The following is a 136,443-nucleotide window of genomic DNA, read 5'->3' as shown; positions in this document are numbered from 1 at the left end:
CTTCTTTTTCTTTTTTTCCCCCTTCTTTTTTCTTTTTCTTTCTCTCTCTCTCTCTTTTTTTTTCCCTGATTCTTTTTTTTTTACCCCCTTCAAACTTACTTTTCTGCAGGCACTCACTGGCTTGCAAGAGTTTTAACAAACCTCTACAGTGCTCAGGTTACACTAACATCTCCCATTGAATTTGGAGACATATCCAGACTGGAGGAACTGAATCAACTCACATCAAAGAGGCTCATCCCAACACACTTAGACTACAACATGCTACCTCCAAATTTTAAGAATAAAAAGTGCAAGGTAAGGCAAAAAAAAAAAGATATCAAAGCAGTTAAGACATGTTAAATGCCTGTTGGAAATCTATTTTCTCTTGCCATTCTTTAACAATTTCCAAATGATTCAGAGGTTCCAGAAATGGTTTGCTGTGAATTTTGGAGCTGGGACTTGGGCTAGGGACTAGGTTCTGCTCCTGCCCTAGTGCTCCCACAGGGTGATTTGTATACACAAATCAGGAATACCTTAGGGATAGGAGGTGCTTACATATTCCTGTTTCCTAGTGGCTGGAGCCACTTAGGAAATGGTTGCCTTGGGTACTTAGAGACTGCTCTGGATGTGAAGATACTCTGCCCCTCCTACTGAAACTTTATGAAGACCTTATAAAGGAGAAAGGGATGAGAACTGAAATGCAGGAATCAGAATCAGATCCCATGTTAATGTGTGAGGTCATTAAAATAAATCAGTTCTGGGCCTCAAATTTTAGCTTAGAAGTTCAAAATTTTAGCATTACTCAGATCCAGACTTTTGGGACAAGGCTAATTTGAACAAGAGGTGAAAACTTATGGCTTGCATCTGTCATGTAAATGTTAATTAGCCAATAGCTTCATATGTTACATTTATGAGGCAGTGAACTGACTCAGGAGTTAAAAGGAACACTGCCTCCTTCATAAAACATAAACATCACCCAGCTGCAGGAGACACACCTCTGCCCACATGGAATTGTTTACTCACCACTACTGACTCCTGCCTAATCAGGGACAAATGCATTAAAATCTTATCGGCATGGTCACTGACAGAGGGGTTCCTAAAGGAAAGGGTTTTGACACTGCAAAACTGCCTGGGAAAATGCTACAGTTATGCACTGAGCTCCTCTAAAACACAGGAAGGGGATTAGCACTAAGAACTGTACCATCTTGATTTACAGATGATCTACATCAGTAGAAATCCAAAAGATACTGCAGTTTCCATGTATCACTACTACAGGGATAACCCAAACCTTCCCACTATTGACAGCTGGACTGCTTTCTTTGACTTGTTCTTAAAAGGAGATGGTAAGGATAAAGGTTATGTTTTCTCCTTGCAGTTTACATTAGCTTTCAATGCATAGACACAGTTAGATAAAACTCCTAACTGAAATCCTTATTCTTATGGCTTTGGTAGGGGTTTTCCTTCAGGATGACTTCTAATGCCAAAGCAAACAAGAGCAAATAACAGGATGCTGGCTTCAGCCCTGCAAGGAGGCATTTTGATCAGCAGCTGCAGTACTTCAGCACAGCTGCTCTTTGCAGGGTTTTGCTGCTCTTTCTATGATTTCAAATCATAGAATGATTTGGGTTCAAAGGGACCTCCAAAGGTCATCTAGTCCAATCCCCCCAGCAGTCAGCAGGGACATCCTCCACGAGATCATCTTATCAGAGCCTTGTCCAGCCTGGCCTTGAATATCTGTTGTAGTAGTGTGGTCCAAAGACCAAGGACAAGAGTGAGACCTTTATGAGTAGCAGTGGTGGCATGGAAGCTGACAACAGGACCATGTTTCAGTAATCCACTCCCATTTTTAGTGTTTTATTACTCCTTTCAGGACATGTTCCTGCTCTACAACCACAGTGACGATAACAGCCACAACATCACCTCACCTTGAAAAGCTTGGAAGCACAGTGCCATTGCAGTCAGCATGGGCTTAGATAAACACTCCAGAAGTCAGTTTGTCTACTGGCTTGTGTGAGCTTTGTCCCAGATCTTATGTTCCTGATTCAAAGAAGCCCTAAAGCACAGGATTTTGGCTTGTTTAGTATAAACTCTGAATGAACAAGGGTGAAAAAAAGAAGAGAGGATTCTGTTAAATCTTAAAAGCATCTCCCATTTTTGTGTAAATCAGTAGCCACCTTCTATTTGGGGTTGGAGTAGATGACCTTTAGAGGTTCCTTCCAACTCAACCCATTCTATGATTCTATTTTCTGTGTGCTTATGTATAGCATAAAAATGTTGGTTACAAGAGAAATTTGTGTACAAGGTGACCCACAGAGAGTTTGTTGGGTTTGCTCCTGATAGAAACACATGAAGGTTGTGATGCTTGATCCTCATCCTGCAGTACTCTTGCAGAGTTAATCTCAGTTCAGAGCAAGGGTGAGGACACACACAGATAAGTTTGATGCTGTCCATGTTCTTTCCAAGGCTGTATGCTGTACACCTGAAGCCAGTAGGGTTATTGTGTGCTATTGCTGGTCACATCCCCCAGTGTGGCTGACCAGGAAAGCAGGGCTTAATTGAAAACTGTGGAGCACACATGCCTTGGACAGTGTTTTGTGCACAGGAGATGGCTACAGGCTGGAGCATTCAGCAAAGCACTTAATTAGATTTCAGGGTTTGCAACCAAAATGATGCTCATTACAATATTACACTTTCCTGGTAGCAGTGATAAAGCAAAGCCATATTTCTGGAGAATGCTGGCCGTGATTGCTCTCTCCAGGCCTGTTCTCATCTCCTACAGGAGGCTTTCATCTCAAGCCTTCCAAGCAGTTCAAATTGTCCTTCAACCAGAAGAGTCAGAATTTTGTTTTTCAAAGGGAAGCTGAAATTTCTCTCTCCTCCCATGGTTCACCAAAAAGAGCAGCCAGAGAAAACAAGTGCTATGAGTCAGCTATAAACCCTTAAGTTATCTGTGTTGGCGGCTGAAAGATGTATTTGCATAATAACTTCTTTACATAACTCTTCTTTGGCTTTAAAGAATAATACAGATTCCCCTTTGGTGGGACAAAAATAGAGCCAGTGACAGTGGGCTCAATTTAACAGACTCCTTATTTGATTTCCTAGTGGAGTGATCATAACTCTGTCAGCACAGACATGCAGACATCTGCTGAGACATTCAGATCTTGTTAGGGGGGGACATTTTCCTTCATTAGTGGCCTTTCATTGGGTTTGGAGCCTGTTTCCTCTAGAGAACCATATCTCAGAACAGTATCTCTATCATTCCAATAAGAGCAGTAACCTCTTCAGACTGTAAGGTTGAGTCAGCCCAAAAAAGATTCTAATCCATTTTAGAGGAATACAGGGTACACACTAATAAGGGATCACTCTCTTGCATGTGTGAGGTACAGTCAGAGTTATTTATGAACAGAGTTTATATGAAACTCTTCCACGTGGATTTTCTTTTTCAGTTGTCTGCGGATCCTGGTTTGATCATTTCCTCAGTTGGGAAGAACATGCAAATGACAAAAACATCCTGTTTTTATTCTATGAAGACATGAAGAAGGTAAACATGTTCTCTGCTCTTGTTTCAGAAAGAGTCACTTGGAAATTACCATGATTAAAATAGCAAAGGGTAAATTATGATGAAAAAAAAAAAAAGAGAGGAAGAAGGGAAACATTCATGCATATCTTTGGGCATATTTTGTATTTGCATATCACTTTATACTAGGGAGCTAATTCTGCCTGCACACACAGAACCACATAGAATGTTAGGGGCTGGGAGGGACCTCTAGAGATCATCCAATCCAACCCCCTTGCCAAAGCAGGATCACCTAGGGCAGGTCACACAGGAACAAGATGGTTTGGAATGTCTGCACTGAAGGAGACTCTCTGGGCAGCCTGTTCCAGGGTTCTGGAACCCTCACAATGAAAAAGTTTCTCCTTATGTTCATGTGGAACCTCCTCTGCTCCAGCTTGCACCCATTGCCCCTTGTCTTGTCATGGGATATCCCTGAGCAGAGCCTGGATCCATCCTCCCCACATCTTTATAAACGTGACTGAGGTCAGCCCTCAGGCTCCTCTGCTCCAAGCTAAAGAGCCCCAGCTCCCTCAGCCTTTCCTCAGCAGGGAGATCTTCCACTGCCTTCAGTATCTTTGTGGCTCTGTGCTGGACTCTCTTAAGCAGCTTCCTGAGGTCCTTCTTGAACTGAGAGGCCCAGAACTGGACACAATATTCCAGATGGGGCTTCACCAGGGCAGAGTAGCACAAGCTGTATAAATATCAAACCCTGTGAGAGCTGCATTTCATAGATACAGGAGTGGGACATGTATGATGTAATTTTCCTCAGACTACAGAGAGAATTTTATGTTCTTCATTCTTGGTCCCATGGAAAGACTGACCAAGGACATCTGTTAAGGGCCGTACATTAACCTGCTATGCCTGACATCTCAGGTGAACTTCTCAAAATGTGATGTAAGACATCAAAACCACTCATGGTCAGTGGGACTTGTGCTCCCAATAGAGAAAAAAATTAGAGGCTACAGGGTTAGGAAAAAAGGTTTCATGAACAGAAATGGCTACACAGAAAACTCAAATACCAACATAGATTCAAAGAATGGTTAGGTTGGAAGAGACCTTGAAGGTTATTGAGTTCCAACCCCTCTGTCATGGGCAGGGACACCTTCCACCTGTCATTTTCACAATCTAATGACATAGAACCATAGAATGGTTTGGATTGGAAGGGACCTCCAAAGGTCATCCAGGCCAAACCCCCTGCAGTCAGCAGGGACATCCTCCACTAGATCAGCTTGCTCACAGCCTTGTCCAGCCTGACCTTCAGTATCTCCAGGGATGGGGCCTCAACCACCTCCCTGGGCAACCTGTTGCACTGTTCTACCACTCTCATGGTTCAGAACTTGTTCCAAACATTCAATCTACATCTCCTCTTCTTTCATTTCAAACCATTGTCCCTTGTCCTATCTCTCCAGGCCTTTGCAAACAGTCCCTCTGCAGCCTTCTTGTAGGCCCCCTTCAGGTACTGGAAGGCTGCTATCAGGTCTGCCTGGAGCCTTCTCTTCTCCAGGCTGAACAACTGCAGCTCTCTCAGCCTGGCTTCATATGAGAGGTGTTCCACCCCCTCACCATCTTCATGGCTCTCCTCTGGACCCGCTCCATCAGGTCCACATCCTTCCTGTATCGAATATGTGATAAACTTGATACGGAATAAAAAGGATCATTTTCCTATCAACTGAAAGTCTGACAATCAGCAAAGAAATATAAATGCTTTACTTTTCTTGTACCCCAGGATCTCCCTAAGATTGTAGAGAAAATCAGTCTGTTCCTGGGCTTAAATGTCAGTGAAAATGACATCCAAGACATCTGCAAGAAGTCGTCTTTCTCCATGATGAAAAGTGACACAGAAAAGGAGAAAAGTGATCCCAGCAACACTGTTTGTGTGCTGACATCCGACAGGAAGCTGATTTTCAGGAAAGGTAAGTTCCCGGCTCCATGCTTAACACAGCAGAAGAAGTTGGGAATCGAGCCAGAGGCTGCAGTCCAGCTCTTTCCTGGGCTGTAGTGATGTTTAGGGTCAGTCCCAGGAATCAGTGATAGGATCCTTCAATTTGGAACCATCTCCAAAATCGCTTCCTCCCCCCCCCCCAAGTTCTCTGGTTGAAAACGCATCCTTCTGCTAGAGAAGAACGGAAGAGTCCGAACAAGCCTGACTAATACTGCTCCATGGCAGCTTTTAAGCCAAAAGGAAAGGTTCACAAAGCATTACTCTTTATCTAAAAGTTGACCACCTCAGTCTTTTACAACCTATCCCCTTGACATCAAAGGTCACTTAGATTCCTAGAACAAGAGAAAGGGAGACACATTCCTTCCACGGGAGACTGCTCATAGCCTTTATGCTCCTTACCATCTGTGATGGTTTGAAATTGTCTTTTTAATTTTTCTTCACAAAGTTCAAGCAGAGAAAGCTAAAGAATGTAAATAAGTCACTCTTGGGTGTAAGAAAGCAAAATAATGATTGTTCTAAACACTTCCATTGGAGAGAGAGAAATATTTAAGAACCACTACTCAAAACAAAGTTGGGGCAGTTGGAGTCAGAGTCTGGGTTCACAACTTGCTGGGCTTCTGGCTTCTGCTCCTTCTTCTTTTCTGGCTGAAGATAACACACTGACCTTGGCAAGCTAAGTCTAACAGCTTCTCTGCTCCTCAACTCTCTGCCTTCTGCCAGGGGGGCCTGGAGGGGTTCTTTCTGGGGGGGAGGCCCCTTGGGAATAGGTCCCTCAGGGGAAGCAAAGGCAGCTTGGTTGTGCCTTTCTGTTGATTGTGCATATTTGTAAATGTTGTGACTTGTGTGTATTTGTACATATTCATTGCATTTCATCATAGATTGTAGATTTTGCTTGTGAATACAGCTTTCACTTGCTTCCAGACTGAGCTAGCTGGTTATTGGTGGTGGTGGGGATTTCAGCTCTCACACTGTTACACCTTACTGAAATATTCCTAAAAGGGAATATGCTGACAATGACAACAGTGTAAGAATGGATGACTGTCACCTGATGCCTTCATTGGTAGCCTTCAAACTTTGGCCAAGCTGGAATCCATGTGGAAATCTTCAACAGTGCTTAGCTCAGATGTGACTTTAAAATCTCTGCAGGAGTTGTTTTCTTGCTCCTGACATTTCAGAAGCTCCCTTGGATTTAGATAGCAAGTAAAACAAAGCCATCATGTTGAGACGGACTTTGATTATTTTTACTGTTAATTCTTTAAAAGAATTGACAGTTTTAAACCAAGAGGTGTTTCAATAAATAGGGAAATGGCACATTTCACTAACTCAGAATGTTTTTACCAATGGACTACATGCCAAAAGGTAATGTCAGTAACAAACAAACTAGCCAACAACTCAAAAGCACTTTTCTAAGTCAGTGAACTTTAACAGAGTTACTTTAAAAGAGTTGAAAAATCACAAATTTTTCCTCCAAGTAATTCCTCTGCAAATCCCAGAGGTTCAGCTAGTTTCAGACAGCTTACAGAGCATTTATAAGTATATAGAAAAGAATATTAGTTGTCAAGCTGGCTTTTCTTTTCTCTGCTGTCTGGAATGTCCTGTCAGCAGTTTTGTGATAGAGAACCTTTAGAAGATGCACGTGAAGGGAAACTGTAAGCATTGTCTCATTAAGAGTTTTAAAACCAGCCTCTTCTTTGCTCAAACTGGACAGCATCTGAAACACTTCACTGACCATAAGTGTGCAGAGTCACCCAGACCTAGTTAACTGCCCACTTAAGTAGTGAGACTTCTCATTGCCCTAGAGACTAGGAGCAGCGTGAGGGTGGGATTCATGGAATCAGAGAATGGTTTGCATTGAAAGGGTCCTCCAAAGCTCATCCAGTCCAAGCCCCCTGCAGACAGCAGGGACATCCTCCACTAGATCAGCTTGCTCACAGCCTTGTCCAGCCTGACCTTGAATATCTCCAGGGATGGGGCCTCAACTACCTCCCTGGGCAACCTGTTGCAGTGTTCCACCAGCCCCATGGTAAAGAACTTGTTCTTAAAATCTACTCTACATCTCCTCTCATTTCTCTACAATGCCCCTTGTCTTATCACTGCAGGCCTTTGGAAACAGTCCCTCTGCAGCTTTCCTGTACCCCCCTTCAGGTATTGGAAGGCTGTTGTTAGGTCTGCCTTTTCTTCTCCAGGCTGAATAACCCCAGCTCCTTCAGCCTATCCTCATAGCAGAGGTGCTTCACACACCCCACACCCCCCATCTATTAGGTGTCTCTGGGCCCATTTTTCAAGAGTCTTCTTTGTCAAAGGAGAGATAGAGCTGGATTGGGGGAACCATTCATTTAATTAGCATTAGATGTTGACTAGAATGAGATGACTTTCAGCCAGGAAGAAACCATTTCCCTCTACTGACTGTGAAAGAGCCCAGATGCTCTGGGCATAACTGCTTAACCTTTAGCTGCATACACCTAAGGTGTGGCAAGATACCTCTCTGCTGAGATGCCCAAGAGCTCTAATTCCATCTAGGAAACCTGCTCTTCATCATGTACACCACTTGGTGTTGTTGGCAGCATGTCTGAGGGATGATGATCCAGATGCTTCCATCAGTCTCATCAGACCAATAAATCTCATGATCATGACCTAATTCTGAGACAATGGTTAATAATAATTTAGAGACTATGGTTAACAATAATGAGTCATCCAAGGGGAAATCCTGTCTAACTAATCTGATAGCCTTCTATGAAGTTATGACCAATTGGGTAGATGAGGGCAGAGCAGCATATGTCCTGTATCTTGACTTCAGTAAAGCTTTTGATACAGTCTCCTATAACATCCTCATAGAAAAGCTCAGGAGATGTGGCATAGATGGCTGGTCAGTGAGGTGGATTGCAAACTGGCTCCACAGCAGAGTTCAGAGAATCATCACCAGTGGCACAGAGTCAACTTGGAGGCCTGTGGCAAGTGGTGTCCCCCAGGGATCAGTACTTGGTCCAGTTTTATTCAGTATCTTTATCAAGGACCTGGATGAGGGGATTAAAAGTACCCTCAGGAAGTTCCTGACGATACAAACCTGGTGGGGGTCAGCTGACACCCCTCAGGCTGTGCAGCCATCCAACGTGACCTGCACAGGCTGAGAGCTGGGTGCAGGCAAACCTCATGAAGTTTAATAAGGACAAGTGCAGGGTCCTACATCTGGGGAGAAATAACAACAGGCACCAGGACAGGCTAGGGGCTGCCCTGCTGGAAAGCAGCTCCACAGAAAAAGACCTTGGAGTGCTGGTGGACAGCAAGTTCTGCATGGAACAACAATGTGCTCTTGTGGCCAAGAGAGCCAATGGGATCCTGGGATGTATCAAGAAAGGTGTGTCCAGCAGAGCTAGGGAAGTTCTTCTACCTCTCTACTCTGCCCTGCTGAGACCACACCTGGAATACCGTGTCCAGTTTTGGGCTCCCCAGTTCAAGAGAGACAAAGACCTGCTGGAGAGAATCCAACAGAGAGCCATGAGGATGGTTAGGGGACTTGAGCATCTCCCCTGTGAAGAGAGACTGAGAGCCCTGGGGCTGTTTAGTCTGGAGAAGAGAAGACTGAGAGGGGACCTGATCAATGTCTATCAATATCTGAGGGATGGGTGTCAGGTGGAAGGGGCCAGGCTCTGTTGAGTGGTGCACAGTGATAAGACAAGGAACAATGGGTTCAAATTTGAACATAGAAGATTTCACCTCAACATGAGGAGAAACTTCTTTACAGTGAGGGTGACAGAGCCCTGGAACAGGCTCCCCAGGGGGGTTGTGGAGTCTCCTTCTCTGGAGACTTTCCAAACCCACCTGGATGCATTCCTGTGTGGACTACCTTAAGTGATCCTGCTCTGGCAGGGGGGTTGGACCTGATGATCTCTTGAGGTCCTTTCTAACCTCTGATATACTGTGATGATACTGTGATTTAGGCCAACTGCAAACAAAAGCAAGCTGCCTTTAAATCAGTTTCAGCACTATTACATTGCTAGCCTCACTATTTCTTTTTCTGCCCCTGCTCTTCCAGGTGCTGTTGGTGATTGGAAGAACCACTTCACTCCAAAACAGAACCGAAGGTTTGAGGAGATATTTAATGAGAAAATGAAACTGAGCAAAATGGCCAAAAGTCTCATCTATGAATTTTGACTCCCTGTGAGGGAGCAGTTGGTGGGAAACTGTGAGTGGGAGATCCTAGTCTGTTTGCTGTACCCCCAGCAAAAAGGATTGTAACCAGGAGATTTGGAGGACACAATGCCAGAGCTGAACACAGCTTTCAGCAGACAGATGTATATGGTTTTACAGAGGCAGGTGTCAGACCCATTTTCTACAACCAAATCTACCTTACCCTTTATTTATACTTTGCTCTAGAGGGATACAAATGGACTTCATAGGTCTGATTTAGGAATTTCTCTAAAGATATTTAAAAAAATCCAAAACAAACCAAACAAAAACCAACCAACTAACACCCCAGTAATAATCTGAATATAGAAAAAAGTCTAAAACTACATCATACAGAAATGACCAAAGGCTTGACCCCAGACTTTCTCCCTTCATGATCTACCATGATTTGGGAAGTGGCTAGCTTATCAGACTTCGTTATTGCTAATGAGGATGAAAATTCCTACTGCACATCTGAAGATCTGAAGAGGAGTTTGTTTATAAAGTATCTTCTTTTTTTTTTCTTTTTAAATATGTAGCTTTTTGATGTAACTTATTGTTAGGTTAGATCATGTATAGCAACTGATATAAACCCATGTAAATTGCTGCAGCATATGCTGAGGAAATATAAATGTGGAGTTTTTCCTTTTGACTTTCTTCCTGCAGAATGCTTATTTCCAGGGTTTTGATGAGAACTTTTTTACTTCACAGTCCTTTTGCAACAGAACTGAATGTTCTTCTGGGGCAAACAAACCACCACTTGGAGACATTTAACCTAAACACAACTTATTTGCTTACCCTTTCCTGATAAGACAGATTTTAGAAGAATCAGCTGTCTGTGTTCACATCCCTGGGACTGTTCTGTGAACCCAGTGAAAACTTCTCTTATTTATCCTGTGGTGTGTTCTCTGTTCTCCCCATCAGCCTTGCAGGCTGGCTTTAGGGATCTTCTCCCTAGCCATACAATTCCAAGGCATTAAAAACACAGCAAAAGCTGATCAAAAGGAAACCCAAGCAGACAAATATGATTTGGTCTGCTTTAACTGCTGTGTGAGCTGAAGTTACACATCTGTAAGGTGAGCTCATCCTCTGGGGGTGGGGTTACTAAAAAGCTGAGCTAAGGCCTAATTTACCCCAAACAAATGTTCTCTCCAGCCACACATTTCACACTTGCCACACGGCCCTTTAATTTCCTACCTTGCTTGTGCCAGCTTGATGTCAATACCTTCCAATTTTGCATCTGCACAAATGATACATAAGTTAGGTGCTGAACAGATCAGTGAGAGAAAAACCTGCTTCACCTCAGGTCCTTGCCATTGACCAGTGCAACACAACTGAAGGGAGATGCTGATGATACCAAACTGGGAGGCTTGGCTGATATGCCTGAAGGCTGTGCAGCCATTCAGTGAGATTTGGAAAGGCTGGAGAGCTGGGCAAAGAGGAACCTAATGAGGTTCAACAAGGATAACTGCACCTGGGAAGGAATAATAAACTGCACCAGTACAGGTTAGGAGGGGATCTGCTAAAGAGCAGCCCCGTGGAGAAGTACCTGGAGTCCCGGTGGATAACAAGTTATCCATGGGACAGCAATGTGCCCTGGTAGCCAAGAGGGCCAATGGTGTCCTGGGGTGTATTAAGAGGAGTGCACCCAACAGATTGAGGGAGGTTCTCCTCTCCCTCTATTCTGCCCTGGTAAGGCCACACCTGGAATATTGTGTCCAGTTTTAGGCTCCCCAGTTCAAGAGGGACAGGGATCTACTGGAGAGAGTCCAACAGAGGGCTACTAGGGTGGTTAAGGGACTGGAGCACTGCCTTACGAGGAGAGGCTGAGAGCCCTGGGGCTTTTTAGTCTGGAGAGGAGAAGACTGAGAGGGGATTCAATAAATGTTTATAAGTACCTGAGGGCTGGGTGGCAAAACTACAGCACAGGAGGTTCCACCTCAACATGTGGAAGAACTTCTTCACTGTGAGGGTCACAGAGCACTGGAACAGGCTCCCCAGGGAGGCTGTGCAGTCTCCTTCTCTGGAGACTTTCAAGATCCATCTGGATGCATTCCTGTGCAACCTGTGCTAGCTTCTATGGTCTTGCTCTGCAGGGGATTGGACTCGATCTTTGGAGGTCCCTTCCAACCCCTAACATCCTGTGATCCTGTGAGATCTGCCTCCACAGGTCATGGAAGGAATCTGAGCCAGTTTTGGTAAATGCTGAAGTCAGAAGTCATAGGGAAACAGAGAAGACTCAGGGGAGATCTGTTGGTGGGTTTCTGCACTGGGTCTAAGTAGAGCTGAGAAGCTCAGGGAATCAAGACAAGGGTTTACTTGTAACCACGTGTCAGCCAGAGGAGTAAAAAATGAAAAGGGGGAAGGGACTGAGTGGCCTTATCACTCACCAGTTCTAGTGTCACAGGTGACTACAATCCATCTTCTTTCAAGGGACCAGCAATCAGGAGATAATTCTGCAGCATCTTCTTCATTAACTTTGATAGGAGATATAGCCTTCCCCTTTCCCCAAATGTTTTTACCTGTCCTGCATACCACAGAGCATTAACTGCAGGAAAAGACAGTGAAAGACAATGGGTGCTAATGGTGAAACGTTCTCTTCCTGTGCTCCCGCACAGGAGGCTTCTCCAAGACCAAGCAGAGTGGAGCAGCAGCACCTTCCACTCCAACACGGAGCAAGCAGGGAGCACTTGACAGCTGGTCAGGTGAAAAACTCAGTGACATGAAAGTGTGAAGTCCCAAACTGCATTGCCAGGCTTCCTTGCGGCCTCTTTCCAAACTGCTAAATGGGGAGACAGCTATCTTGGGAACGACCACAACCTCATGGCACCAGAGACGTGTCCACCCCGGTGCGCGCTCTGCAGCCACCCAGGCTTTCCGCCACCACAAAGGGAAGCTGCAGCTGCGCTGCCTCCCAAATGTTTGTTCTCCACTGACATCTGCTGACCGCAGCCTTGAAACTGCAAAGCTCTGCGCAAGAGCGAGAGAATCGTTTTGACGGGGTGCTGCCGGGCTCAGAAGCAGCAGCAGACTCTGAAAGGAATTGGACACAGGCTGGAGGGGAGCAGGTCTGTCTCTGGGTACCAAGGGACAGTCCTGATGCACAGCCTGCTTATGAAGTCCTTAATTTCTGACTTGACAGTGTCTGCGAGGGTGTGAGGCCAGTGCTGGTGTCCCCAGCAGAGGGACAAGGAACTGCTGGAGTGGGTCCAGAGGAGGGACACAAAGATGATCAGAGGGCTGGAGAATCTCCCCTACAGGGACAGGCTGAGAGAGTTGGGGCTGTTCAGCCTGGAGAAGGCTCTGGGGAGACCTTAGAGCAACTTTCCAGTACCTGAAGGGAGCTACAAAAAGGCTGCAGAGGGACTGTTTGCAAAGGCCTGCAGGGATAGGACAAGGGGCAATGGTTTGAAATTAGAGAAGGTTTAGGTTGGATGTTAGGAAAAAGTTCTCCACCATGAGGGTGCTGGAACACTGCAACAGGTTGCCCAGGGAGGTGGTTGAGGCCCTATTGCTGAAGATATTCAAGGTCAGGCTGGACAAGGCTCTGAGCAAGCTGATCTAATGGAGAATGTCCCTGCAGACTGCAGGGGGTTGGGCTGGATAACCTCTGAAGGTCCATTTCAATCCAAACCATTCTATGATTCTATAATCTCCACATTTAATTTTAACCTAAGAGTGGCCATAGAAGCTGAGATAACATCACATTAGCCAAGGAACTTGTCCGCAAGAGTATGTGAACAAATGGAACAAGCCTGTCATATTTCCAGAATGTTCTCCCAGCCTCCAATTATATTTTGCTTAAGAACTTGCTGAGTAATTTCCCATTGCTACCTATGGCCAGTGGATGCTGATTCAGCTGATGTCCTCATGCCCTTCAACAGTTCTTTGTGCACTTTTGCCCTGTTTTCCATGAGTTTTAAGATTAGATGATTAATTCCTATCAGTAACAGTCCTGCTTCTCACTGTCAGAGCTACCCATTGACATTTTAGAATGAATCACTGATACATGCTGTGAAATAAGGATAAAACTGCACTTGGCTGCTTCCCATACGAGAAATAAGATGAAGAAAGCAAGGTTCAGAAACAGAGGAACCATGTCAGAGTCACAGAACTCATGGACAAAGGCTGGTTTAGGTGTGCTGTTTATGAAGGCCTGCAGTGACAGGATGAGGGACAATGGTTTGAAATGAGAGAAGAACAGATTTGGATTGGATGTTAGGAAAAAGTTCTGCACCATGTAGATGCTGGAACATTGGAACAGGTTGCCCAGGGAGGTAGTTGGGACGCTATCTGTGGAGCTATTCAAGGCCAGGTTCACCAAGGCTCGGAACAAGCTGATCCAGTGGAGGATGTCCCTGCTGACTGCAGGGGGTTTGGACCAGATGACCTTTGGAGGTCCATTCCAACCTAAGCCATTTGATGAATCGATGAGTAAGAGGTATAATTCAAATGCAATTTAATTATTTATAAGCTTCAAACTGAGCCCATGCCTAAATGGTTTTCCTAACTAATACTGTTATTAACTAGTTGTACATTAACACAGGAGTTTCATAGTTGTTTTATACCTGACCTCTCCAGCATATGCTAAAACTCTTCTTCACTAGCAATAAACCCTGTAAAAAGCAAGCACACAACTACAAGATCATGTTGACATTTGATAAAGAAAATATAAACTAAATAAAGAAAACAGACAATTTCATTTATTTTTTTTTAAAGCCTGATTTACAAATTCCCAAGTCATGCAAAGTCATTGATCCCTGAAAATATTCAGATTATGGAATAAAGACAAATCATTCCTGTAGGACAGTTGTAATGCTTAAGAGTGCATTTACAGGACACTACCTTTTGTAGCATTCCTTTCACTGCACTTCAATGGCTTTTAAAATAATCATGAGTATGATGATATTAATAAGCATCATATGATAATATCAGCATACAGTCATGAATATCAGCACTTACTCCAAGTGGGACCTTAAATTACAGGGAAACATCAAGGGAAACAGCACTGTAACTCCAGTGCTATGTAACACTTGGAAGAGAAGCCATCCTTTGAGATGCACACTGAGAGAGGAAGAGAAGAAAAGCAGGACTGACCAAAACTGTGTTACTCTTTTTACATCAGTTCCTTATTTCCTCTCCTGCTGTTCTCATTTCCCCATTTCCTTTCCCGCTGAACTAATTCCTTGCATTTGCTTCCTCGCAGAGTTCACTTTTTCTAACAAGAGGAAAATGTGTTCTGCAAACTCCCGGACAGCTCCACAGCCACCATTGCTTTTACAAATATAACCAGCAGCCTTCTGAGCAACTGCACAGGCATCAGCAGGCACACCACTCATGCCAGCTTTCTTCAGGCATTCCACATCAGACTCCTCATTTCCTATGGAGAAAGATGACAGACAAGGAAAAATATCACAGTGGGGAAGAAAATTGAACTTTTTTTTTTTTTTGGCTGTGCACATATTAATCTTTCTAAAAATTTGTCACAGTTTTCATCTCAGCAGCTCAACAGCACTTTGCAGATGTGAGGCAGTGCTCAGAACATCTTAGGGATAAATGTAAATGCTAATCACACTTCAAAGTACCATTCTCCTGCCTAAAGACTGTGTGAAGAGCAGCAAAATTATTTGAGGAACTGAATAAGCATTTTCAGGATCATACACTTAAGCTGTCACTGAAATACAGTTTTGTGCAGAATCACACAGCTTTCAGTTTTAATTGTGTCCATTTCAGGGTATAATCTACACAATACCCATCTAAAATGAAACAGAATCATAGAAATGGTCTGGGTTGGAAGGGACCTCCAGAGGTCACCTAGTCCAACCTCCTCTGCAATATGTAGGGGCATCTTCAACTAGATCAGGTTTCTCAGAGCCCTGTTGAGCCTCCCCTTGAGTATCTCCAGGAATGGGGCCTCAATCACCTCCCTGGACAACCTGTTGCAGTGTTCCACCACCCTCATGGTAAAAAGATGGAACTGTATGCTTGTGTAATATCAAAACCTTTCCTAAATCTGATTATAATAGCTAAGACTTCCCTTACCAAATTAGACATTGATTCATCAATGCCTTTAATATTTAGATTGTATCCTAGCAAGCAATGATGTGCTGAAATATGCATGTCAATCCCATTAAGTTTAGGGTATTAATAAAGAATAAAGACTCTTGAAGCTGAGCAGTGCAGTTTGCATTTGTGGACAGTATGGTACCTAAATTTTACTACCAAAAACCCAGGAACTGACCTAAGTAAGCGACTTCTTTCCAGCTCAGACCCATGTCTTTTTGCCAGTCCTCCAGGACTTGTAATTTATCTGCTGTGTTAACCTTCGCTATACATCCCAGCTGCATGGCTGACAGTGTTTTTGAACAATCTCTTTCAGAGATGAGTCGAACCTATTAAAACAGAATCAAGTTAGAATAAATTCCATGTAAGCTGTTTTACTAAAAAAAAAAAAAACCAAACAGTATAAGTTTTGCTCATTGAAGCTCTCTCAGATATCATAAAAGCATTCAGTAACTGGTTGCTTCAGTCAAAACTCAGAGCAAAAATAATAAGCATCCCAAACCCACATTCCAGACTTGTAGCTGTTCTGTGAAACCTCTCTGATGTTAAAAAAAAAAAAAAAATTCCGTTTGTCTTTGTAAATGCAACATGTATCAAATAAAACACTGGGTAGCACAGCAGAGTGGCATGACTGTCTAGTGCAGTATCAACTAATTACATCACCACAGGGAGTAAGAAAATCTCCAAGGAAAGTTTCTGTAACAGTTCTATAAGTAGAATATTATGAAGTATTTTCTGTGGTTCTTGTATCTAATAAACTTCACTTATTCACAGCAGGACTCCAGAGCACCAAGAGGACACTAAATAGAGTGAAGTAGCACAGCACATTCGTCTCTGGAAGTTCATTCCAAACTTGAAATTTCAGGAATCGTGTACAAGGTGAACCAAACCTAGAAGATTATTGCAGCAGGAGTTCTTAAAATCTCAGACATAGCCCCTCCACATTTTCTTTCCAAGCTGTGAACAAACCTATCTTCCCTAATTGTTTTTAAATACTAACTTAGCATTGATTCCAAGTACAGAATAAAGAGGAATGGTGCTCAGGGCAAGTGTGTATCAGCCACAGGTACTAGAAATACATTTTTCAAGGAAGGATTCCAAATCACAGGAAGTATGGAAATGGTCTCTCACAGGCAACAAAACAATGATCACAAGCTTCTTCACTCTTTTGCCTCACAGAAAAAGCTAAGGGAGGCTTGAAAAACCATCCACTGCATTTCACTACCCCAAGGCAGCAAGAGATGCATCAAAGCATGTCATGAATGTCTCACCCAGCTGCTTGTAAGAAAAATCCTACAACAGGGACTCCAAAAACGTGTCTGGAGAAGTTTACTTTGGGTATAGCTGCTTATGTCTTATCCATGCCTCTGTGACAGAGCTGAGTTAAGGCTTTCAGAGTCTAAATCTGCACTTAGTTCCCATCCTGGCAAAAACTCTTCCAGCTCTACCAACAGAAAACAGCCACAAGGCTGATTTTACATAAATGCAAGCAAAGATTCAGATCAGCAGAATTGAGTAGTGGTAATAATAATCAATAATAATGAAAGTAGCCACATGACAATCTGGGCTGTTTTTCATTTAAGCACAACATTAAACAACAATGCAGACAAAAGTGTCTGGGGGGTGATTTTCTCCTCTTTACAACAATCATGGGTGATCTAGGATGAACCAGCTAATTTGCCTGGGTATTTCTACTTCTTCTATAGCCAAAAGGTAACAACACATCCCTGCTTTGTAAATCTGCCTCCTAATTACTGAGTGTCTAGATTGCACAGAACAACATGACTAGTGATGGCCAAATACCATAAAAACTTATTCCCACATTTTTCCAGGACAAAAGGAAAAAGATGCTACAGCTGCTGTGAATAAGATGGGGAACTTTCTCAAAAAAAAACTTTTTATTTTCCTGCAAGGGATCCCAGAACATTTGTCCCAACCCTGAAACACTGTATTGTGTTGCTTGATCAGAAGCACTCTGAAGAAACTTCAACTTATATGCTGCACTCTTCTAGAATCTTTTAATGTTCAAGGTTACAGCAGACATAAAGCCTCACACTTCAGAACACTTACCTGGATTCCTCTTTTCTTTAATAGATCAACACCAACAATATCTCTATAATCATAGGAGACCATTTCCTTCTGATCTTCTGTCACATAAATGCGACCATTTGTCAGGCACCCATCAATACTGCAAACCAACAGCTTCACTTCTTTCAATGGCTCTTTGCCAAAATATCCAAAGCTAGACAAACAAGTTATCTTTTTAGGGTGGAACTCTGAACACTGCAAACCCAAGTATTTCAAATACAAATGTGACCTTCAGACAGGGAAATCATCTCTGAAACTCTTTTTTGATAATGTCTTTTCTCATCATTGTCATTCTCCTAACTATATTCTCCCCTTTCAATGAAAAAAAACAAAACAAAAAAACCCAAAACCAAAACACAACCCCCCCCAACAAAATGATCCAAAAAAACAGCTCAATTATGTTGTCCATTTAAATGTTAGGATGAGAGTTATTTCCTTAACATTAAGAGGTTATGTTCTGTAGCATTTATTGGGGCAAACCCAAAATGGAGTAGAGGATATAAAAGGCACATAAAACCCTTTTCATTCCCACTCATTCTTCAGAGGGTTGCAGAGTGGCTGCAAAGAAAAGGCAGCTGGCAAGGCGTAATAAGCTCATGCCTTCAACATGAGCACTGTCAGCCATGCACACCAGGATGTGTGGTACAGGCCATGCAAGCCTTGGACAACTCAGCTGGGAAACTCAGGAGATGATGCCAACACACTGCTATAGTATAGTGGGGCTTAGAGTTTTCCCCAAGCTGCACTTCAAAAAACCCCAAACAATCCAAACAAACACAAAACCCAAACATACAGCAAAGATTTCAAAAGAGACAGGGGAAAAAAAAAAAAAAGCGATGACCAGAAATAAAGTTTCCAATTATCTTTGATCTTGATTACTTACATTACATTATGAATACACATTACCATAGCTTGAAGCAATGAGAGATATGCAAAAAGTAGAGGAATTTAAAAAGTGGTTTTACCTCAATACTCTCTGCTCTGCAATAGGCCAATCAATGTCTATATCAATATCCACACTGTGCTCTGCACGCATTTCATAGTAGGCCATTTTCCCACCCTAAATAAAGCAGAGCCCAGTAAAACTTTCTGCTTGGGTTAATAAAAATGCAACCCTGCACCATTTAGTACCAGGTAATGAAAGCCAAGTATCTGGTTGCACAGTGGTCACAAGGGCTTATACATAAATGAACAATCAGTAGCAAAGTTTTTACTGCTGCCACAATGAAGCATTTGAAACAACTTCCTATAGGCAACAGACAATGAGCATTTTAATTTTACATCTAGAAAAAGCATGCAAGAAACACATCATCAAATACAGTCCTTATGTTACATTTAGGTCTTTTAATATAGTAAAATAGTAATACCTGTAGCATTTACTCAGGGGGAAAGGACCTGGGCATCCCAGGGGACAGAAGGATGCTCACGAGCAAGAAATGTGCCTTTGTGGTCAAGAAGGCCAAAGGCATCCTGGGCTGTATTAAATACAGAAGGGCTGTGGTGAGCAGGTTGAGAGAGGTTCTCCTGACCCTCTGCTCTGCCCTGGTGAGGCCACATCTGGAATACTGTGTTCAGTTCCAGGCCCCTCAGTTCAAGAAGGGCCTGAGGGAACTGCTTGAAAGAGTTCAGTGCTGAGCCCCAAAGATGCTGAAGGCAGTGGAACATCTTCCTGCTGAAGAAAGGCTGAGGGAGCTGGGGCTCCTTAGCTTGGAGCAGAGGAGTCTGAGGGCTGACCTCATTCATGTTATTTATAAAGATGTGGAGGGCAGTGCCAGGAGGACAGAGCCAGGCTCTGCTCAGGGATGTATCTACATTTGGATTTTTTTTATTTTTGCTGACAAATACTGGAAATGGTCTGTAAGATGGAGAGCTTGTCCTTCATGGGAAAACTGAAAGTCTCTACTGGTAGGCAAACAAAATGAGAAGTAAATACATTTGTTCTGCATTACTACACTGGGACATCCATATCAGCAAAGGGAAAAACAACTGTTTAAGTTACAATACAAAATTGGCATAGGACTAAATCTGTCAATAAGTTTATAGATTCTATGAGAAGCCTATGATACTGCATGACAGCCCATTTTACACCCTAAATAGCAGTGAAATCAATTATCACATCCTGGTGTAATTATGTGAAATTAATTATTGTACTGGTTTGGGTTTCTAACTGTATACTCCTTAATATTATTTGAATAACTGCATTTGCTGTGTAGGGTGCTGTTAATGGAGCTGCCCTAGCTACAGCTAACTCTGTTAAACATAATAAGCAAAGTGGACTGAGGTGAAAGTCTCATTACTGCATACTGACTGCATCAGAAATACATTCTTGAACTCAGAACCCTCTAGAACAAAGGATGTATTACTCTAAAGAGCATGAAAAACAGAATCACTAACCTGCAAGTAGCCTTTCTCAATCAAGTGTCTCTTAGCAAAATAAAATGAACCATTTTCATACAGCTCCCCAGGCCAATCTTGCCTCCGGTACCGTTTTGCTGGATTCAGGTTTTGGGGTTCTGTCATTTTGTTTTCTGTTAACAGTGAAAAAAGACAAAATAAGGATGCTATGATTCTAGGAAACAAGTTTTCCAGAACCTCTGTTCAGTCACTCAACTTTCTTTAAAGAGCTTGCTGTTGAAAAATTAAAGACACGATTCAGTCACCAACTTCTTTCGTTACTGCCTCTCATTGCTTAGCTTCATAACGAATCACTGAAGCACTTCCTTTTCTTGGAACCGTGGATAACCAAGTGCAGAATGGCCCTGTACTTCCAGCAAAGGAAATTTTTCATTCCAATTAGAAAAAACAACACAAAGCAAAACAAAACAAACAAACAAACAAAAAAAAAAAACCCAAACAAAAAACAAACAACAACAACATAGACCAAAACCCTGAGAGGTCATCAGCTCCAAAATTAGTTACCAAAAGGAGCAGGGAGGATGTTCTTCCAGACTGTCCTTGCCAGTGTCAAAGAAAGACTACACAATCTCTCTGTATTCTATCTCCTAGTACACAATAGGAAGGGGTTTAACTCACAATGAAGGTAAACAAAACCCCCATTCAGCTACCTAGGCCTAAAATCAGGAACGTCCTGAATGTCCTTTGAGAGCTGAGACGTTCAACCTGGAATCTGGAAAGTGAAAAGAGAGCACAGGAGATGAAATTTTGTCTGTGAAAACATCTTGGCACTTACCCAAAACACATCCTTTGTAAGGACACACCTTATGTTAACTTTTTCTAAACGGTTTAATCAATGTCCACAAATAAACAAACATCTTTGAGCAACTCTGACCCCATAAGAACCAATCAATGCCAGTAGTACATGCAGCAGAAACTAGGGAGAGAGACTTCTGTCCTTATGCCATCCACAAAGTAGCTAAAATTCAGCAGGTCTCATGATCTAATAACCAGGAAAAAGCTAGAGGACATTTTCAAACACTCTGAGGCTTTAAGATATATACACACCTTGTGTTTCCAAAATACACTAGAGCTTTGTGTCTCAATGGAGTAAACATTTGCAGAGAGAGACACTTTTCTCTTTCAGGCTGCATCAATATTAAACCTTAAAGCAGAAGGAACAACACAAATACACAAGAAAAGTGTACATAACCAGTAGTTTAGAGCCATCTAGGGGGAATAAAAAAAACAAAGGATGAAAAAAGAGCACACTGCTAAGCTGTATAATGCTCCCACCAATCACTGTCACCTGAAACACCACAGTCCTGAAAGGTCTTTTGCTTTTACCCTTAAGATGATCATGTTTGCACAATGTATTCCTTTGTTCTGCTTGCATACACTTCTTGCAACTGAATGATATTTTACCCCTTGCCACATGAAAAGACTTCTGACGTTGCATTAAACTAATTTGCTCTTACAGGTAGGCCTTGAAGCTTTTTAATTTTAATAATCTACCTATAGGGATAAGGAGGCACACTGTCACTTCAGAGAGCCACATGGTAGATCCAAGTGAGATTTAGTCTTTCACAGATATCCATCCTAGCCACACCTCAAGGTGTGAAGTGGACTTTTGCTCGGCTGCCTAACGCACAATCCACAGAATCCTAAACTGCCACCCACATTTTTGATACTCCTCTTATACTTGATGAACAAACTGTGTCATGTTAGTTTTCCTCTTGTGAGAACAATGAGAATGTTCAAGTCAGCTGTTTGTTCTAAACAAAAGCCTAACTCCTATTCCAACTTAACTCTAATACCAAGCTTCATTTATTTTGCAAGCTTTTTGACAGCATGCTTTGTAAGCTCACCAACAAAATTCTCATCAGAAGCAATTCAGTCTCCACAGAATAATTGTAATGTCTGAGGAACACATTAATTTTACAAAAATAATAATAATGATGTGACAGCATCTGAATTAACTGGGTTTAGGAAAAAAAAGAAGCAAATGTTTCTGCTTTAATCACACACACACAAACCCCACCACCACCACCTACATAGATGACGTATGGAATAATTCTTTGTACAAGGACAAAAGATACTTCTACAGCTACAAGAAGTAAGTAAAGAGTTCAGCCTTTAGTCATCTTGGCAGCTGTACCTGGGAGGCATATTTTTGCTGGGAAAACCAGTCATATTCTTTTGTATGAGCTAACTATGAGTTAACCATGAGTTCAGTCCTCATGACTCAAAAGCAGTTTGCCATTTGCCATAAGACAGCAGCCAAATTAGCAGGCTGACATAAAGCCTGTGTCTCCAGGCTACAAACTTCTCATCCCATATTCCCTAAAGCTTTACCTGACATTAGTTGTCATTTGTTAGGACAAGCAACTTCCTAGTTAAGACAGGACCTCAGGGTCATGTCTACAAACACATGAATGTCTGCCAAGGAGAAGTTAACATGTAAAGATCCAGGGAGCTGTATTTTGAGCTTAGACAAGCTAAGAATAATTTAATTTTCAATATCTTATCAATTCTACAATAGAATTACAGGAAGATAAAACAATGATCGGTAATATCAAACCTGCACTGCTTAAAAGGAATTTCCAAGCCATCTCACATCTCTTGAAGAGTTTGGCTTCTGCCTCTGATATCACATCCTAATGTAAGTACCACAGGTATGAAAATAAACCAGTTGAAAAATTGGATAAATTATTAAGTATAAGTGTAACCAGAAACAGCTAAATATTACCTCCTTTTTTCACCTCGCTCCATCTGAATTGATGCCGTCTCACAACAGAGAAGACAGAATCAAATCCCTCCTTCTGGATCATATCTGCTACTTTTATAAGATCACTGGGATGTAAACAAGGAGATGTTGCTTGAATATTTCCTACAATATCAACTTCTAAAGCAAAACAAAGAAATATTTATGAAACAATGAACACTTAATACACACAACTGCAAAGTGTGGTACGAGTGGACGCCCCCCCCACACACAAAAGGAGAAACTTTCTTGCTTTTATGAAGGCTTATTTTTCTAAATAATAAGTGCACCATCCCTTTGGGGCTACAAAATAAAAGCTCAGCAAATTAATTACTGATTTACCATGATGATGATTAAGAAACTCTCTGATAGCTTCTAGAGAAGTTGAGGAGTCTTGAGAAACTTCGGGGCTTCTGCGATGGACTTGAGCACCAAACTGCTTTGCAACCTTCTCAATTTCATCATGGTCTGTAGAAACCCAGATACTGTTGGCAGACAGTGACAGAAATTAATAAAGATAATAAATCCCAGCATTGTTGATTTGCCTCCCATAATCTAACAAGAACAATAGCCTGATCTTATGTAGGCACTACACCTTCCATTGAAAGGAACTAGTTCTTTTATTTGTGCTAGTAAAACCATCCCTGTCAGTCCAATAAGCAGCTTGTAACAGGGATAAAATACATAAAGAATCATAGAATCACTAAGGCTGGAAAAGACCTTTAAGATCATCAAATCCTACTGTAACCCAGCTACCACAACTACTAAACCATATCCTGAAGCACCACATCTACAGCTTCTTGAACACTTGCAGGGATGGTGACTCCATCACCTCCCTGGGCAGCCTGTTCCAACTCCTCACCCACTCTCAGTAAAGAATTTTCTCCTAATGTCCAACCTAAACCTCCCCTGGCACAACTCAAGCCCATTTCCTCTCATCCTATGGCTGGTTACTCAGGAGAAGAGACCAACACCAGCCTCACTCCAACCTCCTTTCACGGAGTTGTGAAGAGCCATAAGATCTCCTCTTAGCCTTCTCTTCTCCAGACTGACCAACCCCAGCTCCCTCCAGACCCCTGACCAGCTTTGTTGCTCTTCTCTGGGCACCCTTCAGCCCCTCACTATCTTTCCTGTCCTGTGGCACCCAGAACTAAACCCAGCACTTAAGCTGTGGCCTCATCAGGGCCAAATACAGGAGCACCATCACTGCCCTACTCCTGCTGGACACACTGGTTTTAATCCAGGCCAGGATGCCTGTGGCCTTCTTGGCAACCTGGGCACACTGCTGGCTCCTGTTCAGCTGTCCACCAGCACCCCCAGATCCTTTTCCACCAGGCTGCTCTCCAGCCACCCTGCTCCAAGCATGTTGGGGTTGTTGACTAGATTGCAAAATCTCAAGCTTGGGCTGCATTTCAATTTAATACTGTTGGGTGGTTGCTCTTGCTTCCACATAGAAAGTTAAGGCACCATAAAGGAAGCAATACCAGAAAAATCTTGTGTCAGCACACCACAGTATGTTAGGCATGCTAACAGATCAATGAATGGGTTGAATGAGGCATTTAAAGTAATTTAAGAGTTCAGAAAGAAGACTGACAAGCAAAACTGCCAAATAGTTAGAAGATTAGCAAGTGTTTTCTATTGTGTTAATTAGGCTCCATGCAGTTGAGAGAAAGGGCTGTTCAAATTACCATCCCATATGTTTTTTGGCACAGAAAAACTTCAATACTGGTAAAGCAAGACTGCCATTGTTCAGGGATAATAAACATTGACAAAAGGAAGGGCTCAGTCTGAATAATATGTGATGATGATAAACACTGGCTGAATACTGAGAGGCCATTGTTGCCCTCGCTGTGGAAAAAAAAGCATGTGAGATACAACTCCAAAACATATGAAAAATAACCCTTCCCACAGCTAAGCACCCATTCTCAAAGCACTGCACATGGCAAGTGCTGCTTCAGGTTTTTCATCCAAAGACACCATAGGATCATCAGAATAAAAAAAATGTGTGACAGTGACAGCAATGTCAGGTCACACCCATACGAACAAATGCAGAAGAGGTATTTTCCATCCACTGCTTCAGGCTAATTAGATTACATACACACTCCCCATTCACAGATTCATTGAATGTTTTGGAAAGCACCCTATAGGTCATGTAGGCCCAAACCTACCTGCCATGGGCAGGGACACCTTCCACTAGCCCAGGTTGCTCAAAACCTCATCCAACCTGGCCTTGAACACCTCCATGGGGGGGAAATCCACAACCTCCCTGGGCATCCTGTTACAGTGTCTCATCACCATCACTGTAATGAATTTCTTCCTTCCTAATCTCCAATCCATTCCCTCTCGTCCTATCACTATGAGCCCCTGTAAAAAGTCCCTTCCTGTTTTTTTTGTTTTTTTTTTTGTTTGCCCCCTTTAGATATTGTAAGGCTGCTCTCAGGTCTCCCCAGAGCATCCTCTTCTCTGTGCTGAACAGCCCCAACTCTCTCAGCCTGTCCCCACAAGGGAGGTTCTCCAGCCCTCTGATCATCTTTGTGGCCTTCCTCTTGACCTGCTCCAGCAAGTCTGAAGTCCCTCTTGTGCTGGGAGCACCAGAACTGGACACAGTGCTCCAGGTGGGGAGAGTAGAGTAAAAGGAGAGAATCACCTCACTCACTCCACTGGTCACACTTCTCTTGGTGCAGCCCAGCACACAGCTGCCTTCTGGGCTGGCAGCAGCCACTCCTGGCTCATGTTGAGTTTTTCATCAGCTGACACACCCAAGTCAACTAACAGATTTTTGCCGTGTAACATGTACCCTGTCAACAGAGCTGTTTCAGAAGTGACTACAAGATCTAGCACCCTTCATCTAATGAACTTGATATGCCTCAAAGTTAGGCTACATAACCCTAACTGGCTTCCTCTTGGGCAAATTCAAAAGGCAATTAGGAAATGAGGTAGGTCACTCAAACCACGACATCCACCACAGGTCATTAAGCAATATGGGGTCACATGCATTAAATAATTATTAGCAATCTAGCTCAGCAGCAGTTTTGGGTTTTATTTTTAATACAGAAACAACAAGTCAGTGATGCTTCCTCTACTTTTCAGACACAGTAAAAACATTTTTGAGGGTAGATAATGATATAGCAGCTATGAGATACAGGAGGCTCATGCTTATTTCCAGCTCTGAATCTAACTGAGCTACATTTCCACTGGTCTGTATCAAGTCCCTGCTCCGAACATAATGTAGGAGGTTTGCACCTAGGAATGCTACACACCAAGCGCATCTTAAGCATACACTGGTTCTAATTAATTTCTCCAGTATGCGGAGAAAAATCTGTTTTGCTTTCACAGGAAAAAAAAAAAAAAAGAAATTTGTAATGCCCCTTTTCCTAAAACTAACAACATGCTTGCTTCAAGCTAGTTCTAATGATTGCTACCAAAGTTTTGTGCACTTTGCCATAAACTAAGCTTCTGTTCTGTGTCACATGGACACACATCATTATTGCCTTCCACTCAACATTTATGAGACTGCCTCTGACATGCTGTGTCCAGCTGTAAGCTCCCTGATACAAGAAAGAAAAACTGGAGCAAGCTCCACAGAGAGCCAGCGAGACAACTCAGGGCTGGGAGCATTTGTATGCCAGGGGATGCCGACAGAGCTACCTTGATTCATCTTATGAAGAGAAGGCTAAGGATTGACTTTATTGCTGTCTTCAGGTACCTGGTGGGCAGGTTTGAGAGAAAACAGAGCAGCTTTTCCTGAATGAGCATAGCAAGAGGACACAGAGTGCCAATTACATAATTACAAAACAATTTTTCAACCACAAGAGCTATCAATTACCTGCAGTCAGTGCCCAGAAGGGCTGTGAGGTCACCATCTGTGGAGACACCCAAGCTCAGCTGCATATGGCCACAGGAAACCCTAACCAGGCCAGCCTTGCACCGTGGGTGTGACCAGATGATCACCAACCAAAGCCATCCTATGATCCATGGGAGATTGCCCATCATTTGGCAGTTTCATTTAATGAAGCCATCTTAATAAAGTAAAAATGTCAATACTCACTGGCAAACATCAACCACAAATTGCGGCAACTGTTGCAAGACACTGATTCCTTCATTCTCTCACTGCTCACAAAAAAGGGGCACTACAATTCACGGCAGGGTGCAGCCTGTTTGCCCTGTGCCATGCCCTGCCTGATCCATAACGGGGTGCTACATTAACTGCACCCCCTTGCCTTCAGTGAGGATCCCTCACCACACATCTACCTCAATCACAAACCCGAAGGGGCAGTTTCAGCCAGGTTAAAGACACCACAGGGGAGAACAGATGCCCCACTGCTGGCCCACCTCTCAGATGGGCATATCTGGCACCATGCCTTGGAGCCTGCCAGGGTGAAGCCAGTTAGGAATCATACAATCGTTTAGGTTGGAAAAGTCCCTGATGAGCATCGAGTCCAATCATTACCCTAGCACAGCCAAGTCCCCCACTAACCCACATCCCCTAGTGCCACATCTACACCTTTTAAATACCTCCGCGGATGGTGATTCAACCACTTCCTGGCAGCCTGTTCCAATGCTTAACAACCCCTTCAGTGAAGAAATTCTTCCCAACAGCCAATTTAAACCTGCCCTGACACAACTTCAGGTAGTTCCCTCTTGTCCTATGGCTTGTTACTTGGGAGAAAGAGACTGACATCCACTTTTCAGTCAGTTACAGAGAGCGAGAAGGTCTCCCCTTTGCCCCCTCCTCATAAGATTTGTGCTCTAGACCCCCTCGCCAGCTTCACTGGAAAGGGAGGGCTGCCACAGAAATCCCTCATCCTGCTCCCGCTGCCCCCGTCCCGGGCTGCGCCCTCCATCCTCCCGCACGGAGCGGGAAGGCAGACGAGTTGGAGAGGAGCCGATGCAGCGGAAAGGCGCATGCGCACCTGTGGAAGACGCCGGCGTCGGTGGCGGCGCGCAGCACCCAGCCGATGAGCGGCACCCCCGCCAGCAGCTTGATGTTCTTCAGCGGGATCCCCTTGCTGCCGCCGCGGGCCAGCACCAGCGCGGCCAGGTGGGCGCGCGAACCCCCCGCGCCCGCCTCCATACCAGGCTCTGCTCCCGCCGCTACCGGCGCCACCCCACTCCCAGCTTGCATGCCGGGAAGTGTAGTCCCGACCGCGCCTGCGCGCTGGAGAGGAGAGGCGGGGAGGGAGGCCGCGGGGAGGGAGGCCACGAGGAGGGCGTGGCGGGGGCGTGGCGTGTGAGGGGGCGTGGCGTAAAGCGAGAGTTGGGGGCAGAGGAGATTGGTGGGGATCTAGCAGCAAGCACCTGTTAGTCTGGGGGAGGTAAGGAACCAAGAATCATTCACATTGGAAAAGGCACCTAGGATCATCAAGTCCAGCTGTCAACCCAACACCACCATGGCTATTAAACAATGTCCCAAAGTGCCATCTCTCCGTGTTTTTGAACACCTTCAGGAACAGTGCTACTTTCCTGGGCAGCCTGTTCCCATGTCTGACCAGTATTTCAGTAAATAAAAATCTAACATCTAATTTAAACCTAGTGCAATCCGAGACCGTTTCCTCTCATTCTATCACTTGCAACTTGGAGAAGAGACCAACATCCACCTCTATGACCTCCTTTCAGATAGTTGTAGAAAGCAATGATGTCCTCAGCCTCTTCCAGACTACACAACCCCAGTTCCCTCAGCTGCTTCTCATAAGACCTTTTTCTCTAGACCCTTTTCTGGAGACACTCCTCCATGTATTGAGAGGCTCAAGAAAGCTGAGGGTGATGCCCGTCCGCTTGCGTGTTCACAAGGGTGTGTTGTCCCTTTTGGCACAAGGTACCCTGTCCTCGGGGAGGGTGCCCAGCAGATAGCAATTCGAGATGGGATGGAGGTTTCCTAGCTTTCTGCAGCCTGGTATCGCTGCTTGTCAATCAATGCTAGTCAAAGTTGTGGCTGTGTTTTCTGTCAGCACACAGAAGGTTGCTTTAAGGTGGTTTTCAGCTCTGGTAATGGCAAGCCCTCACAGCTGGGAGGAGCATGCACTGCAGCTTTTGTCTGGAAAGCTGCATAAGCATCAGGTGACGGCGTTCAGGAGATTTTTCATCAGCCACTGTTGTCTGAAAAACAAATTCTTTCCCGCTCTGTGCAGGAATCCAATCTCACATACTGAGACAGGATACTGATTTATTACAGTGCTGTGCAGGTTTGGGTGCTAGGGTGTATCCCACACCCTACCCACAAATCTAGCACAGCAGGTGAAATTTGTGGGTATATTTGTACAGTAAAATGTATTATCTACACCTGATGTTGACACCTACTAATTAGATATTGGTTAGTCTCTTTCTTGCTTAATCTTAAAGATGCAGCTTCTTTCAAATTCACTAGGCATGCTCAGAGGGTGAGGGGTTTACTTGGGTGGGGGGGTTTCTAGTTAGGATATGTGGCTTTTCACATTGTGAGGGTGATTCAAAGAAAGGATACCTTTAAGCCTTGTTTTCTTGCCAGAGTCCTGCTTGATGACATATTGTTGCAATTTATATCGGGATGTTCCCCATAATATACAAACCCAAGGGGTCTCCTCCAATTAAGAGCTCCTCTTGATATCCTTGATGTTTTACTTTGATGGGAACTTCCAGCAGAGGCTGTCATCCATCCTTTGGCTATTTTCAAGGATTTAGTTGCTAGCAAGGCATGCTTCGTTTATTCCAAGTGAGCAGCTTTACACCATGAAGCCCCTGATCAATTGTCCTCCTTAGAAGACCGATGCAGTACATTTAACCCTAACTTCACCGGTGTCAGTATAACACCAAGCATTTTCACTTGGCAACCACCACTCTTGTAGACTTCAGTGGTTTCTCCTCTGTCATGTTCTTCCTGTCCGAGGAACCCCGGCAGAGGGCAGAAGAGTCACAGCAGAGCCTTTTTATCTGTAAAGGAAACACTCCCTCTACCTCTTTTCCGTTCTCCACCTCCCAAAAAGTGTATTAAAACATAAAAGCACCCCACGTAAAGTTATACGAACTTACTCGTACAATCCGGATGGAAAAAATAAAGTAGCACACTTCCCGTGCAAGGCTGCATAGGTTATCTGGGGTTTAATGTAATCTGGAAAATGGAAAGCTGCAGCTGTTGAACAGACTTGAGGTCTCAGTTTCTAATGGAAATGTACTACGTACAGTTCACTGAAGTCATCCTCAGGTTGTTTAATGTGTTGTGAAGCAGCAGTACCTCATCTACCACTGCCAAAGGAAATGCTCTGAGTTATATTCATCCAGAGGCAGGCATTTAAGAAGAATCACTGGTGGGGGGGAATGTTTTTTCTGTCTGAAGTGGATATGTGTTCAAAAAAAATCCAGCAGAGATGGGCAGCTTGCTCTTCTACTATGCAGAGCAATGCAGCTCCTTTCAGGCCTCTTTTCTTTTTTTAGACAAGGTGGAAAGTAGTAGCCATAACTTGCTAAGTACCTTAGCTTGGATGTGTTCCTGTTTGACCTGCCCTAAGTGGCCCTGTTTTGCAGAGGGCTTGGACTCAATGATTTCTGGAGGCCTCTTCCAATCCCTAGCATTCTATGATTCTGTGATTTTGTGCTTTTTTTCTGAGAAGCATTTTTAAAGTAGCCAAAATTGGCCCTTTAATAGCATATTATGTTAGAAAGAAAGTATGCAAGGCTTTTACAGTAGAAGAATGAGAAATCATATGCTGTATTAAATCTCTGTCAGAGTTTTTTTATTGCTACAACATTCAAAATACCTACAAGATTAGAAGCAATGAATTCAAAATATCTGTATTCTGGTTCATTATCAGTAATAATGTTTCAACTACATAATTTGGTTCAGTTCTTTTTCATAGCCCAGGAATATCCCAAGCAAGGAGCTGGGTCTGGATTCAACTTTCATTTACAGAGGAAAAATATGACATTAGAAGATCTGGCATATATCATAGATCTAGGTGGGGGTTATTTTGTAAGAATTTTCTACAAGACTGTATGTAATTAAAACCTGCTTAATTATTTTAGTTTAGATCAAGAGTACACTTCTGAACTGAACCTCCCAGTGTGTAAACTGTTACTATTACACACTTCTTGCTAAAGCAAGCATATAGTCCTCAGACTGTTCCTTTCCCCCTAATTTTAACCTAGGGGGTGTTTTGTGCTGCCTAGTCTTGGTAACTCTACCTGGTGCTGAGATTTCATCAGCCAGCTGCTTCAGGATCCAAGGATGAAGCTTGGCTCTGAGCTAGACTGAGTACATATTACTCACCTAAATATATTCTGACTCATTTCTTCCATATTTGTACTGATGTCTTGCTTCTGAAGGGACTGTGTGGGGCACAGTGCTCGGTGAGATAAGAACATTTGCTATTCTAATAATAGAGCAGCAGAAGACAAGGCACAGAATACAATGTCTTTCCATGAATGCTTTCTGCTTCTTTGGAACATGTACGCTGCTTTATGGGCCCATGGAGTGGCCTGCAGGCACAGGTTTCCCAGCATGGAGGAAAGGGTTTTAGCTCTCTCATCCTCACTAGCTAATGCAGCACACATTCCACATCACATAACATGGTCAAGGTTTTGTGACTGTATATCCTGCCTGTCCCTAGTGCTGTCATGCCTGACTTCCCCTGAACAAATAGGGCCAAACTGGCTCATTTCAAGGAAATAGTGGTATACTGGTAAAAGTAGTGGGAATAAATCTCTATAAAAAAACATGTTCTGTGCCATATTATTCCCCTGGGGATAATAAAATCTGTGAATTTCCTTTCTAGTCACAGCTCAGTTGCTATAAAGTTTCACATTGTATTTGCTCTCTAGAAAGAAGTCCATTCATTCAAGTCTGTGTATAAGAGCAGATGAACAAAACTGGAGGCATTCAGCAGGTCTGTGCTGAGGTGTTACTGTGAACACTGTTCAAAGGTTATAATCTACTAACAGGGAGCACATTGTGGAAATTAGGCTAGTAATTAGGGAAATGTTTTGTTATGCATGGTGTAACTGTAATTCATGTGTATCAGGGAAGGTTGAGCAAGAACCTCAGTAGTAATGATGGCTGGGGTCTGTTTTCAAACTAACACCCTCTGCATTGCCAGTCTTGAGAGCTGCTCTGCCCTTCCACCTTCTGAGCTGCCAATCTTGAGAGCCTCCCTTTCTAACATTCACAATGGTCACAACACTCTTTGTAGGCTTCAAGACAGGAAAAGTAAGGAAACTCTTTGAAGCTCAAAGTGGAGCTCCATGAGCAGAGATTTATGGTGTGGTGGTGAAAGGCAAATGCCTTTAAAAAAACAGTAGTAAAATTGCTGTTGACCTCACTGGGGCCAGGATTTAATTTTTGTGTTCATGGAGTTGCCTGGTTTTCCTTCTGGGGCTGAAATTGCTAAGAAACATTGAGGGAGAAAAAGGTCTTTAATCAAAAGCAGGAGAAACTTGAGAGGGAACACAATAGCAATCATCATACAAGTAAAATATTGTTACAAGAAAAAAATCTTTACCTTGTTAGTGTGCTTAGGAAGAGAAGTTACAAGCTTCAATTACATCACAGGATACTAAAGCTAGCTCTTAGAAAGTCTAATCAGAGGAGTGATTACCCCTGCCTTGCTTAGGGAGGATGTGGCATCTCCTTCATTGGCAGCTGACAATTACAGGGCGTTAGGATTTGTTCTATGTACCACTGGGTGACTTAACTGATCTCTTAAAGTCCCTTCCATCTCTTCTTTTTATTTTATTAAAATTATGATTTGCAAGGAAAATAATCTGATGAAGAAAACAGGAAGAGAAGAACCCCAAACCTGCTATCATATGTATGTTTCAGAGAAGATTATCATAGACTGGAGTTAAAAGACATGAAGGGGTCAAGGGACATGGGAATTTGAAAAAAAAAGACAAGGAAAATTCATCAAAACAAACCCTAGTGCTAGATCTTAAAGAAAGAGAACTTTTTATCTGTTTACAAAATCTTGATGTAAGTTGATGTAATGCACTCAGATTCCTTCAAATACTTTACTCACAGTCCCATATCAGTACCAAGCACCTACACGTGTCTCCCTGGCAAGAATCACTTGTGTGCAATGTAGACAGCAAAGGACACTGTCATGTGCTTATCATTTCTCTGGAGTTCTTCATGACTAGCAACAATGAACTTGTTTTTTGACAGATCTTTGCTACCCTTTAGGAATCAAGGTTTGTTATAAGGTAGTCCTTTGTTTCGGGCTCTTATTCACTTCAGCCCCCACAAACCTTAGGCTGTGTTACTGGTTTTAATTTTCTCTAGTTTGAAGTGTATGTCTGGTTTTCCAACAGGCAAATGGGAAAAGAAATGCTCCATGTCATATGCTGCAGCCTTGTTGTCATCCTCCTGTTGTGAGGATGCATCATCTTCTGCTGGCACATCATATTGTCCTATGGTCTTAGAGTGCAGGCTGTGTTGCTTTGAGTGCAGGCTTTTGGCCTTGCCCTAAATGTTGTATTATTCAATATTACTGCTGACAACAATGTTCTGGGAAGAGTGTCAAGGGAGTGGTGTCCTCCATTATCAATACAGCCTGCCTGATTTATGTGGTCCTGGTCTGGCAGGGGGATTTGAATAGATGGTCTTTCCAGTTCCTTTCCAGCCCCTAACATTCTGTGATTCTTTTACACCTCTCATCTGGTGCTTTCATAAATATTTCCATTCATATTGTGTTCGTAACACTCTTGATTTTTAAGTTTTTTTCTGTTGTTACAAATGCCTACAACTTTAGCAGCCAGCTCACTCATTTTATCTGTGCACTGGGTCATTAAATACTTTATCTGCCTGAGTCCATAAACATCCTGAATCTGCTGCCACTGTTTGCCATCGATATATGTCAGAACTCTTTATGAAATGCATGTTTCTTTTACACATTAACAAATTCTTTCACAGGAATGTGTATATAGTACCTCCTTTTTGCCTGACACTGAAAATTGCTGACTGCTGCTAATGGTTTTGGTCTGCCAAGTGCAAGGCTTTGCATGTTGCTTCTCAGCAGCAAAGAAATCCACATTTTGAAATTGTGGCCTAATCAGAACAGAGATTGCTTTATTTGTACCTAGTCTGAAGCACTTTATAACTTTCCTCTGTCTGAAGCAATAGATTTAATTATAGATTCATGCACCTCCTAGTCTGTTATGTCTTCTGAAACTGCTTCTGTATTATAGCCTGCTATAATTCTTCATAAATCAGCAACCCAAAGTAGCATTGGCATGGTGTTTTGGCAGCTGGTGGGAACAGTGCCATGTAAAGCCATTACTATAGCAGCATTAACACCATGTGGTACAGAAGCAAGTAATAATCAACTGAGAAAATCCTCATCAGAGGTGCAATAAGAACTGAGCTTAAATTATCCTTCTTACTCTGAGAGTGATGTCAAAGTGTGTCCATGGAGAGCCCAGTAAAACAGCCAGCTGTATTTACTGTAGGCAGATTTTCAGAGAGTTACCTGTGATTGTTGCACATGAAACAGCTTCTGCAGATGCTGGTATGCCATTACTGCTTGCAGTTTCTAATCACTGTATTTTTTGCATTAGGGATTTTGCAGTACGGATTAGATTAGTTATGGATTTAGACTGGATGTTAGGAACAAGTTCTTTACCATAAGGGTGGTGAAATGCTGGAACAAGTTGCCCAGGAACATAGTTGAGGCCCTGTCCCTGCAGGTTTTCAAGGTCAGGCTCAACAAGGCACTGAGCAGCCTGAACTAGTGAAGGCTGTTCCTGCTCACTGCAAGTGGATTGGACTAGAGCTTTGAAAGTCCTTGACAACCCAAACCATTCTATGATTCTACGTTGTATTGGAATTCCTCTTTCTCACAGAGCAAGACTTGAAGGTATAGAGAAGCTGGTTGTTTCCCTTTAAGTGAGCTTAATTCCTTGTGCAGTCGTGCTGCTCCTCTTCCTTTCAGTGTAAACACCCTCCTTCTGTCTAGGCTGGGATGGGAAAGGAGTACAGTAGAGTGTTGTTGTTTGGATTGGTTCCTATTTCCAGTCTCATTGCTGGCTGATGACCCACAGAGCAAGCCCTACACCGAAAGCACGAGTGCAGCCTGAACATAAATTGGCAGGGTCATAGAAATAGTCCTCTTCATAATTTCTCTGTGAGCGTATGAATTACAGAAGACTGCATGAGATATCAGGCAGGGGTCAGGGTCTCCTGATACTACCTTTAATAAGTGACACTGTTGGGAAATCTACACCCCGCTCCTCATTGCTTACGCAACAAACAGCCAACAGAGTCAGAAAGTTCTTGTTGCTCTCGTGGCCCCTTGTTTGGCTAACCATCTTCTCAGACCCAGAAATATTTTGTGTCACGTTTCCCTAGGGTCAGTTGCCTCAGTGAAGCCACTGAGATCATTACAGAGCTCAGGTTTGCACGTACAATCTTCGTGCTTCACTGCAATGTCAATTTCTGGAAGATGGTTGTCACACTCTAAGCAATCAGTTTGCATATGGTTATTTTGGACTGCTAGAGCACGAGCCACATTTCACTCATAATTGCTGCTGGGAAGGCAATAATAGGATTTTCTAGGTTATTTTTCAAACTGCTTCAGTCGTGCCATTTTGATTGCTTTAAGCCTGAGTTGTAGTGATCAGGTTCAACCATGCTTACTGAGGGGAAATAAGTAGGGGAGGTGGCCATTATAGCCAAGAGGAAAAGAGTTGAACACAGAAACCTCTGCTCTATCGAGACAGATATTATCTAGTCATTTTATTCATACATTTACCCTTGCCTTCCAACCCCCCTGCCAGGGGTAGGGACTCCTTCCACTACACCAGGTTGCTCCAGGCCTCATCCAACCTGGCCTCCAGCACCTCCAGGGAAGGGGCATCCACAGCCTCCCTGGGTAACCTGTTCTGGTGCCTCACTGCCCTCACTATAAAGAATTCCTTTCTCCAGTCTCAATATGCCCTGCTCAAGCTGCAATCCACTCCCTCTCATGCTATCACTACAAGCCCTTGTAAAAAGTCCCTTCCCAGCTTTCTTGTTGCCCCCCTTCAGATGCTGTAAGGCCACTCCAATGTCTCCCCAGAGCCTTGTTTTCTCCAGGCTGAGTGTTTTGCTGCTAAAAAGAGGGATGACTTAAAAGAGGGAGAAAAAGGTAGAAATAAGAAAGGCTGCATTTTTCATAAGTAAAAAATAAAAACATTACAAAAATACTTTGAACTTGATTTTTTTTTTTTTGAGTAAGAAAAAAGCTTCACAAAGCAAACTTCCAACCAACCCTAATAGTTGTGGGTTTCCTATCGGCAGGTATGGAAGCAGCTGAATTAAACACTAATAACCTAAGCTGAGTGGTAAGGATTAGGCAGCATGCAAATCTGAGAAACTTCAGAACATGGCTGCACCACAGTGGACCTGCTGGTCGTCATTGATCCTGAAAGTGACCAGCTTCTTCTTTCTTTTCACCTTGAATCTCACCTTTTTAGTTACTTTAGCCAAATATCCAATTCAAATGAACACACCTTGTCTTGCAAAAGTAGGTAGGCTGTGCAGCTGTATTTTTCCTCAAAGATATAAATGATCCTGGAGACATCTTCTCAAGTGTCTCTCTCTTCCCCTCTCTTTTTCTCACGGTTCCTTTCTCTGTCCCGTGGAACAACATGAATCAGACAATCATTAGCTACTTTTTCCAACAACATAATATTGTCATAGCAACAGATAAAGTGAGTTTGGGTTTTTTATAGTCTAAATAAAAGAGTGCACATACGCATCAGCTGCTCAGGACACGATAGACTGTCTGAAGAGAGTATTGGACACACTGCATGTTGATTTCATGAACCTTTATTTCCATCTAGGATTTTCTGAATAGGGAAATGGGAGTCTGATCTCCTGAAGATACTATTTCATCTGCTCAGACATAACACATCATATGTATATAATTATTATCACTAGTGACTGTTGCCTTATGTTTCAAATCTAAACCCAGTTCTATTGGACTGCTCTCAGACATCCCTCAGCCACATCTAGCAATTAGCTGCTGAAAGTTGGCTCATAGAATCTGTCTCAATGCATAAAAATCCACCCTTTAGTTTGAAACATCTGCTGGATGATGGTGCATCTACAGATCCAATCTGGATCTGAGTTGTACAGATGGGGTTCATTTTCACTTGCACATAACACACGCTCATGCACATAAACCAGCTTATCCCTAAGATAACCTGAAGAGGGGATAAATTAGTTGATCAGAACAGCTGAATGCAGGCTCATGTGCTGCCAGTTTACACATCAATGCACAAACTGAAAGTTTGTCTAGAGGGGTTCTGATTGTAGGTGGGTTTGATCTCCAGATTGCTTCAGCGTGTCAGCATTTCATTCACAAAGTTAAAGAAGAATCTGTTGGTCAATTTGAATTGAGATATTGCTCCATAGCAAGCCCATGGCAGCTACAGGGACTAGACTTCAAACAGAGGATGAACACTGGTAATTGTTTAATTTGCTTTTGCATTTCTCAGACCATTTGCTTTATTACAGCAAATATGATGTAAATCTCCCTGAAGTCATGTTAATAAATGATATATTGTCTGCCAAAAGTCTGCCTTGCAATGTTATATACTGCAGGGTGATGTTTTATTCCTACTGCTCTACTGAAACTACTATTTTTACCCCAAAGATGGTTTAATTTTCTGAAATTTTGTATTATATGGGTTTGTTGCTGTCTTGGAACTGGACCAAGTTGTGTTGTACCAATTTATTGCATTTTTCCTTTGATGATATGAACCCACTGACCATGCTATCAGACTGCTGACACAGGTTTGTGATGAAGTATTATAGAAGTACCTTAAGATATATCCTTCAGAACATGTCTGGGGAGAGACTGCTGGGGCACCATTCCTTGTGACATAATCTTTCTGCAGTGTGCTGATTGCTGGGTAATTTAGGAAGTTTTTAATTGTTTTCATTGAAGGGCTTTTCTGTCTTCTGCTAAGACATTGCCTCATACTGCTGTGTAGGGTTGTTTTAAAATAATCTTAATCCTTTTGACTAATTTTTATTCAATATTTTATTCCTTGTTAGCATGGGGTTTATCATAGAAACATAGAATCATAGAATGGTTTGGGTTGGAAGGGACCACCAAAGGTCATCTAGTCCAGCCCCCCTACCACGGGCAGGGACACCTTCCACTAGCCCAGGTTGCTCAAGGCCTCATCCAACCTGGCCTTGAACACCTCCAGGGAGGGGACATCCACAACCTCCCTGGGCAATCTGTTGCAGTATCTCACCACTTTCACTCTAAGGAATTTCTTCCTAATATCCAGTTTAAATCTGCTTTCCTCAAGCTTCAAGCCATTCCCTCTTATCCTATTAGTACAACTCCTTGTAAAACATCCCTTCCTGGCTTTCTTCCTTCCTGGATGTTAGGAACAAGTTCTTTATCATGAGGGTGGTGGAACACTGGAGCAGGCTGCCCAGGGAGTCGGTTGAGTCTCCTTCTCTGGAAATATTCCAAACCCACTGGATGTGTTCCTGTGAGACCTCCTCCAGGTGATCCTGCTCTGGATGATCTTTGGAGGTCCTTTCTAAACCCCAACAGTCTGTGATTCTGTGACATGGAGCACTATGGTGTTCCTGACAGCCTTGAGAAGCCCTGCAATGTTAAAAGAATAGCTCTCATGTTTTGTGTGGGTTTTGAAATGAAACTCAAGAGTGTAATACAAAGCATTTGTACTTCGTTACCAATGTGACTGATTCAATAAATTAAAAAAAAAATAATCCTTTATCAAACAGAATTAATAAAACTGGATACCTCAAAAGTTATATTGTGTTTAGCATCTAAGCTGCAGTGCTGCATGCAGATCCAGCCAAGATTAAGAGCTACCAAGACAAATTGTAGCACTGAGTTTGGTGCCTCTGACTCCACCTTCACGCCGCTTAGGCACAGTTGTCCATCAAAGACCAGAAGGTTTGCAAATCCCTGTTCAAGTCCTGTGACACCTTTTATAGCAATGGGGTTTTCTTCTACTTCTCCATATAGAGTTCTTCTCTGCTTAGGTTGCTCTGCTGAACTTTTGCTGTATATATTTTCCACAACAGTTTTCCCCATAGAAACCAGGAATAATAACTTAAAAAAAAAAAGGACATGGAAAATATTTCAAATAATGTTAAGCTTATATTGCTTCCCTCCCCCTGCCCCCCAGCCCCTGCAAGCTCCATCACAATAAATATTTAAAAGGGACAGAGAAGTTATTCAAAGACCAGGCTGCATTTTCCATTACATTAAAAAATTAAAATGGAAGATGAAATCTTTGCTACTTTATTGACATCTTCTTGTTAGATCCATTTCTTTTACATAAAATGGGCAGTATGTAATTAAACCAAATACAGCAAACCTTTTTTCAAAATAGGGCTGTGAGCATAGATAAAATTGATTCATAGATTCATAGAATGGTTTAGGTTGGAAGGGACCTTAAAGATCATCTGGTTCCAACCTCCCTGCCATGGGCAGGGACACCTTCCACTAGCCCAGGTAGCTCAAGGCCTCATCCAACCTGGCCTTGAACACCTCCAGGGAGGGGGCATCTACAACCTCCCTGGGCAACCTGTGCCAGTGTCTCACCACCCTCACTCTAAGGAATTTCTTCCTAATAACAGCCCCAGCTCTCGCAGCCTGACCCCATAGGGGAGGCTCTCCAACCCTCTGATCATCTTCCTGGCCCTCCTCTAGACCAATTCCAGCAATTCCATGTCCCTCTTGATCTCGAAGCTGTGTCAGTTTGACCTTTTTATATAATGGCACAAGTTCTGACATAGAACAAGGGTTCTGTCACTGTGACAAATTTAGATCTAAAATAAAGACTTGATAGAGTGCATCTTATATAATTTACTCCCAGCGTTTGTTTATCTTTCTGTATTAAGATAGAGCCCTGGTATAAGTTCACAGATTCACAGATGGCATTGGATTGGAAGGGACCCTCACATGACATCTTCTCCAACCCCCCTGCACTCAGCAGGGGCTCTTCCAACTAGATCAGGCTGCCTAGGGCCACAATGAGTCTGAGCTTGAATGTTTCCAGGGACAAGGCATCAACCACATCTTTAGGCAGCCTGTTCCAGTATTTCACCACTCTGATTGTAAAGAACTTCTTTCCGATCTGCAACCTAAATTTACCCTGCTCTAGTTTCAAACCATTGCCCTTTGTCCTATTGCTCCATGCACGTAAGTTTGTAATGGGCCAAGTGGTTTATCTCCACTTGCTCAGCACAGTATCCTTGAGAGGTTTTCTCCAAAACAACAATCAATCAAAACAACCTGTGCTCTTGGGTGAAATGATGGTGAATTCAGGTCATCACCTGAGAAATGGGAAAGACTGCATGCACCTCCCTGAGTTTGGCTAACGATTGAGAGCTGATTATGGGCCAGTAAGTTGGTTGTTAGTGTGGGTGTGCCATAAAGTGCACTTAAAGAGAGACCTATGGACTGGTCTGCAATATGGAAAATGTGAAGCGAGCTGTCATCATCTGAAATCACTATTTCAGTTCCTTTGGGTTTAGCCAGCCAAGCTGATGGAAGCACACCATGACATGGAAATCACTGCCAGAGCTGAGCAGCCCATTTCACCTGCCTTGGAGTGAGGAGCCAAAACTCAGAGGATTTGTAAGGTTTGCTTAGATTTTTTTTTTTTTTTTTTTTTTTGCCCAACAGGAGAGCAGTAGGGGCCACGCCCTTGGTGAGTGGAAGGGCAGGAGCATATCCCTCCCTCAGTGGTTGGCAGGGGGCTGCACATCCCTCCCCATACCCCACTGTTGGGATCTGGACCATTATGCCTGCCACCCACCATCCCTGCCCAGCCGCTGCACCTGGCCCAGGAGGTGCTGGAACCCAGTTAGGTTTTCAGCCAAGATAGCTTGAGCTTTGGGAGATGGTGGTAACAGAGCTCTTGCCTTCTAGGGACTAAAACTAAAACTAAAATTGGTGACAGGTTGCATAGGGGAATGCCTGAGAATGGGATCTGACTTTTTCCATTCATTTACAGGTCCAAACACAACCAAGACCATTTTAGATTCCCACTATTGCTGCTTTATTCTTCCCTCTCCCCAGCCAGCAAATTGAAAAGCCTGGGTACAAAAAATAATTTCCTGTCAGAGCAGAATGTTTTCTGACATTTAAGGGCTTTTGATGTTTCTTCTTCCTTTTAAAAATGCATTTCAAAACATTTTAGCTTGTCATGTAGAGGAATGAATGCACTTCATTTAGAAGCAGCAAAATGAAACATGCTGGCTGCTTCCATGCTTATTTTGTCTTTTTTGGGGTTTTTTTCCTTTTAAAACAATTTGGTAGAAATGACACAGCTGAATGACAGTGAGCCAAACTGCTGTGTTTTGTGAAAGAAAATTGTGACCATAAACACTACTCACCTCTGTCTGAAACATTCAGAAATGCTGTTGTGACATGCTGTTGTACATGATGACTAAATGGGTTAAAGGTTTTATTTTTATGTTCCTTAACAAAACACAGGTCTACAGGAGGACTCAGAAGCTTTTGATCCACAATCTTTTTTTTTCTACAGTTTTGAATGTAGTTTGTAATGTGCAATTTGTAATGCACAAAAGGGATGGGAAAAAAACACCATCACGACCTGCTCCCACACCCCCCCCACCCCCCGCCAAATGTAAGTGCCTTGAAGGCATGTTGAGGAATGTCTCAGTTGCTCTGTGTAATGCTGAGTTGAGGTTTCCACTGAGGTTTCCCCTTTCTTATCCCCACAATCATAAGGTAAGAAATGTCAGAGGAAAAGGAGCAAACTGTGCTTGCTAAGATTTTAATGAGTACTGACGTGTTTGGCCTCAGCCATCAAACTACATTCTCAGCTCAGAGCTCATTGTAATCCCTTTCATAACAAGAAAACATCTTTGACCTCAATCCATTGAAAACCATTTGTTCTCTAGTGATCTAGATGCAACCCCTGGATCCCACAAGATCTAAGCAAATTCTCTCCCGGGGCTTCCATTTCTGATACCTAATGACCGAATAGCTGTGCTCAAAAACGCCCTACCAAGCATCCTGTATTACATCACCAACTCCCAGGTCTTTGCTGTCAGTGGCCTCAAGTTGTAGTTATAAGTGAAATGGTCATGATGGACAGTCTCAACTTTGGTATATCTTGGTTCAATAGCGGTGAAAGAAAAGGAGCAAGGAAACCAAATGACTGGATGTGGGGCTCTCTCAAGTCTTCTTTCTAAGTAAACATATCCAAAATTTTTTTTTTGCAGCCAAAAAACATTTATCCCTTGTACATAAGGGCTATGGTATTGAAAACTATACTCCTGGTACGAGCACCACACTGCTTTTGAGTTTTATTTCAAGCTTTAAAAAATCTGTTTCAAGAGAAACAACTCCATGTGATCAAAAAGTGGGATTTGATCTGTATTTTAAGCAGAAGAGCCTGGAGGGATCTAGGGTGAAGTAAAATACTGGAGTAGGCTTCTTTTTTCTCATCCGATCAAGATGATAAAAGATGTGCAAAACTGTGCTCTCAAATTCAAATTATCCAAGATTAATTCAAAAGAAATCAAAAGCTGAATCCCTGCAAGCCTGCCAAAAGTGAGACTACCTTGTGTAAATCGATTACTTCAGAATCTACTAATAGCCCATGTGCTGTAATGCAGCCTCTTGGAATCTTACTAGCCCAGTGAGGGGAAAACGAAAATAAAAGCAAGCAGAAGTCCCAGGGGACTGTAGCTTCAGGAGGCAAAAAATTGGTGCTTTTTGCTTGCCTGTCTCTTCCCAGTTTCCTGCCCCCTTCAGCGTATGAGAAAGGCAAGAAGAGTTTGTGCACTTTGGAAACTCGATAGGAGGCAGCAGCTGATCTTCCCATCACCAGCCTAAAAATAATCCACTCCAGGGCTTGGAGCAGCTTCACTAAGTGGAGGAAAATCCTGCCATCGGGATGATATTGATCACATAGCACAACCGAGTGACTGGGTTGGTATTTTGGGTTTGTGTTTACGAAGGTAAGCTACAGAGTTTGATCTAACATTCAGCAACCAAACGGGGCATGCGATGATCCTCCCCCATTATTTCCCACTAACCACCTCCTCCTCCTTCCCTTTATATCTGTGGGACAGGGCTGCTCCTCGCTCTTTGCTGGGATTACAACCTCAGTCTCTTTTTCCTTTTCCATTCACAGGCATTCTCAGCCTTTACCGCTCCCCTCCTGCTGTTTTCTTTGCTGCTGCTCACAAGGTTATGTTTCTTTTTTTAAACTGTCCTGTCTTGGCATGTGAAGTCGAAGGGTTTACAACAGGCAGTGCAGCACTCTGATGGTGGAAATTGCATTGTGTTAAGAAGCTTACCAAAACCAGAAAAAAAAAAAATCCCGATGTATGAGACCACTGCAGATGTCTGTGTGAAACGCTTTTCAGAGCCAGCAGCCTGTTTAGCACCACTGCTGTTGTGATTTTCTTTGTGTTTAGAGCCTGTACCAAAAACCTGAGACTCTTTGCATTGGCTTCAGTGACACTGGGATCAGGCTGCTGCTCTATGGCAGTTAATGGTGTGAGTGCTGACAAGTATCAGGTAATTCATCACCTTGAGGCCCAGGGTAACAGGGACAGTGATTATCAAGGAAATGGGGTCTTTCTAGAATAGGTGGTCACAGCTGAAATAGGAATAAAAAGGGGAAATTATATTTTGTACAGGACTGGTTTTGATAGAATAGATTTTAAAGGGGCAGCACTTTCTGCTATTACCTCTCTGCAAACAATGCACAGATGGTGGATCACATAAAATGCATCAGGTCCTGTGCTTTTAGGAAGGTAAGAAGAATGAACTGGTAGGTTTGTACCTAGAAAGGGAAAAGATTCAGAGCACTGATCTAAAATCTATGGAGAAACTCAGAGTTAGGCCTTTCCCTATGCTTATCCAAACCTAGAAATTCATAACTGGTCCTTAGCTAAAATTTTCTCTGCGAAATTAAAGAAATAAAGATAAATTCTTGCTTTTGTAATGACTCAGTTATTCAGAAGATAAGAAGTAATTACTTTTGTAAATCTCTGAGTGCTTTCTCCAGCCTATATATATGTATACACATACCTATCTATATGTATCTATCTATCTATCTATCTATCTATCTATCTATCTATCTATCTATCTATATATGGGCATTTAATGCAAATTATATGCAAGACCAAAAAAACCCAAGCTGAGCTAAGACCCAAGTATGCTCTGTAAGATGGTATATTTTAATTAGGAAGTGCAGCTATTAGTTTTTGGTTGATTTTTGTTTGGGAGCTGGTGGGAGCCCCATCCCTGGATGTTTTAAGGCAAGCTGGATGTGGCTCTGGGCAACCTGATCTAGATCTCATTGTTTTTAACTGCAAATACTGTTTGAAAACCCATCTTGGATTCCCAAATTAATCTGAAGCTTTTGAACATGCTACTTGCATTCTTTGCAATCATAAGGATGTGTCCATCTATAGCTACAATGAACTTTACAAGCATGAGATCTGAGTGTGGGCATGAGAAATTTTGCTCTTATGTTGTCAAATATTTCCCTGAAGAAAACTGAAGGTTACATTGTTTCCCTGCATGAGCAATTTGCATCTGGAAACCTGTCATGGGCCGTCTCCCATTAACTTTGTTGGAGCTGTGCAAGCATTGTTTCAAGATGCCCAATACTGTGTAGAGAAATCAAGGTCTAGTCGTTCTGCTTTAGGGACTTTTCTGTCCTGTCCTTTGGAAACAAGCACAGCTTGTTAAATCCTAGGCCAAGGAAAATGAGCTTCTGGAAGGCATGCCCTGGTGCAACAGAAAGTAAGGGCTAATTTCAGCTTTGAACCAAATGGGAACCTCATTCACACTGCCTGTAAATGCAAAGTGTCCTCCCTTACATGTCAGTATAATGTCATCCAATATATTTCCAATGTCTGTGAAACTTGAGTGAAGAAGCAGAAAGTGGATGGCCTGCTTTATGCCTAAGGTGATAAGCCTGTGCATCAGCACATCTCCAGAGCCTCCTGTCTAAGCTGTCAAAAAAAAACCCAAACAACTAACAGAGCAAGGTCCAGTGGTTTGAGTCACATGAGCAAAAGTGTGGAGGGTATGTTGGATTTAGCTTCTGCACCAGAAACGGATGGGAAGGGAATGATGGAGTGGTTTCTTGCTCCTTGTGAGGCACACTGGAGATAAAGTTATTTCTTAAAGCTCTAATGTGCTGGAGCATATTTTCATGTGCCTCTCTTGAAGAGCGTCTACTACAGAGGACTACCACTTCAGCCTGCCTGGGTAAACTCCAGAATGTGTCTATGAAAGCTGACATATGTCAACAGATGCAGAACATGAGTCCTCCACTACTAGCCATAGTTAGTTTCTAGCACAGTGGTGATAAAGAAATGGATTTATGGGTTTGAATGGAGGCTGATGGATCATGGGGCTATTAATGCTTCTTGCAGTTGTTCTCTCTTCCCTATCACTGCCATATGGTACTAGATGTGTGTCCTGAAGCAGGCGCTGCTAAAGAGGGAAGTTGTACCTGGTGGGCATTTTATGAGGTCAAATCATGAGCTGCATTGTGTCAACACAGCATTATGACACTGATCAGAATGTTTTGATAAGGTTTAAGGCCGTGGAGTTTTAATGGACATGGTCACTGGTTGTGCTGATTAATGAGGAAGTGTTTTTTAATTTAAAAGCTTGGCAGTACATTGCCAACTGCCCTATCTCATTTTATTGGCAATGCAATCTTTTTTTGTTGTTGTTCTCTGTGGGCTTTTTAACAAACTAACATAGACTGTTTGACTTTCCTATCTCATTTTACAATAAGACAAATTCTGCCTCTAGTTTGAAACGAACCTTTAACCAAAGTGTTATAAATTGATTGTTTATATCTATTCTTGCAAAGTCTCCTTGGTATGATGGAGACTGTTTCCATACATCAGTCTCAACAATAGGGCCAGATTCTTCCCTCAACCCTGACAGTGTGCAAAGGATAGTTGGTTTTAAGAGTGTGTTATGGGACTCAGCCCATCACAAAATGAGGCATAGCACAGATTCTTGTGAAGATGCAGATGGGATTCTTGAAGAATATCCCTTTCTTGAAAGCTTTTAGGGACTGTTGTTTGAGGTGTGATATGAAACCTTTACAAATTGATGGTAGGCCTTAGCTAGCAGCACTCTCCAGTTAGTAGCCCTCCAGTTAATATTCTTTCTTCCATGGGAATGTCTACTACCAATATTCCACTTACCTTCCAGGAAAAAAGGACAAACCCCAGCATCTCCCTTAGCTTCTCTTGCAGATGTTTTTAATCCTTTCTCCCAAATTAATTTTTGACCATAATCCAAAAGCTACACTGGAAGACAGTGATTCAGTGCTCATTTGAACCCAGGATCCTCTTGCCTTTCGCTACCAGTCCAACCACAAGACCACAATAGCATCTTGTGCTGTCTCAGAAAAGGAGTCCTATTTGTGGGAATGGGAGGAAAATTCCCAGCAGAACTCCCTTGGACTTCTGACCTTTGATAAAAATGAGGAAAAACCACTTCTGATTTTCAAGAGATTATCATTACCATTATGTTTTTCTTAAAGGAAACATGTCAAGCTTTTACAAATTAAACAAAAACAATCTCTGTAGGATTTTTTTTCCTTCTGAAGTTCAATATTTGTTTTGCTAATAACTCCCCAGTCTTTTCCCCACGTCTATTTAGACAGAACTCATATTAACATAATGGTTTTTTATGCTACCTCTCATATGCATTGATGAATGCATTTTTATATACAAACAAAAGATAGTGGTCATATCACTCTGCTTATTGTAGAGAATGGGCCAAGCTCTCCATCAGGTTGTGTTTTACTGAGAATTAAGTGGGTTGCCTGTGAGGTTTTGCAGCACAGTAAGTGCATGCTTGCATTTGCAGTCCACCATATGACTCTGAGTTACACTTAGCTTCTGGAAAATCTCAGACCATAAACTGCTGATCCATTTGGAAGAGGGGTTGTATTTATCATGTTCTTTTCGATGAAACTCCTTTACAAACTTCACTGATGCATTTCACTATGGATTGTGTTTTTCAGATCCAGCATAAAGTGAGTTAAAGGCCAAAAAGGGGTTTTGCAGAGGTTTAAAGTTCTTTTGGTGATCTATATATTTCTGTTCTTTCTAATAGAGTGCTTTACTAGTTTATACCTACCATGTTATGCTTACAACTAGGCTCAGAGAACTAATCTGTACTATTTGAGGAAAGAAGGAAAACCTTTTTCTCTCCATTCAACTATCTTTGCTTTTCTAGGAGTGATCATGCATTTTTTGCATTTATATTGTTCTGATTCTGCAAAACTCATTAGCACCAGTGTTGTAGCAGAAAGGTGCATTCACCAAAGTATACAAAGATGTGTTGAATTAAAGATATTCTTTCCCTTTCAAGGATGTAAAATTTGGGCTAAAGGATGTGAGCAAATGAGTTTATACAAACTATCCCCCAGCATTACGTTGCTGTATGTAAGTCTAGGAGAAAGAAACTATCAAGGAAACATTTTGGTTGCAATTTTCTTTCATCTCTCTTTAAAGAATGATTAAGTAAACCATGCACAGGTTGATAAAAGCCAGAAGCTGGTCATAACTCTAGGTCATACTATGGCTCATACCCTGCAAGCACGAATGCTTGAGTTTATCTTGGTGTACAAAGATAATCTCATAAGAAATCACAGAAGTCAGAGAACTGCTTAGATGAGGCTGAGCACGTGCATAAGGATTTGCAGGATCAAGCATAAATCCTGACTTTTTCTGCCTATGCAATCTTGAATACAACCTACTTTAGTTACAAGTTACTGGTAATCACTGCTGTGCAGGACCATTGCTGTTCTATGGGACAATGAAGAAATAAAAAATATCAGTGAATGAAAAGCTGCCAAATTACAAATATTAAAGGTTCAAAGCTTGCACTGGAAATTTAGTGCAATGAAAGATGTTGCACAGAGGACACTGGATCGTCAAAGAAGCAGTAACAAAGAGGAGTGAGCTTATATGCTTTTGACTTTCCTTATGAGAAAATAAAATAATTTTTTCAAGTTTTTCTTGTTCTTTCTCTTGCAGCAATACACTTGAGCATAAAAAGAACAGCAGAAGACATTGTGCAGTGTGTTTAATGAGTATGTATAGTATAACCAGAGCCTACATTCTAATGTGCTTCTACCTGACTGGGTTCAAAAGCCTTTGCAACACACAACTAAATATGTCTCTATGGGCTGTTCAGTGTGCTCCTTCTGTATCTCCTTGTTTTATTTATTTTGTGTTATGCTAAAGGGAATGGTGGCAGTTTGGGTAGTCAATTATCCTCTCTCTTTTTTTTATGTAGCAGTCAGAACTCCTGGAAGCGATGAGGCTCGCGTTCTGTGGTAACGACAATGCTTCAGCCTATAACATCAGTGCTGGTGTGCTAAGGAATGTCTGCTTTGTGGATGCTCTCAACTTGGTCCCTCATGTCTTCTTGCTGTTTATCACCTTCCCAATTTTGTTCATCGGTGAGTGATTCCATAGAGCTGTGCAACCCTATAAGCACTTGAACCATGGGACAGTATAGGTTGGGGACTGGCCTGGTGGACAGCAGCACAGGGGAAAGGGACCTCATGGTGCTGGTGGACAGAAGGATGTCCATGAGCCAGCAATGTGCCCTTGCGGCCAAGAAGGCCTAGGGCATCCTGAGGTGGATTAGAAGGACTGAGGTGAGTATATCAAGAGAGATTCTCCTGCCCTTCTACTCTGCCCTGGTGAGGTCACATCTGGAATACTGGGCCATCACTTCAAGAAGGATCTCAGGAAACTGCTTAAAAGAGTCCAACACAGAGCCACAAAGATGCTGAAGGCAGTGGAAGATCTCCCTGGTGAGGAAAGGCTGAGGGAGCTGGGGCTCTTTAGCTTGGAGCAGAGGAGCCTGAGGGGTGACCTCATTCACGTTTATAAGGATGTGAAGAGCTGTCAGTCCCTGTTGTCTGAGGGTAAAACTTTGAGATGTTTCTTTGTCTTCTCCAGTGGCCTCTTCTCCTAGGGAAGTCTATTGTCCTGCTGTCTGCATGGGCAGATCTAAATTATGGGGAGCTATATGGCAACCCCAATGCTCCTGCATCATCTTAATAGTGACAACAGCCCTTATAGTCTCATAGAAATTTTGTGTTGATTATACACTACTGAGTGTGGCCTATGGATTAAAATAGGGAATTGATAACTGTATCACTCACTGGCTGGCTGTATGATAACCTTCCTCTTTCATTGCTATTATTTCCCAGGCTGGGGAAGCCAAAGTTCCAAAGTCCAGATTCACCACAACACCTGGCTGCACTTCCCTGGGCACAACCTGCGGTGGATCCTGACATTCACCCTCCTGTTCGTACATGTGTGTGAAATAGCAGAGGGCATAGTTTCTGATACGTAAGTGATGGTGGTCAGTAGATAACCGAGCTAATGGCATTCATTAATGTATACTGTTAATGACTAGTGGGCTGCCTAGGAAGTTTTTCCTCAAAAATAGATGAAGCATAATCTCATGAACTATCTGGGGCATAATCTCATGAATTATCTGGATTTTAAGGGGATGAAGGTGAAATTATTATTCTTAGTGCTTTGTTACTCTTCTCTCAAGCTATAATGGAAAGTAAATACTGGCCAAAGTTAAAGCATTCACATGAAAAAACCTATTTTTCATAGATTCATTGAATGGTTTAGATTGGAAGGAACCTTAGAGATCATCTAATTCAAACACTCCTGCCATGGGCAGGGACACCTTCCACTATCGCAGGTCACTCAAGGCCTCATCCAAGCTGGCTTTGAACACCTTCAAGGAGAGGGCATCCACAACCTCCCTGGGCAATCTGTTCCAGTGTCTCACCACCCTCACTGTCAAGAATCTCTTCCTAATCTCCAGTCTCAATCTGCCCTCCTCAAACTTCAGTCCATTCCCTTTCATCCTATTACTACAAGCCCTTCTAAAAAATCTCTTCCCAGCTTTCTTATAGGCCCCCATCAGGTATTGGAAGGCTGCTCTAAGCTCCCTCTGGAGCCTTCTTTCCTCCAGGGTGAACAGCCCCAACTTTGTCAGCCTGTCCCCATAGGGGAGGTCCTCCAGGTCTCTGATCATCTTCATGTCTCCCTCTAAACCTGCCCTATCATTTCCATGTCCCTCGTCCTGCTGGTCACACTTCTTTTGATGCAGCCCAGGACACCGTTGCCTTCTGGGCTGCAAGTGGCCATTGCCAGCTCATTTTTATCCCTATGAAAATCATATTTATGAAAGTCATATTTGTCCTCTTAAATAAACAGATTAGCAAAACATCTAGAAATGTAACAATGGTGGAAAAGACACCAGTATCAATAATGTGTCCCTTATTTATTTTCAGACAAATGAAATCTCGACATCTGCATCTCTTTCTACCAGCTATAATGGGCTTTGTGGCTGCCACGGTATCCATAGTCTATTATCATAATATTGAAACATCTAACTTTCCAAAGTTACTGCTGGGTAAGTCTAAGTCTGCTAGTAATGTACTCTTACAAAACCCAGTTGTTGAGCCAAAGTTAGCTTGTGTGTTCATATATGCGTATATATATATATATATATACATATATATATATGGTGAAAAGTGTGAGAATATTAAAAGAGGGAGGAAAAATCCTCTGCTCTTTGAAGTAGTAGTATTGTAGGAGTTGTTGCACCTTTCCAGTACACACTGGAAACTATTTTAAAAGATGATCACAGGAGAAAAAGCATTGTATGCCTATTGTCTTTCTAACATGAGTTTTAGGGAATTTTTTTAACACTCATCATTATTTTGACAAATGACAAAAACTTGTCTTCATTCAAAAGGGCTGTTTTAAAAGGCCACTTTTAATAGCAAGCTAATCACAAACCACTCTGTGCTGATCACTCTTTCTCAGCATCCTTTGTAGCTGATTCTGAAATTATGCAGTCTACTGTCTCTGTCAGGAGATGATCAGGAGAATTTAGAAGACACTGTAAGATAATGTTTCATACATGTATGAATATGTTCCATAACTCAACCACCTGGACAAGTCACTGACAGGATGCAAGATATAATTAAACTATACAAATTCTTTTCCAAAATGAGCATGTTTCCATATGCTCACCTGTCATGTCCTCTGCTTTTTCAAAGAGGTAATATGATATTTGTCAGGTTTCACAGGATCACAGGATGTTAGGGGTTGGAAGGGACCTCTGGAGATCACTGAGTCCAAACCCCCTGCCAGAGCAGGACCATAAATCTAACACAGGTCTCACAGGAACACATCTAAATGGGTCTTGAAAGTCTCCAGAGAAGGAGACTCCACAACCTTCCTGGGGAGCCTGTTCCAGTGCTCTGTGATCCCTACAGTGAAGAAGTTCCTCCTCATGTTGAGGTGGAATCTCCTGTGATGCAGTTTATATCCATTACCCCTTGTCCTATCACAGGGTGCAACTGAGAAGAGTCTGTCCCCTCCCTCTTGACACTCAGCCCTCAGATATTTATAAATATTTATTAAACCTCTTCTCAGTCTTCTCTTCTCCAACCTAAAAAGCCCCAGGTCTCTCAGCCTCTCCTCATAGGTTTCATAAGTGACTTTTACCTCACTTTAACAACAAAGTACCCCTTCAGATTACCTTCAGTGGACTTTTGTAATTGTATGAAGACCCACCATTGTGGATGCCTTTGAAGAGTATTGGTCCAGGAAAGAAAAGAGTGACTTGGGAAAAGGTATTACAAAGCAAATCTCTAATCTGAGTTGCTGACTTTGGCTGACATCACACATCACCAACCTGCAGGCTGATGCTATAGAGGGTCACCATGCTGCGTTGCACTAAACCACAGAATGAGAGAGTTAAAACTCCTGCAGCACTAGTGTAGATATTTTTTTTAAAATTTTTGTAAATTATGCATGTGCACCTGTTTTACAGCTCTCTTTCTTTACTGGATAATGGCCTTTGTCACCAAAACTATCAAGCTTGTCAGATACTGCCAGGATGGTGTGCCTTTCTCTCAGCTGCGTTTCTGCATCACTGGAATTATGGTCATTCTCTACGGGCTGCTGATGGCTGTGGAGATCAATGTCATCCGAGTTAGGGTATGTGGTTTCTTTATCAGGACCTGAAAAGATATCAACAGTATCTTGGGGATGAAGAGGAATCTTTAGTCTCAGCAATTCTGGCTTGTGGCACATTTAGGCCCAAGTTTAGCCTAGCAGTAAATGTCTGGTTGATTCTATAGAAATTGATAGGAGATGGCATCCTTGATGTGTCCCCTGGGCATAGTATTTATGTGTCTCTTTGTATGCACACAGAGACTGCATATTTCATAGAGTCATAGAACTGTTAGGATTGGGATGGACCTCAAGGATCATCCAGTTCCAATCCCCCTGCCATGGACAGGGACACCTCACACTAGATCAGGTTGCTCACAGCCACATCCAGCCTGGCCTTCAAAACCTCCAGGAATGAGGCTTCCACCAACTCCCTGGGCAACCTGTTCCAGTGTCTCACCACCCTCATGGTAAAGAACGTCTTAAAAACATCCAACCTGAATCTATCCATTTCTATTTTTTCCCATTCCCCCCAGTCCTATCATTACCTGACACCCTAAAAAGTCCCTCATCAGTTTTTTTGTAGCCCCCTGAAGATACTGGAAGGTCTCCTCAGAGCCTTCTCTTCTCCAGACTGAATAGCCCCAACTCTTTCTGTCTGTTCTCATAAGAGAGGTGTGTGTGTATATATATATATAAATAAATATTATGTGTATATATATATATACAAATACTCAATATATATACACACACACATATATATGTGTGTATATATGTATCTGTAGATATATATATAGATGTGTATATATATGAGTATTTGTGCACGTAAGGGTATGTCTGTATGTAATCTACACAGTATATGCTATGTTAAACTATATGTTAAACTGTATTTATAGAGAATGTGTAAGTTAGCATATGTTCTTACCCACGGTAATTTAAAATTTAATTATAGCCCAAAAATTCTCTTTTTGTTGTTCTTCAGATAGAGAGAGGTAGTACTCATAGGCTACACATCCCACGTTCATAGAATCAGAGAATGGTTTGGGTTGGAAGTGACCTGCAAAGGTCATCCAGTCCAACCCACTCTGCAATCAGCAGGGACATCCTCCACTAGATGAGGTTGCTCAGAGCCTTCTCCAGCCTGACCTTGAGTCCAGGGATGGGTCCTCAACTCCTTGCCTGGGCAGCCTGTTGCAGTGTCCAACCACCCTCATGGTGCAGAACTTGTTTCTAACATCCAATCTGAATCTTCCCTTCACTAATTTCAAAATGTTGTCCCCTGTCCTATCACTGCAGGCCTATGCAAACAGTCCCTCTGCAGCCTTCATGTGAGGTACTGGAAGGATGCTATTAGGTCTCCCCAGAGCCTTCTTTCCTCCAGGCTGAACACCCCCAGCTGCCTCAGCCTGTCCTTGTAGCGGAGGTGCTCCAGCCTCCTGATCATCTATTCAAGTTCTTGACAGTTGTGTTGTCAAAATGGAAATGCCTCTCTTTCCATGCAAATCTATATTCAATCTCAATCTCAACCTTTAAATGCTAATTTGACACTATAGTTGTGTTATACATAATTTTAACTAGAAAAAATTACTATTGTTAAGGTAATTCCTAAGCGTGTGCTACCTATTTTCTCCTTTCCAGAGGTATGTATTTTTCATGAACCCTCAGAAAGTAAAGCCCCCAGAGGATCTGCAGGACCTGGGGGTGAGGTTTCTGCAGCCATTTGTCAATTTGCTCTCAAAGGCAACTTACTGGTGGATGAACACTCTCATCATATCAGCTCACAAGAAACCTGTGGACCTGAAGGCCATCGGAAAGCTTCCAATTGCAATGAGAGCACTGACAAATTATGTTTGTCTCAAAGAAGCATATGAGGAACAAAAGGTAACCAAAGATCTTCATGTCACTGTTTGGCCTTAGAAATCCTACCGAAGTTTTTGTGCTTTAATAAAACCCTAGTTTTAGGAATTTTTAACTTAGGACTGTTTGTTCCAAGGTGAAACTTGACCTAGGAAGTTCCGATCCAATAGTCACTGTTTGGTTTTAGGTGAATTTACAGTAGAGGAGAGTTGCCAGACTGAGAGCAACTGGAAAGTAAAACCATAACAGACTGGTCACTTGCTGGATTTCATTTTAAAAGGGAAAGCTGTGTTTAAATCTTAGCTACTTGAGAAAGCATCTTAAATTAGAAAACATAGTTTCATCTGGAAATACTCATCTTATTTTTTTTCTCCACAAAGAGAAAGAATCAAAAGTATACTTCAGGAATAGGCAAAACACTGGTGCCTTGTCAAGTGTTTTAGTCACCAATCCAAGACACAGAACCACATGGGCTGCTATGAAGAAAATTAACTCCAATGTAGCCAGACCCAGTACTAAACCATATTGGACAAACACACTGTGTAGGGCAGGAGTTTCCTGAGAAATTTCTGGATGTATTTAGAAGGGGAAAATCTATTTAATTTCTGCTGGGGAAAAAGAAAAAAAAGAAGAAGAAGAAAGATTTTGTTCTGCAGAAGGGAGGAAGGATTTGAGAGCCTACCTCCCTGATTTGTCCATACGTATAAACTCTAAAGCATAAACAGAGGGAATGCAATCACTCAGAAGCAAGCCCTTTGGAAAATGCAACATATAGGACAGAAACATATAAATCCCATCCCTGCACACACCATATAAAGATGTTTCCACTCAGTTTAAAATTTAGAACTGCAAGGCAAGGAGAAGTCAGGAGGAGCAGCTCTCTGCTCCTAGCAAAGGATGGAGCTGCAGGATCCTTTCTGTGCCCTGTGAAATGAAACCTAAGCAGTACGATGATTTTTGGTTTAATAGATTTAGATTGCTCCACTTTCCTTTTGCAGTCGATGCTTACAGTGACTAGAGACCTGCTTTAAGCAGAAAATAGAGTCATTTGATCTGTGCTTTTCACAGCAAAGTAGTGCATCCTTTAGGCCAGCTCCTTAAAAATCCTACTTAAAGAAACCAAAGACTCTTAGGAACCCACACGCCCCAAGGATCTGAGTCTCTATGCCATTCTTAATGACAGGCATGATGAGTGGGTGCAAGCATTTGTCTGTATCTCTTTTACATGTGCAGATACCTTGTGTGCCTGCACAAAGATGTGGTTCTGCTGCCAAAAGGCAACCTAAAGGGGCTATTGCCTGTGTGTGTGAACTTTCAGTGTGTAGCTTCCCTCAGCATGCCATGCATGTATGAAGACTTGCAGAACTGTCACTGATAGCTACACATGCCTACATTTATAAAACTGGTTTACAACAGATTTTGGGTTGTTTCCATGATTGTTTAAAGTCTGGAGATTACCACAGCCTCTAGCACATTTGTGCTAGTATTTGAAAACAGGCTGTAACCCTAGAGTAAACTTCATAGGTAAAGTAAACCGAAGAGCTAAAGCCAATTCAAAGAGCCAGGCAGTGGAATTCACTGCAGTTCACTCCCACAGAAAAATATCTTGGTTTGTGCATGGTCAGATCAGAAAACAGCCCCAGAATGAGGAAAATTCTTCAGGTTGAAGCATGGTCTGCAATATGAAAGCGATGATCTATCACTGTCTCTGCTGCCAGGGTGTATTTTACACTAATCTTCTGGAGCTAGCAAGAGAAGCTCCCCCAGCATCCTTTGGATTAAGTTGAGTTACCCCTGCCTGTGCTTGGAGATAGCTGATCTCAGCTCTACTCCGTGCTCCTGCAGAAAGAAGGCTTCTGGTCTTTTCCAAACCCTTCTTATCATGTGCCTTGAGGAAAGATGCTGAATATGACCATGAATATTCTCTATTCTAAAATATCTTTGAGACAGCTTGTGTGATGTTGTCTTTCTATCCCTTCTGCATACCTTGAAAACAGAAACCTGTTGGAGTTCTCTACAAATAATAGCATGAGAGAAAGGAGTCAGGTGAAGTTTTGCTGACTGTTTTCTCAAAACCCCTGTTTGCCAAACCTGTGTCCCGAGCACACAGGACTGTAAACCAGTAGGTCTGAGATGAAGTTTTGATGGCTGCAGTACCCTGCTAAAATAGCATAGTGCCACTTGTATAACCATGGAGTCTGTGAACACTGAGTTCAACCTTTTCTTGTTTTCTTTGATGTCAGTGAACAACTCCTGAAAATCATATTCAACTAGAGGGAATTCTGCTGGCTTCTACCATATGAAGTTTTGCCCACTGACACAAGTATGTGCCATTTTATTCCAAAAGACAACAGATGTGTTTCCTAATAAGTCCTATCAAGCTGGTAAAGTGCAGATCATTCATTTGAGAAGTATGACAGAAGCCTCTGTAGTGCAAGTCTGACTCAAAACCTATTAGGCAAGAATTTCAGAGCCTTTTGCCTGGGAAACTCACCTGAAGCCCTTGTACCCTTTCCCTCATCAGAAGCAGCAGCTTCATTCTTTCATTCCACTCCCTGAAATGTTAGCTCAAATTTGCCCCCATGCTGCTTATTTCTGTGTACTAAGCTTCTTGGCATTGGGTATGACCATTCTGGTCTAGTCTCTAGAAGCCAGAGGGCCATCTGGCCCTTCTGTACACTTGTACATTTTTGGCACCATGCACATATTCTGTCTTACTGCTGAAGTGACATAAAAGGAAAGGCAGACAGGAGTCAAAAAGACAAGGCAGCCAGGCAGGGTACAGGCAAACTTGCTTTTCTTTGGTTGATTTGCTGAGGCAAGGGCTTGTTATTTCTGGGTTGTACTTAAATGTCTCTGTGAACACTCAAGAGAGCTTGGCTTGGGTTGCAGGCATCCGTGCTGCTTGAAAAACGACAGAAGCTTTTTTAAAGTGTCAAAAGCCTGAAGCACAAGGAAACACTCTGCAGACCACAGGTCTGTTAAGCAAAACTCTTTCTTCTTTAGATTGAAAGGACCTCAGAAATATCAGAGCTCCTCTGGCTAGATACAGAGATATCTGCTTGGTGTTTTAGAGCAAGCATTGTGATATTTCATAGATTCCCTGAACTGAAGGCTAGAAAGGAGCCTTAGTTGATTTAATCTTACCTACCAACATAGCAGACTAATTAGTGATCAGCTGAAGTGTTTTTTCCTGGAAGGCATCCAAAAGATAGAGGAAAAAAAACCCAAACAAATGAACAAAAAACCCACCAAAAAAACCCAGATAAATGAAATAAAACAATGTTCCTGTAGGTGTCTCAGTATCTTGGTTTTTTTAATTCAATTCTTTTCTCACATCAGAAGCCTTCACTGGTTCAAGTAGTTTCATACCTACTGTGAAAGTCCAGATTGCCCATGTCAGCAAGGGCAGACCTTTTCCTCAGTGCACATGTGACAAGGAGCAATGGCTCTCTGCTGATGTGATTAATCTGCATTTGCATTCATATGTTCACAGGTTTAGAAAAGAGTTAGCATTTAGAGAGGAGTCTCAGTTACCAAGAAGCGGCAGAGTTTGAATTTGCTGTGAAGAATTTCTGAAATCTGTTGATATCTACAGCACGTTTGCTGCCTCATCTGCTCCCAGGCAGCCTTCAGGAAGCGTTTGGTACCCAGTCACGAATGAAATGAAATTGTCCATATGCAACCACGGAGGCCTCTTCTTGGTGCATTGACACCTGTCTCTCTGTTTTCCAGAAAAAGGTAGCAGAGCAGCCCAACCGGAGCCCCTCCATATGGCTGGCCATGTACACTGCTTTTGGACGCCCGATTCTTCTCAGCAGCACCTTCCGTTACTTGGCTGACTTGCTGGGATTTGCTGGGCCATTGTGCATTTCTGGCATTGTCCAAGGCTTCCAGAATACAACCAATAACACAAATACAACAGAAAAGGTAACCTGACAGCATGGATTGAGAGGTTGTTTGGTAGCATCCACATATTTAATACGACTGCACGCTCTTATCTGCCTGTGATGGTGCTGGCCTCTTCTCACAGGTAATTAGTGATAGAGCAAGAGGGAATGGCCTCAAGCTACGACTGGGTAGGTTTGGACTGGACATTAGGAAAAAAATTTTCACAGAAAGAGTGGTCAGGCATTGGAATAGGCTGCCCAGGGAGGTGGTTGAGCCACCAACCCTGGATGTGTTTAAAGGTGGTTTGGATTGGGTGCTTGGGGTTATGGTTTAGGGGTGACCCTTGTAGAGTAGGGTTATTGGTTGGACTTGGTGATCCTGAGGGTCTTTTCCAACTTGAATGTTTCTGTGATGTCTGTGATCTTTGTAGTATTTAATTGTTTCTTGCAAGCAAACTGAGTAATTTTTTTGGTGAGAGACAGTCAAGGCAGAAAGTAGTGGAAGTCTTTGGTGTGACTGTAATACAGGTAACGCAGACTTCCCCCAGCTGCCCAGCTGTCTGCCTTCTGCTAGAGTCACCCCTGCAGCTCTGGGGAGAAGGAAGAGCTTTTCTGCTCCTCTTTAACTGTGCCTCCTTGTGCCTCAGGGCTGCTTGCAGCAAAGAGGAGTAGGAATTTTGCTTCACTTCTGTCCATCTGTCAGTTTGTAGTTTGTTGACAGATTTGAGCTCTCTGAAATCTGTTTTCCCTCTTTGTGACCGATTGTGCTGCTTGTTGTTGTGATGAAATGCACTGGTGCATGTGAGGTGAAAAGCACACACTTTGTTCAATGGCATTCTTCATACAGCAGCATTCTTGGTGGATGAAAAGATGGAATGTGAGCCAACAATGTGCACTTGCAGCCCAGAAGACAAGATCCTGGCCTACATCAAAAGAAGGGTGGTCAAGGAAGGCAAATCTTTACAGTGAGGTCCTACCTGGTGTATTGTGTCTAGCTCTGGAGCCCTCAAGACAAGAAGGACATGGAACTGTTACAGCAGGTCCAGACCAGAGGAAGGCCACAAAAACTACTTGAGGGCTGGAGCACCTCTCCTACTATAAAGAAAGGCTGAGAGAGTTGGGGTTGTTCAGCCCGAAGAAGAGAATCTCCAGGGAGAACTTATTGCAGTCTTTCAATAATTGAAGGGGCCTATAAGAAAGACGAGGACAATCTTTTTAGCAGGGCTTGTGGTGAAAAGACAAGGGGTAATGGTTTTAAACTAAAGGAGGATAGATTCAGACTTGATACAAGGAAGAAATTTTTTACTATGAGGGTGGTGAAACACTGGAACATGCTGCTCAGAGAGGTGGTAGATGCACCATCCTTGGAAACATTCAAGGTGGGGTTGGATGGGGGGTTCTAAGCAAGCTGATCTAGTTGAAGAAGTCCTTCCCTGCTCACTGCCAGAGGGTTGGACTAGATGACCTTTAAATGTCTCTTCCAATCCAAACCATTTTATGATTCTCTACTGGAGATGCACAAAAGATGCCAGTTCACAGCTCATTTCAAGTTTCACCAAGACTGAACCTTCAAAACCCAGCTCTAAGCATTGATCCTAAGATGAAGAATTTACCAGTAACTAGTGAAACAATACAGGTAGAATTATCTTACTAGCTGACAGCAGGGAGGAAGAAATGTTCCTAACATCTGTCTTCTGATACGGAAATACCTCCATAGACTTTATAAAGTGAGTGTTTTGTATTTGAATGAGCACATAGGTATGGAATTGAATAACCCTCCAGAAAAAGCATTTGACTATCATCACTTCCAAATATCTTCCCTTTGGCTGCTCACTCCTCACATTCTTTTTCTTGACTGATGGTCTGAATTTGGCTTTAGACTCTCATTCAGCCATTGCACTGAAGAATGAGATTTTAATTGTATAGCTTATCAAATAAAGTTGTTTATCATCCTTGAACCTCCACATGCTGGATTTGAGCCACAGAGTTAAAAGGCAAAATGCATATTTTGCTCCCAAAATGTTGAGTTTGGGGTTTTTTGTTGTTGTTTTTTTGTGGTTGTTGTTGGTGGTGGTGGGTTGGTTGGGTATTGAACAAACAAGTTATTTTAGTTTGAAAATCACCCATCTCTGGATGTAAAACTTAAGAATCTGTACCTTGTACATTTCGTTGTTCTTTGGTACTCTTCAGTGTTGTGAGGTTTTCTAAGTTTTAATCAACACTGGCAAAAGGAAAGATTAAAATCACTGGATAAATTTAAACCACTCCAAGGGCCTGGCTCAGTGACAGTCACTATTTCTCTTGGGTAAATTTCAGAACCCATTTGATTTGAATTTATGGATTTCGATAAACTTTCCCGTGGTTGTTCTTGCTATTATGTATTTCTCCGGTTTCAATTAATGTGAATTAATTGAAGTTTATGCCTATTCCCCATTAATTCCTGAGAACTCTATGTAAATTGATACAAATATATTATTATTAATATCCCCACCATGTAAAGATGGGGAAGGTAGATGCAACAGAATGTTAAGAAAAGAATGTTAAGAAAAGAAAAGAATGTTAAGAAAATATGTTTTGAACATATTTAGCTGACCAATCATGCACTTAAGCAAATTTTTGGACTAGTTGAGCCACTTAGTCCCAGGGGTTTAGGTGTTTTACAGACATTGGACCACTGGAGAACACTTTTAGGTGCTTATGCACACCTTTTGGGTGTCAGTTGCCTGTGTGCAGCGTGGAGAGGCTGGGGTCACTGCAGCAAAGTGAGCCTGGATGGCTCAGAGCACATCTGTCCTGCATGCAGTCTCACGGCAGATGACAGTAATCCAGAGTGATGAAGGAATCTTCAGGAGGGTAGGTACATGGTTAGTTTCCAGTATTTCCCAAGCCTTTGGTCTCAGAATCAGGCTGGGTATTTCAGTAGAACAGGCTTTTTCCTTCTTGTGTTTTTTTGAGTTTTTTTTAAGAATTCAAATATATCCTGCTTCCAGCTGGGTCACAAATACCAAGGGAACAGCCTTCCTTGCAGTACTATGGTACATTTGTTTCCTTTTCTGCCTGAAATAGAGCAGATCAGTGAAGATAAAAACTAGAAAATGGAAAAAAAAAAAAAAAGTGATTTCAACAAGACTTTTTCCCACCCTGTTAAGGCATATAAACCTCATTTTGTGGAGAATACTGGCATATACATCCTTAATTTATTCAGAATTCACAGGTATCAGAGACTGTATTTCTGGAAGGAACTATTTCCATAATATGCAAATGCAACAGAAGTAACTAATCCCATATAATAAAAAATGCTTTCTTTCAGCTTCTTTGTGGTGCAGGTGGAATGAGCTTTACTTTTTATTGCTTAGCATTTCTATCCAACAAATCACCAGAATGTGATGGAGAGACTAAGAGTAAGCCAGATATGCTTTATGTTCATTGTACCTTTGGAGCATGAGCAGAGTATTTAATTTCTATCCAAATGGTTTTGATATGTTGGACAGTGAGAAATCTGATTTTTATAACTTTTGCATAATTCCATCAATATCCTTTATTCTAAGGCAATGACTGAATTTCACTCTTTTCCAGTGTCCCAAGAACCTGCAGTCTCTCCTATGCCACTTACATAATTTTTTTCGTTTCTTTTTAGGTGAAAGATCCTTCAAATTCATATCTTTCCTCAGAGGAATTCCTCAGGAATGTTTATGTTTTGGCAGTTCTTCTCTTCCTGGCTCTTATCTTGCAGAGGACATTCCTACAGGCATCCTACTATGTGACTACAGAAACTGGCATCAACTTACGAGGTGCTTTGCTGGTGAGCAAAGATATTCCCATGTTTTGCCAAGCTATTCAGTGATAATTGCTCCAGCTTGGTACTTTCATTTGTCTTATTATTTTTCTGGAGACTAAGTTAACAACTGTTTGAGGGAAGATAGGCACTGTATTTTTGTACAGAAAGCTGGAAAAAGTAGTATCACTGACACAGAGAAGGTGATGGCAGGTCTTAAGGAAAGAAGTCAGAGAGTTGTGGTCAACTAGTTGGAGGCCTGTGTCTAGTGGGGTCCCTCAGGGTTTGGTACTGGGACCAGTACTATTCAATATGTTCATCAATGACCTGGAGGAGGGCACAGAGGGCACTGTCAGCAAGTTTGCTGATGACACCAAACTGGGACGAGTGGCTGATACACCCTCAGGCTGTGCTGCCCTTCAGCAAGATCTGGACAGGTTGGAGAGCTGTGTAGGGAGAAATTGAGTGAAATCCAACAAGGACAAGGGTAGAGTCTGGGAAAGAACAACCCCATGGACCAGAGTAGGCTGGGGACTGACCTGGTGGAGAGCAGCATAGGGGAAAGGGATCTCATGGTGCTGGTGGACAGAAGGATGCCCATGAGCCAGCAGTGTGCCCTTGTGGCCAAGAAGGCCTAGGGCATCCTGGGGTGGATTAGAAGGGCTGTGGTAAATATATCAAGAGAGGTTCTCCTGCCCCTCTACTCTGTCCTGATGAAGTCATATCTGGAATATCGTGTCCAGTTTCGAGCCCTCACTTCAAGAAGGATCTCAAGGAACTGCTTAAAAGAGTCCAGCAGAGAGCCACAAAGATGCTGAAGGCAATGGAAGATCTCCCTGCTGAGGAAAGGCTGAGGGAGCTGGGGCTCTTTAGCTTGGAGCAGAGGAGCCTCAGGGGTGACCTCAGTCATGTTTATAAAGATGTGAGGGCAGCGTGGGGAGGATGGAGCCAGGCTCTGCTCAGGGATGTCCAATGATAGGACAGGGACAACAGGATCAAGGTGGAGCTGAAGAGGTTCCATGTGAACAGGAGGAGAAAGTTTTTCACTGTGAGGGTGCCAGAGCCTTGGAGCAGGCTGCCCAGAGAGGTTGTGGAGTCTCCTTCAGTGGAGACATTCCAAACCTGCTTGGATGCATTCCTGTGTGACCTGCTCTAGGTGATGTTGCTCTGGCAGGAGGGTTGGACTGGGTGATTTTTGGAGGTTCCTTCGAACCCCTAACATTCTGTGATTCTGTGAATTCCTTTTGCTAAGAACTAAATCCATCATACTAACATGTGAAAGTTTAACAACTCACTCTGGGCATGTCAGAACTTATCTTTGCATATGATGTTAGGTATATGAAGACCAGCAGTGTTGTTTTGGCTATGCATCTGCTTTGTTCCTATGCTTATCAGGTCACTTCTGACTGTGAACGGAGTCATCTTCAGAGTATCTTTGGCTGAGCTGTGTTCTATGGGAACACTGCCCACGCCTCACCATGTGTGGTGATTCTGAATATTTATGCCCTTTTGCACAGAGCCCTGTGGGATGGGACAGAAGTGCTTATTCTGCAAAACTGCCTCTCTAAAAGCAGCATCCATTAACCCTCTGTGAAAGTCATCTTCATGAACTGGAGCCAGCAGCTCCAGCTCAGCAAGTGGGTGGTTTGTAGCAAGAACCTCTGCAGACCAAACTCCACAGACAGCAGTAGAACTGTGCTCAAAGCAGAAGGCAGAACAGATGTTTTGCTAGGGGTGACTAACCATAGGACTACCATCTCAGCATGGAACCTTTTTTTGTTGTGATTGATGCAGCTGTTTTACACAGTTTGTGCCTTCTCCCAGGATAGATGGTACAGTCTTGTTGAAGAAAAAGTACCTGATAATTTCCTTGTCCTTTTGTGATACTCACTTGCCAAAATGGGAAGCCACAGGACCATATGCAGCTGCTGTAATTCACCATGGCCAGTAGGCTTTCCTGATTAATTCTGCAGGTTCTACCTTGCTCTTGGACAAAACAGAGCAAAGAGCATAAATTATTTTTAAAACTTCCTTGAAGCTGCACTATTTGATATTTGGTCATAATTGCAATTGGGCTCACAACATTTGTCTTCAAAATTCTGGTAGATATAAGACCTGATTAATTTTGAACCCTGTTAAACTCCTACAAATTTCATGGAAATAGGTGACTGGGTGAAGGAGAGAAACCCAAAGGAATATATATCCACCCTGAGCAAAAGTTTAAACTATCTTATCAGAAACAAGGATTTCTTTGGCAAAGGGTGTCATAGAAACCTACCAAATGTTTGTTAAAAAACATTGCCCAGTCTTCTAAATTTGGATGGTTTCCTCTGTTTTAGGTCTGTGTTAAGCCACAAACCTTTTGAAGAGGAATTAGGAGTTTTTAAAAGTCTGTTCTCTCTCTTGTGCTTTCTCTCATTGTGTTTCTGTCTCTCTCTCTGGCTTTCTTAGGTAAAGACTGATACCAGAGCCTGAAGCATCCTGCTGCTACTGTTGTTCTATAATTTTATCATTTAAACATCTTCCCTTTTATTCCCTTCCTACAGGCAATGATATATAATAAGATCCTGAGGCTTTCTACATCCAACTTGTCAATGGGAGAGATGACCTTGGGACAAATCAATAACTTGGTTGCCATAGAAACAAACCAATTAATGTGGTTCTTGTTCCTGTGCCCTAATCTGTGGGCAATGCCTGTTCAGGTAGAGTATGAAAGCAAGAGCCTGATGTCAGAGATCCTCCAGCCTCGTTGAAAAGTGTGTATGTCTGTGAAACTGCTACAAGATCCAGAGGGAATCTGGATTTCATGCTCATTTACCAGGAACACTAACAAGAAGAAACATGGCCCATCATCTGCTGCAAGGACTGGGATCCTGGCTCTGCACTAAAGAGAGAGAGGGGTTTTGAGCAGGATTTCCATGTTATGGATGTGGTCTGTGGCTTTAACAATGTTGACCTGCCATCCTTTCCCTGCTCCTATTTCCATTGTTAGTGGCACTCTTTTATTTCTGCCACATGGCAGCAGCACAGGCGACTTGACCAGTGCTGTGTATTGCATCTACAGCATCCACTGGTAACTGCATTTTGTGGCAGGAGCAAAAAGCAGTTGAATCCTGCTCAGAGGCTGACAGCAGCACTGACAGTGCACTGCGTGACATGCTCAGAGGAGCTCTCATCTAAACAAGCTTAGCTACTGCAAACATCTGGGTTTTAACAACCCTGGGAAAGATCTGTAGGGAGATCTGTTGGAAGGAAGAGTAAAATTTATTAGTCTGAAAGAAATCTTCAAAAGTGCTAAATGACTTAATGAGTCGTGCTGATTTTGCGTGAAGCTTGGACTCCTGTAGCACCTTCAAAATTTTAGCTTGGGGTGGGCCAGGGTTCTTACCTATGAGTGATCCCACTGAGATTAAACACGTTCAAAAAGGGGTAGAAACCACTCCTACAGAAGAGCTATTTTGCTGAAATTCCTGTAACAATATCAGTAATCTGTTCTAACAGCCAGCAATATTGCTACTACTAATGCATCAGGTAGGATTTAGAGTCGTAGCATGATTTAGGGAGAAAAAGACAACAGAAAGGCAACACAAATCAGAAATAATAGGGAGGGTTTCATTTCAAGTCTCTGTTTCACACCCAGGTGCTGTTAATGCTGTGAATGCTGTTAAAGGAATCAGTGGTCTGGTGTTTGTGGGTGGGCTAAATTCACCACCCGTTTGTCTCTTTATTGGAGAGTCTGTCCCAGCCACTGTAGAAATGTAATGCCCTCCTCACCACTATTGTAAAAAGTTGGTTTAAGGAAGTTTCTGATGATTTTGCTGGTTCCTGGAGTTCATCATCAGACAATGGGGAGACAGGGAACACAGGGGTAGCCTGACAGTAGCTTTGGCTGGGGATGGGTGCGCATCACCCATGAACTTGCACTTGGTGAGTGAACATCTGTGACCAAGGCTATGCAGAATTCCTTCTGCTCTTAAGCTCTTAATCATAGCACTTACCTTACCCCTCTGCTCCATAATTAACATTGAGAGGCAAATACTTACTATTTCCTCCTCAAAATATTATGCAGCTGATATCAGTGGCACTGGGGTTTGTGGTAATATTTCTTTCTGCCTCATAAGCTCTAATGGCTGTTTTTTGGACAAAGCAGGAAGAAACTGACAATTGGTTACTAGGAAGAAATTCTTCACAGTGAGGGTGGTGAGACACTGGAGCAGATTGCCCAGGGAAATAGATTTAAAGACAGAACTGACTAGAACTACAAAGCAGTGAGCTAGTTCTGCATGCCCTGCTATCACTGAGAACATCTCTGTGCCATGAAGTGGAGCTTTTAATAAAAATATTTCTGTAGTAGCACTTGGATTAACTCAGGAACCAGAATCTTGGTAGTTACATCACAGCCATTCCCAGGTAAACCTTTGTGGGAATTCTCCCCAAACTGTTTGTAGGGCTAAGGTTGCTACTTTCCTACAGAGCTACATGATATTGATGCACAAGCTCAGCTTCGTGTCACTCCCAGCACATCTGCTTCATGCTTCAGTGCTTGTCTTCTATGTGCCTCTATCTGCAGTGGCAAGAGGACCACTACAACAGAATGCATCTGTGATTCATGGCAGTCCTAGGACCTTCAAATAGTTCCAGGGTGATGTAAGGAGCCCTAGTGTAAATAAGATTTGAAGCCAGTAAGTCTGCAAAGCACCCTGGGGAAAGCACCATCATTTTCCTGCTCCTTTCATTCTGTGGAAGCCTCATCCGGAGTTAGAGCTGTCAGGCAGTAACACAAACTGCACAGTTCATGTCAAAAAGAAAGGCTGCTGGGTTCATTTCCCACACTTTACAAATACAACCTTCTGAAGTATGAGCTCAGCTGATTCCTAGGAACCATGTCACTGAGTCTTAGAAGAACCAAGTATTTTTTTCTTGCTATCATTCTGACACATTTAAATCTACTTTTATTTTTCTTCTTCTTTATTGCATTTTCCTTCACAGATAATAATGGGTGTGATTCTACTCTATAATTTACTGGGAGTGAGTGCCTTGGTTGGTGCTGCTGTCATTGTCCTGTTAGCTCCCATACAGTACTTCATAGCTACGAAGCTGGCTGAGGCTCAGAAGAGCACTCTCGTAAGTAAATTCTTTCAGTGACATTTGCAATCCAGAAATCAGAACAAGGAACCAGAGACTCTGGATTCTGTTCTTGTTGTCAGTGAATGTTCATTGCAAAGGTTTGGGCAAGCCATCCCTTAATTTCATCTTCACTCCCTGTTTTGCTGTTGCTTAGTATCTCCTCCTTCCTAACATTTGTCAAACAAGAATCTGAAAATAGTATGTGGGCCTTGACCTGTCTTCTGTGCAGAGTATTTTTCACCCTGCTAGTGCAGTTTCATCTGAATTCAATTCCATGAAAGGGTGTTGGACGTTGTATTTCATGGGATGTTAGCAAAGGGAACAAATGCCTGATGAATTATAGCAGGACGGTATTAAAGAATGTGTCCTATCCCTCTCTGCAATGTCTGCAGACTTGATGTTGTCATTCCAACCTTTGGTTTTCTCTCAAACCCAGCAAAGCAATGCTGGATCTGTTCTACATTTTTTTTCAGTGCTGCAAATTTATTTTGCTGTCTGATTTAGTTTACCAATTACAAATGTTTTCTGATACTTTGTCTAATTTTTAACTTTATTCTCATGATCCTGGAACTTTTTCAATCAACCTTTGATGTTTGATTTGTTAAATATTTAAAGATCCTTGTTATCTTCATATTTAAAGTAAATTATACTACAGGGCTCTAATCGTCAGCACACTTCAATGATGTTGAGTGGTGCCAATTTATACCAACAGAGGAATTGTCTTTGCATAATTTCAGAAAGAGGTTGAATGTTCCGTGGTCTTTTTGCTCTTTTCTGAGTTCCTCTGACACATATCATCTTCTGGATTATCATTTTACAAAAACTTGTCATTACTCTTTTTTTTTTTTTTTGGTGAGGGACAATTAGCTAAATATGTCAATAAATATCTCATTTTCATGGCTGGTCTGTATGAGTCACAGAATTAATTTTTTGTCAGCGCACACATAGTTTTCTGTTTATTGTTATGGGCACCACTGACCTACTAATCCACCTCCCCACACTTCCCCCTCCCTTGAAGGATTTGGATGTTTTGATTTATTTTTGTTTTCGGAACAGGATCACTTAATTTCCCCTCCTGATGGTAAATATTTTGATATCTCCAAAGAACACAGGTCTAGCAAGGCCAAGTGATGCACTTTGGTCACAACCACTCCAAGCAACACTACAGGCTTGGGGCAGAGTGGCTGGAAAGCAGCCTGGTGGAAAAGGATCTGGGGGTGCTGGTGGACAGTTGAACAGGAGCCAGCAGTGTGCCCAGGTGGCCAAGAAGGCCAAAGGCATCCTGGCCTGGGTCAAAACCAGTGTGTCCAGCAGGAGTAGGGCAGTGATGGTGCTCCTGTACTCAGCCCTGGTGAGGTCTCAGCTTGAGTGCTGGGTTCAGTTCTGGACACCACAGGATAGGAAAGATAGTGAGGGGGTGGAGGGTGTCCAGAGAAGAGCAATGAGGCTGGTGAGGGGTTTGGAAGGCATCATATGAGGAGGAGCTCAGGGAGCTGGGGTTGTTCAGTCTGGAGAAGGCTGGGGGCAGATCTTATTGCTCTCTACAGCTCCATGAGAAGAGGTTGGAGTGAGGCTGCTGTTGTCAGTCTTTTCTCCCAAGTAACCAGAGATAGGACCAGAAGAAATGGGTTTGAGTTGTGCCAGGGGAGGTTTAGGCTGGACATTAGGAAAAACTTCTTTACTGAGAGAGTGGTGAGAGGTTGGAACAGGCTGCCCAGGGAGGTGGTGGAGTGGTCACTGTCCCTGGAGGTGTTCAAGAAGCTGTAGATGTGGTAGCTTCAGGGTATGGTTTAGTGATCATGGTAGTTGAGTTACAGTTGGACTCAAAGATGCTATGGTTCTATGACAGTGCTCTACTCAGTATGGGAACTGAAAGCCTGCAAAAATTATAAATCTTTCATGAATTTTACAAGGGAAGTAAAAGGAAAAGAGCATTCTCGTTAAAGCTACAAACCATTAGCAATTTCTTATCCTTATTTTCTTTTGACATGAAGGACTATTCTACTGAGAGATTAAAGAAAACCAATGAGATACTAAAAGGCATTAAGTTATTAAAGCTGTATGCCTGGGAGCACATATTTTGTACTAGCGTGGAAGAAACGAGAATGAAGGAGCTCACCAGTCTCAAAACCTTTGCACTTCATACCTCTCTTTCCAGTAAGTAACTATGTTTTAGTGCTCGGAAATGACTCCTGTTCTTTATGTCAACATTCCTCCTGACTTCAACTGAAGCAAGACACAGCTGTGCCTATGATGCTTTTTCATAGAAACAGGATGAGGGAGGTGATTCTGCCCCTCTGCTCTGCTCTCCTCTGTGCTACTCTCATGAGATCCCACCTGAGTCCAGTTCTGGTGCCCCCAGCATAAGAGAGACGTGGAGCTGCTGGAGCAGGTCCAGAGGAGGACCACCAAGATGATCAGAGCTGGAGCAGCTCTCCAATATGGACAGGCTGAGAGAGTTGGGGTTGTTCAGCCTGGAAAAGAGAAGACACTGGGAAGACCTTAGAGCAGCCTTCCAGTGCCTGAAGGGGGCTACAGGAGAGCTGGGGAGAGACTTTTTAACAAGGGCTTGGAGTTACAGGATGAGAGGGAATGGATTGAAGCTTGAGGAGGGCAGATTGAGACTGGAGGTTAGGAAGAAATTCTTTCCAGTGAGGGTGGTGAGACACTGGAACAGGTTGGCCAGGGAGGTCATGGGTGCCCCCTCCCTCAAGGTGTTCAAGGCCAGGCTGGGTGAGGCAAGCTGTTCTAGTGGAAGATATCGCTGCCCGTGGCAGGCGGGTTGGAACTGGATGATCTTTAAAGCTCCTTCCAACCTAAACCATTCTATGAATCTATAAATAACAAAGAAGCTTGAAAATTTAAAGCATACCTTGTTGATTTTTTTTCTGTTGTACATTTTCTGTCACCTTCATTATGACATTACAGTTATGAGCTGCTTCACAGTAAGAAGGGTCCAGGTAATATTAGCAGCTCTGATTACAGCGAAGATAAATTAGTATCAGAAATAAATTCTACTTTTTTTGTATTGTAGAAGAGCTGAGAGGGCAATGTTTCAATTGTGTTGAATAATAATTGTGCACATAAAACTTTTTGTCCCAGTCCACTAAAGTGTACAAATAAGATAATTCCTTGTTTGTGTGTTTAAGATCTCTCTGTCACGGAAGGAAATTTCTTCCTGCAGAACAATTTTCCTTTGGGAGTTTTAAGTACACTTGAATTAGAAATAATTGGATTCCTCTAGTGCCATACAACTACTTGTAAAAATGTTGATTTTTTTTTTTTATTTCATGTAATCTGATGCCTATTTTATTTCTGTTTCACAGTTTTTATGAATGCAGCCATACCAATAGCAGCTGTTCTTGCAGTAAGATTCTTTTTTTTTTCACCTTTCATTGTAACAAGAGAGAGAAAAAGAGAAGGGGAGAAAGCAATAAAAGGCATTGTTATCGTAGGTCATACTCCTCATAAAATCATTAGACGGGTTAATATGTCCCTGCTAACTGTAGGACAGCACAACACTGCAAGTGCCTGTCCCCAGGGGTGGTATTTCACCAGCTGCAGTTTGAATTGGTAAAAAAAAGGCAAACCAAACCAAACCAAACCAAAACAAACAAAAATCTAAATTTTTACTAGAAGAGATAGAGAAAAATATCACTGCAACTTGAAAGAAGACCCATTTTGAGGAGTTCTTATTTTGAAGGGCTGGCTTTGCTTTTCGATTGTCTAGCAGTGAAAATCATTCCTGTTTCAAAGTGCATTAGAAGCCACTATTTCAATATTTAGGAAAAGGTACTCTGCAGTTTAAGGAGACATCAGTTTTGCCCAACTTCTGGCCAGGTTTAAATCTTGGCCTAATGGCCAAGAGGAACTGTGGCATGTCAGTAAGGAGTCTTCATAGACCAAATTCTGAGGGTGTTACTCAGACCTGTATGACTACAGCTCTGCATCTGTGGAAAAAATAAGATTTATTAGATTCTTACCGATTTTTTTCTGGCTGTGTGTTTCCTCTAAACCATGAAGTCAGTTGCAAAACTGAAAACCCCTAAATGCTTTGATTCTACAAAGAAAATCTTGTGCTTCTTAAATGTGCAAATCCCTTTAAAACACTGGCAAGCTTTACAAATGTTTCACTTTAAGAGAGGGCACCTTTTTCTTCAGTTTACTGGGATTCCAAATAAATTGAGGTATATAGTGATCGACCTCAGTTGAGCAAAATGTTTTGCTGTCCTTGTTCATCTTTTTCCAAGAGTCCATATGGTGACATGCTCTTTTCCTGATGTGACAGACCTTCGTGACTTATGCATATACCAATGAAAAGCCACTGCAGCCTGCCCAGGCCTTTGCCTCGCTCTCCTTGTTTCACATCCTCGTCACCCCACTGTTCCTGCTCTCCACTGTGGTTCGTTTTGCAGTCAAGGCTATCATAAGGTATGTGGCCCTTTCAGTTTCCCCTGCTCTTGAACACCTATGATCAGTAATGCCACAGCAAAAGTGCTGGAGAAAAAGGTTGTTTCTACCTGCGCATGTGGAAGAGGATTTAGAGGTGGGTCTCGAACGTTCAAAAACATGAGAAAAATCAGAGGAAGCATTTCTTTGTACTGCATGATACAGAGACAAGGAAATGTTCTGCTCTTTTTATCATTTCACAAAGTTTAGCTGTCCAGACTCATAGCTGGGCTGTCTTTCACAGAATCACAGAATCAACCAGGTTGGAAGACACCTCCAAGATCATCCAGTCCAACCGATCACCCAACCCTATCTAATCAACCAGACCATGGCACTATGTGCCTCCTTCAGTCTTTTCTTAAACACCTCGAACACCTCCCGGGACGTCGACCCTACCAGCTCCCTGGGCAGCCCATTCCAATGGGAAATCTCTCTTTCTGCGAAGAACTTCTTTCTAAGATCAAGCCTAAACTTCCCCCTGTGCAGCCTGAAAGTGTGTCCGCTATGCTCCTCTTATACCATCATCACTCTCACCTAGTACTTTTGTGGGCTCTTGTCAACACAGAGGGAGATGAGAACAACTGGTGTGAAGCTATTTGGCAAGACTGGCCATGCTGGTGTCGGGAAGAGAACCTGGCTGAACTGTAACCTCACAATGGGTGCTTTTGGGCTTTACGTGAGAATTTGGGATTGTCTTGCCTGTCATTGTCTGGCATTAGTATGGAATCTCGAGAGAGTGGATGAAGGAACATTGGACACTGAAGAACTAGTTGTTCAAGGGAAACTGAGTCCTACAGGACTTTTCTTATAGAGGAAATGATGTTCCCATGAATGGCAGTAAAAAGACGCAAGTGAGGAAGCATGGCAAGGCAGATATTTGGAAGTTTCATCTGTGAGGGTGAGGGATCTGCATGGCAGGACACTGAGGAGGTTGGCATGTAGTGGAGAGATTTTAAAAAAAAAAAAAGGAAAAGAAACTCATAAAATGTGTTGCTTCATCAGAAACTTCTATGTTCCGGGCACCTATTTTGGCAACTAGCCCAGCAAAACAATTTCCTTTGTGCTGGGCTATAAAGCACTTAATCCCAAGGGAGCTGGTTGGTAGTAAGTCAAATTTCAGATTTTGGCTGTTGCCTCAGTGGTCTGTATGGACAGACTGGTGGTCATGGGACAGTTATGTAGACATATACACTACCAAGATGTCCCAAAAAGCACAAACTGGCACCTGACTGGCAATAACATATCAGATGCCAAGCACTAGAAAGATGTAAAGACCATGCTAGCCTTCCCACCCAGAAGCATAGTTACTCCTTGCCAAAAAGGAGGCACATTGGCAAGGTATTGCATTGCTGCTTCCACTGCCTCTGGTGAGTAATGATAACAACAGATAGCAGTCAAGGGGACTTCAGGCTCCACAGCTGTGACCTGCCAGCACCACAGTCACTTTAAAAAAGACAATAATTGAACAGGGTTTATTTTTGTGAAAGAAGCAGGAGGGCTACATGAAAGATTTTCCCTAGGATGAAAATTATTTCTGACTGGTGGAAAATCTCAAGTCTCCTTTATAAATCATCCTAGGCTCTACATCCCTGCACTATGTTTATCATAGCTCTAATATCAAAATGGTGAGTACCTTTTCCTTAGCACTGCTGACCACCACTCAGGATATTATTTAAAGACCATATTTGCCAAAACAAACTTTAACCTTTGGCAAACTTATTTCCTGACATCTTTCTCCCATGCACATCATGTCCCCCAAGCGAAGAATGAAGAACGTGTGCTTGGCCACTCCATGATTTTAACATCAATCAAACCTGTTACGTCAAGTGGATGAGTTACAGGAAACTGTAACTGAGGTGTGCAGCATCAGAGGTGGAGGGGCAGAGATCAATAGGTGGTTTCAGAATAAAGTTCCACCAGCAGACACCACAGCCCAAAATCAGGCAGAACCAAGAAGCTGCCCAGGGCAGTAGTGGAGTCACCGTCCTTGGAGGTATTTAAAAGATGCATAGATGTGGTGCTTAGCAGTAGTGGTGGGATTGTAAGCTCAAGGTGAGCAGGACTTCATGATCTCAAAGGTCTCTTCCAGCCTCAACAGTTCTATGATTCTGTGATTGTAGCCTGGGTGATGTAACATAGCTTCACCATGACCAGTGGGTGCTTTTACTCATCCGTTCCTCAGAACAAGAGAGAGCCAGGTGCTTATGGCACTCTGAAAGGAAGTGGAGCAGAAAGAGAACCAAATCTTTCTGTGTTGAATGAATGGAACCTGTGTGCTGTACTTCCCAGTGGACAGTTTGAAGCAGGCAAAGAGAGGTCCTGCTCTATTTCTCCAAAGCTGGCTGTGGCTGTACTGATTAGTACAGTATTCAGCCCTGTTTGCATGCAGTGTTTCCAAAAGCTGTGCTCAGGACACACCTCATGCTTGGCCCTTTCAGAGGATGTAGGTGGCTGAATGACTCATTTATGCATCCCGACTTTGCTGGAGGCATGAGAAAGGCACAGGAAAGATAAGCCTGGCAAGATGCTCTCACAGAGCTCTAGTGGCACTCACATGACTAGATCTCTTCATTCCCAGCTCTCAGTATGATGTCTAATTATTTTTATCTGTCCTTCTTCCACATAAACAATTTTTCACTTGCCATCATGGTGGCAGGCAGTCCAGCAGGAATCCAGAAGTCTCCCATAAACTTCTTCTGAGACATTTCTGATACATCCTGCTGGCTGGGCTGCATGAAAATGAAAATGCACTCGTGAATCTGGGGTTTATTTAACTCACTGTCCTGTTTTCTTTCAAGTGTACAGAAGCTGAATGAGTTTCTTCTAAGTGATGAGATTGGAGATGACAGCTGGAGAGGTGGGGACAGCTCTGTAGCTTATGAATCCTGTAAGAAGCACACAGGACTTGTAAGTTCAGATTTATGAGACTGATTTCAAAGCAAAGAGGCCATATAGCCCTATGCAAGGCTAGCTGATGGGGCTCAGGAGTTTTGCTTCCAGCCTGACTCTGACATTGCCCAGTTTTACCTCTTCTGTGTCAGGATCTCTGTGTTTCTACAACGTGAAGGGTCCCCAAACACATATAAGCCTTGCTGAAGTGCCAGTAGTAATAAAATGGACGCATTTACACATGGTTCAGATTTGTCCTTCTCAGTTTTTACAAAAGGCCCAGGCTCATGTCTTATGGTTCTGAGGTTTGTAACATGTACTGCCACTGTCACCTGCCATATGTGAGCATCTTCAGGTAGGACTGATTCCTGTTCCATGCAATTCAGCGTTAGAGGTGGGAAAACCAACACCAAACGTTGTGAAACAGGAATAGCAAACCACTGTTTCAGGAGTGCTAGGCATATAGTGAATTTGAGTAAAATTTGAGGGGGGGAAAAACAAGAAAACCGAAAGAAGATATTTTGGGAAAAGATTTTTTTTCTTTATTTCGATATTTTTTTCTAAAGCTGGGTATTTCAACTATTTCAAATGGATTATGTCATCTGACTACAACTTGAAGATGGCAGCAGAGAGAAAGTACTAAGCTGAATCAAATCAGATTGCCAACCCAAAACGTTTCTTGCTTTTCTGGCTTAACTGTTACAATAAAGGAAACAAACGTTGAATTGTTTCATCGTTTGTTTTGTTTCTGTTGTCCACCTGTTGCCCAGTCCTTCAGAGACAAAGTCTAGATGATGAGAGGGAAAAATAAATGTAATATCTGTAAAGGGAAATCATTCACTGTAGGCAGCTCAGGTGGATGAAATCACTAAGGTTATGCTGAGTCAACTCAATACAGTGGCACTCACAAACATCACAGGCAGCTCTGAATGAGCTAACTCCACAATCACTATTATGCCTCAGAGAGGATCTCTGCAGAAGCTAATTTGATATGCTTCTTGCTCCTGCAGCTGTTCTGCTTCCAAGAACCAAACTGGTCACTGCATGTCATCACACTTTTACTGACACAGCTTTGTTTGAGCTACCTCAGGTAGAACAAACTGGTCTAGTGGTTGGAAGAGGATGACAGAGCTGAACTTTGGGAGGATTATATGTGGAAAACCAAAATTAGAAAGATACTCCATGTGCTTCAGTTAAGGGTGTTTGAAACATTACAATATGTGCATCACAGTCGTGTCTCTACTATCAGAGACACTGCAAAGCACTGGTTTCTTCCTGTGACCTAGAATGGTGGTAAGAAAGGGAAGTTGATTGTCTGTTTTATAGGGAAACAAATACTGTCCTCTCTTGAGAACTCCAACTGTTCTCCTTTCTTTATTTCACTGTGCAGCACACCAAAGCCATCAACAGGAGGCAGCCCTTGAGGTATCAGCTTGAAAGCTATGAACAACCATCAAGGAAGCAAACACGTCCTGTGGACATGGATGATGTTGCAATCAAGGTGGGTTGGAAACTGTCTCTTTCTTTACAAGGACCATGTCCTCCTGCAACAGTACCAGACAGTGACCAACTTCTGCTGGGCTTTCAAAGGCAAATTGTCCACTGCTAGAGCAAGCCTATAAATTAATCAGTACTTTAGTCAGATATAAAGTGAAAAGGATTATTTACTAACCAACTCTTTATAGATTCTCTGTATTCACAGGACACAGAGGCATTGAGGGAGGTAGAATGGTGGAGCCACACTCTGAGGCAAAGGCAACAGACGGAGGCTCCACAAGAAGCAGGGGATCCTCTCTCCTCTTGCCACCAGGCAGAAGAAGGGGACCTAAGAGATGGGGGAGGATGGAAACAGGCCCCTGCTCACGGAGGCAGGCAGACCCCCTCTCGGCCTCCCTCCCTCTTCCAGTTGCCCTTATGTAACACAGTTACAAGGCTCTAGATCTTGAGGGCCATGCAAATGAGGATATAGATGAAGGTCCATCCAGGGAGTTGCCTGGGGTTACTCAGCCAGCCCCATGCATTAGGATTGATTGTATTAGATAAAAAAGGAGGGTCACTGTCATAGGTGATTCCCTCCTGAGGGGAACAGAGGGTCTCATATGCTGATCAGATACATCCCACTGCTGCTTCCCTGGGGCTGAGGTTAGAGAAACTCCCTGGATATGGCGCTCAAGGCTATGGACTAGTAGTGGCCCTGGTAGAGTTACATAATAGTTGCACTTGATGACCTTAAAGGTCTTTTCCAACCATAGTGATTCTGTGACTCTATGATCATGAGTCTAAAGAAACAAAAACTAGATAATCTGATACGCAGAAATTAATATAGATTTCTTAAAATTTCCTTTCATGCACTCTTAGAACTGAGGAAAAAGACTTTTAAATAATTCTTTTACATTTATTATGACGTTATTTTAAGTTATGTTGGCCAACTTTTCCTCACATATGGTCTTCTGCTCTGGGCAAAGAATGTTTCAGGGACCTGTCAATGTTAAAGGAAGTACAAAGAGGGTACCATACACTGGGAAACCTTTTGTCTCATGACCAGCATCAACCTTGTGAATATTCAATTTGTACTTTGGGAACCCATTCACAAGAGACAATATATCACAGTATACAACATGATTCACTCCTTGAGAATCTTTGCTATTTAAATTGTCTCCTGTGGCATCTTGCAATCATTCTTCTTAGTCTTTGCTCTTATACTTGACAGAATTAAAATGTTTGGTAGAGTTCAACTCCAGATCATCCCTTGAAGTAGATGTATTTGTGTATAGAACTTTTCTTATTCACAATCTTTTCTTAATTTGGCAATCCTTACTGGCCTAACTTGCTTTTATTTTTTTGTGTATGAGCATACCTCACCATGTCTATTAATCACAGATTTATTTCAGTATCATATTTTGAATCCAGACTAGATGTTCTATTTGTTTTCTTCATGTGTTTAATTATCTGACACATGGTAATTGTTTTGTAGGTGACCAATGGATACTTTTCATGGGGAAGTGGTTTAGCAACATTGTCCAACATAAACATCAGAATCCCAACAGGTAGGATAAGTGCACATGTTAAACACTAAAGAGGTAATACCAAATTGCTCCTAATTCCATTTCTTGATTTTGAGAAAAGTAGAAATCCACATGTGTTGATTTTTATAAGGAAAAGTGAAGGCTAAAACTGTGTACAATGCTGTGAGCTGTATTGGTCATATAGAATCATGGAATCATAGAATCAAGAAGGCTGGAAGAGACCTCAAAGATCATCGAGTCCAACCTGTCACCCTACACCTCATGCCTATCTAAACCATGGCACCAAGTGCCACGTCCAATCCCCTCTTGAACACCTCCAGGGATGGTGACTCCACCACCTCCCTGGGCAGCACATTCCAATGGCCAACCACTCTCTCTGTGAAGAACTTTCTCCTCACCTCCAGCCTAAACCTCTCCTGGCGCAGCTTGAGACTGTGTCCTCTTGTTCTGGTGCTGGTATAGCTACATCACTAACCTAAAGTACTATAAATAAACCAAAAATGACATGGTTTTGTACACACAGAATCACAGAATGTTAGGGGCTGGAAGAGTACACAACACGCAATGAATGATGATGATGATTCTATGAGTCTATAATATTTGTCAAAGCAATACTCTCCTTCCTTTGGAGCTTACTGTGTGCTTGTACTGTCCATTCATGTCTATTTCCAACAGATAGATCCGTGCAATATTGCTCATTTACATCATGGATGCTAAAAAATTTAACCAAGTGGTTCCAGTGCTCTGGAACTGGATCTAGTTGGGCCTTGTGGACTCAAGTAGAATTGCTGGATTTTTTTTTTTAATGTGTTTGTTGTTACTGTTATCATAGGTCAGATGACAATGATTGTGGGCCAGGTTGGCTGTGGCAAGTCTTCACTTCTCCTTGCTATACTGGGAGAGATGCAGACCCTGGAAGGAAAAGTTCACTGGAGCAAGTATGTTTTATATGGCTACTAATTGTTGAATTTATGCAAGCAGGAGGTAGTTAGGATTTGCTGTGAGAAATGTAAATTTCACATCCTAGAAATTGGATGTTGAATGATTAGCATCATCCAGATCCTCTCTATAAGGCATCACTTGCAAACCTATGAAGGATTTTTATTGCTCTTTTGGCATAGTTCAAGCAGGCAGAGGAAGTGGCTCAGGAGGGGGAAGAGACTAGCCTGGCAATTGGTATCTAAAATATTAGCCCCAGCAAAGGACCTGAATAGAATGCAGACACTATTCCTGTTATCAGATAGGCTTCAAACTTCACTGTGATTGAAGTCAGCACTGTTATGCTGCTGCTATACACAGGCTGGAGCTTCTTCAGTCAAGTGGTGTGTGTGCCAGCACACAGGCAAGGCTGGCTTTCCCACTCAGTGCTGCTGCTGGCAGAAAAAAAGCTGATACAATAATAGCACAGGAGAGATGCTTCTCCCCTTCCCTGGTATCTGGCCTCAGGATCCACATGTATTCAGACTCAGTGAATGAGAACTCACTAAAAACTGAGTGGGGCAGAAACCACTCTTCAAGCCTAGGCAGAGCAGAGGCTGTGAAAGGGATGTGCTGTAAACCTGAGGCTTGTCCTTTGATTTAAAAGACCAGTTCTGGTTCCTTAAAACTACTATGCCAAACTCTTCTTAGTCACCTATTTGAGGAGAAAGGGTGGGTTTTGTGACACAGCAGTATGTTGTTGCCCTGTCCCTTGACTAGTAACCTCCTTTGTCATTTTTTTCTTACAGCAATGTTGCAGGCTGGATATTTTTGCTTTTCCTGTGCTAGTATGTGTGGCATTTTTTGTTCTCTAGCCATATTTCACTGTCTGCTATTCTAAACATATGATCTCACTGTAGTAGCAGGTATAGTTGAAGCCAAGGCTAAGACTCATTTCATGTGAGCTTAAGCGTTGAAGGAAGAAGAATATGTGACTTAGCACAGTTAATTTCTTGAAGATATATAATGAAGATTTTGACTTCACAATCAGGCTTTTCTTTTTCTATGTAGTTTAAGAGAATACAAGAAGTAGTGTACCCTAAAATCATTGGCATACCTGTTTTCAAAGCTGTATTTGAGGAGGAATCAGATTTGTCCTACAGAAAGACAGGGAATCTTAGGAAGATTAGACAGAAAGAGAAATCTCACAAAGGTATTAGAGAAAGATCATGAAGCGTTAAGAGAGGAAGATCATATTGCCAGTTGATTAGCAGCCCATGCATAAGCAAACAGTACCTCAGGTTTTAGCAAGCATCTCAGGCCTTACTGAGTGATTTTTTTTCCTTGAAAACTAATTTAGCTGATGCAAACATGGTTGTGTTTTGCTGATGATTTCAGACTGCCTGACAGACAGATGAATACAGAAGGATGCTTCAGGTATTTAACTAAGTGGATCCCATACAAAACCATCATCAAGGTCCTGTTTGCTTTCTTAAATCCCTTTCCATGCATGACTAATGCAGTTACTGACTCCACAACAAATTCAGGCATAACACCACAGTAATAATCATGATGGTGGTTCTAATTTCAGCCTTGGTCATATTGGGGTAATCCTGCAACGCATCACTGTGAAATCCCAGGATAGGCAAATACCCTGTTGCTGTTGTGATTGATTGCAGTGAGAGCTTTGTGTCCTGCTGCCAAGGTGGCCACTGGTTTGGGATCTCAGGAAAGAAAGCCTGTTAGTGCATCTTTCTGTAAGAGATCTTGGCCAGGGAAAATCTTATGGGTAAGATTCAGCCTACTTATACAAGACATGCCTTACATGCATGACAAACCTTAGACAAGGAGCTGGCCTTTTGTTTCCCCAGTGAGCAATCAGCCAGAGAGATTTCTTAGGCACTGAAGCATGAGGTTGTCTGGATGCAGTAATTTAGCTGGGCTTGTTTCAGATCTGAGTTATTAAGTCTATACATACACAAATGTGGGGGAGTATGCAGAGACATGGATTCCCTTCATCCATGCTGTAACAGTTAGAACCCTCTTATCAGACCACCCAAGTAAAGAGTGGCTAAGTGGAAGCCCTTCATTTGGTATACATTTTCTCTACATTGAATTGGTTTCTTTGCAACAAACAAGTTGTTATGCAGTAAGTGAAAAGCATGGGAAGCAAAAGAATTATGGAGCAGATCCTGACAAATGGCCTGTTCTGCCCTTGAGTTATGGAAGGCTTCAGGGAAAGTGAGAAAAAGTCATTAGAACTGCCAAGCATAGCTGCTAACCAAAAGGTTGCAACCACAGTAGCCCACAGAAAACACTGAAGAGTATTTTGGGCACTGAATAGAGAAATAATTGACCAGAAAAACCAGATCAGCATACCTACTAGTGCTGCTGTGCTGCTACAGCTGCTTGCAGAGATGGTAACAAATCCCTGCAAACTGCTGGGTAGGATTTGTGTAGATGTTCAGTCCTTCTCTTGCCTTGAAACTCTTACCTACATTAATAGAGGCATCTTAGGAAAGAAAGTCTGTTAGTGTATCTTTCTGTAAGAGATCCTCTTCACTCTGCCATGGCATCCTAGAGATTTTTGTACCCCTTTTTTCTCCTCCATGTTCATTTTGTAGGCTGGGGGAACCTGGATCTGGTTAGAGATGTCTAATTTTTAAATTCCAGTGTTAGCTGTAGAAACTTCAACAATTTTTAATTTTTTTTTTTTACTTTTCCTTACAACTTTTATTTAAATACATTTCTGACAAATCAGCTTGTACACTCAAAAACCTGATGAAAAATATTATCTAATTAATTTGGCCTTTCCTACCATTTCAGCCTTGAACTCACCATGTCCCTTTTTTTTTTTTCCTTTGGAATGTGTATGTTTTTTAGTACAGAATAAAAATCAGTATAAATAGCCACATACATAAAGAATTTAGAGCAAAGATTACTAAATCCCAGCAGGCAAGTAAAATATTATTTTAAAAAAATCTCAGGAGCTTCATTTCCAGCCCACTCTCATGCCCTTCAGTTGCATCCCTCTTTCAGATCCAGCAGGGTAATCCCCTTATTTGTGAAGGCTCAGTAAAGGTCTTACACTTGTTTATTCAGAAGATGATTAATGAATGCTGACTCTCACAGAAATCTCCCTCAGAATACAGAAGAGTTAAAGTATGTTTGTCAAGCTAAGCATGGAATGGAATTTCTAACTGAAGAAGAAGAGTTTAGGAAATGAGATCCTAAACTTAGTCCTGGATTGTTCAGATAATGTATTTGATTCTAATGGCAAGTACATTAAATCTGGTATGGCTTTGCAAGGGATCTTGTAAGGCTTGTGCCCAGTTTCTGGTAAATTGTACTTCAGAGGGCAGTCCCAAATCTATATATGAAAGCTTTATCCCTTTCTCTACCATTGGAATGCTCTGCTGATAAAAGTTTGGGGGGTTGTAATAAAGGAAATTTAGATTTTCTTTATTTTTCTTTGACTTGACCCAATTTCTGACTTCTTAATCTCTCACTAGATTCTGTCTTTTGCTTTCTTGTAACTTTCTTCCATTGTAGAGAAGGCTGAAAGCTTCTTCTGCATAAAGGACCAGATCTGGTGAAGCATTGCTTGGTCTGAGTCTCAATTTATGGCTCTCTGGCCTTTCTGGGGTAACTAAGAGGGCTTAATCACTTCTGATGTAAAAATTTCTCTGGTGATAGGTGCATGAAGGAACCAAAATAATTGTGCACTTCAGGAGAGGTGAACTGTCACAGTTCTAAGAGAGCTGATATGCAGCACAGAAAGCAACAAGTCTCAGCTCTGGCATTTTGAGAAGATGCTCACTATGTGTGTCTGGCACAATGAGGGCTCTCCTACTAAAATTTTAATGTCCTTTGCCAGACTTGGATCCTCTGCTTACAAGTGCAGCTGTAATTACTGGTGTCCTGGAAGCAAGCAGACATTTCTGTCTCAAAAGTGAAATATCTCATCTAGAGGATGCATAGGCTTGGGAGGGGAGCATTTGTTTCTTAAGACAGGCAAACAACAAATTAATATCATTTTCTAGTCTCTTCTAATGCCTGTTCCCATTTACCTGGCACAAACTTACTCTCTCAGGTTTTGCACCACACCTGGACACAGTCATCACTGATGATCCAGAACTGCTTTGACTGCCACTCCATGGCAGTCAAAGAGAGAAGTCAATAGAGAAGCAAAGTCTTTCACATCATTACTGCCATTGCAAAATTCGATCTGCCAAGCTTATCTTTGCTCCAGAAGAAATCTGACATTAGAGTAATTACTAGACTTTGCATGTCACTGGTGGAAGTGTGTGGAGAAGCTAGCTTGCTGCTTGACAACCTTTTATATATCCAGGCCATATTAATAATTTCATTAGTGATTAGATTTTACAATGCATTTTTCATTTTTAACACATTTTCTAACAATGTAGCTTGCCTCTTTAGCCACTGTGCACTACAGATATGAAACTATTTAGAAAAGTTTAGTTTTAATTAGACCTTTTTTTTTTACCCCCTTTAATGATGTTGACTTCTTAAAACATGTACTGAACTCCAGTTTCCCTGTATATGAAACTTGCACAGAATGTTATTCTCTGTATTTCCTGCTTACTAAATGTCATTTACTATAACTTACAGTGTAAATGAAACTGAACCTTCTATTGAAGCACCCAGAAGGTATTAATTCTGGTTTTGGTGTATCATAATACACTCATTCATTTCTTCAGAATTTGCTCAAACCTTCCATCTTTGTACCCTTCAGCCATCTCTGTGTTTCCTTACCACGTTGATAACAATTTACTGACAGATTGTGTTAAATCCAGTGGATCCCAATCTTCTCCAGCTGTGGTACCACTACCTCAGTCTTGTCTGATTGATGTTCAGCACTCCCAGCTCCCATTTGTCATCACTGGGAGTTTAGTGTGCTCAATACCTTGCAAGACAGGGCCTCTAGGTATAAGGCACCATTTGTACCCTCCCATGTGCTTGCATGTTTTCTGATCACTGCTGGGTTTCACATTGCTTGTAACCCAACTTGACAACAGTGTGATGGAGCAGGGCACAAAGCCTGCAAAGGAACCCAGCTGTGCTCCAGCTGCAGTAAAACAGTGACTCCAGCCCCTGGCTTCAGGGAAAGGGTCTGCAGGTTAGAAAGAGGACAAGCTAAGCTAAAAACATGTCATAAGTGATGGAGAAGTAGTGGCACACATAGCTGTGAGTGGGAGCTACCCCATGACAATCCCAAGGACATAGTTCATATTAGTGCATACTGAACTGCTAAATCTCCTAAAATTCTGGGGATACTACTGACTGCTTCTAACTGGCTATTTTTTGTACCCCATTACCCTCTCTCTCTAGATGCTCACATACAAAGCAATATCAAATGTTTGGTTTGAAGCAGTACCATCAAAGAGACTGAGAAGGAAGATAAATGTTCATACTGGTTCATGTCTCTGTCCTCACACATCTCTTTCATTTCAGATGAATGTCTGAAATTATGTGATCTTTTTTGATGCTGTACATAGTCAAACCAGATAGACTAAAAAGCATTCACACCTCTGATGTGCACATGTCATTAGGGTTTTAGATACATTTAAAGTTTGTCTAAATAAGTACTTGGGAGATCGTAGGGAGACCTTCTCAATCTCTCTTAAACTGCCCTCTTTTCCTGTATCATGTCAGTCCACTACAGATCTAAGAGACTTAGAAAAGAAAAAAAAATGGACTGAGAAAGAAGTATTTCATGTGCATGGCCACATAAAATAAACTAAAACTTCAGAATGCAAGTCAAATGATGCCACTTGAGCAGTACTTTATCACTACCTGTTCTGATGCTAGAGGAAAAAAATAACTAACTAACTATTCCTATGAGAATTTAATACTTTTGATTAATTATAATTTGCCCTTGGATTGAAATGGCAATTACTAGACTAAGGTAGGTATCAGCCATTTGTAATAGAATAGAATACAACCTAGAGTGTAGATTTTGCCTTACAGAGGAGAGAGTGGGTGCCCTTCTAACAACAGCATCTAATTTTGGAATTCTTCACTTTTGTCCCAGTTGCTGTGCTCTTGTGTTTCTCTTATTTTTATGAGTGCACATTCATAAAATTAATTTTTAAAAAGCCTGATTCAGAACCAATTCATAATGTGAGTGTTTTTCTTTATCCTAATGCTCTTTATCTGTCAACAGTAGAAACAGATACTCTGTGGCTTATGCAGCTCAGAAGCCATGGCTGCTGAATGCTACTGTGGAGGAGAACATTATCTTTGGGAGCCCGTTCAATAAACAGAGGTAAAAAAGAGCCCCCTTGCAAAAAAACACCTCACAGCTTCTTTTAAAGAGGTTTCTGGCTTCTCCTTCTGGAGGAAGTTTGTAGATTCTGAAAAATATCAACATTTACTACTCACCTTCTGATACACCCCAGGATGCCATTGGCCGTCTTGGCTGCAAGGCCACATTGCTGGCTCATGAGCATCCAGGACCCCCAGGTCCCTTTCCCCTATGCTGCTGTCCAACAGGTCAGTCCCTAGCCTATACTGGTCCATGGGGTTGTTCTTTCCCAAATGCCAGACTCTACCCTTGGCCTTGTTGAATTTCATTCAGTTTCTCCCCACCCAACTCTCCAGACTATCCAGGTCTGGCTGAATGGCAGCACAGCCTGAGGGGTGTCAGCTGCTCCTCCCAGTTTGCTGTCATCAGCAAACTTCCTGACAGTGCACCACAGAGTCCAACAAAACAGTTTTGTGACAGGGAGGAACACACCAAATAATTTATATAATTTAATCTCTAAAAAGTAGACTTTCCAAATAGGATCTATAATAAAGAAGTCATTTTTTACAATGCTTAGTTTCCAACACTCCATGATTAGCTGCTGGATAATCCTTTTGCTCTGCCTATTTCTCCATCTATCTGTGATGACAGAGGCATCATTGCAGTGAATTCACACTGCAGGTTTTTGTGTTAGCAAACAAGTGGCTTGTTAAATAATTGCAGTACCCACGTTGTTTTAACAGGTACAAAGCTGTTACAGATGCCTGCTCTCTGCAGCCTGACATTGACTTATTACCATTTGGTGATCAGACAGAAATTGGAGAAAGGGTAAATAACATGCATGCTTATATGTCTACTTAGCCTATGTATCAAGAAAGCACTCTCTGATGGCTCTAATCTGTATTGGGCTGCAAGCCTGCTTAATAATTGGAATTCACCAATTTTTTGCCTTCTTCATCTGTTTCTAGAATGTGATTTTTTGATCAAAGTTTTGTGTATTTTGCTTGCAGGATTTGATGCTAGTATTGGGTGCATTTTTCAGTCTACGAATCATAGAATCACTCAGGTTGGAAGGGACCTCCAAAGGTCATCTAGTCCAACCCTCCTGCAGTCAGCAGGGACATCCTCAACTAGATCAGGTTGCCCAGAGCCCCTTGGAGCCTCAGCTTGAATATCTCCAGGGATGGGACCTAAACCACCTCTCTGGGAACCTGTTCCAGTGTTCCACCAATCTGGTGGTGCAGAACTTGTTCATAACATCCAATCTGAATCTCCTTCTCTCTAGTTTCAAACCAGTGCCCCTCGTCCTATCACTGCAGGTCTTTGTAAATAGTCCCTCTATGCTTAGAGAAGCTCTTCATAATTCACACTTACCCATGATTAGTTACTGAATAATCATTTTTCTTCTCATGCTATGAGGATTATGCTTCTTTATCAACAGGATTAGCATCTTAACAAAGCTTTTTATTGCTACTTGAACTCTCTATAGTTGTACAAAGTCCTATCATGATGTTTGTTCAAAGTTGTGTATTTCTGATCCATTTTCCTCCTTAGGGGATTAATTTAAGTGGTGGCCAACGACAACGAATCTGTGTAGCTCGAGCACTCTATCAGAACACCAACATTGTCTTCTTGGTAAGATTTTTTTCTTTTACACATGGAGCATGGAAAGTCAGTAACAAGACTGCCATTCCTTATGTTTAGCTTTAGAAAAGTGTATAAGACATTTAGAAAAGTGTATGAGACGTTTAGAAAACTATAGGGACTTTTCTTCAGCCCCAAATCCAAGTTAAGGAGGTAGGAAATAAACATTCACCAGGGGCAGCATCAAAACTGAGTCCATTGTTAATTGAGTCCACTGTTATGAACTGAAGAGCAATAGATGCTAGCTCACTGTTCCATAGTGCAGCCTTCTGACTAGGTTTCAGACATTAGAGATGAAATGTTAGTAATGGCAGATGCTTTCTGTTGAAAAAAAGTAAATCTTTCAAGAAATAAAACCTTTTTGTTGTTGTTGTTGGTCCTGTTCTAATATTTTGTTATTGGGATTGGTTGTAGGACGACCCATTCTCTGCACTGGACATTCACTTAAGTGATCATTTAATGCAGGAAGGGATTTTGAAGTTTCTGCAAGAAGACAAGAGGACTCTTGTTCTGGTGACACATAAATTACAGTATTTGCCACATGCTGACTGGGTAAGAGAAGAAATACTGTGATGCAGGTTTGCTAAAGAGGAACCTACACTTGAAGTTAGCACCATAACACTTAATGAGAGCAGTATTTTTCTCTGTAACAGAGCCCTTCCTTCTTAATTCCATATGTCACATGGCTAAATAGCACTTTGCATAATGCAAATTTAATAGTAGAAGGGAAAATTTTATTTATACATTATTCATAGATTCAGAGAATGGTTTAGGTTGGAAGAGGCCTTAAGGATCATGTATTTCAAACAACCCTGCCATGGGCAGGGACACCTTCCACTAAAACATGTTGCTCAAGGCCTTATCCAACCTGGCCTTGAACACCTCCAGGGATGAGGCAACCACAACTTCCTTGGACAAGCTGTTCCAGTGTCTCACCACCCTCACTGGAAAGAATTTCTTTCTAATCTCCATTCTCAATCTGCCCTCCTCAAGCTTCAGTCCATTCCCTCTCATCCTGTCACTCCAAACTCTTGTAAAAAGTCCCTTCCCAGCATTCTTGTAGCCCCTTTCAGGTACTGGAAGGCTGCTCTAAGGTCTCCCCAGGCCTTCTCTTCTCCAGACTGAACAGCCCCAACTCTCTCAGCCTATTCCCACATGGGAGGTCCTCCAGCCCTCTGATCATCTTTGTGGCCCTCCTTTGGACCTGCTCCACATGTTGATGTCCCTCTTATCCTGGGGGCACCAGAACTGGACACAGTGCTCCAGGTGGGGTCTCATTAGAACAGAGCAGAGTGGCAGTCTCACCTCCCTTGGCCTTCTGGTCACACTTCTCTTGGTGCAGCCCAGGACATGGATGACTTCTGGACTGCAAGCAACCATTGCTGACTCCTGCAGAGGGTATTTGTGTAGGTTTTTTTGATTAGAAGCCACTAGAGAATTATGAGTTAAATGCAAACATGACTATTACTTATTATGTCTTGTTCATTCTTTTAGAAGACAGTTAATCATGCCTTATAGAACTTCAATTTATAAACTGTGTCAACAAAGAAGTTATTGGTGAAATATTGAATAAAATTAAGATAGACATTTGCATAATGATGATCTCCCCAATACTGAGAAATGTCTTGTAGCACTGAGTTCAGTGATTATGGTATCTGTGTTGCTGAGTAGAACTATTGGATGCTTTCTTCCCTAGATCATAGCAATGAAGGATGGAATGGTACTTAGAGAAGGGACACTAAAGGATATCCAAAACAAGGATATTGAGCTATACGAACACTGGAAAACTCTGATGAATCGCCAAGATCAAGAACTGGAAAAGGTAAAGATGAGCATTTGGTCAAGGATGACCTTTCTGAAAAGAAATATTTTTCAGTTATTCTCTGAGAAGCACAGGAAGTACATTTTAAACTGGACGTTAAGGGGGAAAAAAACCACATGAAGTGTAAGGAAAACTAAGGACTGGAGCAGATTATCTAAGAAGTGTAAATCTGCCTTGAATGGTTTGCAAGGACACAGTAGGCAAACATCCTTTTGAAACACAGTGCAAAACTGATCATTTGCTAGGGCATGGGATGGACTAAGAGACTTCCCAAAGTATTTCTTAGCCTTGTATTCTGTTCTTGCTATGAGCATCTAGGATTGTCTGAAGATCTGTGAAGGTTTTATCACATCCAGAAGAGAGGGAATGAAAGAATGGAAAAATGAATGAGGGAAGGAGAGGGACAAAGTAGTTTTGTATTCTGTGAGCTAAATTGGTTTTACCACAGCAGCAGACAGCTAAGCTCTCAAACTAATAACTAGTTTTCCTTATTACAGGATATGGAAGCTGACCAGACTACTCTTGAGAGAAAAACCCTTAGAAGGGCTATGTACCCCAGAGAATCTAAAGCTCAGCTGGAAGATGAAGATGAAGGTATGTTTTATCATTTCACTTTATTTACTCTAGTACTATTTTCATTGCCTTTGCACCTAAATAGTTCTCAGTTCTTAGCAATGGAGCATGAATATGTTGATGATGCTTGGTAACACCAGTGGGAAGTCTAATCCATTGACCTGTTTACAATATTGCTTTTTTAAGAGATTCTCCGTAGAACATTGTGCATGGATAAGAATGTACCAAAATAAGTTTTGGGGGGTTTTTGCTAAGTCATACTACGTGGAGGTCTTGAAAGATGAGATAGAAGTAAAATAATGATAAGAGTAGTAAGTAAAGCAAATTGAGGTAGCTTTGCAATGAGGTACTCATCGTCTATAGCTCTGCCCCTCATGAGCTGTCTCTGAAGGGTCTGTGCTGGGCTTGATCATGTGATCAAACTTGAAGCTATTTTCAATTCCTTTTTGGATGTAACCCGCTATTTTTCTAGCTGAGAGTATTTGTGGGAGAACATTCAGGCTTTGTTTTCAAGCTTAGCTTAATGTTCTCCCCAGTTCTTGATGCTTTTAGAAGGGTAGATTCAGGTTCACACCACTTTTAAAGTAGGGTGGGGGGCAGAATCATTAGATGGCAGTTGGCAACAAGAACATCTCTGGGATGCTAGACTAAGCCTAAAGGAAGTAGTCAGCCGTGGCAAGCAGTAACTTTGGGCCAGGGAGAGAAGTGAACTGCAGGCTTCACCTTAACTCAAGAGCAGCAGGAATTGGAAGAATCATGGTGATGTTGGCTGGAGTGATGGCAGAACGAACAGGTTCTTTCTGCCTTGTGTTTCATCTGGCAATGCTCATGAGGGATTGTCATCTTAACTAATAGGTCTGTAGGTCCTGGATTGATCCATTTTAAAAGTGTTCCCAGTCCGTGTATGATAGGCAGAGCTGGATGCCAAAGCCCTTGAGGTGGAAATATGTTGGCTTCATACTCCTTTGGCAGAGCTGAGCAGAACCCTCTTAATATATGCAGTCATTACTACACTTTATCAGTTCAGTTCTTGGAGAAGATTAAATTGAAATCATTCCCAAGCTTCTCCTTTTGGTCTGTGCAAGAAAGCCTTGCCAAAAACCCATATCTTTTTTGTGGGTAAGACTGAAAACCCCAGAATAAACAGGACATATCCATACAGCCCCTAGAAGGCCTGGGGGGCGGGGGGGGGGGGAGAAGCAGACATCACTCAGATCAAAACCACAAGTCAGTAACTTCAGGTCAGAACTATAACCTAACATTGCATTCTAGGTCATCCATACTTATTATGTGGCCTAGAGAATGTACATAAGGTCTCTGTCTCTCAAAAAGTGTAGAATTTGAACTTACAAGAAATCACTTCTTAATTCATTTTTAACATTCAACATCAGAAATTAGTGGAATTGTTGTTATTTCAGGGTTGTCAAGAGTAGGTCAACATTCTTCTTCCCCAAGGATTTCCAGCTGTGAAAGCTATTTTTAAGTGACAAATTGAATTTTGCCATTAAATTTAAAATCCGAACCAAACCCCAGTTAACCAAAGCCAGTAAACCTGATTCTTAGTATCGAATCCAAACTAACTTGATAAAATATCTGAGTCACAGAGGAAGAAGAAGAAGAAGAGGAAGATGATAATATGTCAACTGTCTTGAGGCTCAGGACAAAGATGCCATGGAAAACCTGCTGGAGATATCTAACATCTGGAGGATTTTTCTTGCTCTTTCTGATGATTTTCTCAAAGCTGCTGAAACATTCAGTTATAGTGGCCATAGACTACTGGCTTGCTACATGGACATCGAAGGACAATGCAAATGAAGTCAGGAATGTTGATGATGCTAAGAGCACAAATAAGGTGAGCCATATCTTGGAGTTTGACAGGAGGAGGGGAAAAAACAAACACAACTATTCTAAAGTCATTATTTGTTGTTCAGATGAACATGAGTAGGATTCTCTAAAAATTTGTGAGGTTTTTATTGCTCCAGAAGAGAAGGAATGAAAAAAAATGGGGAAAAGGAAAGAGGGAAGGAAGTGGACAAAGAAGCCAGCTAGATTAGAAAGACAGACAGATAAAGATTGATTATTATATAAAATAGATTAACTGCCTATGCTAAACCATTAGACAATTCAGATTGCGAAACTGGAATAGAAGCATGTTTGAGGTTAGAAAAATGATTGACCTTCCCAAGGAGGGAATCTCATACTAAACTTTTCCAGCTGGATTTTTTTTAACACCTAAATCAATGACCCCATTTTCCTAAGCACTGACTGTCCAATAATGTCCCACCAGAAAAAAAAAAAAAAAAGTCCTCAAATGTCCTACTTCAATACAATCTGCCTGTAGCTGTAAATTTGACTCAGATACAAATATCTCACTGAACTCCACTTCAGAATGCTTAAACGTGTTGCAACCCTGGCAGATTAGTTTAGGATTTGCTCTGGGAATTTTAGGGGTGCTTGAACTTAATAAAGTGGAGCTTTCCAACATCTCTCAAATGACTCAGTTCTTGAGAGGTTCTGCTTTGGTTGTCTGAGGTTCTTGACTAACAATTTGCATACTTTTCTATTGCCCCGTTAAGTCTATCTTTACAGTTCTAAGTACTATCTCTTGAGGGTCTTGAAGGGATCTTAGAACTTCCAGCTCTTCTTTTTATGTGAATTTAATGTAGTTCCATCATAGTTCTTTTATTTCCCAAAGACTATGTTAATGTACTTATATAAGTGATGTGACACACTAGTCCCAGGTACCTTGGGAACTCCCTAGCAGAAAAGAGAAATGAGTGTTTATTTCTAGGATTGATGCATTTGTTATTTTATTAGACTTATCATGTAGCTGTCTTCAGCATCCTCTCTGGAGCAGGGATTGTCCTTTGCCTCATCACATCTCTGACTGTGGAGTGGATGGGCCTCACAGCAGCCAAGAACCTACACCATAATCTCCTCAACAAGATCATCCTTGGACCAATCAGGTACAATTATCTTCATAATATTCCTTCTGAAAGGCTACATGGCCAAAATCTCTCCTCTTTGTAACTGGGAGAGTATTCCTGTGAAAAGCTCCTGCCTTTGCCCTGTTTCCTTCAAGGTCTCAAAAAGTAAAAATAAGTAGGGAGGCAATCAGGAAAAAAAAAACTTCTATGCCATAACATATGAAATTCTGCCTCCTGTATTATCTAGCTGATATGCCAGATAGCTGGCACCCCCTTCAAGGCTGGGGCTGTCAAGGACAGTTCTGAGCACAGTTCTTGCTCCAGGGCACTCAGCTCCAACTCCTAGCAAACAGCTTGTGGACAGCAAGCTTCTAATGCTGGAAAGGGACAGGTTCTGTCTGTGATAACCATAGTCTCACAGGCAACAGGATGGCTGGAAGGGTGGCTACATAACAAATGTTATCATGTTGCTTTCAAGAAAGCCGAGTCCTGGGGCCCTGTATTATGAAGTTCAGTAGTAGCCAGGCTACTGGGATGTTTGGAAGGGGTCTTAAATATTGAGGGAGCATAGATGAAAGAGCAGGAGACAAGGCGGTAGGTTTTTAGGAGAGGAAGGGAAATGCCAAGAGAAGCATTTAGCTACTCAGGATGCAGACATCACAATCAGTCGTTATTCATATTTACTGCTTGCTTTCAGAGAAAACAGCTGGCCATAGCTCTGTGTTCTGTCTGAGCTGGCTCTTGAGCCAAAACTGGAAAGCCTTTTCAGGTAACTTTTGTGTTTAATTTGTTAAACAGGTTCTTCGATATGACTCCATTGGGGCTAATTCTAAATCGCTTCTCTGCTGATACCAATATCATTGATCAGGTATTAATGTACTGCGGTTTATTACATCTTGTCTTTGCATATTGTCACTTAGCTGCTGATGAAGGTGGTGAATTAAAGTATTTATTAGAGAAAGCATTGCAGAGGCTCTGGGAATAAGAACAGAGCAAACAAAGTACACGCTTTTGCAATAATGAGGGCAGGTAGTTGTCAGAATAGACATGGTGGGAGATGGTAGTTCTTACTTCATATGCAGACTGGCTGCTTCTGTTGGAAGATCTGGATGAGCAAACAACCAGATCTTGGTCTCAAAAGAGGAAACAGGGTAGAATATAACAATCTTAACTATATGGCAGTACAGATGACAACTACATGTTCCATCCTGGCTGTGGCACGTGTGCGTTTGTAGCATTCAGGGAGCAGAAGGGATGGTTTCGTTATGGCTGTGAATTAAAACGTTTAGATGAGCAATAATCCTGAATGAAAGACTGATGGAAACATGACAGGAAAATTAAGAGGCTCTGAGAAAAATAGCATGCTCTCTCTAAATATTTGAGATAAGCAAGAAAGAGAAAATTGTTCTTGCTGTTATATAAACAAGGTAGAAATGGCTTCTATTTCCCCATGATCTTTGAAATCCTGACCTTCAGAAATAAAACCCTAGTGACTCATTTTTTTAACCTCTGCACCTTTGAGTAGCAGACCCACAGAAAGGCTCCTAAGGAGAAAATCAATGAGTGCACACTCAGATTGTTCCAGTTTCCCTGGGAAAAGGCCTGTAGTGGTACTGCAGGTGACTTTTGCGTTGTGTATGCTTTTTGTTTCCAGCACATTCCTCCTACCCTGGAGTCTCTCACTCGTTCCACCTTACTCTGTCTGTCAGCCATTGGAATGATCTCCTATGCCACTCCATGGTTCCTTGTTGCCCTCGTGCCTCTTGGGATAGCATTTTATTTCATCCAGAAATACTTCAGAGTTGCTTCCAAGTATGTATGATAAACCTGTCCTGAAAATGTCTTCTAAAAAAAAAAAAAAAAAAGGTGTGCATAGAAATTGTGATGGCATGTTAGGTTATAGGAGGTAGGATAAGGAGAAAATGACCATGGTGTCCTGCTTTTGATCCTGAGGTATAAGCTTGAGACGTACATTGGAGGAGATTTCCAGCTAACAGACTACAAATGGGGTATTAGGGGAAGTAGCTGTAGTTGCATCAGTTTTCTGCACTGTGGGCTATAGAGTCAGATAAACATGAAGTTTGTGAAGCAGCTGAGCCAGCTTGCATCTGCTCAGAGATCCTCTTTAACCTTTTGAGGGCTAGTAGAGAATGGAAAATAATTTCCTGGATTAGTGTCACTCAAAGGCTTTTTCTTCATATTGGTAAAAAAAAAAAAATCCACAGAAAGGAACAGTGTGCAGCCACATTTCATATTCCAAATTACTTGTCTGCTTGTAAGGAGCACAATTTTTCAGCAAAGGGAGTGTCAGGATTTCTTAGAGTCATTATAGAATTTAGTAAATTTTTTTCTTTTTTTTATTTAAGACCTAGTTAAACTGAACTCTCTTAAATTACTTGTGAGGCATTCAGGCTTTACTTGTGTTCTTTCAATCTATAATAGGGATTAATGTATCCAATGTATTTCTAGAATAAAACAATATTAGGAAATGCAGGATGGAGGGATAGCTTTGGCCAATATTTATAACTCACTCACATGCAGTCATTTTCAGGCATATAAGCTCCACTAATGTTTAGAAATGCAAATATTTACAGTATTTCTTACAGCACTTTGACCCCTTGTTGTATTTTCCATTACATCTCTCAAATACTTGTGTGCATTTTCCAGCATTAATTTGAAAGAGCACATATTTATCATCAAAACATCAGCAGCAAATTCAATGCTGTATAGTGTAACATTCAGCATCACGGAGCAGTTATTTCTTCTGGCCTATCTATTACAGTGTGCAAACACAGCAGGATTTTAGTAAAGAGTTTAAATATCTGATGATCTGGCCTTTCTTCTGTTTATACAACTGGCTTCTAAGTCCAGGGCCGAATGTTACAGGAAGATGTATTTGTCTCTGTGGTTTGGAAAATGCTCCTGCTTTTCAGACTTAAATATCATTGTTCCGTGCAGGTCTTTGATGGATAATTGAGAAAATTTCTCATTCATATTATTTCTCTCTCAGTGCTGTCTCTATTTCAACCAGAGGTGTTATGTTAGCACTACAAAAAGAAGGTGCTTTATAGTCAGTTATATTCTACCTTCAGCATCTTACGGTACACAGACAGTCAAAACAAGGCAGGGTTTATATGGAAAGTCAGAGAATCACAGAAGAGTTTGAGCTGGAAGGGACCTCCAAAGGTCATCCAGTCCAACCACCCTAACTGTCAGCAGGGACATCCTCCACTAGATCAGCTTGCTTACAGCCTTCTCAAGCCTGACTTTGAATATCTCCAGGAATGGGGCCTCAACTACCTCCCTGGACAACCTGTTGCAGTGTTCCAGCAGAACTTGTTCCTAACAGCCAATCTAAATCTCCTCTAACTTCAAACCATTGCCCTATGTTCTATTGTTAGGCCAGCTGGTACAGTTGCAATAAAATAGATAAACTTGTAGATGCACAAATTATTTTATACTTGATATAAAAGCCACAAATAACATGCTATGAAGTCTAATATCAACTGTTCTGAATTTATTATATTAATAAATAAGAATGTTTGAGGATAAAAGTAATTAGTACCTGGCTAAAATGATGGCAGGTTTTAGTCCAGGAGAGATGCGATGTCCTTATCTCTGTGGGACAAAGAGGAGCTTAGCTGTGACCAAAATCTAGATGGTGGAGGTAGCTGAGAGGTGATTCAAAATCTCCTGTGACAGAAGAGGAAAAAGGTAATTCCATGTCAGTGTCTTTCTATATTATATAAATACTATTTTGTGTGATCCTGCAAAGAATATGTGCAACAGATAAAATGCCTGTTCTTGTCTGTAATGCAGTTAACAAGGATGAGAGAGAATAGATTGAAGCTTGAGGAGGGCAGATTGAGGTTGGAGATTAGGAAGAAATTCTTTCCAGTGAGCATGGTAAGACACCGGAACAGATTGCCCAGGGAGGCTGTGGATGTCCCCTCCCTAGAGATGTTCAGGGCCAGGTTGGATGAGGCCTTGAGCAATCTGGTCTAGTGGAAAGTGGAGTTGGAATTAGATGATCTTCAAAGTCTCTTCTGATCTACACCATTCTATGGATTTAGGAAGCTAAAATTTCTACAGACGAAGAAGTTTACACTGTAATAGCTGGCTATTGTTTTTCCTACTCCCAGGGACCTCCAGGAACTTGATGACAGCACTCAGCTACCTTTACTATGCCATTTCTCTGAGACAGCTGAAGGTCTTACCACCATTAGAGCATTTGGGTAAGTAAAGCAAATGCTTGGAGGTAGGCTTGGGTTTTGGTCTAGCCCAGTTTGCTCGGAGCATGTCTGAGGGCAAATTGTGGATTTGGTGTACTTTAAGCTATGTCAAAAAAATAAGAGATTTTGGGTTCGTGTTGCTCTGCCACACCTCTGAACACTTGTGCATATTTTCAGTAACACTTCTGGATGAGGCCTTAAGTAGCCTGCTCTAGCAGAAAGTGCCCCTGCCCATGGCAGGGGAGTTGGAACTGGATGATCTTTAAGATCCCTTCCAACCTAAATCATTTAATGAATTTATGAATCTATGAAAGTGCCAATTTGATCTTGCTCCCCAGTAAGTGTAACATTTACACACAGTCTGTACAACATAGAATTTTGAACCAGTGCAAATCTCACTGCAATGCTATTTACACACCTATCCTCTCTGTTTAAGACTGTGCCGTCACTCCAAGCTAGCTTTGGGTCCTAGGTTATTAGTACACAGTGCTGCAGTAAGGACTGTGGCAGGACAAGCTGTCCTTGCTGTCTTGGAGAGATGTGAGCCAGTAGTCAACAAGAAATGTTTTAACAAGCCTTATCAACTAGAAGGATATATTGAAACAGCAAATCATAATATTAAGGCCTGATACTGATGTATGCTGAGTGCTTCTTGAGAGGTTCAGAATGGCCTTTCATAACATTATCTCCTGATGAAGGAGCTTAGCTCTTTGTGGGAGTGGTTCAACTCTTCTTTACCTTACAAAAAGGCAATATGTGGGCTTGGATAGCAGAGAGCAAAAGGCAGCCCTAGGGAAGCACTAGGCATTGTAAATCACTTGAGTTTTGCACGATCTCTGGTGCTAATCAAAGCCATTTCATTTCCCTATCTGTCAACCAGTTCTCCACTGCCAGCCAAACCTGAAGTCTCCACCAGTTTTTGTCAGCAAATTCATATTTACTAACAGTCCTATTAGTCATCCCTGAAGTTTGAGTCCAGTATGTACCAAGATAAAATAGAGCAACTCTTCACATAACTCACCACAAAATAGTACAGTTGGCTCAGAAAGCAATTTGAGTGACCTTTGCTGTTTGTCATCTGACAGGATAAAAGTCTAAAACTGCCTGGAGGATGAGCTGGATGTGGATGACATGATACAGATAGAGCATGTCAGATTTTCCATTAGAAATCAGGAGTTCTGCTGCCAGAAATGCTGCCCAGAAGAATAGTCAGTGCACCTTTGCTTCCCCCTGCATCACAGTTGTTACCAGTTGTTGTTTTGGGGAGGGTCCTTGCCATGTTTACGAGCTGTGCAGAGGGAAATAAAGTACCAGTGGGAAAAGGCAGGAAAAACAGAAAGAAGTCTCTGGCCACGCGGGGATTACAGGTGCTTCACATCAGGGCCCCAAGACTTTAAAAGGGAAGAGCTTGCCATGATAAAACACAAAATAAATTACTGGAAAAGTTCAACTATTGAGGGTGTTTAACAGATAATAGAACCTGAAACACTGAAATGGTTTCCATCTGACTGCAGGTCATACCTAAAGTACGACAAGGTGCCATGAAAGAATTCGAGCTCCTCAGCCTGGAGAAGAAAAGGCTCCAGGCAGACCTTAGAGCTACATTTCAGTATCTGAAGGGGACCCTACAGGAAGACTGTGGAGGGACTGTTTAGAAGCACTTGTAGAGATAGGATGAGAGGCAATGGTTTGAAACTGCAGCAGGGTAGATTTAGATGGACATCAGGAAGAAGTTCTTCACAATGAAAGTGGTGAAACACTGGAGCAGGCTGCCCAGGGATATGGTTAAGGACACAGCCCTGGAGACATTCAAGATCAGACTGGATGTGGCCCTGGGTAGCCTGATCTAGTTGAAGGTCTGTGCTGACTGTGGGGTTTGGACAAGATAACCTTTGATGGTCCCTTCCAACCTGAAACAATCTGTGAATCTGTAATACACCAACAGAGTTTTCTCCCCTTCCAAGGTGTACCTTGGCTCTTGACATCATTGCACTGTTTTTTAAATGGGCATTACACAGGGGAGAGAGAAGCAAGTGGCAGTGGAGGTAACACTGCTCATTTTTGTTATTCAGAAATTATTTGTAGTTCTCCCCCATTGCAGTTTGCCAAATTGCTCAGGCATTTGTAACTGGATGAGAAAACAGCTGAGACGAGCATCTGCAGATACTGATTAATTTCTAGTCTACTTGAATTGAAACCTGAGAGATGTCACTCATGCTGAAGTGTCTTGCAGCTGGCCAGATCACCTCTGAAAGCAGGTTTTAAACTGACAGTGGCTTGTGAGAAAAGTGAGGGGCCAATGCAGAACTTGCCTATGAGAAGGCAGGCTGGAGGGCAGCAGCAGCCATAAAAGCAGATATGCCCTGAAAAGTAAAACCTGCCCCTAGCACCCTGACATTGCAGGCTCTCTTAATCAACACCAACTCAAATATAATTTCTTGCTGAAGAAATTTCTCCCCATTCTACATCCAGCTCTGCCTGGCTAAGAAGAACCATGGCAGCAGGAGTGGATCCTGAGGGTAGAGTTTTTAACCCAAAGTTTGGCAAAAGCCGAAGAGGAAAAAATTCTATTTTGGGGGGTGAGGAGGGAAAGAAGAGTTTAATGTTTGATCCTTCTGAGTGTGTAATGTGTTGTAATAGAACAAGTTTGGTCTTGGCAGGCACGAAGCCAGATTTAAACAACGCATGCTGGAACTGACGGACACAAACAACATTGCCTACTTATTTCTGTCGGCTGCCAACAGATGGCTGGAGGTCAGGACGGTACGTTCAGTTTTGTCCAAGCCATGGTTTTGAAACCTTGGAAGCAAACACAGACTTTGTCTGATGCAAAGAAGACAATAATGTGAATTAATCTCACTGTGAGATTATACACACTCTTCCTTAAAATAGATCAGGGTTGTTTATGTTAAACCCATACGGGTTTTGCAGCTTTCTTGGCCAGGAGTAGGAAAATACAAGTCTGCCTCATCTTTTGCTGTTGTAATGTCTAATTGTTGTAATGTTGTAATCTGAAGAGAGAGCAAGGACAAACATTTACAGAACTTGAAATAAAGCTTTCTCTACTACTGTGCAGCATCTCCAGACCTGCTGCAGCAAAAGCTATTTCAAAGCAGGGCATGGCTTCTTAGTAGTTTTGTGAACTGTGCCATCCTTCTGCCAGGGCAGTTTCAGGCACCACTGAGCTTCCAGGTCCTGAGATCTCTCTCCAGCAACAGGTTTAATCCCTCGGCTGTAATTTAAACCTCTCCTTTGCAGTGCCCTTACTGAAGCTGTGAGGCCATACTGTCTGTGAGCTTACTGGTCACCATCACAAAAGTCAGCAGAACTAGACTCTAATTACAATATCAAGCTCTTCAGTGACAGCACTTGAGGAACCTTCCCGCTCTGAAATGCAAAACAAGACAAGCAAAGTCACTGCAACTTCCCTATGCATCCGATACTGAAGGAGCAGTGACCTTACTCTGCTAGATACAAATAGTAACAGTCATGTTTACTCCCCACATCAAGGGCTGTAACCTCACTTTCATTTCCTGGTATGCTGGTGGAGCAACAGAGTTGGGCCTCAAAGCTTTTCCTTGTGCATGGCTTCCTACAGCACATGAGATCAAGCTGAACTTGCTTCCAAATCAAAGACAGATAAATAACAGAGTAACAGGCAATCCTGGAAGAAGCTGCAGCAATGCCTATTGATGTCCTACAGTCTCAGACTTGTTTACAAGTGGAACAAATACATCTCTAGAAATAAATTGATCTTGCCAAGGAATAATTCATTTAGCCCTGCCTAATGTCACAGTGGTACTAAGACCACACAAAAGCCTGTAGGATTTAATATCAACTTTGAAATCCTGTCCTAACTGCTGATGAAGACTTGAGACTATTATGCTTCTACCTCACCGTAGGTGTTGAGTCTGTTATCTGTTCATCTTCACTTTGTACAGAGAGGTGAACTAGGCAGCCTTCATTTCAAATCTCAGAAGGAAAGATTCTAGGCAGGATACTATCAGATAGGAGGGGGTGAAAAAAAATGGATGGAAAATACTAAACCTGTAATCCAAAGTAAATATATCCAGGGAGCAGTGAGAGAGCAGGAATACCAGGAGTCTCATGAATCAGGCACCCTGACAACTAGAAGAGATCACACATGGCATTCACTTCAAAACCAAGGTACATATCAAGAAGATGAGTTCAAGCTCCTGCAAGGCTTTTGAGAAGTCAGATCCTTCTAATACAGCTACACAAGTCCTCACTACACAGCATAGCTGAAAACTTTCAGGCATTTACCATGGAATAATTTTGAAACTCAAAGTGTTGTGGCAGAGGCAAGCAGCCCATTTGCAGCACCACAATACACAGCTGTACTGCTTTCAGAGTCCACACTGCCAACCACTGCAGGCTGTGAGTGTAGAGCAGGTTTAGGGATGCCTTGACCATGCACAGGATACTATTGCATGATGTCACTCTGCCCACCTGTGCCAATAAAACATGGGCATGGCCTCTATAAAATCTACCAAATTTCTTCATGGACAAGTGACTAATGCTTCTCTTTTTTGGGGAAGGCAACCCCAATTTTGAGAAGACCTAAAAGGGAATGGAGGCAGTGGAATTTATTTTAGTGGTAGGAATTAGGGGTGTCATTACTATGCTATTCTTATTACTTTATTTTTAAGTGCTCATTAGATTTGTTTGATATCTACTGCTCACAAGATCCCCTAGACCAAATGGATTTGTAGATAACAATGACCTGTTGCACTTGGGTTCAGCAAGTTCCTTTAGAGTGTTTCAGGTTAGGCACCACAACCTCTTACGGAATGGTTTGGGTTGGAAGGGACCTCCAAAGGTCACCTAGTCCAACCCCTTCTGCAATAAGCAGGGACATCCTCCACTAGATCAGGTTGCCCAGAGTCTTGTTGAACCTCACCTTTAATATCACCTGAAATGGGGCCTCAACCACCTCCCTGGGCAACCTGCTCCAGTGTTCCACCACCCTCATGGTAAAGAGCTTGTTCTTAACATGCAGTTTAAATCTCCTCTTCTCTAGTTTGAAACCCCTGACATTTTCCAGGAAAGAATAGATTGGAATTAAGGACTAGGTGTCATTATAGAAATAACGCCTATTAAAGCCAATCTACTGTGCAACTACAGAAAGTTTTTTGTTGCCTAGAATCTCTCTCCCTTTCTCATTCCAGGATTACCTTGGTGCTTGTATAGTTCTGACTGCAGCTGTCACTTCCATCACTGAAGGACCTAACTCAGGGTTTGTTGGGCTGGGTCTTCTGTATGCCCTGACAGTAAGTATCAAGGCAAAGCTTCCACACCAAAGTATTAATTCTACAATTATGTTTTAAAAAATAATACATACACATGGTTATCTTCTAGCTTTCTTCATCTTGGGGAAAAAAAAAAAAATCTTGCAAATAATGGATCTGAGCCAAAGCTGAGAGAGTTCAGGGCAGCTTGGACTTGCTTCAGGTTTCGTGAGCCAATTAAAAAACCCCACAACGTTCCCAGGCCCTGTGGTGCTCCCAAGCAGAGCAGGAAAGTTACAAATGCGTAAGAGGACCTGCTGTGCACTCTGCTTTGAACATTGTGTTGGTTCTGCCTGGATATGACAAAACCTGCCCAAAAATAGTATCTTACGGACTGCCAGGACCTGGGTAATCTTTAACCAAAGACCACATAAAACAATTGCTGAAGAACCAGAAACACCTGTTCTGCCTTTGGAGGGAAGCCATGCAGGTGCCCATTATTGTCCATGCAACTCCGAATGGATTTGATGATTGAGACCTCTGAGGCTAGTAGGCATGGTTCATCATGCCAGGCAGGAAAGCAGAGGAGATGGGGTTGGGAACTATGAGATTTTTACAGATTGCATTGAGTTGGAAGAGGCCCTCAAAGGTCATCTTCTCCAACCCCCCTGCAGTCACCAGGGACACCTCCAACTAGATCAGGCTGACCAAGGCCACGTCCAGTCTGACTTTGAATGTCTCCATAGACTGGGCCTCAACCACATCCCTGGGCAGCCTGCTCCAGTATTTCACCACTCTCATTGTAAAGAGCTTCCTCCTGATGTCCAATCCAAATCTGCCCTGCTCCAGTTTCAAACCATTGCCCCTCCTCCTATCATTACAAGCCCTTCTGAACAATCCTTCCCCATCCTTCCTATAGCTCCCTTTCAGGTATTGAAATGTCTCCTACATAGGTCTAGAAGGTCTCCCCAAAGCCTTCTCTTCTCCAGGCTGAACAGCCCAAATTCTTTCAACCTGACTTCATAGTAGAGGTGCTCCAGCCCTCTGGTCATCTTGGTGACCCTACTCCAGACCCACTCCATCAGGTTCCATGTCCTTCCTGTGTGGAGGGCTTTAGATCTGGACACAGCACTGCAGGTGAGGTCTCCCCAGAGCAGAGCAGAGAGGCAGAATCACCTCTCTCCATCTCTGGCCACACTGCTTTTGATGCAGCCCAGGCTGCCATTGGCCTTCTGGGCTGCAAGTGCCCATTGCTGGCTCATGTCAGCTTCTCATCCACCAGCACCCCCAAGTCCTTTTCTGCAGGGCTGCTCTCAATCTCATCATCCCCCTGCCTGGAGGGATATCTAGGATTGCCCTGACCTAGGTGCAGGACCTTACACTTGGGCTTATTGAACCTCATGCGATTCTCCTCAGTGCACCTCTCCAGCTTGTCCAGATCCCCCTGGAAGTCATGCTGTCCTTCAGCCTTATCAACCACACCCCTCAGGTTGGTATCATCTACTCTATCACCCAATGACCCCTCCTCAGCAGAAAAGGGGAGGATCAGGAAAAGGAGACTCACAGGTTGAGATGAAAACAGGCTTCATGAAATAGCAAACTCATGGCAGCACAAAGAATATAAAGTTATACTCAGCAGCAGTCATAATACCCATGAAGACAGTCCTCAAGAGTAGGAGAAGGAAACTGAAAGAGAGAAGAAAGGCAAACTTCCTCCTTTATACTGAGTGTGATGCTCATGGTCTGGAATACACCTGTGAGCCAACTCAAGCCAGCTGTCCCGGCTGACTCAGAACTGCTAATGGCTTGCAGCCCTTGGCAGGCCCATGAATCTGTCCCAGCAAAACCTGGACATACCTTTACTATTGATCAAATCTTTTTCATTACAATAGGAGTTAAAACAAAGAAGGAAATACCACTGAGCTGCTAATACATTTTTTCTCATTTATTTCTATGCGAAAAGCCCTCATATTTTCCACAGAGAAAAATGAATTCTCTGAATATGCACAGATAGAAGCAGAAATTAAATGTCCCTCAAATCTTTTTAATATATTTGCAAACAGTGAACTTTCTTAATCCTCATCAGTCTTCAAAAGATTAGAAAATGTCGTATTTCCAAAGAGCACTTCCAATTTTTATTTTTATTTCTGCGTCTGTGTGCTTAAAGAAGTTGTCTTTCAGTACTGATTACCAGATTCTGAAAAGAAGACATTCCCTTAATCATTCACATCTTCAGACTCTAAGTATAACCTTTTCATAGTTCTTCAAAAAACAAAGATGAGAATACTGAGCACTAAATTGTTGTGTCAGGGATCTGCTGGAGAGAGTCCAATTGAGAGCTACAAGGATGATTGCAAGACTTGGACATCTTTCCTGTGAAGAAAGACTGACAGACCTGAAGTAGTTTAGTCTGGAGAAGAGAAGGTTTAGAGGGGGCCTTATCAACATCTATAAATATCTGAGGGGTGGGTGTCAAGATGAAGAGGTCAGGCTCTTTTCACTGGTGCTCAGTGATAAGACAATGGGTACAAGCTGGAACACGGGAGGTTCCACCTCAACATGAGGAGACACTTCTGTATGGTGAGGCTGCCAGAGCCCTGGAGCAGGCTTTCCAGAGAGGTTGTGGAGTCTCCTTCTCTGGAGATTTTCCAAACCCGTCTGGACGTGTTCCTAGGTGATCCTGCTCTGGCAGGATGGTTGTACTGTAGGTCCCTTCCAACCCCTGACGTTCTGTGATTCTGTGATGTTGTGGCATTTAGTCTTGAACTATTGTAATGCCAAGAGCCCCACTGTCGTAAGTCGGGCTAAAAGCTTTCACAATTTACCCAACCTTTATTTGCATACAGGTAGATAACCAGAAGGCTGAACCATGTTCTTGTTCTCATTTTGTGATGCAGATAACCAACTATTTGAACTGGGTGGTGAGGAATCTGGCTGATCTGGAGGTGCAGATGGGTGCAGTAAAAAAAGTCCACAGCTTGCTGAACATGGAATCGGAGAACTATGATGGCTACTTGGGTATTGCACTCTAAACTTTGGGGATTTTAATATGGTAATGTGAAAGCATGGTAGACTTGGTCATGCAAAATGTATAGGCCTCTTTGGCCAAAACCTGTTTGCATTGATGTATAGGAGCTGCCACTGATCTGAGCAAGACAATGAAAACCTATGAGATATGTAATCCATACTAGTCACCATGAAAGAAAACAACCCTAGCAAGTTCCAGGGAGACAGAACACGGTCCTATAAATACAGTCAGAAAGTACCAGGGATGAACCAAACATCCAGGTAGCTATTTAGAAAACAGTAAAATGGATAAACATTAGAAAAGCACCATCAGTTCTGTGCTTCCAAATCTCTGAACTTTGCAGCAAATGGGGACTACAGGATGGGGTCACATTGGCAGGTAACTCTCCCCTGAACTACAGTGCATTGGTGTTTGTGCCCCACATACTTCACATTAGCGTTGATTGGCACTCCAGAAGTGCTCAAAGTGAAAGACCAAAAAGTGTTCCAGATCAGCATGCTTCCCTGGAAAGTCAGCCCTCTTAGTATGGAGGGAAAAAAACTGCCTGCTTCTTTGCAAATCAGAGCAAAACATGATAATGTCAGCAGCTGATCTTGTATGGCAGTGACAACATCCTCACACTGCCCTTCCTGTGCCGGTTACTGACCGAAGAGCCTGTTAACACTGCACTGACACCAGATTCCTCTCTGCTCCTTTGGCTTCTGCCCACTTCACTGCCAAGAGCCACTTTAGCATCTGCCCTCTCTCCTTATGTGTCAAGATATGGAAGCTAAATGCTAATGCGCCTGCCAGGCAGCTCCCAGCTCAGCCTTGGCAGGGAGCTGGGACTCCCCTTTCTTGAGTGGCTTCAGGAAAGTGCCCAGGCAGGAGAGAGGTGAAAAGTGGAATGTCATAGAGGGTAACTCTCTGACAGTATTTGTTTGGGGTTATTTTTCTGTAATTATTTCAGATCCTTCTCAAGTCCCCAAAGACTGGCCTCAGGAGGGGGAGATAAAGATTGAGAACTTGTGCGTTCGATATGAGAACAACTTGAAGCCTGTTCTGAAGCACGTCAAGGCGTATATCAAACCAGGACAAAAGGTACCCTGCCAGGCAACTTCCTGTTGTCCTTATTCTGCAGCACACCTTTCCTTACTGCCTTTTCTTTTCTATGATGGTAAAAGAGCAAGAATAACAACAGCTTGCAGTGACAGCTATATACATTGGTGGTCCTCTCTGAGGTCCCTAGGAACTTTAATTGATGATGCCTTGCTCTTTCCTGGGATCAGTTTTCCCCTCTGAGAGTCCTACTTCTTCCTGAGTCCATCTGCCTTGCATAGAGTGAGCCTAGGTGGCGAGATGAGATTAGAAGAACACCAGATTGGACCTGAGTAAAAAGGCATTATCTCACATTTCAGCAAATAATGTCACTGGAGTCTAGTCAAAATGCTGAAGGTTCAAAAAAGTTCACAGGACAAGTCTTCACTGCTGAGAGGTAGAAAAGAGAAGTGTTCTTGCTGTGCTGTTCGGTTTCGTCCCCTAGTATCTGTCACCTTTCTCCTCACCTGTAGGGCAATCCAGTCTAGCTTTCCCAAAAGGACTGAAAGCCTGGTTTACAGCTTCCCTCTATAAGCAGGTGACATCTTGCTTTCTCTTGCAGGTTGGGATCTGTGGTCGGACTGGCAGTGGCAAGTCATCCCTGTCTCTGGCGTTCTTCAGGATGGTGGACATATTTGATGGTTAGTTTTCACTAGACTAGGTTGTCACTCCTGACCTGCTCCCTCCTTATATCCTCAGAAGGATGGAGGAGACTTTTTGCTAGTTTATATCCTGGCTCTCTGGCTCAGAAGATACTTGATTAAAATGGGGCTTGCTGTGCCTGATCCTTCAAAGTACAAAGTGTCCTATTGTGAATAGCACTTGTCTCTTCCAGGAAATGTTATGCAGAGTTTATACTTGTAACTTTTAAAATATTTTTTTTGCATATGCCCTGATAAAACAGTACCCCATCTTTGAGATAGGAGTTAAAAATACAGCCCTAGATTTGTCCCTAAAGAATAACTGCATTAATTTTACGATAGCTGTAAAAATATTAGCAGAAGAGAAAAGAAACTAGAACTCAACAAGTCCATTCCCTTGATATTTATTTTTTATTGTGGTTTCCTACAATGACAGCAGAAACTTTGGCTTGCATGAATAGCCTTCAAATTAGATACCACTGAAATCCCCCAGGCTTTTTCCTGAGGACTGCAGGATGAGGCCCTGAATGAATAACGCTGTGCAAGGACAGTCTCAACAAGGGCAGTCTGATCAGGCATCTCTCACAGGGAGAGCACTGTTTTTGATGGGCTTCCTGGCTACCAGGAATGTCATCCTCTCTGCTGAGGCAGAGCAACTCAATGAGCTCTTATTTTCTGAAGCCCAAATAAAACCCACATATTTACTTCATATTTATGAACTGGTGGAGCCAGTCCAGAGGAGGGCCACAAGGATGATCAGAGGGCTGGAGCACCTCTGCTGTGAGGATAGGCAGAGGGAGCTGGGGTTACTTGACCCGGAGAAAACTCTGTCTTCCAGTACCTGAAGGGATCCTACAGGAAGACTGCAGAGCGACTTTCCATAAAGGTGTCTAACGACAGGACCAGGGGGAATGGTTTGAAGCTGAAGGAGAGCAGGTTTAGACTGGATCTTAGGAAGAAATTCTTCAGTACAAGGGTGGTGAGACTCTGGAATGGGTTGCCCAGAGTGGTTGTGAATGCCCCATCCCTCGAGGTATTTAAGGCCAGGTTGGACGGGGCCTTGGGCAAGTCGTGAAGTTAGTAGTGAAGTGTCCCTGCCCATGGCTGTGGAGATGCAGTAGAGGATCTCACGGGTCCCTCCCAACCTAAACCATTCTATGATTCTATGAAACTGATTAAAGAGTTTGGAAACACTTGGCTGTTTTCATCTCTGCAGCATTTTACTCTCCCAGCTAATTGGCACGAGCTGGCAGCTAGCAATATGCAGCATGGCATTTATAATACACAGATATGTGGACTATGTGGGGGTGTGGAAACCTATGGAAAGTCACCTTTTGGTTTCAAAGACATCCATGTTTCTAATTTAGCCATTGCACTCAGAGCATTTGCTAGGGGAACCCCAGTAGGATGTGATAGGAGGATAGGTAAATCTGATGCAGCTGATGCTTGCTTTTGTTGTGGTTCTGTGCCTGTATGTATCTATAGTAATAGGCTTCTGATTCATGACCCAGCTTCCAGGATGTATAAATAGTGAGAACAAATAATAATTATGTTTATAGTCAGCTTTAAGTTTCATCAATTTTCATCTTCTTTCTGTATCTTTTCTTTGTCTGTTCCTTCTGTATCTCCATTTTTTCTCAGTGGGAACGCCTAAGTCTTTTCTAATCAAGCTCTGCTTATCTTTTGTGCACATCCCTCTCTCTCAGCTAGACCAATATTTGGCCTCTGTACTGGTCCACTCCTGGGTGAAGACCTGGATCTGTTAAAAATTATATAACAAGATTTTGAGTAACATTACTAGAGCAAAGACTTCATTCATGTTGTACATCTTGGTTCCTTATGTCTGTTATTTCATTTTCATATAGGATTCACCTTATTCCCCTACTCTCCCTTCTTTCTTTGTTCTTCAGGGTTTCGTTTTTCTTCCCCTCTTTTCAAACTACTTCTCATTGCTCTTCTGTCTTGCTCATTACTTTCCTGGTTTCCCAGATCTTCTCTAATTTACTTTTTCCCTTAAGTCTGTCTCCTCATCTGCTCTTTTCTTTTCCTTGAGCACCCTGGCTTCTATCAAAAATGCATTCCTCTATTCCCAAGGCATGCCATATTACTCTCTCTCTCATTAGCTCACCTCATCTTCTGCTAAACCTCTCTCATGTACCCACTCGTGAAGAAAAGGAACTGGTTACATTTATGCAATCACTGATGTCTCGTGTTGAATCTTATGATCTGATTCAGACTTTCTGAAAGTCTGAAAACAATAGGACTTTGCACCCTACAGATGAAATCTCAGCTCCTCTGACTATCTAAGAAAAGCATAAAACTATTGGTAGTCCAGCTAGGTGGGGATGAAGTCTTTTGTTGGACTAGGGCCACACAGAGTAACCTACAAAATGCAGTATCATGGTAATTGGGAATGACAGAAGAGGCGTATGTGCACAGCTTTGAATATCCATGCATCTTCCAGTTCACAGGTAGGTTCTCACTGTTGGAAGATGACTTTCATGTCATCTTCCCAAGGAGAAGTGTAGCTTCCAAGTGAAGTAATCCACAGAGAAACTGCAGAAGTGAGCCTGTTAAAAATACCCCTTAATAGATCTGATTTCAATTTGCCCTGGCCCATCCTTTCCCCATTACCTGGAGGGAGTTTCTGTATCCAAGGAATGCCTGTGGAATCCGTAGTTCCTGGCTTTTGTTTGAAGATTCAAAGGAAGATATTGCTTCTGCTCTTCTCGCCCTCTTCTACTTAGGGAGTAGCCAACCACTATCTCCTGTACCTTCCCCCCATCTCCCTTGCCTGAATATCAGCATTTGCCATATCCAGTGTATCGTAAATCAGATTTTCAGATGAGATCCATATGCTCATTGACCTGCAGTGGTGACTAGAAAAGGAAAAATTCCCTCAACTTTACCAAGCATCTCAGCTGTTGCAGCAACTTCTTATCAGGGAATGAACTACTACATTAAGCAGTGATTCATGTGACTGCTTCCAGTAACTTTATGCTAGCAGAACAGTATGTGGCTAATTCACAACCAAACACTCAAATCAAACTGAGCCGTGGGAATCAGCATAAATGATAATAAAATTCCTTGGAGTAGGACATCCTTTTTTGTTTTTCTGATCTGCCTCTTGTTTAAAAGTTAATCCTACCCCATTCCTTCTAGGGTTCAAAGGATAGCTTGGGCTCCTGATGTATGGATTGCAGATACAAATATTATGCAAAAGAAATTGTGCACAATCTCAAATATCTTCCACACATGATAAAAGCACAGGACATGGCTAATTACCTAAGTTACTCTTGTTCTTGTCATGTTTGGCTGTAAAGCTCAGGTTACCCCATGATAAATTATCCTTCTGGTGCTATCATTAATCACATAGCATGGAAGCCAGATCATGTATTTCCTTTAAGGGAAGGTGGGGGGAGGGAGAGGGAGAGGAAGAAATAGAGCAAGGCAACAACAGTGTCATTAATAAGCTGGGCTCCTTCTGGCTTGTGTTACTACACACATTCACCTTCCTTATGTTTATGTGACAGCGCTGAGAGATCACAGGCACACACTGCCTCATCATCTGGAGTCCAGCCCAAACAATCTGGTTTATCTTTCTGTCTGCTACCTGCTGATCCCATGCTTTGTGCAATTCCTTCACATGTCTTCTGTGTGTTGTTTTAAACAGGGAGGATAGTGATTGATGGAATAGACATCAGCAAATTGCCTCTTCATACCCTTCGCTCTCGACTCTCCATTATTCTCCAGGATCCAATACTGTTCAGTGGCTCCATCCGGTAGGTGCATGCCACAGGGCACTGACATGTTTGTGATGGGCATTGTAGCACAGGAAGGGATGGAAAAGCTCAGTCCCTTCTATCTACACACTCTGTCCAAGGGAAATCAAGTGACATACACAATGCCAAAATGTCCCCTTGCAGAAGACCTCAATGAACTTGCACTGACAAGATTCCTGTTATGGTTTTCTTTGCAGCTTTAACTTGGATCCAGAATGCAAGTGCACCGATGATAGGCTCTGGGAAGCTTTGGAAATTGCTCAGTTGAAGAACATGGTCAAATCATTGCCAGGAGGCCTTGGTATGTCTGAATCAAGTCTCTGGGAACACAGGCCAACAGTGAAATTATGCTTGTGTGAGCATGCATACACATAAACAGATACATGGGATCTTACACTTTGAGCCATCATGTAGGAGTTCATGGGCAGCTAATGAATATTCTAACTCTGTGTTAGAGAGAATATTCTTACTAAAAAGCTGGAGAGTATCACAGAATCAAGGAATGTTAGGGGTTAGAAGGGACAGTCTGGTTTTCCATTCATTGTGTAAAAATCCTGCATCATCTCAGCATCAAAGTGGGGTAACTAGCCAGGAAAGAGTTAAAAAAAGAAGAGTTTTACCTCTGCTTCTCCGTCAGGATCTGTCTCTGCCAACAGAGCTGTAGCTCTTGTCCAGAACACTGAGAGATCGTTTTCCTTATCATTTCAGATCTGGTTCATGAAGGAAACTCACATATTTCTTTCCACACTAAGTTTATTTCTATTGCCAAGATATTATTCTGCAGCCTAGCTGATTTGCTATTTGTGCCAACTATTTGCTTTATGATATATTGCTCCTTTCCCGAGATGCTGTGCTCACTTTTCTCTGTATCACTCCACTCCAGTGTTCAGCCAAGATTCATAGATTCATAGAATGGTTTAGGATAGAAAGGACCTTGAAGATCATCTAGTTGTAACCCCCCTGCCATGGGCAGGGACACATTCCGCTAGATCAGGTCTCTTGAGGCTTCATCCATCCTGGCCTTGAACACCTCCAGGGAGGGGGCATCCACGACCTCCCTGGGCAACCTGTTCCAGTGTCTCACAACCCTCGCTGGAAAGAATTTCTTCCTAATCCCCAATCTCATTCTGCCCTCCTCAAGCTTCAATCCATTCCCCCTCATCCTATCACTACAAGCCCTTGTCAAAAGTTCCTCTCCAGCTTTCTTGTAGGCCCCCTTCAGGTGCTGGAAGGCTGGTTGTGCTTACTGGTTTTTACAGGGATTTGACAGGATGAACTAGTGCACAAGCAAATCTTTTAAAGTGCCCACTCAAAAGTACTGGGTCCTGACTGCATTTCAGTGGTGTAACTTTCAAAGTAACTGATTTTATTACAGATGCAATGGTCACAGAAGGAGGAGAAAACTTCAGCGTAGGGCAAAGGCAGCTGTTCTGCCTGGCCCGAGCCTTTGTCCGCAAAAGCAGCATTCTCATCATGGATGAAGCCACAGCATCCATTGACATGGCCACAGTAAGTACACCATCCCTGTACTCATGGATCTGCTAGGAGGGGTATCTTCCCTAAATGTCAGCCATGAGATCTTAGCAGACAAACCTGCAGGATGTTGCTTTTCTCTTGTGCTCAGTTTCAGTTGTTGCTGTTGATGTGTTTTGAGAATTGATGCCAATGGTGAGGAGAAAAAAGACAACATGAAATGTTTTAGAAAATCCCTGCTTTCACAGGGGTCTGGTGGGCATAGCAGAGACAGTATGGAATATGGTCCCATCTCTTGTGTGCCTAAAGAGACAATGTACAATGATTAATTAACTGAAGCCAGCTTTTTCCTTTGTTAGGAAAACATTCTGCAGAAGGTTGTGATGACTGCCTTTGCAGACCGCACGGTTGTGACCATAGCAGTAAGTACTGATGTCAGTAAACGTTCTCTTTCCTCGTTCCTCAGGCAGTTCCTCTTGCCTTTCACCCGTTAAACACCACCATATAAAACTAAAAACGTCATAAAATAAAACTAAAACACAAACTCAGGATATTCCCAGATACTAGAACAAGTCCAAACACACGCTATCAACCTAAAAAGATGATATTGTGCTGTAAAGCAGGCCAGACTAAAACATTTAGATCCAAAGAAGGAATTCACAGGGAGCTTCAGCATCTACGTTTTCTCCAGGAAAATTTGGAATCATTCTCATTAAAAAAATGAAACCGAACTGAAGTCTATGCATGTAATGCCAACGATCAGAGCACAGACTTATGAAAGGAGATTTGTAGATTCATAGAAAGGTTTGGATTGGAAGGGACCTTAAAGATTACCCAGTTCCAACCTCTCTGCCATGAGCAGGGACACTTTACAGTAGAACAGGTTGCTCAAGGCCTCAAACACTTCCAGGGAGAGGGCATCCACAACCTCCCTGGGCAACCTTTTCCAGTGTCTCACCACCCTCACTAGAAAGAATTTCTTCCTAATCTCCAATCTCAATCTGCCCTCCTCAAGCTTCATTCTGTTCCCTCTCACCCTATCACTCCAAGCCCTTGTCAAAAGTCCTTTCCTGGCTTTATAGTAGACCCCTTTCAGATACTGGAGCCCCCTACGAACACTCTAAAGTCTCCCCAGAGCCTTCTCTTCTCCAGGCTGAACATCCCCAAATCCCTCAGCCTGTCCCCACAGGGGAGGTTCTCCAGCCCTCTGATCATGTTCATGGTCCTCCTCTGGACCTGCTCCAGCAACTCCATGTCCCTCTTATGCTGGGGGCACCAGAACTGGACAGGCAGTGCTCCAGGTGGAGTCTCAGCAGTGCAGCGGAGCAGAATCCCCTCCCTGTGCTGCTGCTCTCCCTGCTTTGGATGCAGCCCAGCACACAGCTGCCTTCTGGGCTGCCAGTGACCATTGCTGGCTCCTGGGGAGTTTGTCACCAACTGACACCCCCAAGTTCTTCTCCCCAAGGCTGCTCTAAAGCCACTCCTGGATTTGTGTTTGGGATTGCCCTGACCCAGGTGCAGGACCTGGCACTTGGCCTTGATGAACTTGATTAGGTTGGCTTAGCCCCACCTCTCAAGCACGTCCAAGTCCCTGTGGATGGATCCCTTCCCTCCAGCATGTCAATCACACCACACAGCTTGGTGTCACCCACACACGTGCTGAGGGTGCCTCAGTACCACAGTCCATGTCGCTGACAAAGATGTTAAACAGCACTGGTCCTAGTACTGACCTCTGAGGGATGCCACTGGTCACTGGTCTCATTTGGACATGAGATTTCAAAATATTTTTCATGTGGTTTCTCAAGCTGCATTATCTTTTCTGAATTTCTGAATAAAAATCTGGGTTTATGATAAAGGTTTTAAAAAATTGACTCAATGGGAATTGCTCAAAATTGATTTTACATTTGAGCAGGTTTATGATATTTTTTCTCATTTTCCTAACATTTCTATTGCTCAGAAGTTTCATGTATCTGTGCAGGTATGCAGTGTAACTGCAGACACATGCATGTATGCACAATCGTGCACCCTTGAAAGATTCCAGCACAGAGCCACAAAGATGCTGAAGGCAGTGGAACATCTCCCTGCTGAGGAAAGGCTGAAGGAGCTGGGGCTCTTGAGCTTGGGAGTGAGGGGTGACCTCATTCATGTTTATAAAGATGTGAAGGGCAGTGTGGGGAGGACAGAATCAGGCCCTGCTCAGTGGTGTCCAGTGATAGGGAAAAGGGCAATGGGTTCAAGCTGGAGCAGAGGAGGGTCCATGTGAACAGGAGGAGAAACTTTTTCACTGTGAGGGTGCCAGAGCCCTGGAGCAGGTTGCCCAGAGAGGTTGTGGAGTCTCCTTCTCTGGAGACATTCCAGTTCCACCTGGATGTGTTCCTGTGTGACCAGCTCTAGGTGATCCTGCTAGAATCCAGTTCTCATAGACTATAGTTTCAAGTCTATCAGTAACTAGTTTGCATTGGCCAAACCACTTAGCCTAGTTCATTACAACAGGCCCTAAGGTTCTGGGATGTGCAAATGCTGAAGATGCTAGCAGTGAAACAGTCCATCAGTTACATGACATTCAAATGTTCACCATTGTTGCTCTCACCAGAATCTCACTTTTCTTTTGCTTTGCCTTTCCAAACTCGGTGTCTCAAGTCAGATAACACACATTAATATTTACCTTTCTCCACAGAGTTGACTTCATGTCCTTCCTCTCTTCATTCATGGCTGATCCTTCCTTCACCCACCTGTTTTTCTTTTCTTTTTTTCCAGCACCGCGTATCTCACATCTTGGATGCCAATATTGTCCTAGTCCTTTCTGAGGGCTTTCTAGTTGAATGTGACACTGCCTCAAACTTACTCCTCAAAGAGGACGGCCTGTTCACCACTTTGGTGAAGACTCACAAGTAGACTCTCTCAGTCCACATTGTTCACGAGACTTCTGGCTCTTTGGTAGTTACTTTTACCTCTTCAGTTTCCTTTCACTCTGCTTCTTTTCTACTGTACATCTTCTGAGACAAGAGTGCAAAAAGATCTTTATTGTATTGTTCCTGGATTTGTTTTAACTTTATGACCATTTATGCTAGTCATACTTAACTAAAGCTTAGGCATGCAGCTAACATTGAACCTATGAAGTCAAAGGAATCCACTCCATCACCTAATCCCTGAACTTCAGGCTGTGTGGTGAAACACCACATGCTTAGAGTTCATCTTGCCTATACCTGACTGGCTGAATTCATCAGGCATTGAAATCAAACTCAGCCTTGCTTTCATTTCTGTTGCCTGTGGGGATAAACTGTGGCCTGTAGCACACTCAAATTGATTTATCTCGGAGGGAGCTGATTCATTTACAGAAGAAGACAACCCAGGAGTGCCCTAAGATGGGTGCAGAGCGGACAGTTGGGGTAAGAGACCAAGTTGTGGAGCAGGAGGCTACACCTGACAGCGTAGGCACAGCCAGGATGTTTCTCCCTCATATCTCCTGAAAGGAGAGAGGTGTGTCAGAGTTTATTCCAATAGCTGTGCTGTCCAGAATAGCAATTAGCAGACCAAAAATGAAGTGCATGCTTCAGCACTTTTGGGCTTGGAAGCAGAGGCTGTAAAGTAATTGTCGAACTCTTCTGACTGAGGATAGCCCAGAAGGGCCTACTCCAGGACAGGCTTTCACCAACCCGGTATGCCTCACCTTAGCCCCATTAATAACTACACTGAGAATCAGCATGATGAAAACTTCTCCGTGCTTCTCTTTGTGGCAGCATCGGGTTCACACCATCCTAACTGCAGACCTGGTGATCGTCATGAAGAGAGGGAACATTTTAGAATACGACACACCTGAGAACCTGCTTTCTCAAGAAGATGGCATCTTCGCTTCCTTTGTCCGGGCTGACATGTGAACAATCGCATCATGCATTTCAGTAGCTTCTTTTTCAAACATATGGAATGCAAATATTTTTTATTCAATGTAACATCATTTTTTTTCTTTTTCTTTTTCTTTTTTTTTTTCAGTTTTTTTTTCTTCGGGGGGGGGGGGGGGGGGGGGTGGTGCTTTGTTGTTTTTTTTTTTAGAGATACTTTCTTGACACTTCTATCTTCCAAAACAATAAAATCTATTGCAACACTTGGGTGCCTCAAAGCAATAAAAAATGTCACCTGGTTCAAAAGCTCTTCAGCTTCACACACATGCGTATGAACACACATAGACACAAGTTTTTTCTTTCCTGGGAATGTGGCATTCCCCTTTGACTTTTTAGTGACTTCGTTTTCTTTTATAGAAAGCAAAAGAATGCACTGCTCTCAGATACTTTGTGTGTAATGCTGGAACCAGCAACCAAATCGTGAAGTTTGTCAAGGAAATGAGATCCCCAGAGGGGAAAAACTAAAAAAAAAAAAAAAAATATATATATATATATATATATATATTCCAAACCCATAGCACTTGGGGCAACTTGCTGCATTCCAAAGGCATAAACTTCACTCTTCATATTGTAGTGGAACAGTGAATGGGGGAAAGGAATTTTAGCAGAAATAAGGAAATTCTTCCTGTCCTTCACTTGAGTTCTCACACTATAGTTATCACAGTACTGTTTTTCAGTTCAGTGATGGCTCAACCCTGCAGTCAGTTGCTAAATCCATATTTGTTCTGCAGACTTTCTCCAACCAAAGATGCAAAACACCCTATAATTATGCATGCTTTGTTAGGCTTATAGAGTAATTTTGTACAGCATTTTAAGACTTTGTATTACAGTTAATTTTAATTTATAAACTTGACATTAGCCAGGCTTTTAAACACACCCACTAAAATATTCTACTTAAAATGGCATGTAATTGGCCAGCCAATAATTGTTTTGCATATCTTTAGTCCTTCACATTATTTTTTTTATCCTGGGACTATCCTGTTTTCTTCCTTTGCACATTTCTGGCACATCTCTGAATCAGATCTAGACAAAGAAGGTATCATTTTTAAGTTATTACTACATGTTCAAGAATTTGTGTGGATTTAAATGCATATTAACATCATACAACTTTGAAAAGGTTGCCTGCACTTTGCTAATGCATATGGTTAGATTCTGAACCATGACAACTGCACAATAAACCTCCAGAAGGAGTTTCACAGGCATTTAGAGGCACAGGTTGAGACATCAGCTTCCCTGATGTCTCAGTGTATTGAGACATGTATTCAATGTGATTCTTATTCACCTATTATTATCAGATTTAGGAAGAATACAAGGTGAGCTTAAGCCTGTTTCTGTTGTAATTAAAAGAACACAACAAAGTATACATGGAGGGAAAAAAAAAACAACCTATGAATTTTGGAAAAGCTGTAGGAGTAAAATGTGGTCTGGTAGTATGAAACTGATTTAGTCACTTATCTTTTTGGTTTGTTGGTTGTTTTTTTTCCATCTTGATTAGTGGAAATAAAAGCTATGTGATACAACTAAACAAAAAAGTCCCCTTAGTCTTGAACAATTTATGAGAGGAAGTACCTCTGTGATTTCCCTGTGTACTCCTGTAAAAGGTTTTTGCTGTTTTGGGATTGTTGGGACTGTTAACCTTTGTCATACAAGGAAATTTAAAAAAAAAAAATAGATATTGACAGCAGAAGCCCATGTTGTTACACAGATTTCACAGCCCAGCTCAGGCTTGGTTTAATTTCACTGATCTCAGTGAAAAGCTAATTGAATTCCTTGCTGTCAGACTCAGACAGTATGAAGATGAAGAACAAATAAGTTTATCTGCATATCTTTGATGACAATGCAGTTCTGATTTAAGTGGTGCCCACTAGCTCAGTGAGCTCCCAGTTCCCACTACGTTAAAGGGCTGCTTTGCCCTGGGACTGCCCCTTCCTGTATGTGGCCTTTTGTGAAACTCCTACCAGCTAGCTACTCATTAACTGTTTCTCCTAAACTAGGACTACCCCATACAACCTCCGTCTTTATTACTGAGTGAAAACCGTGCTGGGAAACACACTGTAGAGGCATTAAGTGGTTCTTGAAGCAGGTCCTTAAGTCTCTGCCATAAAACACCACTGTTGACACGGAGCAAGGAGACGCTTTCCCTCCTGAAGATTCAGTACTTAAACCAGATCTCTCCATCTACCCACTTTTCTGGGGATCTACACCAGCAGGGTGAATGCTAGGATTCATCTAAAGTGAATTATTTTGACTATATTTTCCACACAATGGAAGCTTGAAAGACAATAAGAATCTCCTTAAGAGAAGCTTTGCCTGGACCACTTCTGTTTGGTTAATTGTTGCTTATGCTTCAGGGACTTGGGGAGCATGGTGATTATTTAGACTTGACATTGCCAACAATACAGTTACCAAACAGGAAAGTTATTTTTGTTTTTGGGGTTTTGTTTGCTGGTTTTTTGGTTTGTTTGGTTTGGGGTTTTTTTTGAAGGACGTAAGTCAGTGGATGTGGTAATTCCTAATTCTGAGCTGAGTTAGTTGCTGCACTTTTGTGACTTCATAGAATGGTTTATATTGGAAGGGACCTTAAAGATCATCTAGTTCCAACCCCCTGCCATGGGCAAAGACACCTTCCACTAGACCAGGTTGATCAAGGCCTCATCCAACCTGTCTTTGAACACCTCCAAGGTGTTCCTGCTTGCCCTAAATTCATTTAGTACCAACATGAATATAGACCAAGCGATATGGCATCATTACATCTCAAACCTCTGCCAGCAAAAAGTAATTCCAATAAATTATGTTTTCTCAAAATACAGATTATCCAGGTTTTGTCTAGTCAGGTAAGTCTCCCCAAACTTAGCCTGGAGAAGAAAAAGCTCCAGAGAAACCTAGTAGCAGAGTTCCAGTACCTGAAGGGGGCTACAAAAGGCTGCAGAGGGACTGTTTGCAAAGGCCTGAAGTGATAGGATGAGGGGCATCTAGTTTCAAGCCCTCTGCCATGGGAAGGGACATCTCCCACTAGACCAGGTTGCTCAAAGCCTTATCCAGCCCAGTCTTAAGCACTTCCATATCTTCTGTGGGCAACCCACTCCAGTGTCTCACCATCCTTCTGGTAAAGAACTTATTTCTAATGCCTAATTTAAATATATCCTCCTCTAGTTTAAAACCATTGCCCCTTGTCTAATCATCACACACACTTATAAAAAGTCCCTTTCACGCCTTCCTGTGGGCTGGAAGCTGGAAGGCCACTTTAAGGTCTCGTTGAAAACCCTCTCTTCTCCAGGCTGACAGATCCAACTTCCTCAACCTGTCACCATGTTGCATATTCCACTGCCCATACATTCCTTCATTCCCATGTACCTACCTTAGTCTCTTTTTTATATAAATACATTCCAAGGTTGTACCTGGATAACAGGTATAAATAAGTAATGAACAATGTCAGCCAGCTCTGCTCAGAAGGGTGTCTTGAACTTACTCCTATCACATTGCTTAACTCTCTCATTTACTTCAGGGGTTTCTGACTGTACCAGCTTATATCCATAAATATCACTTAAATGTCCAGTCAAATATTTAACCATGTAACTAAGGAACTAATGCAACTTGGTGTAAATGACATGGTCCAGAACCATCTCCAAACTTCAATGTGTGCCTTAGTAATATTGGATCAGCTGCACTAGTTACACGTATTTTTATGAGCAAGACTATTTTTCTCCTGCTGCTTTTGCATGAAACAGGAAAAAAAAAATTTAAAAGCTGGTTCAGGGTAAGAGATGCCTTTAGTTTGCAATTTCTGCTCTTTCATGTTTGATGGATCTCCTGCCAGTTCAGCTGGGGAAGGGTTCATCCACAAGATCCAAATATGGCTTATCAGCTTTGTGTCTTTGTGGAAGCCTTGAGCTGAGTGCATGACATCTCTGGACGCCTGCAGAGTCATCCTAGCTCTAAGCTAAGATTAGAATTTCAAACAAAGCTTATTACAAAACAGGATTTTCTGAAAGGGCTGGACAGAGCTATGATGTGGAAATTTCAGCTTCATGTCTAAGCATGTCATTTAATCCCTGTTTAGATAGGCATAATTGTCAAGTGGTATTTACCATAATATCAGTGACCCCTGTGGGTGGAGGGGAAAGGAAACAGCAAGGGGGGAGATGCATGATGGCCTTGAGCAAAACTGGACCCAAACTCTCCATCAATTCTGATCATTTTTTTGCCTGAAAAGGCTGTGTTCACAGCACTCAGACACCCTGTTCCTTATAAAATGGGTTAGAAGACATTTTGGGAGATTTACCCAGCTATTACTTACATCTCAGACTTAAATGTGTATGTGGCAACCAAACAAGTATTTAAAAGGGCAAAGGGGAACATTTTTACTAGCTGTCACTCTCCAGAGCACATTCACACGATGCAACTTGGGGAAGTGGATGTTGTATGCATGTCTCAGAACGTTTAGCCAGGAAAAAGGGAATAGATCTGCTCCTGATCTTCACATCCCAGCAGTCATGGTCCAGCAGGCTTCCTTGAAGCTAATGTCAGGTGTAGGAGAGGAGCAAGGCAGCCCTTCTGGTGACAGAGAAGCTCTTTCAGTATTGAACAGGCAGAGAGGGGAAGAGAGGATTTTATGAACACTTTTCTTCCAGTGTATGATGGCAAGTAAAACAATAACTTCTGTTTAGGCACACTCAGAGTTGTACCAAGTGTGATAGGTGGAAACTCCCCCACCTCAGCTACAAAAAAAAAATGGCTTCTGCATGGTGCCCAGTTAAGGAGGGGGAACCTCCAGCACATTAGCAGTGGAAATAAGAGGGGATTAGAGGTCACAGGATCACAGGATGTTAGGGGTTGGAAAGGACCTCTGGAGATCTAGTCCAACCCCCCTGCCAGAGCAGGACCTTAGACTCTAGCACAGGTCGCACAGGGTCGTAGGGGTCTCTGACACAACTGGCACTGACAGCAGTTTCTGTTCCACCTGATCAGCTTGCCAAACCAGCAGTTAATCCACACACTAACCTTGTGTCACAAGGTCCCAGTCATTGCCAGCAGAGACGTGGCAAGGAGCACAGCGGCAGCTGAGGACCCTTGGCGTGGTGAGAAGGGGCTGAGACTGAGTACAGCCACAGTGGTGGCTTATGCTCTAAAGTGGCAAGTAAATAAAAGAGACATTCCTGGGGGTATCTGTGCCCTGTTTATAAAGCTCTGGAGGAAACTCTGCAATCGGGCATGTGACATGAGCAAATTTGTGTCAGAAGCAAAATGATACAATCCCAGGCTCTTATGAAGAAGGAGGGAGGTTTACATAGAATCACAAAATTACTAAGATTGGAAAAGACCTCTAAGATCATCAAGTCCAACTGTGGTGTACCGAACACCACCATGTCCCGAAGTGCCATGTCTCCATGTCTTTTGAATGCCTCCAGGGATGGTGACTCCACCACCTCCCTGGGCAGCTTGTTCCAATGTCTGACCACTCTTTCAGTAAAGAATTTTTTCCTAATATCCAACCTAAACCTCCCCTGGTGCAACTTGAGGTTATTTTCTCTCATCCTATCGCTTGTTACTGGGGACAAGAGACCAATGCCCAGTTCACTCCAAACTCCTTTCAAGGAGTTATTGAGAGCCAGAAGGTCTCCCCTTGGCTTACTTTTCTCCAAACTAAACAACCCCAGTTCTCTCAGCTACCCCTCACCAGACCTGTTCTCCAGACCCTTCACCAGCTTTGTTGCCCTTCTCTGGACATGCTTCAGTACCTCAATGTCTTTCTTGTAGGGAGAGGCCCAAAACTGAACCCAGTATTCAAAGGATGGCTTCACCAGTGCCAAGTATAGAGGCAACATCCCTTCCCTACTCCTGCTGGCCACACTATTCCTGATATAGGCCAGGATGCTGTTGACCTTCTTGGCCACCTGAGCACACTTCTAGAACACGTCATTCCCTGACAGTTTTTTCTCTTTTGAGATACAACTAGCAGCCATACTGGGGAACCCCAATCTTGTTTCTAGCCCTAGCATGGGACAAATACTTCACAGGAGCTAAAAGAGAGAAAGAAGGAGGAAAAGGATACGGGAAAAAAAAACTTTTTTTTTCCATGTGTATTAAATCACTCATTTCCAATAGTTACATTCAAGTGAGATGTACGTTTGGAGGCTGCATCAAAAAGGTAAGCCAGCCCCCTAAGACCAGTCTCTGCCACCCCATTTGTAGCAGGGTAATGTCCCAAGTCCTCTAACCCAAGCCCACACAGTCCCATAGATGGCACCAATTGCATTGATCCTGCAGATATCCACCCAAGTGATTTTATGTAGGTGTACTCAGAGTCTGCTTAGAATCTAAAGGTAATAGTTTGAGATTCTGATTTCTCAGACTGGAGCTGGTCATCTGCCTACAGTTGTTTTTCATACACAAACACTTGGCTAATTACTTAGTATGACTGGAGGCTGAGTCTGTTTCTTTCCTGACTATTGGATATCTGGTACTACAAAAGGATATTGGTTATCTAGTATCACAAAAGGCTAGTGCTAGAAAAGTTTCCAAGAATCACTCATCTGTTTAAGGCTGAGCACGTGCATGTGTTCAACAGGGTGGATATCTTCAAGCTGAGGATTACACTGCCTGTCAAATGTGCACTCTCAATTTTTCCAAGCCTGAATACACTTAAAACCTTCCTGATGGAAGCAGGCCTGGCAAGCATTTCTTTCTTTCTCTAGTTTACAGAGAGAAGTAAGCTATTTTGCTCCATGTGAATTTTGTGCTGCATAGGTCATTCGCTTGACAGATGCACAAAGAAGTTTAGAAACCTCCCTACTGTACACACACACATTCCTTGGACATGGGGGAGTTAATCCAACACAATGAAATCTCTGCACTTTGCTTCATTAAGATCTAAATTTAGATCTCTTCATAAAGTTGATGTACTGTTTATTCTCCTTACTACAAACCCTAAGACTCTGGGGGGAAAGAAAAAAGAAAAAAGAAAGAAAAAAACCCAAACAGCTGCAGTTTCCAAGAATGTAAGTTTCCATTAAATACAAAAGCCAAAACCTTGACCTGTGGGGAAAAGAATGAACTTCTGTAAGGTTACTGCAGCCACCCTGTGAAATTTCTCTGATCCCCGTTCCACATACAGTGCCTGTGACACCAGCTGAACATTACCACGAGCCTGACTCTGTGCCCAACGAGAGCTGTGAAGCACAGAATGGAATCTCTTTCTGCTTTCCTTGCAGAATCAGGTAATTCAGTTTGTCAAAAGCAGAAAAGTCTATAAGGGTTTGGCTTTGGTCCTCCAAACGCTTACGCACATGATTCGCTTTCTGCCCGCGAGTTGTCTCAGGGAGAGTCGAAGAAACACAGAGTTAAAAAAGGCACAAAACTCTTGGCTGACCATAGGGAGCCAGCAAGCGTGCCGCTGCCCAGCCGCAGCCAGGGCTTGGCTTGGCGTGCCCAGAGCCAGCTCCCTGCAAAAAAGGCACAAGCAAACACTGCAAGCTCCTCGTTCCTCTGCTACATTTGCTGGACCCAGCCTAAAATCCCTTCCATCACCCCTCCAGCCGCATGTAGGGCTCCGTGCAGCGCGGGATGTGTGGAGGTGCCTGTGCCCCGCACCCGGACACGCCGGGCTGCCCCGCTCGCCGCCCTCCCCACAGACAAGCCTGGCCCCAGTCCGCCCCAACCCGGCGCTGCGGAGCCGAACCGGCCGTGCCCGGGGCCCGGCCCGGCTGCGTCCCGCCCCGCCGCGCTCTGGTAAGTGGGGACCGGGGCCGGCGGCTGGGCGCGGGTGGGTGAAGCCCCCTGCCCCTGGGCTGAGGCGACCCTGCGAAGCGGCGGAGGGTCAGGCAGCCCCTGCCCTCCCCCGGTGGGACGGGCCAGCCGGCGGGAGCTGCGGGGAGACGGGCTTGCTCTAGGTTTGTTCGGTCATCCGTCTGGGGACAAAGTTTGGAAATAAAGGGAGGGTTCGGCCGCCTAATCCCGGAAAGGAAGGCGAGCTGCCAAGGGGAAATGCGACCGCCTGCTCCGCGCAGTCCCGTTGCTTGCCTCCCGCAACTCCAGCGCAGCTGCTTCCTGTGATGCTTTTGCGGGGGACTGGAGGGGAGCTTTCGGCAGGGCTTCTGGCTGCGCTGCTGAGCTAAAGCAGGCAGAAATGAGTCTCCGAGGTCTCTCCGCAGACCAGCCTTGCTGCTAACCAGAGAAGTCCGATTCTTCGGGGCTTGAAGGATGTGAATAACTTAGTGCTCCGTGTTGCACTACCCACCAGTGCACTGCTGTCTCCTGGAGGAACAACCTGAGGAACCAACCTGTCGTATGTCATGTAACTTTACAAGTCTGACAGATCGTTGTGCAGCTTCCCTTCCTGCAAGGAGTTTCGAAATAGCATCTTTCGTTTCTGTTATGAGCTGATAACAGCTGATTTCATTAAAATGATGGTCTGAAAGAGGGAGGGTGCTGCAGAACATGTAGTTGTACAGTGACATTTAATGTAATGCTCGTTGGAAGGGGGTACCTAATCGGGGCTTCTTCTCATAGCACACAGGTGACAAACCTGACCAGGTTCTCACTGTTTTGCAGGGTAGAGTGAACCCTGCAGAGGGACCACCACCCCCTTTTTGCACCTCGCTGAGTGGACTATGGTGGCAGGAAGATGTTGGCTCGGAAGAGTATCATCCCTGAAGAGTATGTGCTGGCACGGATCGCTGCGGAGAACCTGCGCAAGCCACGCATCCGAGACCGGCCGCGCAAAGCCCGCTTCATCGCCAAGAACGGGGCATGCAACCTGGCACACAAGAACATCCGTGAGCAGGGGCGATTCCTGCAAGACATTTTCACCACCTTGGTGGACCTCAAGTGGCGTCACACACTGGTCATCTTTACTATGTCCTTCCTGTGCAGCTGGCTGCTCTTTGCCATGATGTGGTGGCTGGTAGCTTTTGCCCATGGTGACATGGACCCAAGCACAGAAAGTGCTACAAACAGCACGAAGTGGACACCCTGTGTGACGTGTGTCAGGTAAAGTCTAGCCTGTGAGATGGAGAAAGGGGGGAGTAGAGCTGCCTGCTGTCCTGCCAGTGCCTAAAATGCAGCTTTTGCGTTACATGAATGGTTGTGTTTGGTTGAGACAATTGAAAAGTGCAGTGTTTTCCTCTAGATTACATAAATTCACAAGCCTTCTGGGCTTGGAAAATACTGTACTGTAGATTTCTTTGATTCCTTACAGGATCTGAAAGAGAGGGAGACCTGCTGCTTTTCATGTGTCTCCACACTGTGGGTAACATACCTTGCCTGTCGAGCTAAGAGCCTGCTACAAGAGTGGGTATGTGTTATATGTGTTGTAACGTTTACAGCAGCAGGAGCATCCCAGTGTGGTGTCCACCACTCATTGCTCCAGAGAAAGGTGGCCACCAGGCAGAGTACCAGCCACCAGGCAGGACTAGCAACAAGAGTGGCATTTAGGGCAAAACCAGACATCTTTCAAGATGATTCTCATCAGACAGCTAGATATGGTGTGCTTCAAAATGTTTTGATGAAGCCACAGACCAGCAGTTTGACGGAGGAACAGTTTCCACATAGTGTGCATGATGTGGCAGACAGCAAAAGCTTAAGAGAGTGCTGGATGAAATGTCACCTGTTAAACTATTTTGCTTTCCATCCCCAAAGCCATGACAATTTTCCAGGCACTGAGAAACTGACAGATAGGCACATGGAAGAGAAGAGGTACCACATGCTGGAGGTAGAATAAGTGAGAAGATTGCTTTGTCACCTGATTGGTAAAACCTTTTTTAATGCCACTAGGTTTTTAATTAGAAAAATCTGGGTTGGGTACCACCACACTGCCCCAGATCAGCTGCCTTTATACACTGCAGGGCTGCAGGGAAAGCTGAGACATCAGAGTATCTCCTTCACTTTTCTCCTGCACTTAGTTTTGAGGTACCTCCAAAAGTTTGAAGGGACATTGTTTGTGGTTCATGGGGGAGCAGACATTGCATTCTCTCTTTGTTGTGATACTTTTCTGCTAAATGGTTTTCCAAGCCAAAGGAATGGGAATTTTTTCAAGCATGAGGTTGGAGGTTTGGGGGGCAAGGGATGGGGTGCTGCCTATTTCTTTTCCATAAGCAGTCACCTCTGAAATGAGATGTCATGATCCAGCTTGTGCCTGCTGAGATGTCATCTCAGATGTTGCCAGGACTTGTGGGATTTGTCCAGCCTAAATTAGGTAGTAGCTACACACCTGTGGTCTTCAGGGTGAGCTGGGAGGACATCCACTCTGCAGAGCATTTGCCAAGGGCTTCGTGCTGCAGGGACAAGGTGGTCCCACAGCCATGGCTCCCTCGCCATAGTCCCAGTTGCAGCAGCCCCACATTGGCAGCTCTTCCAGAATGGCTGCTAACCTCTGCAGCAAGTACAGCCTGGAAGGGTGTGGAAAAGCAGGACAAGTGGATTGCTGATTTAGCCCATGACAAAACACCCATCCTCCCTTGTGCAAGTACCTGGGGTGGTTCAGCCAACAGCTGCTCATGTGTCCATGTCCAAGCGTGGTGAATTACTTAATCTTCTTAACCTGGCTACTGCTTTGGACAAAGTAATGAAATAGCAATGTGATTGATGGCAGTTCTAAGAATGATGAGTTGTTGGAAGCAAAATATATTTAATATTGCAATGGATGTAAAATATATTTCATATTGCAATGATCTGTATGCTAGAATAATGGCAAATACTTTTTAACTTGCTTTCCTGTGATTTAGGCCCACATAAATTTCAGGAGAGCTTCCTTGGGTAGGTGCCATTAAAGATTTATGGGAAATGTGGTTTTGGCTTTGGAAATTTTAACCAGTGCCTAGAACTTTAATTTTTCAAAATACTGTAGAAATTTCAAAGTCTCATAGCCCTTTGCAACAGAAAGAAAATGTTATCCAAAGAGGAAAACTGTTACACAGCTCTGAGGGGAAGGACCTGGAAACAGTGTGGAGTTTCTGGCTTCTCATGATGAGAATGCTGTACAAACTTGCTGCTTCAGGAATTCAGGTGCAAAAAGGTGGATTCTCTTTTCTTGTTTGGTTTTGTGTGTGTGTGAGTTATGGGGTTTTTTTTAAGAGGAGAACTGTTGAGAGAAATCAGAATCTTTACTCCTGAGAGCTTTGGGTTGAATTTACTTGAATTAAGTTTAAACCAGAAGCTTCATTCCACATGATGCTAAATATTCATGAACATAAGTAATCATTACATGCATTCTGTTAATCAACTTTTTCATCCCTTGATTTCTTCAAAGGGAAATGCAAGCATGAAGCCCTCACTACAAGAGAAATTGCCAAAGATTAAAAAAAAATAGAAAAGGAAATAAATAATGGAAAAAAGGACAAAGTTCTCTCAAAGAGATCTCTGCAGAGAATGATTGGTTTTCTGGAAGATGAACTTTCTCATTCTACAGAAAACTATCTCTGATATTGCTTATGGTGCTTTAATGTCTCCTCATGATCCCCACATTCACTGAAAATAGGAATATGAAAAAAACCCACATTTTTTTTTAAAGGCAGATTAATTGAAAAGAAATCAAACCCAACAAATGGTTTAGAACCATCTTCATGGACAGGACATTTTTTTCCGCCGGTAAAACCATTTTGAGCATGACAAAGCATCAAATGACTGTGATCTTAGTTCATATGAGAACTGGATAAACCCCAAGGTACTGATTTTAGGCTTAAGAGACTTTGGTGAAGGTTATAACTGGTTATAAAAGGACATTAAAGACCCTGGCATATACCCTATGGCATTGTGCAGAAGGCATTTTGGAAAGGGTGCAGGCAGCATCCTCTGATGTGCACCACTACAGCCTATTAGGGTCCTTTAACTGAATCCTGCTAAAGGGGATCGTGACTCAGGCAGCATGAGTGAAATGCTGCAATTTCCCACATTTTCTTTCCCTGCACAGGCTGGTGAAAGAATCTCAGGGTACCAGCTGATTGCTCACTGCTGCTAAAACCACTGCTTTCCACCAAGATTTTCATGGGGTGGAGAAGGTAGAAAGCCTCGGTGCTACCACACTGTTGACTAATACTGTGGGCTGCATGTGTTCCTGAACAGAGAGCCTACTGTGCTTCTCAGGGTCAGCTAGTGGTACAGATGGTCTTTTAGGAGCTCAGGTTCAGAGTTCTACCCTGACACACCATCAGATACACCAATGATACATAAACAGAGTCAGTGGGCCTGCAGTGCTTTTACTAATGTTAATAGAAGTCTTCCCTGTACCAGGACTGTACAAATAGGTCTTTACACTGCTTTCTAGAAAGTGAATCTCAATAGCTTCTCACTTTGTGTTCAATGTCCTTACAGCTAACTTTGTACAATCTTCTTCTCCAGGTCTTTCACCTCTGCTTTCCTCTTCTCCATTGAAGTTCAGGTGACCATTGGTTTTGGGGGCAGGATGATGACAGAGGAATGTCCCTTGGCCATCACAGTCTTGATCCTGCAGAACATCGTGGGTCTGATCATCAACGCTGTGATGCTGGGCTGCATATTCATGAAAACTGCGCAGGCTCACAGGCGAGCAGAGACCTTGATCTTCAGCCGGCAGGCAGTCATTGCCGTGCGGAACGGCAAACTCTGCTTTATGTTCCGAGTGGGAGACCTGAGGAAGAGCATGATCATCAGCGCCTCGGTAAGAATCCAGGTGGTGAGGAAAACTACCACCCCTGAAGGAGAAGTCATACCCATCCACCAAGTAGATATCCCTGTGGATAACCCAATCGAAAGCAACAACATTTTTCTCGTGGCTCCTTTAATCATTTGTCACGTCATAGACAAGCGGAGTCCTCTTTATGATATCTCCGCCGCTGACCTGGCGCTCCAGGACCTGGAGCTCATCGTGATCCTTGAAGGAGTCGTGGAAACAACTGGCATCACAACACAGGCCAGAACCTCCTACGTAGCAGAGGAGATCCTGTGGGGTCACCGCTTTGTGCCCATCGTCACGGAAGAGGAAGGTGTGTACGCGGTTGACTACTCCAAGTTTGGCAACACGGTGAAAGTGGCGGCGCCGCGTTGCAGCGCTCGGGAGCTGGACGAGAAGCCGTCCATCCTCATCCAGACCCTGCAGAAGAGCGAGCTGTCGCACCAGAACTCCCTGCGGAAACGCAACTCCATGAGGAGGAACAACTCCATCCGCAGGAGCAACTCCATGCGGAGAACCAACCCCTCCCTCATTGTGCCCAAAGTGCAGTTTATCACGCCTGAGGGCAGCCAAAGTGCCTCAGAAACGTGATATACAGCTTGGGAGGAGGTCGGTGGGCTTCAGGAGGAGGAGCAGGAGGCACCTGTGTGGTTTTGGTAAAATGTTCTTTCACTTCAGGAAATGAGGACACGACGCAGAAAAGAACTGAGCAAGAACTATTGATGCTGTTTCTGAAAGCACCACCTGATGGCATTAGGACACACTTGACCACGTAGTGTATGGGTTAATAAAAAGTAGCACACACACTGCAGTGAACACAGATCACTCGTGTAAGATAATGTCTACTGATGCTTGCTTTAATGGCATGCGATGTTCTCCTCTCGTATTTTTCCTGCCAAGGGTTTCTTGCATATCTTCTCCTGCTGGCTGTCACAAAATGTTGGTTTTTTTCCTGTGTAAGCTACCCACCTGCAGGCAGAAGTGAGTGCTTTTTCCAAACTGCTGCATACAGCAGCTCCCACAGATTTTCTTTGGTTGGTTGGTTTTGGTTTTTTGTTTTTTTGAGCAGGATATTTGGATATCAATCTTTGGAGGTGAGCTCCTTGATCTCTTGAAAGGAGTAGCTATTCAACCTGGAGAAGAGAAGGCTCTGGGGAGACTTTAGAGCTACATTTCAATACCTGAAAGGGAGCTACAGGAAGGCTGGGGAAGGACTGTTTAGAAGGGCTTGTAGCAATAGGATGAGGGGCAATGGTTTGAAACTGGAGCAGGATAAATTTAGGTTGGGCATCAGGAAGAAGTTCTTTACAGTGAGAATGGTGAAATACTGGAACAGGCTGCCCAGGGATGTGGTTGAGGCACTGTCCCTGGAGACATTCAAGATCAGACTGGATGTGGCCCTAGGCATCTTGATCCAGTTGGAGATGTCCCTGCTGAGTGCAGGGGGAATTGGACAAGATGGCCTTTGAGGGTCCCTTCCAACCCAATGCAACCTTCAGTTTTCCGGGTCTTTTTTTTCCAAAGGCAAATTCAGGCAAAGCAAATTCAGGTCACATTCACAAACCTCGATAACCTGTTGCAGTGTCTCACCACCCTCACTGGAAGGATTTCTTCCTAATCTCCAGTCTCAATCTGCCCTCCTCAAGCTTCAATCCATTCCCCCTCGTCCTATGCACTACAGACCCTTGTAAAAAGTCCCTTCCTGTACCTGAATAATTTTCAGAGGGACTTGGGTGCTGCTGCTAAATGGCTGTTTTCAAGCAGTGTATCACCAGTGGCATTTTTTATAATACAGCATGGAGAATTGGTGGTAAACAGCTCTTCTCTTCAAATTTCAAAGGGCATTTCCTATCTAGAGCCTTCCCAAAAATGTCATCACAACTTTTTTCTGCAGGAATAAATAAATGTGTGACAGCTGCTTGTGTCACAATTGGTAATGATGAAATGATGTGTCCTTTTTCCTCTCTGAATAAGAAATATAATTACAAATTCCTGTTCAAATTCCTTGCAGGGATTGCCCTGCTATGTGTGTGGCTCATGTGCTCTCTTTCTACTAACTTTCCAAGCCACTCAACCATTTAAATACTTTCGTATTTGCTTATTATTATCAGGTAAAATAGCCAAGAGTGCTGCTGAATCCTCATTCTCTTTGGAAATCAGTTCTGTGCTTTATGTGGTGTTGAGTTGTGACACAGAGGGGCATTGCTCTGTAGTGTAAGCTCTCCAGAACATAAACATTCACAAAATACTTCATCTGAAGCAGCAGTGGAAACTGAAGTTTCTGCTAAAAGCATTCATTCCCTCACTTACCCACTAAAGTTGTGGGAGGATGGATGGTGAACATCTGGAGTTACTAATCTGTCTATTGTGTGTCCGAACAATGAACATCTGTAGCTTCCAAGAAGAGTCAGGGCAAAGCATATACAATTTGTCTCTGGCCTCTGTTTTCAGGGCTGTATATTTCTCTGTGGCTGTCTGTTCAATACATGGTTAAACCAGATGCTGTACAAAAGCAGCTTTTCTACAAAATAAAGTGTCAGTAATGATTTCTTCCATCTCTGATTTTTTCCCTATTAATTTCCTTTTTTTCCTTTGTATCCTCCACTCATTCTTCTATACTCTAGTCCTTCTTGTAACCCAACCTTTTCCATGGTACTTTTAAGGACCAACTGCTTGGCTCCATCCCCAGAAGGGTTAACTCCAACTTTCTGGGATACTCAAGACATCCTACAGCAAGAGAGCCAGAAATATACTCAGGTTTAGTTAATACCTCATATATGCACTAGGCCTATACCCTAACACCACATCCTACAGTAGTCCATTGGGTCATTTCAGAGGCCAGAACTTGACTGAGCCCTCTTAAATGTATTTTCCAAAACCATGTGCCTTTATCTGTATTGCCCAAAGTTCAGGCAAGGAATCGTTCTTTTGCTTTTCCATCTGGAAAGAGATATGCACACAGCAGTCTCATTGACTAGAAAAACGTGGCTAATTCTGCTTGTCTTGTCTTCCTTCACAATTAAGATTGAGGATATGTTGTGAAATCAGTTTCCAAGCTTTCCACAAGCTTGTTTCTGCAAGCTGAAAAAGTACTTAGTCCAAGACCAGAAAGGAAGTTTGACTAGAGAGAAAGACATTAGCTATTATATAACGAAAGTGACAAAGCCCTCATTCTTTTTGACAAACCATATTCTCTGTGGAGCCTGATATTTTCAAAACACTAGCAGGGGTTAGGAAAGCATCATCAAGCAATAAATCATGTCCTGCTAGACTCTTATTCTGTGCTTTGCCACTATTAGCAGCAGAGTTTTGTAGCCCCAGCATGGCATCCCACAAGTGTGTGTTAGCCTGGTGTTCAGATGCTTGCGGTCACCAAACATGATGTTGGGGATTTGTGATAAGCTGGGTGGCAGCTCACCCCAGGAGCTGTGGTCACCAGACTCTCAGGGAGTGATGCTGAGGCTTGTGGACGTGGGGTTGGGGCTGGAGTCAGTGAGGGCCCTGGTATCGGTGCCCTGGGTTGGTGAGTCATCCCCATGAGCACACTGCGAAGCAATGTGGCTCCCCAAGTATTTTGGACAGTGTCCTTCATAGGAAGGTATTGGTCTTCATGGCAAGCTGATGGGGAGCACTGTGGCTGTGTGTGGCAGTGAAATAGGCAAAGATAGAGTAAATTTGCACTACTCTAAACCAGATTTCTTAGTTGTGGTGGGTTGAAATTACCCCCCAACATAAAACTGCCAGACCAGCTCAGTTAGAATGCAGATGAAGCTGTATTTACAAGCAAAACTAGTCCAAAATATGGAATGCAACAACTATGTACAAAATATACAATAATTACATATATTTACAATTTATAAACAACACAAGAACCCCCTGGACAAACCAGGGGCCTACGAACAGCTTCTCCCTCCCTGCTCCCTTCCCCCTGTACAAGCGACAAGAGAAGAAAGGAGAAAAGCAGAGAGAGCTATTTGTTAATACTTAGCCACAACAAAGCAATGCAGCCAAGATCAGCAAAGCCAGCAGAAGCCAGAGCTAGTATCTGCTAGAGAGAATCAGTCAATAAGAGAGAAAGTTAGTGTACAAAACTAATTTTTATGTTAGGTGTCTGCCCAATGGGATTATTTAGACCTTATTATTTCCCTTGTTATATCCAATAGTAATTTATTTACATTCTACCACTTTCTGTTCAAGATCTGTAGAAAATTATCTAGGCACAACCTAAAACTATCACAGGAGTGTGGGTTGATTGCATAGGCAGGTAAGAGTTAATTTTTCTCCACAAAATGCTTATGTCAGAAGATATTTTCCATATACATGTGTTTAGATCATAAACATACTAAGCTAAGCTGATGGGTAAGAATTTCTTATACCCCCTAGCATATTATCAATCATTCTTGGCTCTATCTCTCTGAATTATGTTTCCTACTTCCCCTTAAGAACACCATAAACTTGAGAAAAAATAAAAGATTTTTCATGTGATAATTGGACAGTAAGGATAAAATATGTTCCCATATTTCTTTATTGCACAGTGTAGAGATTTAGCCTGCAGAGAAAAGATCATTACTGTCCAAGAGAAACAGGCACTGAGGCTGGGGCACTCACAGTCAGCACACATCGCATGGAGGCTTGGATTGAAAGAAATGTTTTAAAGCAGAAGTATTCCCTAGATTTCTGGCTGAGAACTCTGCTTTCAGACCACTGATGAGTTATCTGGTAACAGTGAAAAAAAGAAACTAAGACCACCAAGACAGGGGTGCTGGTGGGTGAGAAGCTGGGCATGGGCCAGCAATGGGCACCTGCTGCCCAGAAGGCCAATGGCAGCCTGGGCTGCATCAAAAGCAGTGTGGTCAGAGATGGAGAGAGGTGATTCTGCCACTTTATTCTGCTCTGCTGAGACCTCACCTGCAGTACCATGTCCAGCTCTGGAGCCCTCAGCACAGGAAGGACATGGACCTCATGGAGTGTGTGCAGAAGAGGGCCTCTGCTATGAGGCCAGGCTGAGGGAGCTGGGGTTGTTCAGCCTGGAGAAGAGAAGGCTCCAGGCAGACCTAATAGCAGCCTTCCAGTACCTGAAGGGGCTACAAGGAGGCTGCAGAGGGACTGTTTGCAAAGGCCTGCAGGGATAGGACAAGAGACAATGGTTTGAAATGAGAGAAGAGCAGATTTGGATTGGATGTTAGGAACAAGTTCTGCACCATGAGGGTGCTGGAACACTGCAACAGGTTGCCCAGGGAGGTGTTTGAGGCCCCATCCCTGGAGATATTCAAGGTTAGGCTGGACAAGGCTCTGAGCAACCTGATCTAGTGGAAGGTGTCCCTGCCCATGGCAGGGGTTGGAACTAGATGATCTTCAATGTCCCTGCCAGCCTAAACCATTCTATGAGTCTATGAGCTTGTGACTGATTTTGAAGGCCAGCTGCCCCATCACTGAGTATGTAAGGCTATCTCCAATATCAAAACTGTATGTATTTTTGGCTTGAAGTTTCAGCAGTTTCACTGAGGCCAGACAATCCCTGCAAAATCATTAATGTGGAATGAGAGGTTGGCATCCTTCCCCTAGGGACATGAGCATGATACTGTTGACCCGATTGCACCTTGTGTATCTGTACCTTTGCTGTCTGTAGGCCAGGGCCAACTCGAAGACAACTTCAAGTTAATGCTCAAGTGCTTTGTTCAGGCACAGCCTAAGTTATGACTGCCAAGATGACAGAGCAGACCTGCCTGTGTCACCCATAAAACATTCACAGAATTCAATCAGGGATAGTGAGATGACCAGGTAAGGCCACAAAGCAGCTGCCACCACTGACCCTTCCTTGTGCCCCTTCTGTCAATGAAGGCTCCAGCCAAAAGGGGCCATCTTCTGAGGTTTGGGGGTTTCTTTCCTTGCTTCTTTCCTGGCTGGGGTTGGAGTGGCTGGAGAGCAGCCAGACAGAAAGGGACTGGGGGTACTAATTGACAGCAGCTGAACATGAGCCATCAGTGTGCCCAGGTGGCCAAGGCAGCCAAAGGCATCCTGCCCTGCATCAGGAATAGTGTGGCCAGCAGGAGCAGAGAAGTCATTCTGGCCTGTACTCAGCACTGGTTAGGCTGCACCTTGAGTACTGTGTCCAGTTCTGAGCCCCTCAATTTAAGAAGGACATTGAGATACTTGAACGTGTCCAGAGAAGGGCAACGAGGCTGGGGAGAGGCCTTGAGCACAAGCCCTATGAGGAGAGGCTGAGGGAGCTGGGACTGTTTAGCCTGGAGAAGAGGAGGCTCAGGGGTGACCTCATTGCTGTCTACAACTACCTGAAGGGAGGTTGTAGCCAGGAGGGGGTTGGTCTCTTCTCCCAGGCAACCAGCAGCAGAACAAGAGGACACAGTCTCAAGCTGTGCCAGGGGAAGTTTAGGCTGGAGGTGAGGAGAAAGTTCTTCACGGAGAGAATTGTTAGACGTTGGAATGTGCTGCCCAGGGAGGTGGTGGAGTCACCATCCCTGGAGGTGTTCAAGAGAGGATTGGACGTGGCACTTGGTGCCATGGTTTAGGTAGTCATGAGGTCTTGGGTGACAGGTTGGACTTTGATGATCCTTGAGGTCTTTCCCAACCTTATTGATTCTGTGATTCTGTGAAATGTTTCACCCCTGTTTAATTAAACTTGGAATCAGTGCAATCTAAATCATACACAAACCCCTGAAAGGTTTTGTCTCAATAGTTTTAAACCTCTTGTGTTTATAACTAATGGAAAATCCTGGGTTTAAAATGCAAAGGGCTATGCTGTACGTTGCTTTCAGGGGCAGCTGGAGAAGTTCCAGAGCTAATGTACTTCAGTCATATCAATTCCTAGACATAAAGGCACAAAATCAGAGAAACTGGAATTTAAAATGACTGAAATAAAGATTTCCTGACCATGCACTGAATGGTCAGTGGAACAGTCCTCAAAGCAGCAGTGGCAGGACCGTTGCTGATGGAGACATTTCAAGTGAGACTAGACACAGACACATGTGAGTATAACAATTTGGCATGGAAACATGCTCAGAGACAGTGTCAGCCATATCTTTCTCATTTCAAATGCCAACACATGAACACTCATTCACTGAGAGGCTGCTCATGATGTCCACAAACCAAAAAGGTCATCTTAAGTAGGTGGCCACCCCTTGTACACTGGACAGTTAATTAATCATTAAATTCCTTACATTTAATTAATCAGTCAGTAAATTTCTTAAAGTTAAATTCTCCTTGTGTACATTCCCAATTCAAAGGAGGAAATCTTGTTTAACTTGGCGTTTCTATAAATAGGTATATGTACAGCTATAAATTTATACAAAGAGCTGCACGTTTGCACTGCCAGATTTGACACGAAGGGTTGCCCAGATTGCTGTTACTTTGGTTTTCCAGCCAAAAGATTCCATGTAAAGCTTAATCTCTGGCCACACAAGCAAATGATGTATCAGTGTTATGGGTCCTCATGTCTCAGAGACCTCATCACATGCTTTACAGAGGGAAAGACCATCACTGTGATGGACTTCCCTCCCGTCCAAGGCCTTAACTAACTTCACTGACCTTTGAGCAAAGCTACCAGCTCCAGCTGTTTTGGCAGACATTAAGGAAGGTCCGACTCAGAAGATGCATTTTTTGGTTGGGAGAATAAGCTGTGAAGGGAGAATTTTCATCCTTATTAGGGCAACCTAGAAGAGATTAATGTGACATGATGTCACACGAGAAGCACTGGGTCTGAGACCAATTCTTGTTTGTAACTCTTTGCAATGTGTTGGTTTAGATTTATGTCAAGTGTCTCAGAAAGTTTCACACAACCACCTTCCTCTTTCCAGTTTTCATCTTGACTTACATATGTATGGAGGGGTGGAGAAAGGCTGGTACAAGCAGTGTGCCACCTGGACAGAAAATGGGGCAGGAGAATTACAAAGTAAAACTTACTTTTTAATTCCTGCATTAGGATTTTCAGACATTTCTTATGGGCAATTCAGAAATGTGGTTTGGAGTCTTAGGGGAAATGAAATAAGCTGTGTGCGTGTGCAAATGTGCACGTGCAAATGCACACGCAAAGGTTGTCTATGCTTTGGTCCCAAAGTATGTTTTTCTTTTCAAAGGAAGGGCTGTTTTAGTAGAAAGAGTTTTGAGACCTGCCTTTGAAAACCTAGCCCCTAGTAATTTGATGCACGAAATCTGGAATCTGTGGCCATTCGACTTGGGAAAACTGCCATGCCTGTGGACCCATCTACCAAGAGTGTCAGTCATAGCACACACACAAAAGAAGGCACCAGTGAACCTTCCAAGGGGTGAACTATTCGTTAGCAAAGCCACAACAGGCATACCAAATGGCTTCCTCCAGGCAGCTGAGTTGTTAAAGGCTAACACTTACTCTCAGTGCCAACTCCTGGCCCCAAGGAGCTCCAGAAGTGCTCACAGCCTTGGACATGTGCTTTCAGTCATGAGAAACGGTGGTGGCCACACAGCTACGTGCCTCCCTCGTCACAGCAGGCAGGGACTCACTTCCAGCTGTGGCCTTGTGAACTTCAGAGTGACAGCAGGGATCAGCCCTGAGTCTTCTTTCTCTCCAAAGCACGTGCCTGATGTCCCCCCTGGGGAAGGCTCACTGGGAGCTACCAGAGAACAGTTCAAAGGACTGTCAGAGACAAAACAGGTTCCTGATTCCTTTACCCAGCTTTTGCTTTTCCTCTTGCTAAAGGATTGATTGTTGAATGTAAGGTTCTTGCACACCCTCTGAACTGGACTAGTGCCTTGTGCCCTCAAACCTGAATTCTCTCTACTAAATAGTGGACAGTGCAAGCTTAAACAGTTCCTGCAGTGTTAGCTGTGACACTGTGGTGAATCAGCTCAACAAAGGGGCACTGGGCAAAAAAAAGAGAAAAGACAAGAATGGTAGGACAAGACACCTTCAGCACCTGTGGAGGGTTGTAAAGAGACAATGACAGGGCAAGAAAGAGAACAGGGATACCAGAGACCAAACTACTGGAGCAGACTTGAAACATCACAGCATCCAAGATGGGAGAAGACAGCTCCTCCAGGGAACCAGGCTGATGTGGGAATACACTGAAGAAGTCAAGGGAGAGATGACTTTTTAAGGAAAGTAGCTGTTCAGTTTTAAAAACACTTTCTATTAAATGCCCTTTTTTTTTTCTTTTTGTAACATTAATATGATTTTTGTTAATTTCAGATCAAAGACTGCTGAAAGGGAAATCTGTAAGTACTGGTTTCCAGTTGCTGTGCTGGGTAGGACACAGCTAGGTACCTAATAAGGTGTAAACTTATAAGATAGAACATAGTAAGTTCTACCTCAACATGAGTAGAAA

The 136,443-nt window shown here is 42.9% G+C and overlaps 4 protein-coding genes across 5 annotated transcripts in view; 3 read left to right on the top strand and 1 right to left on the bottom strand.

The window, feature by feature from the left end:
* LOC128971452 (sulfotransferase 6B1-like) overlaps nucleotides 1–9,629 on the top strand; it is a 10,600-nt gene extending 971 nt beyond the window's left edge. The window contains exons 2-6 of the mRNA XM_054387010.1: nucleotides 110–294; nucleotides 1,196–1,322; nucleotides 3,426–3,520; nucleotides 5,262–5,448; nucleotides 9,511–9,629. Coding sequence (XP_054242985.1) covers nucleotides 110–294; nucleotides 1,196–1,322; nucleotides 3,426–3,520; nucleotides 5,262–5,448; nucleotides 9,511–9,629 — 713 coding nt within the window. The remainder of the gene's footprint in view (nucleotides 1–109; nucleotides 295–1,195; nucleotides 1,323–3,425; nucleotides 3,521–5,261; nucleotides 5,449–9,510) is intronic.
* A 5,162-nt stretch (nucleotides 9,630–14,791) lies between these two features.
* On the bottom strand, nucleotides 14,792–28,024 carry CMAS (cytidine monophosphate N-acetylneuraminic acid synthetase). The gene is made up of 8 exons (XM_054386759.1): nucleotides 27,864–28,024; nucleotides 23,293–23,435; nucleotides 22,936–23,091; nucleotides 20,187–20,320; nucleotides 18,758–18,852; nucleotides 17,775–17,946; nucleotides 15,883–16,033; nucleotides 14,792–15,021 (listed from the first exon to the last, which is right to left on the bottom strand). Exons 1-8 carry the CDS (start codon nucleotides 28,022–28,024, stop codon nucleotides 14,792–14,794), a joined length of 1,242 nt encoding a protein of 413 aa, XP_054242734.1.
* A 20,224-nt stretch (nucleotides 28,025–48,248) lies between these two features.
* Nucleotides 48,249–114,462, top strand: ABCC9 (ATP binding cassette subfamily C member 9). Of its 2 annotated transcripts, none has more exons than XM_054386996.1 (38): nucleotides 48,249–48,393; nucleotides 49,156–49,297; nucleotides 50,263–50,384; nucleotides 51,816–51,982; nucleotides 53,576–53,818; nucleotides 57,530–57,724; nucleotides 61,322–61,486; nucleotides 64,006–64,161; nucleotides 66,449–66,583; nucleotides 68,581–68,743; nucleotides 69,913–69,953; nucleotides 70,875–71,017; nucleotides 73,834–73,942; nucleotides 75,315–75,425; nucleotides 76,899–76,971; nucleotides 77,783–77,888; nucleotides 82,501–82,539; nucleotides 84,056–84,157; nucleotides 84,880–84,964; nucleotides 85,691–85,771; nucleotides 86,195–86,332; nucleotides 87,477–87,602; nucleotides 88,100–88,196; nucleotides 89,780–90,009; nucleotides 90,993–91,141; nucleotides 91,901–91,970; nucleotides 92,757–92,914; nucleotides 95,245–95,337; nucleotides 97,995–98,097; nucleotides 100,524–100,625; nucleotides 103,481–103,601; nucleotides 104,561–104,691; nucleotides 105,251–105,329; nucleotides 109,003–109,111; nucleotides 109,309–109,412; nucleotides 110,487–110,620; nucleotides 110,944–111,006; nucleotides 114,325–114,462. In XM_054386996.1, exons 1-38 carry the CDS (start codon nucleotides 48,249–48,251, stop codon nucleotides 114,460–114,462), a joined length of 4,668 nt encoding a protein of 1,555 aa, XP_054242971.1. The 2 variants fall into 2 exon arrangements, with proteins under 2 accessions (XP_054242971.1, XP_054242972.1); XM_054386997.1 differs by lacking the exon at nucleotides 114,325–114,462 and adding an exon at nucleotides 113,342–113,479.
* Nucleotides 114,463–123,106: 8,644 nt separating this feature from the next.
* KCNJ8 (potassium inwardly rectifying channel subfamily J member 8) lies at nucleotides 123,107–127,717 on the top strand. Its single transcript, XM_054386545.1, has 2 exons — nucleotides 123,107–123,471; nucleotides 126,817–127,717. Exons 1-2 carry the CDS (start codon nucleotides 123,107–123,109, stop codon nucleotides 127,715–127,717), a joined length of 1,266 nt encoding a protein of 421 aa, XP_054242520.1.
* The last annotated feature ends 8,726 nt before the right edge of the window (nucleotides 127,718–136,443 follow it).

This window comes from Indicator indicator, chromosome 14, assembly GCF_027791375.1.
Source record: "Indicator indicator isolate 239-I01 chromosome 14, UM_Iind_1.1, whole genome shotgun sequence".
NCBI lineage: Eukaryota > Metazoa > Chordata > Aves > Piciformes > Indicatoridae > Indicator > Indicator indicator.
Note: the sequence above shows the minus strand (reverse complement) of the source record. Positions and strands in the feature narration are given on the sequence as shown.

Bases quoted from the DNA above. Each gene is read 5' to 3' on its own strand.
- ABCC9 (XM_054386996.1), top strand. From the start codon at position 48,249: ATGAGGCTCGCGTTCTGTGGTAACGACAATGCTTCAGCCTATAACATC. The intron at 88,197-89,779 runs GTATGTTTTATC...TCTGAGTCACAG, and splicing joins GCTGGAAGATGAAGATGAAG to AGGAAGAAGAAGAAGAAGAG. The intron at 105,330-109,002 runs GTTAGTTTTCAC...TGTTTTAAACAG, and splicing joins GATGGTGGACATATTTGATG to GGAGGATAGTGATTGATGGA.
- CMAS (XM_054386759.1), bottom strand. From the start codon at position 28,024: ATGGAGGCGGGCGCGGGGGGTTCGCGCGCCCACCTGGCCGCGCTGGTG. The intron at 23,436-27,863 runs GTGCGCATGCGC...GTCTGCCAACAG, and splicing joins GACGCCGGCGTCTTCCACAG to TATCTGGGTTTCTACAGACC. The intron at 17,947-18,757 runs GTAAAACCACTT...TTGTTTGTCTAG, and splicing joins GCAGAGCAGAGAGTATTGAG to CTTTGGATATTTTGGCAAAG.
- KCNJ8 (XM_054386545.1), top strand. From the start codon at position 123,107: ATGTTGGCTCGGAAGAGTATCATCCCTGAAGAGTATGTGCTGGCACGG. The intron at 123,472-126,816 runs GTAAAGTCTAGC...CTTCTTCTCCAG, and splicing joins CCCTGTGTGACGTGTGTCAG to GTCTTTCACCTCTGCTTTCC.